This window comes from Sinohyriopsis cumingii, chromosome 6, assembly GCF_028554795.1.
Source record: "Sinohyriopsis cumingii isolate HCF-2022 chromosome 6, ASM2855479v2, whole genome shotgun sequence".
NCBI lineage: Eukaryota > Metazoa > Mollusca > Bivalvia > Unionida > Unionidae > Sinohyriopsis > Sinohyriopsis cumingii.
Window position 1 is genome coordinate 140942115 of NC_142966.1, and position 103214 is coordinate 141045328.

General features: G+C 34.6%; 3 protein-coding genes across 3 annotated transcripts; 2 read left to right on the forward strand and 1 right to left on the reverse strand.

The window, feature by feature from the left end:
* Positions 1-18932: 18932 nt before the first annotated feature.
* On the reverse strand, positions 18933-50691 carry LOC149798131 (uncharacterized). The gene is made up of 4 exons (XM_089963223.1): positions 50469-50691; positions 20431-20487; positions 20007-20114; positions 18933-19209 (listed from the first exon to the last, which is right to left on the reverse strand). Exons 1-4 carry the CDS (start codon positions 50635-50637, stop codon positions 19028-19030), a joined length of 516 nt encoding a protein of 171 aa, XP_089819349.1. The 5' UTR covers positions 50638-50691; the 3' UTR covers positions 18933-19027.
* Positions 50692-52519: 1828 nt separating this feature from the next.
* LOC149798132 (ubiquitin-fold modifier 1) lies at positions 52520-73803 on the forward strand. Its single transcript, XM_089963224.1, has 5 exons — positions 52520-52538; positions 63259-63315; positions 67056-67113; positions 67381-67453; positions 70241-73803. Coding segments are annotated over exons 1-5 (267 nt in total). The 5' UTR covers positions 52520-52536; the 3' UTR covers positions 70318-73803.
* A 4064-nt stretch (positions 73804-77867) lies between these two features.
* On the forward strand, positions 77868-92892 carry LOC149798133 (regulator of G protein signaling 12-like). Its single transcript, XM_089960542.1, has 11 exons — positions 77868-79045; positions 80586-80762; positions 83069-83155; positions 83336-83482; positions 85816-86061; positions 86914-86977; positions 88066-88148; positions 88695-88892; positions 89886-89976; positions 90671-90812; positions 92385-92892. The coding sequence occupies exons 1-10, from the start codon at positions 78848-78850 to the stop codon at positions 90778-90780; spliced, it is 1401 nt and encodes a 466-aa protein (XP_089816668.1). The 5' UTR covers positions 77868-78847; the 3' UTR covers positions 90781-90812; positions 92385-92892.
* Positions 92893-103214: the final 10322 nt, after the last annotated feature.

Below are 103214 nucleotides of genomic sequence, written 5' to 3' on the forward strand. Positions count from 1 at the left end.
AGTAATAATTAAGCAAAATAACGATTGGACAAAATGTCCGATTCGCCCCCTCTGCTGCTGCTTAAAGGATTCGCACAACTCCAGCTGTAGGGGTAGGTAATGTTTTGGGTTTTAAGTGATAACTAGTGTATTACCATATTTGCCTTTGCATGTTTGTTATAGTTTTCTTTACATACCATAATGCGTGCATTTTTTATTCTTGTTGCGACGTAGTGCAGGACTTATATTGGTAATGTAAAGCTACATTTTTTAAAAGAATTGTTTACTATTGTCTTATCAAGCAGGGTTAGGTTACTATTGAACCTCTGTTTTGTAATTGCCATTATAATATAATCTTTTTAACCTACCATGTATAACGTCCTTACGTTATGTCTGTATCAAGTTTAGTACACTGTATCGGGTATATTTTCAGCTGAGTTTTTGATGGTAGGAATATCCGGGGTGTCCGGTGTTGTCAGAGGGTAGAAACGTCCGTGTGTCCGGAGCGTTTAAGGTGCCGGAGCGTCTAATGTCTAGCGTCCGGAATGTCAAGAGTGACTAAGGTGACCCAGCTGTAGAGCCGCCAAAGGACCAGGGGGACCGGAGGGTCTAATATTTCAAGTGTCCGGAGGGTCTAATGTTTCAAGTGATCATAGTATTCCGAGGGTCCGGAGTCTATATTGGTTGTGAAATTGATTCGGAGGAGCTGTGGAGCGGATATGGTGCACGGGTGACGGAGTGCATCTCCACACATGTATTTTTAGCTGTATGCTAATTTTGGGTTAGTAAGACCCAGTGTATTATTCAGGACTGGAAGGATAGATTGTATATCCGTTCTTGTTTAGTGACATAATTTCGCTACCTGAGCGAATACATTTTTTTACTATGTGTAAACGCTTACATTGTTTACTATCTGAGTGAACTATATTCATCTTTCCATTATTGAATCATTTGTGAAATCATTTATCCTGTGTTTTAGGGTTACTGACCTAAATTTATTTGTACATTTTTTCCATCTTTGAACTTGTGCGTTTTTTGTTAAATAGATCCAATATTTGGATTATAAATACGCACATATCTTCATCATCCACTACTCATATAAATCGCCACATTAAACCATATATCTGTGTCGTCAAAACGTGTTCTGTTGTTAATCCGAAATATCCCACCCGGTTATCTTGTTACAATCAGGCACACGAAATATTCCCTCTACGAGAGCCTCTAACCTGTCAAACAACGGTCTAGACGCCCAAGAAGGAGGACGGCACAAACATATATTATGAATGAGTCTTTAAGTATGATATGAATGAATGAAATGAAATATATATAATGAGATGAAATGAATGAATGAGGCCATTTTCTCCGCTCAACAGAACCACCCACCCCAATAATCAGCCCGTGGTAATACAAAAACATGTATCAACCACCAGTTGATATGTAGGTGGGTGTTCTGAGAGCGGAGAGGGGCTGGCGGAGCCCCAATTAATTATAAAAATCGCTAATATGCGTAACCACCCGACCAATTGTCATGGGATTCGATCCTGGACCGCGAGTGTCACAGTCCAATACGATACCGATTGAGCTATCGAATTCATCTAACATTATATGTTTCGGAAGTTAATATGTAGCTAATAATCATTGAAAAGGAACTAATTTCAAATATTTCTGTATTAAAGCAGCGGAATAGTTTCTACATTTAAATAACTATTTCTACATTAAAAGAACGGTTTCTGAATATATCTGTATTAAAACAACGGTTTCTGAATATATCTGTATTAAAATAGCGGTCCTAAACAGACTGTAAATACAAACCTGAGAATCAATAACAGCGGTCCTAAGCGGTATGAATACAGATGTTTCACCTACAGATCGATTTGTGAATGCAGCATGTTATTACTAGCTGCGGATCAATTTCTCGTAACAGATCCGCTATGTTGTATGTTGGGAAATACGTTTATATATTTAAAAACCATAAATATACTTCTACGAGTAATTAATTACGACGTAAATGGTTAAACTAACCATAAAAATCGGAAATTTACGAAGAAAACTATATATTACAAAGTAATCTCCCTTTTGCATAATTAAAAATTCAGTAGTATAAGGGGGACATACAGCGTCTCCAGTAATAAATATAATTTAAGGTAATAATGATAGTTTATCTCATTAACAATACTGAAAGGTGATTTTCTGTTTATATACTTTTGAGAAAGCAGATATATATATATATATATATATATATATATATATATATATATATATATATATATATATATATATATTTTTTTTTTTCGCGACAAATTGTACTGAACCTGTATTAATATCAAAGTATTTGCCAGCTGAATACATCGATCGAAATATAATCTCTTCACCGGTTTCTGTATTTGTAGCCTTGATCACCCTTCTAGAAACTGTCTTACATCTTCCAGTATTACTACATGCAGAGTTCTCGCTTTGTGTGACAGCTCGAAGATTGGATAAATTATTGTTCTGAGGGTTCCCATCAATGTGATCTATCACAAGACCGTCTTTGATGAATCCGTTAAAACACTCGTATGTGAAACGATGACAGCGATAATGTTTCTTCCCAACAGTAAATATGAGATAACCATGATTATTAATAAAACCAACTCGTATTTTCAATCGACAATTTCTGATCATACCATGAATATTTGATTCGTAGTTTGTTATTGTAGGATGTTGGACAAATTCATTTTGCTCCATATATGATAATATCATTTGTTTAAATTATTGTTTGTCTGAAAACTTAGTTAGATAATCCTCCACGGATTTTATAGCATTTTCACTATTATTATTTTTTTGTCATAATATCTTTTAAGCTCTGTGTATCGTTTACCACCGCACTTTCCACATAATTCTGTTTTTCCTCGCACTCCAGTACCACATCGCAGACATGGTATTGGTCCTAAGCTTCCACGGTTAACGCACTGCATGTGTTGTCCGCAGAATTCCTTTTTACAGGATTTATTACAACGAGTCAATGAACCCACCATGAGCCATCTGCATTGAGACATTGTATACATAATATTTTAATTTAAATACTTGTCTGAAATATAGTATGAACGAATTTGATAGATTATCCCGAATAAAGCCCTGGAGCGTGGATAAATTCAACCTCGACAGAATATCTCCTGACGTGCCGATACGAGATTTGGTTGATCCAAAAAACAAGGGTTTGATTAATAAAATTCACGACGCCAAGAAAGAATTTCACACAGATGGTGCATCTCGTGTCTGGTCAACGTTCAAGATTATACGCGACAAAAATATCATTAACGCTATGATGAACGACAAACGAGCAGCAATAATCATCAACTATCTTGATAATCGCAAATATCTCTTCAGAATAAAATTCGTCGTGTTGACAGAAACAGATGATTGGATTATCCGTGACAAATATGATCCTGTCCACGGTAATAAAAAACTGTCGTACTAAGTAAAGATTCCAAACCAGGTCTATTGACTGGCATTGACAAACCGTATTATGAACGAGCATATCCTGTGACCGCGGTTATTTATGGAATCTATGTGATAAATGAAAAACCTAGCGTTGATAAACTAGCGCCGATGAAATTTTCAAAAATAAATTGTGTGGCTGAACGAGTAACAGAACATTTTACCGTTTCGACTCGTGGAAACTGTCTAACGGATAAAAGACGTAAAATAATAAACACATGGGGAGAAATGGTTAAATATACCGGTGCGTCTATTAAAGATGTCGCTGAGTGGGGAAAAAAATTAAAATTTCCAATAACCGTAGCGACGATAACAGGAGAGATTTTGTATGAATCAAAATATAGATCAAAAGGAGCTTCGATCGAAATTATTGATCATAACGCACACGCGTGGACTAACGCAGTAACAATATTTCCACGAGATCGAACTGTTAAATGTTATCCAGGAGACATGTTTGATTTTATTAACGAAATAAGTAAAAACGATCCTGTATCAGTATGGTTGTTTCAGTCTTGCGTGGAAGAAAAAAATCAATTTGATCAGTTTGTGAGACCAAATGGCGTTATTTATCGAACAAATCCTCTTCACGAGAAAATGAAAAATCTTGCACTGCAATATACTGATGACACCGACGAATTATTGAGTAACTGTTTTACTGTTCCGTCAGTTGCGGCTCATTTTGCTAGAAAGAAAAATTCGTGGAAACCAACTCGGTTTGATTTTCTCAATGACATAATACTGAGTTGTGTCGAATATGGACACGGCGGACTATGGAATACTAAATACAATCACAGAGATGTTATTTCAATTGATATGGTTGCGTGTTATCCCGGAGCGTGGTTCTTGGATACGGAGATTGGTCTGTGTATTTTGAGCGATTCGGTCATCCGACGCACGAAATGACGCGAGTATCGATAAATGGACCATTACCGGATTTTGACCTAACTGGATTTGCTCGTATCGAGTCATTCGAAATGTCTAAAGGACTCCATGCAATTTGTTATGTTTGGTTTGGAAAACATTTTTCAGAAAAAATGTGGACACCAATAGTACTATTACGGTATATGCTTGATTGCACGATGTTAATATCGCTGACGATCAGCGAAGCAATTATATCATATCGAAAACAAACCGAAGTTTGGTTACCACATTCGGATGAAACCGATTCGAAGGATCTTGGTAGAAAAATAATTGGCAAGTTTACCCAAGGAGCAGCATATGATCACAGACGACATTGTACAAGATTGATCATGGACGACGCTGAGTTAGATTTTATAATCGCTGATACAACGAACAAGAACACGTTTATAAGTCGAGAAACAGTTTTCTTGTCAAATGGAAATAAACTAGGTACCATTGTGAGCTACATGGACGGTGAGTCACCACAGTATACTCATTTAGGATCATCGATGCTCGCGTATGTTTCAATAAATCTATTATCGATGATAAATAAGGTTTCTACGCATGCCGTCAGAGTTGCTACTGATTCGTTTTATATAAGTAAAAAACATTCAATACTGTTGGAAAAATTAAACATAGGCACTTATGCATCGTGGGGTTCGTGGAGAATAAAAAAGGAATATATGCTCGATTATTCCGAATCCGCTGATGTTGCGGTTAAAGATATTTACTGTAAAAAATATCAAACGTTGACAACTTCGTTGTTACCATCGGTATACGATCCAATAACTAGACACAAAACGGTTTATCTAAACGGATCTGGAGGTTCTGGTAAAACCACTCGAGCTATCGAACTATTTCAGAATTCAGATATGATCGTGCTAACACCCACACATAGACTCGCGCGAGAGTTGAAACAACGCGGTGTTAATTCCTGTAGAGCACTTGATGCAGCGTTGAAGGAATTTAAAAAATTAATCAGACTACAACCGAATAAAATACAGTGTGAAGTAATGCGCGAGATAATTTCAGAAACACCCATGAAAGACTTTCTGCAAACGTGGCGACCAAACGATTTGATAGTTGTAAGTAGAAAGATAGTTCGTGATACACTTCAGCGGGAGTTGTTTCAGTTACAACGAGAAAAGTTTCCAACGTTGTCAGTTCCGTTATGGTATCGACCAGCAGATACGCGACGGCAAAATATCGACGTTGATATACCAGGACAGATCGAGTCAAGGAAACAGAATCTTGTGTTGAATGATATTGTTGCAGTTGATGTTGATGTTGTTGAAGATGCTGTACGTGCTGATAAATCCCCGTGGACGCTTGGATAGCGATGACGATTCATTCATCTCAGGGATTAACTATTACTGATACAGTTGTTTGGATCGTTGATGATCGTATCGAATGGTCGAACCTAGTTTATCTTGCAGTGTCTCGAGTTAGAAAAATATCTCAATTGAGACGAATCGTCATGGACTCGTCAGTGATTAGTGATGATATTGATGAATGTCAAAGCGATATAATAAGAAAAAAATTATCTGGTTATAAACAGTGTGTTAAAAAAACAAAACACGATTCTGATCTTGATGTTGATTTTATTAATGCGCTGAAACAACAACAGAATAATCATTGTGCAAGTTGTAATTGTATAATGTTATGGCGGTATCTGAAAAATGATCCAAGACAATTTACCATAGATAGAAAAAATAACAATCTTGGTCATACACGAGAAAATATCATGTTGACCTGTCTTGAATGTAATCGACGTCGTGGTGCTAGTTAAGTGATTTGGGTGGTAATTGTGTGTCCTTAGGAATTACTTGTAATTGTTCACGTACAAATCGGGGCCCCGAGTGGCCGAGTGGTCTAAAGCGCTCTTCGTTACGGATCACTGCCATCTCACCTCTGTCTGCGGCGGTTCGAGTCTAAGATTCAGCCAATGTGGGCATGTGAGAAAGCCTGCCAGTAGCTTCTCGTGGGTCGGTGGTTCTTTCCGGGGTTTTCCGGGTTCTTCCTCCACCATTAATACTGGCCGCCATGTATAGCCTATCGTGCTGAAAAATGGCGTTAAACCACACAACAACAACAACAACAATCACGTACAAATCCGCGTTGAGGAGCAGCCGAATCTAGTCTGTAGATTGCGGGTCTACCTGAGGATCTTGTCACGGTGGATATCTTATGCGTGGTAACACTCCAAATAGGATCAGTTGCTCTTTTTGTACCGTCTTCAAGTTCACCGGGCTCGTATAAATACCTAACAGTGATATTACCTAATAATGGTTGTGCTGGAAAATCACGTTGTTGTGTAGGTATATTCTTTTTTGTAATTGCATTAATAGGTTTCATGTTGGTTGTTCGAGTAATCTCATTATTTAACGCTGCTATCACATTTGGTAATCTTGCAACCCATTCACGAGATCTTTTATCCTGAATCAATTCCTTCACGTATTGATATCCAAATAACCGCTCAGCAAGTGTTCGATTAAATCTTTCAACAATTGCCTGATCACGATGAATTGCAGTATGTCCTCGTCGTATTTTAGTATTATGTTGTTTCATCAACGATGATACTGGACCAAGAAATTCCTTGCCAGGATCAACTTGTAACAGCTGTGGCCATCGTAGACCATCTCGTTGATAAATTCGTTTAAAAGCATCGGCTAACTCAGTTGCTGTTTTCGATGATAGCGGTTCTGCATCTTTATATCTACTTGCAACATCAACAACAGTTAGCGCGTATTTGTACGTTTTTCTACGTACAGTATCATGTGGTAAAAACAGAATATCAGCTTGATGAACCTCATTAGGAACACTGACACTGAAATGTGCAAATCGAATTTGCCTAGGACGCGGTAGATAAATTTGCCATATTGCCTGCCTGGACAACCACGTTTTAGCAGTAGAATGTTTAACCGCTGCTGCATCAGCGAGTCTACTAATTGCTGCTTTACCCTTCCAGTATCCAATTGGTGAATAATAAATCGATTCCATTTATATATTACCAGCCCCTAGTGCTAATTTACCCTTCATCGCGGATCTTACTAACCAATTAGCTAATTTTTCTTTGATATTTTTATTTTTTATGGAATTCAACGCATGAATTAATTTCACATCTGCAATATGCCTACGTTGTAGATGATTGCTTTTATTCGCAACATCATGCTCATGACAAGCTCGATCAATAGCGTTTATTGGTTCCTCGCCTGGTTTTGGTTGATCCTGATTATCAAGCCTGATATCGGGTCGAGTACCAGGACCGCAATAATTATATCCTGGTAGATGTTTTTCTCCTGCGTATTTAGCCCACTGAGTACCTGGAAACTTTGACATCAAATTAGCAATATCACCACCGCGCTTATTAGGTAAAAACGAAAATTTCTTTCTACCGCACACAGAACATTTTCCACCATACGCTATCTTTTTATTTTTTGTTATAACCGTAGCTAAATCAGTGGTTGGAGTTTTAACTTTACAGCGTAAACAATATAAATTCATGTTATATTATATATAGATATATTTGATTTCTCAGCAACTCGGCAGCGAGAGCCAGTTAAACACCATCCTGCGCTACCGAATTTCATCAGAATGATTATCATAGGACCATCTGGATCGGGTAAGACGCAGTTATTACTTAATCTGATAATGAGATGGTTAAAGTGGGATAAATTGTATTTGGTAGGCCCGTCAGTTGATGATCAACGATGTTATAATGTACTTAAGGATTTTAATGAAAACGCGGATAACGATGTTATCGAGTTTATAACCGATATTGATGAAGCACCATCGGTTGATTCCATAGACGGATTTATTAATAATTTAGTTGTATACGATGATGTGATGCTGGACAAACAATCAAATCCAGCTAGGATTTTTTCTCGAGGTAGACATAAAAATACCGATGTTATTTATGTTACTCAACGATACACACAAATACCAAAAGTGATCAGAGATAACTGTAATATTTTAGTTGTGTTTAATGGAGTTGATACACACACGTTGTGAAATATTCATCAAACCTGGTGCAGCGGTGACATGGATATAATTAAATTCAGAAACTTCTTTTCACGAGCGCAAACTACTCCGCACGGGTTTATAACAATAAATTTGCACGATCCTAGAACAAGATATCGTATTGGACTTGATAAAATATTTGGATAGATTAATAGCAGCAGAGGGGGCGATGACCCCAATTAAGGCGTAATTTGCAGAAAAAATCACCAACGACAGAGTAATACGTCGACGCTTTTTATTTTCGATCGTTCGTTTTCGACGTTTCGACGCTTTTCAGACAAAGGTCTGTTCGCCCCCTCTGCTGCTCCCCGTAACTCTCGCGGAGGTGGAATTGCTGTCATCACAAAGAACTCCATGATCAAACGTCTTCACCACACCACAACATTCAATTTCGACGACACATCGTTTGAACTAGTCCAAACCACACTCACACTGGAGCAAAGGTCAGTCCATTTTTTTCTGCCTATACGGCCCTCCTCCTAGTAGAAAAAGCAATCTGACTGAATCTATCTTTTTGGAGCAGTTTCCGAATCTCCTGGAGTATGGAAATTCGATAGGTGGCAACTTGATTATTCTTGGAGATTTCAACTTTCACTTTGACTGTCTCGGAAACCCAAACACATCAAAACTCCTAGATTCCATTGATGTTTTCAACCTCAAACAGTCAGTTAACAAATCCACCCAAAAACATGATCACATTTTAGACTGGATTCTTCATAGACCTGATGATAATATTATACGGTCATCCCTGGTATCCCATGACCATGCATCAGATCACCCCTGCATTATATGCCATCTTGACGTATCAGTCTCTAACCCTTCACCTTTATCTGCTACTAAGAGAAACCTCCGTATGATAAATAGAAGCAAACTAATGCATGACATCCAAGCAAACCTAACAACTTGCTTACCTCCTACAACAGAACAACTGTCATGTGATGTGATTTTGATTTTTAACGTAGCTTTAACAATTTTTCAGTCATATCGCTACGATGTCTGCAATGTGGCAGTTTATAGTGATGTCTAGCACTGGGGCATCATGTCGCAGACATGTAGCATGATGTCCCACCCAGTCACATTATCCTGACACCGGGCCGACCAGTCCTAACACTAACTTCTTAATGCTGAGCGCCAAGCGAAGCAGCTGTTAGTACCATTTTTGTAAGTCTTTGGTATGACTCGGCCAGGGATCGAACCCACGACCTCCCGCATCCGAGGCGGACGCTCTAACCTCTAGGCCACCGGAGCGGTACAGAACAACTCGATAACTGCCTGCATGCATTGCTCGACAAACATGCCCCAGCTACCAAGTGCAGAGTATCAATTCAGAAGTGTTCTCCATGGTATAGCAGTGTCAGGGACCAGCTTCGCACTGCTAAAAGAGACCGCCTTAAAGCTGAGAAGCTTTGGCTTTCCACCAGACTCACTATTCATAAGCAAATCTATGAAGCCGCTAAGAAGAATGTCACAAATATAGTCCATGCAGCGAAATCAGCCCACTACCATACTAAGATCATGGAAAGTTCTAGCTGCAAAGAGCTCTTCGAGATTACTAACAAGCTAATGTCAAGGAACAAATCTGCACCACTTCCAACTACCTTCTCTCCAGTCGACCTTCCGGACATGTTTGCAAATGTCTTCCGTGACAAAGTACAAACCATTAGAGATACCCTTGACACCACAGTTTCAACTGACTCGTCGCCACTATACAGTTTGGATACAGAATTTGAGCAGCAACCATTAGCAGCATTTGAACCTGTCTCTATGGATTTCGTACGTACAATCGTGATGAAGAGTGCACCAAAGTCATGTGAACTTGATCCAATTCCAACATCACTGCTGCTTGAGTCCTTAGATCCAGTGTTGCCTTCACTAACTGATCTTATTAATACCTCTCTCTCATCAGGGGAATTCCCATCATTTTTCAAAACTGCCATTGTAAAGCCTCTGCTGAAGAAACCATCACTAGACTGTAACGATTTAAAGAACTACCGCCCAGTTTCTAATCTCCCATTCATATAAAAAATCTTAGGAAAGGTTGTTCTAACCCGGCTTGTATCTCATCTGAATTCAAACAGTCTTTTTAGCAATGTACAATCTGCATATCGCCCTTGCCACAGTACTGAAACTACTCTTCTAAAAGTAGTTAATGACATTCTCTCTGGTTTGGATAGCGGAAAGATTACAGTCCTCACCCTCCTTGATTTGTCTGCAGCATTTGACACAATAGACCATGATATATTACTTCACCGTCTCCAGCATGTATTTGGCATTCATGATAAAGCCTTACTGTGGTTCAAGTCATACTTGGTCAACAGGACACAAATTGTGTCTGCAAATGGAATACAGTCCACTCCAGTTGATCTATGTAGTGGTGTTCCAGAGGGGTCTGTTCTTGGACCTGTTGTCTTCATTATATACGCTCAGCCGCTCTCAAGTGTCATAGATCATCATCTAGTGTCTCACCAATTGTACGCTGATGACACAAAAGTTTACAAATCTAGCCACCCAACTGAAGTTGATGCTACCATCCAAAGTGTAGATAGGTGCATTTCTGATGTGATATCGTGGATGACATGTAACAAGCTGCAGATGAATGATGATAAAACTGAGGCCATTCTGATCACAACACAAAGACGTTCTCATTCACATCCTTTATCTCAAATAATAAATATCAGCAACACCAACATTAAATTCACACAATCAGTACGAAACCTAAGTGTTACTCTGGACAGTACTCTCACATTGCACCAACATGTCATGAACATATGCAAGGCTGCATATTTTGAGCTGAGTCGCATCAGCTCCATTCGCAAATATCTTTCAGTTGATGCCACTAAAACACTTGTGTGTTCATTAGTACTTTCAAGACTGGACTATTGTAACTCAATTATGTCTGGTTCATCTCAATATCTACTCCAGAAACTTCAAAAAGTTCAAAACACAGCTGCTGGGATCATACTTAGAGTACCACGATCAGAGCACACATCCCCGCTGCTCTGTACCCTACACTGGCTATCCATTCGATCCAGAATCAAACACAAAATTTGTTCTCTGTGCTACGTTTCACTGACGGACTCTAGTCCAACATACCTATCCGACCTCACCCATGTGTACACACCAGCAAGATACTTACGCTCCATAATTAAGTATGGGAGCTATCTTCCCGTCAAACAGACGAAGCAATCCAGTTACGGGTAATCTGACAAAATTTGAAGACCTTTTTTAAAATATATGCACAGCCTTCAACGCCTGCAATGATAGCGTTTTCTGGCACATATACCATATGTTGTTTTTTTTTGAGGAAAATATGCATCCTAAATACTTATATGATTCAATCTTTACCTCTTGTGTACATAGTACCACTTTTCGTAACTTCTGAGATAGCCACCTCTTCGAAATACAACCACTCTTGTTTTTTCCTCTATATTCATCTTTAATTTCCACTTTAGGCAATATGTATGCAACCTACTGAGCATATTTTGCAACTGGTGAGCAGTGTCATCAAAGACAATTAAATCGTCTGCATGCAACAGTGAAAATGATTCTAAGGTTTCTACAGACACTCCCCTGTTTCCTTCAGCTAAAATAGGTTTCAAATCATTCCAAAATAAAGAAAAGAGTAAAGGCGTTGTTCATGTGCGCTTGAGTAAGAGAAGCATATCATATGTCTCGCACAAATTACATGATATACGTATCACAAATTAAATGATATACGTATCATAAATTACATGATATACGTATAACAGATTACATGATATACGTATCACAAATTACATGATATACGTATCATAAATTACGGCATTGTTACTTTTTCTTTACTGGCACATTCTTCGCCAATCTACTTTTTACTGTTATACTTCGTGTTAATCCTAGACTGACAAATAGGTCTTTAAAATGTGGCCTTGTTCTATGCCAGAAACACATAATGCTAGTAAATTGCCTTGTGACCCCAGGTAGACTAGACGTGTGTGTGTGTGTGTGTGTGTGTGTGTGTGTGTGTTACAATCCGCATATGTGTGTGTGCTATGGACACTAGTGAGATTATTCAGCGCAAAACATAAAATGTTAAACAGTCAAATTTCGAAACAACACACTACGGTACTAAAATGTTTTCTGAATGAGACTTATTTTCTCAAGTGAAGAAAAATGAACTAGTCGTCGAGTCTACAACTCGCACGTTCATCGTGTCATCGCCCACTCTTTCCACAAAAAAGGGAAGAAGGCTACAGACAAACTACATATAAGACGATGATCTGTTACTTATCTTTGAGTTTAAACGACACATAAAAACGACACATAAAAACGACATATAAAAACGACACATAAAAACGACATATAAAAATGAGTATTTAAACGACATATAAAAACGACATATATAAACGAGTATTTAAACGATGAGCTGAAAATATGTATGCTTAAATAATGCATGGAAAGAACAAGTGTAAATACAACGAATCAAGCACATTCGCTAGTCATTAATGGGTCGCCTTCATCAGTCCAAGTTTGACACAGGCCGATCGATACCTAAGGGCCTCAGACCAATAATGTCACAGGCAAAAAGGTATAAGGCAGGGGTGCACATTCATTTTCGGCCAAGGGCCAGATTGCATTTTGTAAGACCACTCGAGGGCCGCAAGCACTAATTGTTTTAATATAATTACTGTTTTCGGCCCAGATTTCTGTGTTGTTTTAATTTGCCGTGAGGGCAAATTAGGTCCGCGGATCATGCATCTGACATAAGGAATCTTGTCATTTACAAATGCCTAGAAACTTGTGGATATTCCGGTCGATTGTCCGTCCCTTTTCCAAATGCCACTAAAGATGAAATTCAAGCAGTCATAACTTAACATTTGTTTCAGTCATCTTTCATTAAATGTTGAATGTACGCTAACATAAATGATTACTAATTCACACGGGGTAAGTGTCAACACAGAATACTTTGATTTTATATGTGATAAGCTGAGGAGTAGATATGATTGTCTTTGCTGGGGGCGATAGGTCAATTGTATTCGTGCTTAAGCATTATAATTTCTAAAATGACCTCTTGACAAATTACCTTACTTTACCTGAATCACCACCATCAGCGATAACAAATGAGGTACGGACGTACGAGTGGATATTATGCACGTGTTTGCATGTGTGTGTGTGTGTGTGTGTGTGTGTGAGAGAGAGAGAGAGAGAGAGAGAGAGTGACTGCTGGGTTAAACGTGTTCACGTATCAATACTTTTCAGTAAAAGAGTTTAGAGAAATGGAAGTGTTCATACACACATACATACATACATACACACACACACACATACATACATACATACATACATACATACATACACACACACACACACACACACATACATACATACATACATACATACATACATACATACATACATACATACATACATACGTACATACATACACACATACATACATACATTTATGACCTTGATATGATTATATTATGAGCAGACAGTCGCTTTCATTTGTCTATTTCTGTACGTTTTCATACCTGTATACATATAGGTCAGTGTAGGTGTTTAACAGTTTGGTTAGTTAAGTAGTACTGGTAAATGGCATGAAATTAGTATAACGATGCATAAATGGTAGACAATAGTGACCAAAATACAATGTAAGAAAAAGAGCAGTGAGTGATTATCTTTAAGGAATGAACGTGATTTTATATATATATATATATATATATATATATATATATATATATATATATATATATATATATATATATAGAGAGAGAGAGAGAGAGAGAGAGAGAGAGAGAGAGAGAGACAGACAGACAGACAGACAGAGACAGACAGACAGAGACCTTACAAGACTGACTTTACAGCGATCCATTTTTTCTGTATTCTTGACATTATTGACACTTTTATTCATAATACTTGAAGAAATAAAGATACGAATAAATTTAGAGTGAAAATAAAATAATTTATTTTACTTCTTTCTATTGACTCACAAAGATTTATCTGTGTACATAAAATTATCATACACCACTCACCGCATCAGTTAACCGCGCTATTTGATGATTTTGGATGACTACAATTAGAACAACAGCAACAATAACAAGTATTAAAAGAATAGTACCAACAATAACAAAAAAGTTTTAGCAGCAGAACGGCATCAATAACAGCAACAGCGTGAGACAAAAACAATGAAAACAGCAGCAACAACAACGATGATAATAATAGTTATTTGGGAAAGGGAGAATATTAAACATTCAACAGTAAAGTTACGAGTATGCGATTTCTCTTCTTTGGATTTTCTTTTTACTTGCACGACTATTTCTGTGGCTGGAAATATCTGATTACATATTCCATGGTTTCAAGAAATAAGAAGATGACTTTGAATGTTGGTGAAATAAAGATTAAATAACTCGAACGATATGAAAATTAAAAGTCTGTTCTGTTCTGATACAGATTTATTAATATTTCCTCAAACCCTTGTCGTACCGTGTCTCTCTAAAAGGATCTCAAGATCATACAATGACGGTGATTCGGTGTAAAGAGAGGATCTTTCCTCACACATAATCGTGTCGTACCGTGTCTCTCTAAAAGGATCTCAAGATCATACAATGACGGTGATTCGGTGTGCAAAGGGAGGATCTTTCCTCACACATAATCGTGTGTAGTCGGAACAATTTCGGCGGGTACTTGGGTATTGTGAATACATTGTACTTCTTGTCTGCTTACAATTTAATGATTCTAGAAAGGACCAAAGATGGAAATGTTTTTTTTTTTTTAAAGAAATTAAATGCAGCAGACTAAGCTTATCTTTTCCAAACAATGCGGATGGTAATTCTTCAGGTTTTGTTTTTAAGAAACTTTGCCAGTCAGGAAAATAGACAGAGAGACAAAAATGCAAAATGTGTGCTAACTACCAAAAGAACTGTGCTGTCTACAATGTTTGCAATAAATAATATTTTGGCCCGTATTTTTAAATTTAAGTGAGGATTGTTTTAAATTTCTCCTCTCCTTACCGTTCCCTAAGAGTGGAATGACATGTTTTATGTTCAACCGGATGCCCGCTTTAGTGGCAGTTAAAGAAAGCGAAAAAACAAAAACAAAACAGAAAACAAAGATACAAAATTTGTGGTAAAGGCCTGCACATTTTATCTGGTATCTTGTTGAATTGTCGAGACCAGAAACTTGGTTTATATGTATACTGAGCAACATGGAACATATCAATGAAAATAATGTACATTGAAATTTATATTTTTGTCGACATTTTTCCTCTTTTTGCGGCTCTCTTAACTTCACAGAGAATTTCTGTGTAAATGTATCTCTTCTGTAAAAATAACAATGTTAATATGCAATCAAAGAAAGGGGACTCATGGTCGCTGAGTTGTCTAAGGCGCTAGCTTTTACAGATCATTTGCATCTCTCCTCTGTGAGTGTGTTTTCACGTCTGCGTTTCCCAGGGTCATTTCGGGTTCTTCCTCCACCAAACATCTTGCCGCCGCGAATAACCTAGCATGCGCTGTGGAAAAATGGCATTAAACCCCACAAAGCCGAACAAAGCCAAACCAGCTTACGATAACTGAATCAAATTGTTTGTTTCAAGCGAGATCCAATAATGATGGGAAAAGCAATGGAAAAGCATCGTAATAAGGAACGTGTACATTGTCGGAAAAGTGTATATCTGAATATGATCTGGTATTATAAGGCACTTGAAAATGAATAATTAAATAAACACATAAAACTATCTTTATTGAACAAGACTATATGAAACGTATTTGCTTCTTTATTTTTCTCTTTTCATCGGGAGACAATGAACATATTTCAAGAATTATGTATAATTAATGTAACACATTCATGCACGGCTCTCACATATTTGCGTCAATATATACTCTGCCAATATTTGCTCGCAGTCTTTCAATCACTCGTTAAATACATTTCTACGTTTGCTTGTAAAGCAAGTTCAGTGGGTACTTTTTATATGATAGTAGAGGCTTTCATAATGAATTTTCTTTAAATAAGTGTCCTTTTTGGGGGGATTATCCTTTAGCAAATGTATGAGAGAAACAGACTCCATAAAAAATAGTTAAAAGTAGTCCACATGTCATAAAACATTTAGGTTTCTTTTTGTAAGTGTATAACGAGTATTATAGCGAGAGCAGCTCAAGCGGCAACATTATTATTGTAATGCCTATCTCCTACAGAGCGATCCAGCCTATAGACTTCAGGATGACTCCTCCCCCCACCCCGCTATCTTAATATCACTGCCACAACCGTATAAATTTGATGGTAAAATGCCAGCTGAAGAAAGAAAGAAAAAAAAAACACAACAACAACAAGCAATGAAAACCCACATACAAATATAAACAACAAAATAATACTTTGAGGGAACTGTATTAAATGAAATTAAGATGAAATGTTCTGCAATCTCAACTCTTTAACAACTTTATTGTAGAATATATAAATTGTATGTAACATATATGAATACATTCCAGAATTCTTTACTTGTAGTGGGTTACTAGGAACCACGTGAGCAGCGTCACAATACACGTGGCATCGCAATGCAACCCATCTCATCTGCCACTCTTGTGCTGGTTCTTTTATCCTCGTTCCAGATTGGATTTTAAACCGTACAAAGGAAAATATAGCATGATCCAGTCAAGGTGTACGTATATTAATGCACGGAGACATTGTGCAAAGTTTTAGGTCCAAACAGCCTTACGGTAGAAATATAATCTGAAAAAGTATGATCTGTGAGGAAACTGGGTCCAACCAAAAGCCATTAACTACTGTGTTGTTCTGATTCCGGTTTCTGGTCCATTACTCCTTATGAATACTTCAGCAGAGAATGTAAGATTAGCCTATTGAAAAATGAAATCAAACATGGCAGAGAAGACCAATTTTTGTTTTAAAAAAATAATTTCTTGTATTAAAAAAAGTCATCTTCATTGATACTGAAACCCATTAAACGCAATAATGCTTCCTTTACACATGCGAAGAAAATACACGGTTCCTTAACCAAAGCATTTCATGATGTGCCGCAATTGTTTTTGTGCTTCCATATTATTCTTCCACTGTATGTAGCAGCGCCAAATCACTGATTTCAGCCAGCACACACATGCATAACTGAAGCGGTACTAGTTTCTCCTAAAGGCCCGGTCCTAGGGCAAGGCGAACAAGGCAACCGCCTTGGGCCCCGCGCTTTCAGGAAATCGACTCCGCAGTGCAGTTTTTTGCTTGGGACCCTGCCCATCGCTTGCTGCCTTAGACCCCGCACATCCTAGGACCGGGCGTGTTCCCCTATTTGATATTATGAAAGTTAGATATATTTCTAGACCCCAGTCTTTAAAGACGTAAGAAATTGCAATTTCAGTCAATAGTACTTACAGAAATGTTGGCCTAAAAGATGGTTGACAGTACTTTTCAGGGGAGCTAAATCTGACTAAAACTAACACATATACATTTTTGTATTTCTTTATATAATACTGAAGAAAAAATACACTTATTTATTGGATGCTCTGGTTTTGTGAGGCGAGTTGTGAATACAACTTAGCCAACCACTTCTACTCGTGTACAAATGCTACATTGTGATAGAGGGCGGATTGATATACGGAGATAAATATAATTTATTAGTACCGTATGTAGCTAACAATTGATTTTATTATTCCCGATATTTGTCGATCGAATTCCCATTAAAATAAAACTGCTGGCAATAGTTGCACTAGGCCGATAAGTCAACCCCACAAATCAATATCGTCACGGGTGAAAGGCTAATTTATCGGCATATAAGTTGGATACAAAATTCTTTTACTCAATGTTGCCCAGCACTGTAAGGCAGGCGTGGCTGGCATACAGAAATTATAAAGCGATTACAAGATTCATATCCATTACCATTTAACAACATTTTCTTAAGTGTTCAATTTTATCAGAAAATTTCAAGCGAAAAACGCTGCTGATTTTTTCCCTAAGCTAAATTTGGTAATAAAACGTTAATTTAAATGGCTCTAAGAGAACAGACCACACATTGTGCCGAACGTTGCAACCGGCAACTAGCACCGTATGTACTAGCTCAAAAGACGAGTCGAACTACAAACTACACAGGCCCAGATCTGCCGGCACATTATCGCCGCCAGATCTGGGTTAGTGTAGTTTCTTAGGAGTAATTAGTAGAATAAACAACATGGACCATAGGATCCAGGCGTGTTGTGCTACGGTCGATCAGGATCTTTGTTGTTTGCAGTTTGACTCGTCTTATAAGGGAGTATAACCGGTAAATATAATACCTATTTGTCCACACTGCACTGTGCAGAATGCACATCCGCAGCTGATCAACATTTTCCAGAAAGAACACACACACACACACACACACACAGACAGACACACACACTATGACAAAACCATGGGTTCTTGATAAAGGAAACTAACATAACCAAAAGTGCCAGAAACTTAAGCAACTGTATTTTTCACACATTAACATTATTTGGCATACAGTATAATTTTTACACTGTGATTTAAGAAAATCGCTGAATCATGTTAGAATGATAAGTAACGTATTTACATATGAACAAGGTTGACAAATCAACAATGAATGGATCCCATATGCTTCTTCTTTAATACAGTTTGAAGAAAACTTCAAAATCTCAAGAACAAACACAAGGAACTGAGAAGGCAAGGACACGACTTGCTATGCCCGATTTCCGCTGCATCTTTGATTGCATGATTCTATTGTTTTGAAGTTATTTCCGTTTCCGCCGCAACCACCATAAATAAATTGTTTACACTCGCCCATAGCATGGTCATAGTAAAATCGGCGGAAGTACGCTCTGCAATTGCCTGTCTCGGGTGATAGAGAACATACGTCTTCGTCTGAAATTGGACAAAATAAAATATATTAAATTTGAAATCTCCACTCCAGTTAACAGTATGATAAGCAAATGTAAATGTAAGCAAATGTACATTTCTGGGAACATTTATACTTCATGCCTCTCCCGTCTGAGTATAAATCAATCAACCAACCAATACATCCATTCATCAATCTATCATTCAAATAAAATTGTAACTTTTAATGTCTCTGTTTCTTACTATTTTTTCTTTCTAGAGATTATTTGATCCTAAAAGTGATTTCGCCATGAAACTAAAGGCTAAGACCAGGAGGTCTTAAGAGTTTTATTTTTCCCCTGTTCTCCCAATTCTCGACTAACTGCCATGATACGGTCAGAACATGCTTTAGAAATCTAAATCTATTAATCATGGAAACTAATTGCTACAATACATAACAGTGTAAAAATGGCTATTAATCATGGAAACTAATTGCTACAATACATGACAGGGGAAAAATGGCTATTAATCATGGAAACTAATTGCTACAGTACATGACAGGGTAAAAATGGCTATTAATCATGGAAACTAATTGCTAAAATACATGACAGGGTAAAAATGGCTACTAATCATGGAAACTAATTGATACAATATATGACGGGGTAAAAATGGCTAGCACAGATTTTATTGTAAAACAATGTACAATTATCAGACACTTGCAATTTGAAGGAATATCTCCTAAAAAGTCATAGTGAAGTTGAAATTATGTCTAAACATGCCAGGTATAAATAAACATATTTTTGTGCGTATGTATGTATGTATGTATGTATGTATGTAAGATACACCTTGTTTAGGGCCACGAAGTCCATCCACATTATTAAGCTGGTATTCGGGTGCTTCAATATTTATATTTGCGGGTTCACTGACCAAATCTATCACCAGAGAGGAGACTTCTGAAAAGAAAAATTCTTAAATGAATGAATATTTTACATTTGTTCAATTTCATCTTCCCACATTTGTATACACGGTAAATATGAACAATATTAGTAAAACGGAAGTAGGTAAGCTTATGTAACATCTGTCCTAAACCTCTGTGATAAAATAAGTCCTTACAAAAGATAGACTAGATTGTCCTTTTACAGAGGCGTAGACGTTTATTTTTATGTTCATTATTTAAAAAAAAATACTGGTGTTACTGCCATAAATACAATAAAACAGTAGTTGCATGCATTTTTATATGCTAATATTATCATTTTCAAATGTACATACCATTTTCATCGTCTGTCAGAACTTTTTCTTGATTTTGTCTGATTACTTCATTTTTGTCTGAAAATGAAAACATATGCGATTAAAACTATATGGGTGGGGTGGTGATGGATCTCGTTTCGATTGCTGTAATTGCCCTTGTGTGTACCTCTCAGAGATGTGTGCATATGACACTTACAATGGCCACAGGCAAAATGATGATTATTGCAATAATAATAATAATAATAATAATAATAACTATTATTATTATTATTATTATTTTTATTTTTATTTTTTTGTCAGTTTGAAAACTTTTCTATACACAACAAAATAATAAATATACTAGTACAAACTGATATTATAAATCATTTAAAAATGAATGGAATGATTCTATTTCATACAGGTTCATATTATTCACTACTGTTTTCTCATATCCATATCAAATTTACTGGCAAAGATAAAAAATTGCAGATCAATATTATGGTGTACAATCACAACTTTATTCGTTGTATTTGTGACCGGAAATAAAGCCAGGAAACCGTTTGTGAAAATGGCAGTGGTCTCATCTCTAAACGAAGAACAAACAGTAAAACTGACACATATTACACCAATCACTCTATTCATCGTACTCCATATTTATAGTGAGTGTATATTTAGAAAAAAAAGGATTTGTATTTCATGAAATTTTACAGAATTATCAAAAGTGACATTTATAAATAGTGACGAAATTTCCATAGCCATTCAGCGATTAAAACTAGAAAATGTGCTGGTTTTGATAAAATGTTGAATGATCTTTAATACGTGGTTCTACAGAGATGTCCCCTTATTTATTATCTTAATTTACCGTTATTTTTTAAACTGCCATTGTCCGCAGTAATGATCAAAAAGATGTATTATACCCATTCATAGGACGTTCCATTTAGTGACGTTAAAACTCCAGAGGGATTATTTTATTAGTGTAAGAATATTTTTAGTTCAAGTAGCATTAACTAAAATAAAAACATCATCCTGTGTGCTCCATGATACGAAAGGTTGATGGGTTAAAGCACTAGCATATGAAAACAGAACATGACGCTTTCGTAACGAGAGAGAGAGAAGAAATTTTATTTTGTATTAGAATGTCAGTGTTTCACGGAATATTGACGCACGTAGAAATCAAATCATTATTTGAGTTATCCAAATGTGGTATTTTTTATATCTACATTCTAACAACTAATCATACAATTATACGAAATTCAAGCAATTTTATTAATTTTGGGAGCTTTAACGTTCACACTGAATGATTTAACCATGACCCTTATCTTTCAATGAATTTATTAAACATTTCATTGAAATTACATTTAGGGCCGACTGGGGGGGGAGGGTAACCAGGGATATATCCGAACAACACTTTTTAATTTTATAAAAGAAAACTTTTGTTTGAACAAGAACTTGGAGAGGCCCGGGTGTTTCTTACCCCAGGGCCTGTGATCGCTCTCTATGACCCTGATTACATTTTGTCAAACAGCCGCAACTGACTACTCTGCAAGTATTAATTTTGTTTACATTTAATGCTTATATGACTTTATTTGATCATAATGTATACACACCTTATTTCTTTCCTTTTTAATATAAAATTGTTTGTTTTTTTTGGTTTTTTTTGTCTTCTACAGCTGGCATGTTAGTTCTCAGACAGCAACATGTAGTTTAAATAATGAAAATGATTTAAATTACGACGTACCCATTTAAATGTTTTCATAATGCTTCATATTAATGCACTATGGTTTCAGTATAATGAGTTATATTACTTATTATTTCGTATACTTCTTATATTACTTCATTCTGTCATTAATGAATTGTGTATGTGTTTGCAAAAACCAGACAGGCTTCATATGCAGTGAAGAGTCTAGTCCTAAAACCTGTAAAGTTAGTGTCTGGATGACGAAAATGGTTGAGTTGTTGACACTGATATTTTGTAATAAGCATGACCAACGCTTTTCAATTCGAAAGCAACACGGTGTCCTTTAGATGCCACCATACATGGATACGCAGGATAACTATGCATAAAACAGAGAAGATACCTAACACCGCAGACTGAGCATTGTCAGAGATAGTAAGCGCAAAATTATATAGACGCACACCCGTAGGTGCATCCCGCATACTGGTATTATAAAACCTCGGCACTGTTGCATCGACTAGATTCTTCTTGAACCAAAAAAGTGGACTGAAAAATGTCCTGATTAAAAGAAATTTTCGCAAATGAACAAAATATGAGATGCAATTAAGGGTTAAAAAGATGTTGCAGACTACCATTTTCTGTTGTTTTGTTTTTAAAGAAAAGGGATAAACAATCCTACGGACATTAGCGTCAGTTCCACATACCTATAGACCAGGACGGTCTAGCGGTTCTAAATCTCTCCTGTGATTTTTTGAAATGTTTGACGTTAATCATTCGTGCATCATGAGTCTTATATTATCAATATCGATCAATTAATAATTAAATTGCCAATACAATTGAACTTTGTGCTGATTTTTTTTATATCTGAAAGATGTAACCAACTTTTCTAAAATGCTCAGTTCCGCTTGCAGTGCGCAAAGCACTCGTACACTGCTGGAAATTTGCATAGGTAACAAAATCGACGGTCAACAACTGGATTCTGCTATTCTAAATGTGCGGATGAAAACCAAATTGAAAATAGTATGTGGCTGACTGTGTGATAAAAGAATATGATGTCTGCATGTTTTAAATTACCCTAGGACCAATAGAGCTTATGGTATACCCATGCATCCATCGTGCGCATGTAAACAATTGCTATTTTTAACCCCTATGAGACAGCGCGACCACTTTTCGCCTAATTTAGTACAGGATATGTTCGCATGAAGGGCTTTCTTTGTTAGTGCAGATGATGCCGATCTATATCATCAATATATCCTTCATTACTATACAAAAATAACAAAACTAATGCTTTTAACGACTCATAAAAAACCGTAGTACAGAATTTTATCAAAGTTGACAGAAAGTATGCAAAACTTATTAAAGCGATTGTCACTAAATGTAAAAACAAACAATGGAAAAAATGAAAACTGTAAACGAATTCTTCTCGAAAACCGACAAATAGAATTTTAAAAAAAATATATTTAAAAAAACATTTATAAAAAGGATCATGGCATGAAGGTATTTGCACTTGGTTCAAACGGTGTTAATCCGCTTTCAAATGTGGCCGCCGCAGCTAAATTAGAAAACCTCAAATGACTGCCTTCTCCAAAACCGCTGAAGTAAATTGTACCAAACTTTACAGATGGCATCCTGGCAAAGTACCCTTATATTTTTTACAAAAGATGCCAATCTTCCGGCAAATGTAGCCACTATTGCTAAAAATAGAAAAAAATATTTTTGAATAACTTCTTCTAAAAGACCTCTCAAAAATGGGACAATATTTGATAGAGGACTTTCAGATTGTACAAATGATGTTGATTTACCATCAAACATTTGGTCCCCATAACTGAAAAACAGAAAAACATTTAAAACAAATACTTCTTCAAAACTGCTGAACAGAATTTAGTTACATTTTACAGTAAGCATACTGTCATAAAGGCATTTCATATGTGTAAAAAATAATGCCGATCCGCAATTAAATTTGGTAGCCCTTGCGAAGAACATAAATAAAAAAAATTCAAACGACGCCTACACCAAAACTGCTGAATGGAATGTTATAAAACCTTACATAACGCATTATGGTATTAAGGCCTTTATTATACGTACATCTTGATGATTTTATATCAAATATGACCGACATCACCAAAATGACAACAACTATTTAACGATTTCTTCTTCAGAACCGTTAAACGTACTTTTACTAGTCTTAACAGAAACATTGTAATCACTGGCTCTTCTTTCTATCTGTACAAAGGGGAAAACTCAAGGTAGCTAACTCTCGCGGTTCGAAATCAGACCCCTGAAAACCTCGTGCCAATCAGCGTCACTCTTAACTTCGAACAAGGTAAAGAAGACATTCCAATCTTTTCCGTTTGTAAGATTCAAGTACCTTGCTGAGTTTTTAATAGCAACTTTTACTTAAAGTTTTTCCGTTGCTTCGTGTAACGTGTATTTTAAAACTTCTTAGGAAGATAACACTTCCGGTCTATATCAAAGTGAATGCGACTATTGGGTCGTTATGCATATCAAAATTAATACCCACAATAAAAGCAGTTTAAAGTTAACATAAATGAAGTTTATTTTCTTTTTGGAGCATTTGGGAAATAAAGTTTGTTCATTTAAAAAAAAAAATATTATTTACTTACTATATTGCAAACGTATACGTCGAGTCATGACTCTTAAGTTATTTGTATTGAAGAAGAGATATTGCTGATGCAATCACGGTGGTGTAAATTAATGATAAAATGCACGGATAGTATAACACACCTTTCATGTAGACCTTGAGGTGACAAATTTCGAATCACGAGAATTAATTACTTTGTGGTGTTTGGAGTAGAGGATTTTACCCTTTTCACAGATTTAATAACAGATTTGTGATTATTGGCATAAATAATCTTTCAAATGTGTCCAACTAAAGCTAGTCCGCGGTCAAATATAGTCGCCGTTATTAAAAATATATAAAATGTTAAACGAATCCTTCATAAAAGCCAATCGACTGAATTTCACCAAATTTGGCAACAGGCACTTTGGCATAGAGGGCTTTCAAATTTGTGCAACTGGTGTTAATGCATCATTAAATATAACAGCCGTTGCTAAGCATTAACAGCCGTTGCTAAACACGCTAATGCGTCATTAAATATAACAGCCGTTGCTAAACATTAACAGCCGTTGCTAAACACGCTAATGCGTCACTAAATATTAGAGCCGTTGCTAAACATATAAAAGCCCGTAAATGACTTCTTCACAAAAAACACTCACATAATTTAACTAAATTTTACAGAAAACATTCCGACACAAATGATGTCAACCCCCGTCAAATGTAACCATATATGCTAAAAGTAGAAAGTCATATAATCGATTTCTTCTGATAAACAGACTCAGACAAAACTCTACAGAAAGTATTCTGGCGTAAAAGGCATTCATATTTTAACAAACGGTAGCAATCAGTCACTAAATGTTTTTTTGTGCAACTTTTTTTTAATACAAAAGATGCTGAACAGTTTGACCAACTTTGAAAATTTATCTTGACAAAGGTTCCTTTCAATATTGGATACATTTTTCTGATGTGCCGTCCAAAATGGATGAAGACGCATGCCTCCTTGGGTCTCTTGTTTTTAAATCCAATTAGAGAAATGATAACTAAATAATGGGCTTTATGCAGAGAATATACATATTGGCTCATCAATCTGTACTATTTAATTATTTTGAGAGTTTGGTTCAATGCAAACAAAATCAGCAAAACAAAACAAAAAACAGGGGGAAAAATTAATGCATAAACAAAACAAAACAAAAATAAATCCTATCAAAAGAACATCAAACAACATATTACTTTACTAAATAAATAAGAACACCTTTACATGGACACAGCTCATCTTACAGATGTGATATGCCTTGTGCGAGTGAGTATTCTTTAAAAAAATACGGAAAATCAACTTAAATTTAAAATGCTGCATTATGTGAAAGAAACATAAACAAAACAGTGCATTTCGTTCATTTGTAACAAAATGAAGGAAAAATTTATCACTAAACAGATTCGCATGCTTCTTTAGTCTGGTTTTATAAGATTTGGTCAGTGTTTTACTGTCTGGCCTCTGTGAACTTGATATGTTCCATCTCTGTTCAAACTGTCAAATGTATCAGCGGCGACTCAAGAATAACTGTGTTATGTTTAATTTTCCTGTCTTTTAGTATAACATTAGTTACTAGTATAACATTAGTTACTAGTATAACATTAGTTACTATGTTGAGTATAACATTAGTTACTAGTATAACATTAGTTACTATGCTGAGTATAACATTAGTTACTAGTATAACATTAGTTACTAGCATAACATTAGTTACTAGTATAACATTAGTTACCATGCTGAGTATAACATTAGTTTTTATGTTGAGTATAACATTAGTTACTATGTTAAGTATAACATTAGTTATTCTATTGAGTATAACATAAGTTACTATGTTGAGTATAACATTGCTTACTAGTATAACATTAGTTTTTATGTTGAGTATAATATTAGTTACTATGTTGAGTAAAACATTAGTTACTATGTTGAATATAACATTAGTTACTCTATCGAGTATAACATAGTTACTATGGTGAGTATAACATTAGTTATTATGATGAGTATAATATTAGTTGCTATGCTGAGTATAACATTAGTTTTTATGTTGAGTATAATATTAGTTACTATGTTGAGTAAAACATTAGTTACTATGTTGAGTATAACATTAGTTGCTCTATCGAGTATAACATTAGTTACTATGTTGAGTATAACATTAGTTACTATGTTGAGTAGAACATTAGTTACTATGCTGAGTATAACATTAGTTATTATGTTGAGTATAATATTAGTTACTATGTTAAGTATACCATTGCTTATTAGTATAACATTAGTTACTCTATCGAGTATAACATTAGTTAGTATGTTGAGTATAACATTAGTTACTATGTTGAGTATAACATAAGTTAATATGTTGAGTATAACATTATTACTATTTTGAGAACATGTAATGTACACGTTGAAAATAGCTCAGTTTTCATCATATGGAAGGTGGGGGTGGGGGATTGTGGCTTATGTGCGATTTCAGTACAATTTAATACTCTCTTGTGCATGATATGCATGATACATATTCAAAAAGAGCCGCTTACGTGCCTGCAATGTAAAATGTTTCTGCTATACAACTAAAATTAAATCATACAAACGTAACAACATATATTTGATCCTCATAGTTCCGCTCTACAGTTATTAAGTACTTCTGAAAGCGAGACAGCTATAAGGTGAAGTCTGCAACACCTACAACAAGCATATTGGAGAGAATAGCTCTAGGATATCAGTAGGAAAACTAATGAAATTATTTGCTTTTCAAAATCAAGCCATTTGCACAGTACGAAAATAAGGAGTGGAAGCTGATACCATGCTAACTTAAAATCAGCTTTCTACATCAGAGGTTATCTTATCAAAAGCGCCTGAATAACAATGAATAAAATGGCTATATTTTTGTTATCAGGGTCTTTCAGAATTAAAATGGATACCATATGAGTGTAAATTGGAATTTCAGACGAATTAGCGGGTTTGAAGTTTTTCAATTTGGAATAATTCAGTGTTTCTTGGTTTATAAATCGCCTGTTTATTTCTTATATAAAAATGTTGCAGTACTCGGAAGGTAAACAAAAAATATTCAAATACTGATGTTCTTTCTAAATACTCGCTGAAAAGTAGTCTGATTCAAATATTTGGTTATTCGCGTTAGCTCTAGTTTTTACATACGTTTAATTAAACAAGAAATATTTTTTTTATAAAGAATCATATTCTTACAATAACTATTAAATTTGTGGAAAGTTCTAAGGGTTAAATACAAGCATCTGAAATACAAAGCTGGTGAGTATACACGATTTTAATCTCACAAGCATACATTTTCAAAAAAGAATTGTAAAGGCTAAATAAGAAACCTCTCAGACTGGTAGAACTGTGATTTAAACGGCACACTACATACACTCTTTTCCATTACTATACAATTCAGTCTCTATATTGCGATCGATCTCCGCTTGTCCTGCTTTTCACACAATATGAAGTCATAAGGAGAAGCAATGTTTTGCACTTTATCTAGATTGTACCAATTTTACGTTACGGTTTATCAAAAACTTGTATGGGCACGGTATAATAGGATTTACTAAAGTATACTGTCAAATGAGATAGCGAGAAGACGATGAATTATCCATTAGACTGCATTTGTTCTATCGTTTTTGTACACTTAGATGACACGATATTACTTACATATACATGTGCCGTATGTACTCGCTTATAAGTTCAATCCAACTGCAAACTGCACAGACCCAGACACGCAATCACAAAATGAGCCGTTTATTAGGAGTATTCGGTAGAACAAAACAAGATTGACCCTGAACTGCCAGCGTAATATTCTATTGCAGACCAAGGCCTGTGTCTTCACTCATTCTTAACACATTCTTGAGCAAACTGTTTTCTTTTCATAAAATTACCAAAACAACAATAATAAAATAATGTAATTGTCTACATGTCCGAAAATAAAAAAAAAAAACAAAAAAAAAAACTCATGAAGTTATCCGAATTACTAAGCTACGCGTAACGTGTATATTATATTATATAACTGTGTCAAATATATACCTTACCGACTCAAGGTACGTGCTAATTTGATTAGTATACAACAAAACTGTCTTTTTCAAACAAAACTGGAACTGAATTAGATGCGTGATAGTTTAGTCTTTTCAACATTAATCTTAATAATCTCGTACCCAGAATGGTTTGTATGTGTGCACAGTTAAATCAGATACGTTTATATATCTCTATCTAAGTGTATCTCCTCGACTGACCCCAAATTCCAGTGATTATCATCCTTCAAGAAACATTTCAAAGTATGACCGATTGCTCAATTAAATTCAGCATTACAAAAGATGGAATGTGTGACTTAAAGCTTTGCAACTTTAAAAAGGTGCTTTGACCATGTTTAAGGTCTGCCGTCTTCTGACACTTGCGAAAATATCTTGAAAAGAGGTAGGAATTATACGTGTATTTAGCCTCCAAGAAACATTAGATAGCCTATAACCGTCCCTGGCGAATATATCGCCGACTTCGCCCAGATATTTGCCCCCAGGAAGAGAAGTATTGAAACTTGAAACACTGAACAAACGCCGACTCATTTAAATCAAGCAATTTCATGTTGGTCCCACGTGTTTGCTAGGTACCTGTTCAAGGTATGGCGTCAATAATGACATATCACCACTGGTGTATTGGTTAACAAGGCACCATCAAAAAGATTAACCTGTTAAATGATCACTCGCCTATTCTTGTGCCAGGACGGTACATCCGATTATAAAATCGGAGTGTCCAGAACAACCTTGTACTTCCAGCACAAGCTTATACGACTGTAGGAACACAATGAGCTGTTACGGATACCACAATGTTTGAAATTGCGATAATGACTCTTTATATGTTTATTATTAATTGTTAAATGGAGGAGTGGTCAGGACAAAATAATCTACGAAAATACACCATGGTACGACAACAAATTAGCTAAATGATATTACTGAGATTCTCTTTCTGTCTTTTTATCTTAATAGAAAGAGAGCGAAAGAGGAGAGATAACACACACACACACACACACACACACACACACACACACACACACACACATATATATATATATATATATATATATATATATATATATATATATATATATATATATATATATATATATATATATTAGTTAATGTAACACAGTATTAGAAATATATCCATGCTTTATATTGCTAGATAGATAGAAGATAGATAGCTAGATATATAGATAGATACGTGGATGTTAATTAATAAACATTATATTAATCAAGCATATAGACCGTTTTATTAAAAAAGGAATAACCCAGCTAGCATTGTCGATATCCAGTTTAATACTCGATAACCCAACTAACATTATAGCCATCAAATTTAATACGAAATAACCCAACTAACATTATAGCCATCAAATTTAATACGACATAATCCAACTAATAATATAGACATCAAATTTAATACGAAATAACCCAACTAACATTATATCCATCAAATTTAATACGACATAATCCAACTAATAATATAGACATCAAATTTAATACCGAATAATCCAACTAATAATATAGCCATCAAATTTAATACGAAATAATCCAACTAATAATATAGACATCAAATTTAAAACGACATAATCCAACTAATAATATAGACATAAAATTTAATACTCGATAACCCAACTATCATTATAGACATCAAATTGAATATGAAATAACCCAACTAACATTACAGACATAAAATTTAATACTCGATAACCCAACTAACATTATAGCCATCAAATTTAATACGAAATAATCCAACTAATAATATAGACATCAAATTTAATACGAAATAATCCAACTAACATCATATACATCAGATTTAATACGAAATAATCCAACTAACATCATATACATCAGATTTAATACGAAATAATCAAACTAACATCATATACATCAGATTTAATACTCCATAATCCCAAAAACACAGTTGACTATTTTGCAACATCGAAAGGTCAAGAGAATAAGAGAGAAGCATTGACTGCTACTCGTCTTACATCAAATAACTAGCTGAATTAAAGCAACGTGTTCACAGCATGCAGTAAACATTGCCTACCGTAGATTTGTAAACTTAGAGACATCAGCTGTAATGAAATACAAGGTCCCAAAGATTTAAGCTATTACCAGGTATGTTGAAATTGGTTATTATTGCCAAAGACTTTAAAACCTACAAAATATAGTGCCAATAAATTCATTATGCTGAGGACAAAAGTATGGGGTTGTGTGTTTGGTCGAAGGTAGAAAACGGAAAAGTCTACAAACGAAACAGCAAAGGATCAAATCTGGAGTACGCGTTACACAAAGGGAAGAAAATAGAAACGTATCAGGAGCGCTTTTAGAAAGATTCGTTTTGTTGTTTTTGTGGGAGAAAACGACAGAAAAAAGCAATATATGTACATACTATTGGCAGTAATGGTAGTGGTGGTGGTTTTGGCTTTGTGGAAATAATCAATCTATGTCAATAATTTTAGTAGCAATCAATGGAAATAAATTAAATTCGTGTTTACATTTACTTGTAAACCGGATCCTTGTTTTGCTATAACTAGAAATTATAATTCGTTTAACATATATTTCGTAATTCTTATCTCTACACCTTTATACATGTTTTATGAGATTTTATTTTGGATATTGAATCACACAATAACACACATACGAAACACGATCACTGGATTAATATTGTTCAATTCACATAACAATGCAATCAAAGGGCTAACAAGAAACAGAGAGAGAGAGAGAGATGGGGGGAGGGGGCAGGTCAAGTCTGGGGAGGGGAGTGTTTGTGGTTTTTGAAGCCGTAAAATAAAGCCTAGTTTAGCTCGACACCTTTTTATACTCTATCCTCTAAGGGAAAAATGTTTATGTAACAATTATTTATCCACATCCATTATGGCACAAGTATTTTACCCCATTCATTCTCGAAAAGTTATAAGCTCACGTGATCATTATGTATTTTATGAGGCGAATTGGTTCGTAAAATTAGTAACACAACTAAAAGAGAATAAAGAAGCAACAAAAAACACGGAAGTAAGGAGATCTCTCCAGCAAGAAAATCCAATTTCCAAACAAATGCTCAGAAACCCACAGCAACAACAAGAACATCACCAGATCCAACAGACAACAGAACTGTCACAAATAACAACAGGAAAAAAAACAAAACGAACGCTCCCAATACGACCAACAATGATCCTAGAACCGCCAAATTAACAAACCCACCGATTAACAAAGCAGAAACAATGGGGAAACAAACAGTGATCATAGAACCGACACCACAACTAAAAGAGAATAAAGAAGCAACAAAAAAAAAACACGGCAACAGACGCTCCCAATACGTATAACAATGATCCTAGCAAAATTAACAAAACCACTGAAGCAACAAAAAACACGGAAGAAACGCGATCTCAGCAGCAAGAAAATCCAATTTCCAAACAAACGCTCAGAACTCAACAGCAACAACAAGAACAACATCACTAGACCCAACAGACAACACAACTACCACAAATAACAACAGGAAAAACAGAACAAATCCTACCAATACGACCAACAATGATCCTAGAAACGGCAAAAATTAACAAACCCACTGACTAACAAAGCAAAAACAATAGGAAAACAAACAGCACAAGAGAACCAAGAAGCTAAAATAAACACTGGAGAAATGGAAAAACAAGATACCACTGAAAGAAACGAGCATCAATCAGTAACAACAGATCCAGAAATACGAGAAGCAAACAGAGAAAGGAGGAGAGAAAAAAGAAGACGACTAAAAGAAGAAGAACAGAGAATGTTAGAAGAATGAAGGTTTGACACTGATCAATATTTACAATGAAAAAAAAATTAAAAATAAAAATATTTTAAAAACTACAACTTCAATTAATTTATATTAAAAGAAAGATATAAAAAAAAATTAATATAGAAGAAAACAATTATAACAACACATACAAGATAGCAACCATTAACGTGCAGGGCAGGAGGGCCACCCTAACTGGTCTGAAAAGACCAAACACGAAGAGAGTACCCTACACACACACACACACACAAATTAATATTCAAAAGCAGTTCGTGTTTTACGAATCTATAACTAGTTTCAGTGATATGTGAACCTTCAGACGAAAACAAATTCGATACGATGAAGATAAATAATGACGTAGCTTTAAAAAAAACAGTTAAAAAGAAACATAAGAAGTAAAAGAATAACATTTGATAAAAATGAACATAAACAGCAATGCTTCCGTTATCTCAAACATAGTCTGGATTGTCATTAAATATTTTCCGGGACAAAATGTCCCAATCATGTCTTGTTAAAAAATTTTACACAATTTCATACAGTACTTGGAACACTGTACAGCTGATCAAATACTACGACAGTAATCTAAACACAAGACATACAAAAATTTAGTTTATGAGTTTTAACAGCACTCTTAACAAAGTATTGGCATTATAATAACAATGAAATGAGAGCTAAGTGACTTTCACAAGGACACGTTGAAGCAGCCGACTCGGTAGGTATAAAATCCACGATTCTTGGAATATCAATTCAATGCATTACCAATTGAACTACTCTGGCAATACAATAAATACGGTTTAAGGTATAAATCTGAACGGAAAATAAATTTAAAATTTATTTATTTATTTATTTATTTATTTATTTATTATGAATGGTATACTTTAAAATTGCTGTCTTGTATTTCTACTTATACGCAGTAAACATAAATTCTCATAAAAAAATGTATTTTAAACGAAAGATTAAAAAACCCAACCAAGTGTATTTAAAATTAGGAAATTGCATATTGTTTAGAAATATATTTTTTAATACATGCGCATTCATATCTAATAATTTAGCCTATCGTTCCAATTAGTTAACAAATTTGTGTCTTTATTTATCCTCTGCATGATGCCGCTAAATATATGCTAAAAGTGCCGTCGAACCAACCAACCAACCAACCAACCAACCAATCAACCAACCCTCTAGAATATAGTTAATTAGTTAATTAGACTGTAAGATGCAAAACGAAGATAAAATTCAAAGAAATATCTCGAAATGCATTCGATGACAGCAAGAAATATATATATGTAATTGCAAGGAGTTCTCCCTTAATTCAGACGCCGCGTTGGAAAGATACGGAATGGTTCCCTTTAAATCGCGATAAATCTAATTTGCAATTTAAAGAAAACATAAAAATTGGGTGTTCCTGGCGCGATTAAGTTTAATTTATGAAACACAAGAAAGCTACGTGACTCATGCTGCGAACAGCATAAAAGCAGGTGCACTCGAAACATGAAGAAATTTACTTATTATTTCTTTCAGAACATTTAGTATTCAACTGGTATTTAATACGCACATTAAAATAAACATTATTCATTATTCGGTCGGAATGAAAAACATACAGGCATTCTAATGGGCGATACTGTTTCTTATTTGGGATTTATCTGAGTACAGTAGAAACCCAAAGCTGGGTTATATTCAATTTGACTGAAAATCATTTACTTACTTTACCGATATGTCTTCAACCGCTAGTTTACCAAATCATTCTATAAGTTTTCTTAATTTTCTTATCATTTCAAAACGTTTGTATATATATATATATATATATATATATATATATATATATATATATATATATATATATATATATATATATATATGAAAAGAAAAATTAAAATTGAAGTTCAATTTATTATCTTTTGACATTACGCGTTTTATTACGTGCACGTGAACGCATTTTTTGTTATTCCCGGGACAATTCGATGTATATGGAATCAATGCAAGGCGTACGTTTCATTTTTTTTACAAACAGATTCATCGAAACTTAAAGCACAACGACCAACAAGGTAAGAAATATTTCAAACAGTTTTACCAATTAAGTTTTGTTAAAACCGTTATTGTTCTCGGACATTATAAACAAAGAGCTGGGACCTTAAGATTATATATATATATATATATATATATATATATATATATATATATATATATATATATATATATATATATATATATATATATATATATATATATGCATGCATTCGTGTACATGTCATTTACGTGGACATGAATTTAAACAACATATACTGGGGGTGACAACTACAAGAAACAAATGTGAGCAAAAATCTCAAGTGGGCTAGTTATCACTCACCTGACAGTTTGGTCTAAAAGACAAATGTAGAAATAAGGCATAGTCCTTGGGTCAAAAGACATCATTGCTAGGATCATCTCCAACTACCTGGTTGAAATTGATCATATCTGGCAAGTTTTTTAATCATATTTCTACCTTGAGTTATTTCATCTTGATCGATAGTGTATTAGCATGTTCTCTCTAAATGTGAAAGGAGTTAGTATAATGACTTTGCCAAGTATGATCAAAACAGGATCATCTGTTCTGGAGAAAAAGCTGAAAATATTTTCCGAACGGTTGTTATAGAAGCCACGACCGTCGTTAGGAGTGTCACCAAGAATAATATTATCATAACGCATGTAGCGAGAAACATTCATACCAAGTATAACTGAAACAGGCCCAGCTGACCTTTATAAAGGAAACTGACAATAGTACATGTTGTCGAACGGTCGGACGCACAACCATGACATAAGGAAATAAAATCACTCGTCCTTGTACTAGGTGAGGTCATAAACTAAGCAAAAGCATACGGATGGGAAAAAAATCGTACTTCCACGCTTAACTGACGAGTTCAGATCAGGGAAAATATAATAAATTAAAAGTAGTCATTGGCAAATAAAAAAAGAACATGAAAAGAAAGAAGAAAAATAATGTCATTGACTGTAAAACGTTGATGCAGAATAACCCCTTCAACGTAATATCTTTGACGTAAACTTTCAATTTAAAAAACACCAACCCCCAAAAAACAAATACAGAATTAGAAACTGCAGAAATAAAAGAGTTAACAGAAGATTACGTTTTCATTGTAAAAGCAATAAAAGTATACAAAGGCAAACAGCTTTTATCCGGATAAGTTGAAGTATTTATCTCCAACGACTTTTTAGAGAAGGAAATATAATGTAAATACATTGACATTGAATTTAAGTATAGTTCCAAAGTGGTATAAATGGATAGAATTACTCCAACAAAACCAATGCTTACAATGTTTGCTTACTCAAGTCAATACTAATGCTGGAGACTAATACATAAGTCAGTACTAATGCTAGACACTAATACGTAAGTCAATACTAATACTAAAGACTAATACCTAAGTCAATACTAATACTACAGACTAATACCTAAGTCAATACTAATACTAGAGACCAATACCTAAGTCAATACTAATACTACAGACTAATACCTAAGTCAATACTAATACTAGAGACTAATACGTAATTCAATAATAATACTACAGACTAATACCTAAGTCAATACTAATACAAGAGACTAATACGTAATTCAATAATAATACTACAGACTAATACCTAATTCAATACTAATGCTGGAGACTAATACATAAGTCAGTACTAATGCTAGACACTAATACGTAATTCAATACTAATACTTAAGACTAATACCTAAGTCAATACTAATACTAGAGACCAATACCTAAGTCGATACTAATACTACAGACTAATACCTAAGTCAATACTAATGCTAGAGACTAATACATAAGTCAGTACTAATGCTAGACACTAATACGTAATTCAATACTAATACTTAAGACTAATACCTAAGTCAATACTAATACTACAGACTAATACCTAAGTCGATACTAATACTACAGACTAATACCTAAGTCAATACTAATGCTAGAGACTAATACTTAAGTCAATACTTATACTAGAGACTCAAACATAAGTCAGTATTAATACTATAGAATATTCACTTACTGATATTATTGCATGAGGATCGTTTGTAAATATGGCAACCATTGCAGCTTTTATATATTTGCAAGTCGTTGTTGTTTAACATTAACTTTCCAATAGTTGCAACCCATTCGAACTCTGTACCTGCAATGTTTGCTTTAAATATACCATTTAGAATTGTCGTATTTATCAATTTAACTACCGTGAGAGTAGTTAATTATTAAACAATATCGTAAGCACTACAACATTTGAGAGATGTAATAGTTGTTGCTAAGTTATACAGTTGGCTAGCTTTCACCGATCTTTGCGTGATATGCTCTTGGCATTCCATATATGCTGTAGGCTATGATGTGTTACTTTGTTGCTTTTGTCTTCGCTTGAACGCAGTTGCTTAAACATTTCCATCAAGCAACTTTCTTTTTATTGGGAAGGTGCCAGAGAATTAAGTTTTGCGTGGGTGGGGGTGGAGTATTATGCTACGCCCCTGTTGGTACAGCTGGTGTTGGCAATGTCTCCGATTTGTAAAGGACATACACGATACCAATAAGCCAACAACAGTTGGATGTTGAAATGGATACAGATAATGGCTTTTACATATTGTATGTTTTGTGCGTTCTTTTCATTTTGTTTCATTATCCTTTTCGTTTTTGAGTGGTACATGAACACTCGGTGTATCGTACCATCCCTTTGCGGAAATGCGAATTCAATACAATAGAACTATGAACCATTATTTACGTTCAAGTAATTTTTCTTTCAGGTTGTGAATAGTACCCTCGAGCCATAACGGTCCAAACAATTATTTTATTTTATTTCCAAATGTTTTTATAACCTTATTCAAGACGATGATACACAAAAGTATGAGTGGTTTAGCGACTGTTATAATAGTTTCCCAAAGACTTGTGTAAATTGTAGTATTTTAATTTTAATGTTCCTATATTCCCTATACGGGATGTAAAAACACCAAAATATGACTTTTCCATAACTGTTCTCATATCCCTGTACAAGATGGTGATCCACAAAAACAAATCACTTTGTTAATGGAATCAAAAGTATATATATATATATATATATATATATATATATATATATATATATATATATATATATATATATATATATATATATATAATATATAGATAGATAGATATCGTGGATATATCAGTTCGTCTTATTTCCGTTTTCGATTCTGGATTAAACCACCAATATTAGAATATTTACAACATCTCTATTGAGGAAAATGGATATTGTATGGATCTTGTAAAAACTGTGTGTGAAGAAAAATTTATTTACCTCTTTTAAAAAATTGTTTGATCTGTACACAGACACATTGGTTTAAATTAACTAGCCATCTTAATGATTGTAGTGTCCAAAACTGGAGTATGCGCAAAAATACAGAAGCAGTCCACGCTCCGGTGGTTGGATCGTCGGACCTTGTGGGTTCGAACCCCGGCAGAGTCATGCCAAAGCGTATTAAAATGGTACTAACAGCTGCCTCGTTATGCACTTTGCATTAAGAAGTTAGTGTTAGGACTGGTCGGCCTGGTGTCAGGATAATTTGACGGGGTTGGACATGATGATAAATATCTGCAGCATGATGCCCCAGTGCAAGACATCGCTATAAACTGCCACACTGCAGACATCGTATCTACATTAATGAAAATTGTTAAAGCTACGTTAAAAATCCAAATCACACACACACACACACACACACACACACACACACACACACACACACGCACACTGGTATACAAACCTTTACACACTAATCAGTTTCATCAGCGAGATGTTCATGTCAAATGTAAACAGAAGAGAAAGGGTAGTCAATTACGTTCATGTCAGAGTACCTGGATAAAGTCAACATGTCGCAACCCTGTGATAATGACATTTTTGCCTTTTATCTTGATGATACGAGTAACATCGGCTTTCAAAACGGATACAATAGATCAGAAATTAAACAAGGAATAATACAGTGATAAGAAGATTGATAGCTTGTGTTTCCCTTTAACTTTGTCAATATTCGTAACTAGAACATTCGTTGTTTATATAACACTGACTGAGTCAAAGGTACATGCCGAATATTTGATATCTTTAAACTGTTATATGTACCAACGGGTCTCAGGAGATCTGTATAGTATGCATGCTCCGAAGACATGTATTCGTTATATATATATATATATATATATATATATATATATATATATATATATATATATATATATATATATATATATATATATATATATATATATGCATAAACCTCCTATCGTATTGCCCTATAAAGGCGTGATATGGATTTGAACCCATGCGTACCGCTTATACTAGCTTATAAGACGAATCAACCTGCAAACAACAAATATCCTAACCTGCCGTAACATAATGCACATGCAGATCAAGGTCTATATTGTTTGTTCTACTGGTTTTTCCTAACAAACTGCATTATGTGACAGCAGATCTGGATCTGTGCAGTTTGAAGCTGGACTCCTCATATAAGGTAGTATAGACGGTAAATCGACATGTACAAATACTTCAACGTCTATACTAGCAGTAAATGATTAAAGCACACGCTCTTTGATCACGAAAAGGTAGTTATCTTTCATATAGGACAGAAATACCAACTCCTTTATCAAAGAAACGGGCACCAGGAAATGGACTACACTGAATTTGTGACCTACGGTGATTGAAAAGCCGTGTTACTCTTATTTGAACAAAAGCCATCAAAAAGGGAAAATTGAGACTCCTTTTTTAAACGCACGTTTAAATTACATATGCCGTGACCTGAACCTATCTCTTCGCAAGTCCTTTTGGCACTTGTAATTGAGATTGCGGACCTGGTCAACAAGAATATTTGTTGCTAAGACAAAATTGTATTACACCCCCCCCCCCCGCTAAAAAAAAATTGACCTTTAGATGTACAGATAAAGTTGAAAAAGGTGCAACTAAACAATGTCTGGCGCAGCCATAATATTAAAATGCAGACAGGCAAAGAATATATATTTACCAGGTGTTCAAGTGAATGAAATATTACTTTGACTCACACTGTAGGAAAGATAAACTAGATTTACAGCGTAAGAAATATTATCTAGATTTATACTAGGAAATATTACCTAGACTTACACTATAGGAATTATTACAGTGACTTAAACACCAGACTCATGCAAGGAACTTTCAATCTCATTCTTTAGGATGTTAAAAAGGGAATTACTAATCATGGTGAAGAATACGTCTTCTTTTGTCTTAATGTGACAAATCAAACCTAATTTTAAAAAAAAACACAACTCAAAACATAAATTAAATTGTGTCGTATCAAGTATCATCAATCCATTGCGATTACTCATAGGCAATCGACGATACCAGTCCAATAATGTGCAAATGAATCCTTTTCTACAGCTATGGTCTAAGATCTAGACGATTTTATTGTCATGCGCTCGTTTTCGCAGAATTTCAACGTTGGATTTAATCATATCCGCATTAGATAATTAAAAAAGAAATGCTTATCTACAAAAACAAAACAAAACAAACAAACAAAAAACCAACAACAACATCTGCTTAAAGTGTACAAACGCATGCGTTGACTACACCGTTACGAGAAAACTCTGCTCCTGGATATTAAAAATACACATAGTTTGTTTGCAGTGGGGCTCAGCTCATAAGTCAGTAAATACGGTAGACTATGTTACACTGTCGCGTATTTGACACGGTTACTTCCGTATAAAATTGTGCAAAAGGTTTCAGTAATAAATATTTCCGTTTTGGTCTCTACACCATGTATTTGGGCCATGATAATTTTTGTAATTTGTAATTAATTGTAACTGGCGGAAGTAAATAGCTTACATTATGGTAATTTCCAAAAAGGTAAAATATTGACAAAACTGCCATTGGAACAAGACGATTTTATTTGGTTACTCTCTAAAACGTTACTATAAATAATAAAGTCCTCAACATTGTAAAGTTAATTCGAAACAGTTCCTCTAAATGTACAGAAGAACACACACACACACACACACACACACACACACACACACACACAGAGATGCCTTCACGCCATAGTATGGGCGTTTGCTTTGGTTTTGTGGGGTTTAACTCCAGTTTTCAGCACATGATTAGCTATACATGGCTGCCGATATATTTGGTGGAGGAACAACCAACGACCACAGGAAGCTAGTATGAAGTTTTCTTACTTTCCCAAGTTGACCGAGCTAGACTCGAACCCACGCGGAGACAGAGGTGAGATGTGCGAGTGATTGGTAAAAGCGTGCATCATAGAACACTTGGCCATATAGTACGGGTGCGTAACCTAAACTGTACAACTATTCGTCTTAGAGTGTAATAAAAAACTGACTGAGATTATTTTGCAATTAGTCAATTGTTTGGTAAATTTTGTGAATATAAGAAAATATAACTTGCTTATTCTAGAGGCTGTTGATTAAATATTTGCACATATTTATAATTATAACAATGTAATGAAGATTCCACTATCATTCAGAATTAACTACAACGTATAGTTTATGCTGTAGTCATATGGCCCAAAGACATGGTAAACATTACAAAATTTAAACTTCAAAGCAAACTAAAAAGAACAAATGTAAGGTGGTTGGATAGCTGAAATGTACATGATAACGTTTAATAATCACCATAGTTTAACATCCATACAATTTAATTTTTTAGCCTTAATTCTTCAGACTCGAATATCGTTTAATTTGTTCGTGTTATTTCTTCTGTTTAAGGGCGATCTTGGACGATCATTACACCAATATTGACATAAATTGTTTGTAGCATGAGGTTCCTTGCCTATGAAGTATGGTTGGGACACGTGAACTGATTCACCACTGACAGTAACAGGAAAACTCGAGATATCGACTCGAGCTTTCAAAGACAGTCGAAAGTTAGAGATATGTAGTAAAAAAAAGTCGAGATATTAAGTCGAAAATTCGAGTTACTATGAACATGATAAATAATCCACTTGGAGATAATGCTCTTTCCTACATGGCTTTTGTCGGCCAATAAGCTTGATAGTATTTCTGGAGGATTGTGTTTTATTATCAATTAAATCCCAATTTTTCACATGCAGTTAAAAGCTAAAATATTTTAGAGGAAATAAGAATGCTTTCACATATATTTTAATATCATCATCAGAAGAAGAAAAAAATGGCGTTTCCTGGTCTGACATCATAGATCTCATAATTTCGGAAAGGGTATTTAACTTGTTAAAGTATAAAGATTAGGTGACAGTAATGTTAAATCCAAGGATTTTAAGACGTAATCGATCTATATTGTTTCAGCTTCAGCAATAATCGGCAATTGTTTCCAGCAGGCTTTTTTATGGAGACAGGTTTTCAAATGACCTTTTTCTTTTTAATGCAAGCCGATTTCAGTTTCACGAATTTCTACTGGGGTTCTGAAAGTGTGTATGACCTAGAGTCACGTGTACAACAACTCTTTCTTGACTATTTGCATCACTGCACAGAAAACTAACTTAAATTAGAAATATATGGAAGAAATAAAGTTCTCATGCGATGGTTTTTGTTGTGTTTTTTTTTTTTCTTAAATTCGAGTTTTCATTTCTGTGAACTTGCAAAGCAGCCACGGCGATGTGATGTTTTTCTATTTAGTAGCAGATTTATTCAGGTGCATATTTTGTCTAGCACGTTGCGTGTACTTTCAGGAAATTTTCCAGTTAATAGTTTTATATTTGCAACACAGTAAAAGATTTGCTTTGAAATAGGATTAATAGCATATCACCGAAAATATTTTGAGGGTGTTACTGAAGACATAAGGTATATGTAAATCAGGGTTACCAAAAATAATCATACCTGCAATAATCTAGTAATCCACCCCACCCCCACCCCCCGAAAAGTTTGGTTCTACTGGTTACTTTGTCGCTGATTCATAACTATTAAGTTGTTTCGAAATGATAAAATTCTCTCTCTCTCTCTCTCTCTCTCTCTCTCTCTCTCTCTCTCTCTCTCTCTATATATATATATATATATATATATATATATATAATTTCTTTTTAGACAATATCTATTTTTATATCACATATGCTAACTATCACACACATATTTCTTTTTGGGTATTAAGAGTAGGATATATCTTTCCGTGAGTATGTATATATATATATATATATATATATATATATATATATATATATATATATATATATATATATATATATATATATATATGAATGTTGGTATTTAGGTAGGTACGCATGTACTTATATATAAAAGTTAAACACCTATGGCCATTCAAGTTGTAAATGACTGTTATCAGCAATAAAAAATCGGATAGCAAATTGTGAATAAATAAGGACAGCATTTTTTTTAAATTCATGCATAGGCATATACGACTTTTAAATATATCAAAGCTGAGGTAAGAATAGTTTACGATGATATACTCGTCCAGGAAGGTAGTTTGTAAATTATATTTTCTAGCAAGATGACACGAAAGTAGTTTTTTGATAGCTGAATATAAAATCTTTCCACAATTCAAAATTACACAGTAGATATTTAATAACGGATGTCAATTTTATTGACATGGGGTGACCACACACATTCAGACAGAATGTGAATGAACGTGAACAAAAGCCAGCAATATGCACTCTTTGACCCGGACTCAGATATTATTCATAATTTATGAACATATAATTTACTGTTGAGCCACCCCATGGAAAGTGCCTCAGAAGAGAAGGTCTAATAAGAATTCCAGCATGAGCAATCTGCTCCCAGTATAATTGGTATGTCTGTCCTAAAGAGGGGAAGAGAAAAACAATTTGCAGGAAAATGTGTCTGCATATTTTAATGGCAGTAAACTATGTGATAATAAGACGTGAGTAACAGTAAACTATTGCACTTTTGGCTGGACGCGATGTTGGCTTTACAAAAGTATACGTTGACCTCCTAAATCGTGGTGTTTTATGAAGCGACATTAATCTTTGTAAATATTTATTTTTAACTTTAATAGAGCAGTGTGTGCGGCTATTTAACGTATAAAGCGTCTTCGGTGTTTGCCTAATAACAATCAGCCTTACTACCCACTGTGATCAGTTACTCGTGTCAATCAAAAGTCAGATTTTAACTCCTAATAAAAAAAGGCGAGAAACTTGAAAAATACTCGAATAGGCAGTTGATATAAAACGTAATTGCGTTTTCTATTTCTGAGAAATATTTGTCTAGAGCAAATAGTTGCATCATTAAATTTGACAACTTTAAATTAATTATTGAAACTAAATCGGTTTCTGATCACAGAACATAAGGGAACGCTTTATACAGCAACGAAATATTAAATATTATGTAAATGATATTCTTCTCAAAATTTGTATATTCATATCTCTAAAAGCACTTATTTGATCTGAAGATGATGATACACTTATTCCGATATAGAGATAGTTGACAGTGGTTGACTTGCCTTTATGCTCTTGCAATGCATTATTATTATTATTATTATTATTATTATTATTAAGTTAAATTTTAAACTTTTGATACTGTCACTTTTTCCACTAAATTTTCTATAAAACTGTCAAAACACAATAATAATAATAACAATAATAATGGATCATAACTGATAGGAAAGGGTTAGTATTTCCTCGCCGTTAGTTGTTGGATTCCTTGGTATACTCGGATCCAAAACTCTCAAAACTATTTGAACATTCCTGATACCCGAAATGAAACGGCGGAAAACAACGAAAACTGACATTTTGCTAATTCAACGAGGATAAAGTGAAAACTCTTTTATTTTTACTTCTGTTCATCTTTAATTACGCTAAATGTTTCGAACACAGATCTACGCCATTAATCGTACCATCAGATACTACCGATTCCGATTGAGCGTAGCATTTTCAACTTGCTGACAGAAAGTGTTTTCTTTTCGCAGCAGTATGCGAATTCCAGTCAAGCTATAGCCCGCTTCACGAGCTAGCTTTTTTCAGTGCAGTTCATGAAGTGTCGCGTGCTCAATTTACAGAGACTGTTGATGTGTCTCCTCATTTCAATCAAAGCTGCAATATGAAACAGGCAGTGACAACTGTGTCCATATGTTGGGTTAGCTGAATAACAGTAGCTAATTTACATACCTGAACGGTCTACTTATATTTAACATAGGCATGTCCCACTAGTCCACATTTGTATTAATCTGAGAAATTTGTTCTCTCTGAAATGCCATATAATCACCTGGTGGTCGGTGGCTATCTTTGAAAATTGTCTTTTCATATTTGATAAGCGTAGACGACACTACATTCAATCAGAATCGATAATAGGTGTGTGTGTGTGTGTATGTGTGCTTGTGTGTGATTTGGTTTTTTAACGTAGCTTTAAAAGCAATGTTCTATCGTGTCGCTAATATGTCTTCAGTGTGGCAGTTCATAGTGTTGGCAAGCACTGGGGCATCATGCTGCAGACGTTTAGCATCATGTCCCACCCAGTCACATTATCCTGACACCACGCCAATATAATCCTAACACTAAAATATAACGGCTGAGTGCCTAGCGAAGCAACTGTTAGTAACGATCAGAATCGATAGTTGTGTTTATCATTAATCTTGATGTATTTTTTTTATAATTCTTTATTTTCACCCTTTTATTAATCTAGGCATAAGGTCATCAGTTGTATCCAATGTGTCCGATTCAAAGAGTTTTGATTATGATTTTCAAAGGCCTCAACAACAACAGATTAATACAACTTGAAGGTTCAAACATTCTATATGACATCATAGTGAATTATATCTTGGACTTGAAAGTGTTTGAAAAGAGCGTTTCAACTATTGGTTTGTTTGCAGGCAATCTCTGAAAATGAGATGACAGACTGTTTTGTGTTGCGCCATATTTTGACTTTTGTTCTGATACTATTTCACTAACATTAGGAAGCAGTCAATGCAAAGGTGGTCAATATCTTCTTCATCTCTCGATGGAATATCATATGTGATTGTGATGCCTTAGTGGTCGAGAAGCGACTGTCTATCTTGTAGGGACGGACTATCCAGAATCAAGCACCTGTTCCCGTGCCTGGTAAAGGTCAAATTGAAATTTTACTTGGCCTCTAAGTATTCGGAAGAAAACGCAATTATAGCATGATAAACCCTAGGAGTACCATGCCCCTCACGTGTATCGAACTGGTTAATGTCTTTTGACATCATCACGTGAGCATGTATAGTCATTATTTATTGACACGAACACGTTTTGCCTGTAATCAGAACCTTACTGCGTACACTCCTATAGTCTAGCCAAGCTGATACGTGGTTCCACTGTGGCCATAGTGGTCAGTTGTTATCTGCTTCATACAAACCAACGACTATTGAAAACGCACCATCAATCATCTCTAAATATAGTTTATCTGTAATTTATTTGGGTTTTATTAGAGAAAGCTATGACGTCCTCATTATTAGATGGGGGGGGGGGGCAGTTTTGCGAATGTGCGTTTTCGGACTGTTTTTATTCTTTATAATAAAGATTACTTCCCCTGCTAAACTGTATTTATCATAGTTACACAGAAAGATATAACATGATAAATAAGTACAGTACCCGTCATACCACCTCGTAAATTGAATATAGTAGCCTACATATACAGAATAGTCTATGGCCTCCTATAGCCTGAAACAACCGGATATTCTCGGCTTTCTTCGCTGAATGCCAACTGCTATGTATGCGCAGCACTGCATCTAGTGATCTGAGGTGTTTCGTTCATAATGACAATAAAACTACGGTAAACCCACACACACACGGAAGTTCTTCGTTTTTATTGGTAGCTTGCGTTATCTATTTGTATTTTTGTAAGCTACCAACTGTATTCTTGTCTAGGGGGAAATTCTTCTTTACGAAGACTCGCAAAGTATGCCAAGTATATGACTACAAAAGAATACCAATTTGTAACAATGTGTCTCAGTTTTATTTATAATCGTTATTCTTCTGAAACGTGTACTTAGGAACAACATCGTGCCGTTTAAAGGGAACAAAACGAATGTCGTGAAAGGGGGGGGGGGAGGAGGGAGACAGACAGAGAACTTTACTGCAGCGTTCGGTTCTAACGTTATTTCTACGGTGTAGGCATTCGTGTAATTGATGGTAAATATTTTTATCTAACAGAATATCTTTGACCTGATGAGACCAATTACTTGCATGCTTTGTGTAACGCTTTGTTATTATCGTCACTGAAAATTTGAGATGGCTTTATGTCTGGTATGATGAGATAGCAAAAATATTTTACCGTATAAGTAGGTAGCCAGAAAGTCTACTTATTCTAATTGTTAATATGAGACCGAGGATACGCGGGTGTTGGCCCAGTACGTCCATTACCCGGTATAATGCTACCGTGACAGCCTCCGCTTCGTACCCACGTTTGGTCTATTTTCTTTTAGTCATACACTTACATTTGTACCGAACAATTGGTACCTGGCGCTGTGGCTCGCGCTGCGCTCAAGTCGCTGTTAACAAATTATTCTTTGCTAATTTAAACATTAAATTTTCGTTACGGGATACGGCGTATTTTACAATAAGTGTTTATCTTCAAGTTTACTCAGTGGCGAAGAAAGATATTTGAACTCGCGGTATGAAACTGCATCGGGTAAATTGCGGCTTAATGTACTAAATAAGTTCTTTTGGTTGCTCTTTCATGCTCAACCCATGACACTATATTAAGTGATAACCTAGCGAATCCCAATGCACTTGTTCATATCCAGGCCCTAGGACGGTATTTCAATTAAACAGATTTATTGAATAAGGAAATAGAGAAGCAAATTAACATCTCAACTGGAAAGTAAATTAGAAACGACATACATTTATACTGTCATTGCAAGTTTGGAATGGATTCGTACGGGTTTGTATCAACCTGCGCACGGACGGACAGGGTCAAGTCTAACATCTGATACGTTCTCAGTAAACCTCTTATCAGATAATAATTTCGGTTCGTACCGCGACGTGCCCTCTCCTGCCGACTTAATCAGTATCTCTATGTATAAACACTGAAATCTAACCTGAACTAAATATCTATATATATATATATACAAATGGCATATAACGATTTCTTCTCTTCACCACGCAAGATAATTATGTAAAAAAATAAATCATTGATACAAACAATAGAGCTAAAATTACTGACAGGATCGCAAACCGCTGAGGGTAAATAACGTTGTATTAATTCAATTGAAGAAAAATAAATCAGCACAAACAAGGAGAGAACTGACTTCATTTTCTCTTCTAATTGTAATAAATGGATAAAACGACTTCATATCTACTATGACAATGTGAACATTTTGGACAGAAGATTGACAGATGAAAAGACTAGATTAAAACAAGTACACACAGATAAGGCGGACGAAATATCGAAGAGACATTATAATTATTCCATTTTTATGGTTTCTACAGCTAGACGTATGAAAATGTATTAAATTACCTATATACTTACATATACACCTACATACATCTTATCTACATACGGTACCCACCTTCCTGCCAACCTACCTATTCACCTATACTAATTAGGAATATTAAATAGAATAAAGCTGCTGAGAGACATCTTAGAGCACTGTGTCTTTGAACAGAAGTTTATTTAGTTTATGCGGTCAAGGGGGTAAACAAGTACTAATTTTACATGCCTCCGTCAAGTTGTAAAACCTTTATTGCTAAACATTAGCTGACTCCGCCATTGAATTCCAAGTCAAGGCTAGTCGTGCGCTCCTAGCTTCGTCCCTAGTCAATGGCTGTATCAAGATATGTAAAAGGAAAACAAAGAAATATAATGTTCAGAACAAACTGTATCAAGGAGATAAAAAATTTGGGTGCAATCTTCTTAATGAAAACAAAAAAATTAGGCGACAAAGCAAACATGTGATTGCCTGTCAAAATTTTAACAAAATTAATTAAAAATAAATTAATTTAAAACTGACAATATGAAAGTTATGACCAAGCTTGGAACCTCTAGTAACTTTTCATTCTCGAATTCAAATGGAGAGAAAAAATTGGACATTTTCCTTGTTTGACATCAACACTTTAAGAGGCAATCAGTGAGTGACTATAAGTAAAGCAAACAAAACGGAATGAAAAAGTACGGTTCATATGAAAGAAATCCCTTTCTTGTACAGACATTTCGATGAGAACGGAATGATCTGTTCTTTCAAAGGGCAAAAACCAGTTTCGTCTTTTCTTTCGGTAGTTCAATGAATTGTTGATTTTTCTAAAGTCTCGCATTTAACCAACATTCAACATTTACTAGCTTGAAGATGTATGAAAATTAGAACAGCGCCCGTAAAGGATGCCTGCATAGTTAATAGAATGAATACCGTATTACTCGCTTATAAGTCGAGTCCAACTGCAAACTGCACAAACCCAGATCTGCCGGCGCTTTATGCTTACTGGTCCTGTGCAGTAATCAGTAGAACAAACAACATATAATACGATCTGCAGGTCCATTGTGCTACTTCAGATCAGGATTATTTTTTAAATATTTTTTGTCGGTTTTATGGGGGGAGGTTTTTCTTTTCTTCTTCAGTTTGCCTTCACTTATACGTGAGTAAAGACCATAGGTAATGCTTCTTCATACGTTATTGATATTGATAGTTTGCAAAGGCAATAATATGACAGCTTTGGAGAATTCGGTCCCATGCAGAGGTTTTGATAAAATACAATTTAAACAAATCTAGCCCCGCCTTCATAAAAACTTTTCAACTATCGTTAGCATTTACGGAGGGACACAAGATTGAGTTAAGTAATTACTCAGGTTCAAAAGTTTTACGAAAATGTGAAATGATGAAGAAATGTATTACTTCGATAAATTTATTTAAACTAGCTATTGTGCTGGGAATGGAATCCTTCAATATAAATTGGTTAAGACGAGGTCTCCTGGTCTTTGTAGTGGACCAGATATGCAGATAATAGGACCCTCTCCCAATGAAACAGATTTATTAATCGTGCAGATTTCAAAATTGTTTAGCAATTATCTCATTAAAGTTTGTTTCCTAATCTGTCAGTTTGTATCCGCCCCTCCGGTGTGTCCATGCTACTTTTCCTTCCTAATCTGTCAGTTTGTATCCCCCCAGGTGTGTCCATGCTACTTTTCCGGTCAGTCTTATAAACGACACCTGGACCGACATGCTGTACAAAAGTGGGGAAGGAATCGCGGTCGTTTTTGTTTCCAATCCATCTATTTGTTCATTCCTCAGTATGTATGTATGTATGTATGTATGTATGTATGTATGTATGTATGTATGTATGTATGTACTTACGTACGTATGTATGTATGTATGTATGCAAGTACGTACGTACGTACGTGTGTGTGTGTGTGTATGTGTGTGACCTCGTCTCTCAATGTCATCAAATAAAAAACTCTGTATACTGTATAAGGAGAACTTTTCGCGTTTGTTGAATGTCGCAAATATCCAATTTAAAATCAGTTTTAGTATTTAATTTTCTTGATTTTATTATTTTCCTACTGTTGTTTACGACCAGGTCTGAGAAAAATGCTGTATAGATTCTGTTTGTAAATGTTTGCTAGTATAACAAGGAATTTTAACTTTTTTGCATGATACATTTGGCCGATCAAGATCACACAAAGTACATGCACGTACACACGTGCATATTATCATTCAAAGATTTAACTGGGTCACACATATTAAATATTGTAAACTGACTTTCTGCTTCAATTTGATCCACAGAAAGGTTTGACAACTTATTTATCACATCACAATTTAAAATAATTAAAAAAGTAAAGACTGAATTACTTGAATAATGGCATTACATTTCTTGAAGAAAAAAATTAGTATAGCGCGCCATCGCCTTTAATAAGCCAAATAAAAATCAATTGCATAAAATCAATTCGGGGGACCTACGAAAATACATCCAATGATTGAAGGCAACGCAAACACAGGTAAAAGCCTTTTAGTATAGTAAAGTGGGGATATATCGATATAACATGCTTCTGCATGGAACATCTTTACATCTATCCTATACTTGTATTAAGATGCCCTACCTAGATTATAGTTTGTACGCCTCTTAATGATAATACACTAGAAGACTTTGCGACACTTACCTATAAATCTTTTGTTTGAATCTAAGGTCGCTTCCTCCGCATCTTCCCTTTGAATCTTTTTATAAACATTTTCGTCCTCTGTGCTAATACTTCTCTCATAGGATAATGCCACTGAAAATGTCACTAAAAGTGTAAGACCGGTAAATATCAGGGTAGACTTTAGCGCCATTTTGACCGATCGGTTTCAAGTGGTCGTGTCACATGACAGCTAGAAATAAAAACAACGACGGAGACACAGGTGAGAGGTTTTATCATACAACAGATGGTACGTAGAAGATAGGGCTGGATCTGAGACCAGCCTTTTCATCGTGCAACCAATCGCTTTATTCCTAATTTAGTATTGAAACTAAATTAAAACCAGCAACAATGTCTCGGCTATTCTAAAGTTTGTGTGGTGTGGAGTTTAACGCCATTTTCAGCAAATGATAGGCTATACATGGCGGTCAGTATAGTTTGGTGGAGGAAGATCCCAAGAAGACCCAAGGAACAGCCACCAACCCACGGGAAAGCTATCGGCAAACTTTCTCAGAAGTATACCCTCGATCACCGAGCCGAAACTAAAACGTACGCAGACAAAGTTACGATATAGGAATAATCTGTAAAGGAGAGCGTCTAAGACCACTCGGCCACCATAACCCCCACCCACCCTACACACATCGAGACTGTTTGAAATATAGATTCACGCATAATTTTCCTATTTTTGTCCAAAATTATTTTACAAAAGAAAGAAGATTGTGTGTTCGTAGAAGATATAAATAATTTGCATTTGGATAAAGAGCGGAGATGTTTTTTAAATTATATATAAAAAAAAATTTAAAATCGTCGTCAATTTTGTCTTATATATTTTAGAAACTGACTGATTTGAAACATATACAATTTTAGCAAAAGACACCTGTTATTGTTGGAGTAGCTAAACTGTGGACATTTTGCAGCTTTCCACGAAATATTATGCAATGAATTGTCGCTTAGTTTCCATTGTGTGAAATTCGTAGATTGCAATCCACAGTGAAGTCTCTCGTAAAACAAAGCACTGATCTTTACGAAAAGTGTACTCAAAAAGGTCACTTTAGGGAATTCAGATTGGTCTCAAAGTACAATTAAAAACAAACAAAAATAATTTATTTATTATTTCACGCGACACCAAAAAAGACAGAAAACATCACTCAGACAACCATTAATATTGATGGTTTTTGTTTTTGTGGGATTTTGGAGGTGTAGTTTTATACATAATTTAAATAATTTAAAAATATTAAGATTATTGACAATATTGGCATTGTTGCAAAGGTTGAAAATAGATATAGCTTATGAAGTTTCGCTCGCTCCGAAACAAGATTGTGGAATTTGGTTTTGCATATGCATGTATATTGTTTGATTTTTTATACACTCCCAAACTTGACATATAAAATTTAAGTGAATTACACTTACAAAATTTCCATGGTCACCAGATTAGACATTTTGTTTATCCTGTCACTAAGGTTGTACGTTTTTTTTGGGGGGGGGGGTTTGGGGTCAAAATATGGTGATATCGATTTTCTTCTTCTTAAAACTTTCGTCTCTAAATTGTGCAAATTGCAGTGGGTGATATAATAAATATAGCTTTACATGAATAGGATAAGATTTTCCTAAGCGTTATGTGATTTTCGTTTACAAAACCCATCCAGACTGTCTTCTGAAATTATTCAAACTGAATTTATTGTCATTTTTATCTGAAGAACATTTAATTTGATGATACCTTTATTCAAGAAAAATCAGCTCAGATTCATTGTTCGAAACTCTTTCACACATTTTTTTAAAAATAAAATTTTGGGTCAAACTATAGTGTTTATAATTGTAATTTTGTTCATCGCATTAATTGCATTGGTCAGCATCAGAATACCATACAGTGTCCTTAAGTCTTCCTTCAATGCGTAATTTAACTTTCGTGATAATCTAGAGAAGACTGGTTCTAAGGTTCTAACTGGTTGAAGATTCCCGACCTTCACAGACGATGGGCTGATAAGACTTGGAATAGATAAATACACCCAATTCTTGACCGGCCCTGTAGAATGTAGTCTTCACGCAAGTCTTTATGTAAGTTTTTTTTTTTCCTACAAAAAGAAATAGATTTTCATTCATTTGAATTGTATAATTTGTTTATTTTTCCATTAGTTTTATTAAATTATGTCTTTTTCTTACATTCCATACCTTTGCTTTTCCCCACATCCTATCTATTTCTATTTATCAATATCTTTATTTTCAGAGAATATTTATATCATTTATGCTTATTCGAACAATGTAGACACTTTGTTTATGTTAATATGTAATTGCTCCCTCTTTGGTGTACATGTAATTAAGTATTACGAGGAGAGGTCGCTCGACAGGTTGGAACGTTTGATTAGACCCCATTGCCAATTTTTAGATCACTCGATGGGTTGGAATAACGTTTGATTAAATCCCATTGACAATTTTTTGAGGTCATTCGATAGGTTGGAATAACGTCTGATCCGATCCCATTGCCAATCTTGAGATCACTTGATATAACATTTGATTAGATCCCATTGCCAATCTTGAGGTCACTCGATAGGTTGGAATAACGTTTGATTAGATCCCATTGCCAATTTTGTGGTAACTAGATGGGTTGGAATAACGTCTGATCCGATCCTATTGCCATTTTCGCAAATTATTATTGTATAACTGTTGAAAATATATTGAACTGAAATATGTCTATTCATTAAATTGTAAACATGACAGGAAAAAAGTGAGTAACAACTATATAAACAATGCTTCACATGAAATCGAAACCAGAACCTTTATTACATAGAAAGTGCTCTGCTTCCACTTTAAAGAGCACTGACAAGTTAACCTAGAGAGGATAGCAATTACTCTTCAATACATTACCATTTTACTAATTCCTACAATTTCACAAATCCTGAATCTTAGTCCAGTTTTATCCTCATAATGCACTCACACACGAATTGAAGAATTACTTCAACATTTTTAGCATACACATCAGTCTCGATTACCCGAGAAGAAAATTACAATACGCTTCTTGCCAGATGCTTTTTGTTTTTTGTTTTATGTAAATGGCTGACGCAACGCCACGCGATCTGCGATATTTCAACACATACGATGAAGCATTGACTCATGGTAAGCTAGCAAGCAGTACTGAAAGTTGGAAGTACTCACATCAGTAGTATGCAGTATTGTATTCTTATAATTTGACTGTCGTTAGTATCGGACTCAACAAAACCTGCGTGAGGTCGATGCAGAAAAATCTAAATAACTTATCATGTAACTATAAACCTGGCTTATTTTATAAACAAGAGGTTCAGGTGGTTCTGATATCGCTCACCTGACGTATGTCAGCTTGTCAATGCAAATTTACATTTGTATTGAAACTTGGAAGGGAAAGAAAGATGTTGGAACACTTAGTTGCTATTTTCTATTTGATTCAAATATTTGCCTATTGACTTGTTTTATGAAGCCTTAACAATTCGTTATTCTATTGGTATACTCAACTTGCCAATACGTTTTCAATTTTTCCATCATTTTCTTACAAAGTTGTCATCTTAGATGTCTGTAGCAATTTGTATCCTCCCATTCATCTCCACTTCATTCAACAATCAGTCCTGACCTCTTGTTTGCAAGCACGAAAGGGTCGGTGGTTCTTTCCGGGGTTTTCCGGGTTCTTCCTCCACCATTAATACTGGCCGCCATGTATAGCCTATCGTGCTGAAAAATGGCGTTAAACCCCACAACAACAACAGCAAGCACGAAACGAACCGTTCCGTAGGCCTAAGTGGTTAGAGCGTCTCCTCGTGCTTTCGAACCCCGGCCGAGCCATACCAAAAAGTTACAAAAAATGGTACTAACAGCTGCCTCGCTTGGCACTCAGCACTACGAGGTTAGTGTTAGGACTGGTCTGCCTGGTATCAGGATAATGTAACTGGGTGGGACATGATGCTACAAGTTTGCAGCTTGATGCCCCATTGGGATAGGTGGATATATGCTGCATGTGCATTTCTGTATTTGTTGGTGGAGTTGCTTCATAACAAAAAGGGCAAGTTAAAACGAAAACAGTTTATGATGTGTATGCATAACTTAGTGCATGCAAATACAATACATATCGATAATGAAAGAGAAAAAGACATACTTGTCAAATAAACAATTTTCTGCCTAGATTGTATTTGCTTTTGATACAATACACTTACTGCCAGTACCGCATGAACGGTTCATGACTTTTATGGCTTTCTCAATACAGGTCATGTGCGGGTGAAAAGTTTGTAAACAATAGGATGTTTAAACACCTGTGGGAGTTAAAGTTTGGCCGTAACAGCAATAGCACTCATCTGACCTTTACGGATCAGTTTTTGCCAACTTTAGATGTAGGTGACAAATAAAGAAAATATTTAGTTAGTGTATACAAAATTCAAAATTGATTAGATAATTACATTTACATATTAGACAAACTTTATTGAATTTAAAACTATGCTCAACGTGATGAATGTAGAGTAAAAGGATAAGTGAAAAGACTGGGTTATATGATCCCGTTCTCGGCATGAAAAGGTTCAATCATTATTAAAGTCAGCATTGGACCTTTGGTTTCTCTGTGCCCTCCGAGGTCTAGATCCTAAGTTATATCTTCGAAACTGCCCATAGCTCCACCCTAGGTAGGCTGTTAGAATGATTTATGGATATATCCGTACCCCCATGGATCTATCCGTACCCCCTATCGTTCCATCCCTGGAGTCACGACTTGGGAACCATTGAGATTCCAACTAAGGGGGATCTGGGTGACTGAGTGGTTAAGGCGATGGAATCTTATCTAGAAGGGTTTGGGTTAGATTCTTTCCATCGGATCCAACAAGATCAGCTTTGGATTTCTCGTTAATCTGTTTTTTTTTTAAAGGATATTTGTTTCTTTTTTCTTAGTAATTAAATCTGAAGTATTTAAGCGTGAAAAAAAGACAAACATGGTTACTTTTTTAAAAATAAAAGCTAATTTATAAAATATAAATTTAAATCTTTTTGAGCACTGAAGTTGAATATATAAAATGATATTAGTTAATTCACATTACGTGCGATTGCATATAAACGACCAATGTTTCAAACAATTTAACATAAAAATACAAAGGTGTGTGTCTATATGGTCATGAAGGCGCATTTACTCATCTTAAATTAAATATTAAGTGTTGTTCTAAAATTTACTGCTAATATAATTTAACCAAAATCCATCCAGTGCTGATTACTGAATTATTGTTCTGCATCTTAACTGTCACCTGGAAACTTCCAGACGAAAATTATTGATCGCTATGGACGTTTACAATAGTATCCAGGTAATAAACTTAAATAACAAAGAGTACATCGAGTCTAATCCTTGCAACATAGGGTAGTAAGAATCTTTTTTCAACGTATTTAGCATCATTGTGTCATTACAGCACGCGACATTCAATCAGGTTTGTATTGGACCACATCTTTAGATTGACCTCGTCCAAAAAATGTCGACATACTTTAACACTGAGTGTCGCCCTATAATAATAATAATAATAATAATAATGAGGGCTTTGTATAGCGCCTAATCTTTAGAAGCTCTAAGCGCTTTACAACATTAGACAACACAAATGACATAAAAAAACATATATAATGATATGATTACAAAAACAAACACCATAAAATTAGAAAACATAAAAAGCATGCTGAAAATATTTAAGGTAGGAAACATTATTAGGTCTTTAAGTTTGTTCTTGCAGTCGAAATAAGTGAGTTTTAAGAGCACTCTTGAATGGGATCACTGTGTCTTTGTGTCTAAGTTCAGTGGGCAATTCATTCCATGTTGCTTGGCCCTGGTATGCAAAAGAACGCTGTCCATATGACTTTGTTTTCATAGTGGGAATAATGAGTATACGATTTTCAGAAGAGGAGCATAAGTATCTTGCTGGTGTGCACAAATGGGTGAGGTCGGATAGGTATGTTGGACTGGAGTCCGTCAGTGAAACGTAGCACAGAAAACAAATTTTGTGTTTGATTCTGAATCGAATGGATAGCTAGTGTAGGGTACAGAGCAGCGGGCATGTGTGCTGTGATCGTGGTACTCTAAGTATGATACGAGCAGCTGTGTTTTGAACTTTTTGAAGTTTCTGGAGTAGATATTGAGATGAACCAGACATAATTGAGTTAAAATAATCCATTCTTGAAAGTACTAATAAACACACAATTGTTTTAGTGGCATCAACTGAAAGATATTTGCGAATGGAGCTGATGCGTCTCAACTCAAGATATGCAGCCTTGCATATGTTCATGAGATGTTGGTGCAATGTGAGAGTACTGTCCAGAGTAACACCTAGGTTTCGTACTGATTGTGTGAATTTAATGTTGGTGTTTCTTGGAGCATGTAAATAATGACCTTCCAGATGAATATGGATGTATTTGGATCCAAATAAAGTGCATACTTACGATTTAAAGGTACATGTAATTAAATTCTACCCCGCCCCCCCCCCCCACTGAAAAAGTATGTACTGACTGCATACATGACCTGTATTACTTTTACTATAGCATGTCGAACCCTATTCGGCAAAAATTAACAACCTTTATTTTTCCACAACTATTTAAGAATTTCAAAATGTAGTCAGGTCTAAGCAGTTGCTATCTTCAACTACATTGATAAACTTGGACAAACTATTTATAATAAATAAGTTCTTACAAAAGTAAACCCATATATAACTTCCTGCAAATACTTATGTAAAGAAATTTTAATCTTTAAGTCAGTCAAACGTTTCCTTATTAAATAATTATATAATATTCATATATTCAAGGGGCTGTGTTAATTCATTGGCTGCATCTCTAATTATCAAGTTCGAGTGTTACTTGTTACATTCATATTTGAGATATCTTATTCAGGTCTTAAATTACAAATTATTCATTGTATTATTTAGTTCATTTTTTAAAAAGATAAATTCCATTTAACGCTATGCACGTTGTGATCTAATAATAAAAAGACGGATATCTTATTTACCTGCATTACACTTTTTTCCCGAAGAAAATACCTAAATCTGTGAACCTCAATATTCATAATCACAGGTTACTTTCTTGCTTCTCTGTCATAGGTAAAATGGCAAGTAATTTCATGTTACTATACATTAATATCTTGACATTCCACAAACGCTATAAACATGAGAGAGAGAGAGAGAGAGAGAGAGAGAGAGAGAGAGAGAGAGAGAGAGAGTGTGTGTGTGTGTGTATGTGTCGAGAAAGACTGCCTCTCCAGACATTTCGTCCTGTTATTCCAGTCACGACTATAAAATGTCGAGCGCCACCCTAAAAAATAAATCTCTGGAGTGTTCATAAGCTCAGCCAATCACAAGAATGAACGCCTCGATGATACGCTCACGTGTTACTCATAATAAAACACATCCAAGATCTCAATAATACAACCTTATACACCATGCTGTAAAAAAACAATAAAAAATAATAATAAAAAAAAACAAGCGTCTGCAGTGTTCTGAAGCTCAGGTCATCACGTGCAAGAATGCCTTTTCCAAGTTCGCATACCAACTCGGATCACAGTCTGTTCAAAAATTGACCCTCTTGTGTGTTCGTAAACAAGTGTTGATCAACGGACGACAGACTAAGCGCAACAAATGAAGTGACATGGTATATGCCTGTAAGGTCTTCGGTCAGGCGAGCAAATAATTGTCGCCTTTACACTTTCTTTATTCTTTAACTTTATCTGATTCATGCCAGGTTTCGGGGATATTAATATATTCTACGAAGTATTTTTCATTTGGCGTTTGTTTCGATTGTACAGAACCGAACGAAGAAATGTAAATCGTGTGTGAGTTGCCCTCATGTTGCTGTTCACATAAAGAGCGTCCTTAGATAGCAGTCGTTATCACTTGATGGTTTTATCCTTACAATGTGTACATTGTCGTTTGAAGAGGGTACTCTTTCTCTAATCAAAATACTGGTAAGTTTTACATACGGGCTACAAAGAGTCTTTATCACGGTAGGGGAAAATATTTGATCTACTCAGATCTTATCCTTCGTATTGCCTTTACATGAGTAAAATTTCGTCATTTCTCAAAATGAATCCGGGAAAATCTTGAGAATACATTTCAACATGTTATTGGTTATAAATATTTTGTTTAAAAACAAAAAGAGCAGGCTGCAAGGAATTTCCTCACTATCAAAGACAAAAGTATAAAAGGATTAAAACAGCCAATCACCTATTCGAATGAGCCAGATAGCGGTGTATGATTGGTTGAATACCAGTGATGACGTCAGTGTGAAATTATCTATAACAGGCTAAATAGGGATTCTAGTTCAACTTCTTTTAACGAAGCTCTTTTGTATAGCAATTTACTCTGAACAAGAAATGTACAACGCAACCATGAAATAGGGAGACGCATGCCGCGTTTTCAATGGACAAGCGATCATTTCTGTTTTTAATGTTAATTAATAAATTGAGAAGGAGACGATTTAATTGGTTCTTTTATAATTTACCTTATCAAAGTCTGCAGAAATGCGAATTAAAATTTATGAAGTCAGTCACAGGTATATTTCAAAACAAACACATTTAGCGTTTGTCTATCGTGGAAGGACTTCCCAGTTCGCCTGCCAATGTTGTGATATTTTGATTGCGGCAGCATTGCTTATTCGCAATAACTCACCTTTCGCTCTATCTCCCTATGAACCATGTGGTTTACGGACCTAAAGGACCTCGCATCAGGCAAGCCGAATCAGACTTGAACCCCTGTCTTGATTGTAAAGACCTTAAAAGGAAAACGATCCAGGAGTATGCTTCGGATTAATAGTTTGGCCAACGCTTTCACGGCTTGCTGACGTCTCGTCAGACGATCGATCTCCTCTAGAGCTTTTCATATTTAGAGTTTTCACTGTCTAGAATTCTATCTTATTATTTTCCTGGTATTGGTGTGAGAGGTATGATTAGTTGTGGTCAAATATGGCTCTTGTACACACGGGAGTTGTTTTTATTCTTGATATAAAACTTGTCAAAAATATATACTAACCAAAACACGACTTTTCTGTTATAATTGCGATTTACATGAAATGACTCAAGCAATAAAAAAGTAAATGAAATAAACTAAGATATACAGTTTGTGCTAAGGAATCTGGGTGTGTGCAGAGTAATGGCATTCTAATAATTAGCACCCCCCAAAAATGGTATCAAAGCTTCTGAAAAAAACCCACCTCTTAAATCATTGTTGGAACCCGAAATTCTACAAATATTCCATGGGCTATATGTAGCACCATAAGGAAGACGAATAAAAAGTATCAACCAAGCAGACGACAGGAAACAGAATGTGATTCAGATAAACCTACTGGAAGCATACGGTAGCAAAATGATCTGCTGAACTACTACTACTGCTACTACTACTACTACAACTTCTACTACTACTACTACTAATAATACTAATAACAATAATGTGGACTTAGTACAGCACCTAATCTTTAGAAGCTCTAAGCACTTAACAATATTAGGTAACACATACAAACATATACAACGACAAATATACACAAACAAACACCATGAAATTACAACACAAAAAACATGCTGACAGTAGTTAAGGAAGTAAGATTATTAAGTCTTTTAGTCTGTTTTGTAATCTAAATAGGCGATGTTTTAACGAGCACTATTGAATGATATCACTGTAGTGGCGTACTAAGGGTAAATGACGCCCAGGGCAACAATGATGGCCCAAAGGGCCGAAACCGGGAGATGGTTAGGGGATTTGGGAGTGCAGCGAGGTCCGGGGCGGGACTCTGTTCGCCAACGATTTTCCTGCAATTTAATGGTTCAAACCAAATCACAACTAACTGACAAAAATTAAAATGTCTATATTAAAGAAATTGGCGTTATTTGAAATTATAACATCTGCAGCCGTTTAGAAAAATATAATCCTCCCATACCCATTTCCATAAATCTAACTACTTGTTTCACTGATTCGAAGATACACGTCTGTTTTAACTCATCTGTGGCCATGTGTTTATATTGGTTGATGTTTTGATCAATTCATTCTACTCAGCTGGACCGTGGTGCAAAAGAACGTTGTCCGTATGACGTCGTTTTAACAGGGGAAACAATGAGAATACGAATGTCGGGAGAGGAGCATAAGCGTTTTGATGGGTTGTACACACTGAGTGAGGTCAGATAGGTATATTGGACTGCTATATATATGAAAAAAGCATATAGTAAAGGGTTTTGACCAAAATAAATTGTTAAAATGTTTGAATATTTTTGGGAATTTAAATATATATATATATATATATATATATATATATATATATATATATATATATATATATATGTATATGTATATATATATATGTGTGTGTATATATATATGTGTGTGTGTATATATATATATATATATATATATATATATATATATATATATACACACACACAAAGATAGAACAGCATATTAATTGTTTTAAACAAATATGATTTTAATGTTAAAACCTCCCAAATATTTTAAAATACGTTTGAACATATAATCAGTCATCTCCTATTAAATGGAAAAATACATAATTCTTTACCCTCTTGAACACGGAAATATATAATTATTGATCTGTGTACATAAAGCTCCTTTTCTACTACTACCTGAAGAATGTCTGACTGGCTTGTGAAAATTCTTGACGATAAAAATAAATATTCTTAACTTACATGATATGGAAAAATAGAGGTAAAAAGAAGCGAACCACAGGCGTCCGCATTTGTAAAAGTCCATTGTGCAGTATATAATTATAACACTTTGATTATGGACTTTGCCCCCATCCCCAGAGTATAGTTTGAAAATTTCTGCGGACGCCCATGAAGTAAATCAAAAGCAGTTTTAGTACATGACTTCAGAACTGATATTATAAGAGTTTAATTTCAATTTATTTATTCTGCTTTTATCATTTTTAAACCTCTCGGTAGACCAATACATTGTTCTCTGCCAATATTAAAAATGATTAACTTATATTCTTGGTTGTGACGCAAAAGATTCCATATCAGATTTATTTCAGGACTGTCGGACCCTTAGAACCTAATGCTGCTCACAATAAATAGATTCAGTTACATCGAATAAACCTAGCATGGAAAAGGAAACTCGAATCCATTTACTATCGATCATGAACATTTAGGATTTAATCAACAGACTATGACTAACGTCAGAATATATTTAATAAAATAAAAAAGGGAAAAACCTGATATAGAGATGCTTCATATTTCGATATAAGATTTTTAGTTTATCCATGTGTTTCTCATATATTATGTATTTTCATACACAGTTTATACAAATTTCAATTGCGTATAATTGTATCGAAGTTTTACAAACATTCATAGTTTATTACCGACTCCTCTCCGAATATCGCCCACATTTGAGTTCACGCGTTCTTGAGCATATGGTAACTGCCGTTTCATGTATGTAGACTGTCCGTCACTAAATTTATCGTTACATGGTCACTCTCCGCCTTGACCAGTAATGTCAGAAAATAGCATAAGGTAAGGTGGAAGGGATCATTTCTAACTTGTTGGTCTCCGAGTAGTCCTTCACTCTGTGGTGACGTCTCACGCGGCAAAATGTCAGTCTATTGGGTTTACCCATATGATATTCCAGAAGCTAAGATCGCTTACATTGGCCTTCACACGTTTCATATTAGCGCACAGCAGAGTATTTCAGCAACTTACTGAATGTAGTCGGCTATCGTTAAAAATTAAATTCAACTAGTCAAGTACTTCGATTTGCTTCATACTAAGTAATGCTTAAAATGCGTTAAAACCCCCTTAAATTTTGAAATCGAACTAAATTACTTAGGGGCAGTCCACATATGCCGTTACGTACGGTGTGGGGATGGGGAGATGTGTGACGATAATGGAGATGGTGGGTGGAGTGAAAAAATGTGATGTCATAAAAACAACATCGCCATCTATCAGAGAAAAAGTCAAGCACGTAGCGTCGCAGTATAAACATGGGAGGAAGAGAACATTGAGAAATAATCTAATGAGATTAGATGCTTATAACTTTATTCCTTGGATTTCAAGGTTTATTTTTCTCCATATTTTTTCTCTTTGGTATATGTTTCCAGAGGACTAAACCCGGATTGATCAATATATTTCTAAGTATGAAATAATTCAGAACGCAGTGTTGGATTGTTGTGTATTTTTCTATACACAGTGATTTCAAACGAATTTTATTTTTGAAAATGTTATGGTGGGATGCCAAAGCTTTGTGACGTCATATATGAGGGGGTCTGAGTTTTTGAACTAGATGTGACGAGGAGCGGGGGGTGGGGGTGGGGTGCCTAAAAATCGCCCAAAATTGCGTGACGTGATATATGGATGGCCTCCTTTTTGTTTTATTTTAGTTTCAGTAGAATCACTATCTCGTTGTGTGTGTGTGTGTGTGTGTGTGTGTGTGTGTGTGTGTGTTGGAGGTGACGCTATTTCGAACATTTGTAGAAAAGTACAGCATGGTAAAATATCCTACAAGATTTTGTCCTCTCAACATGATACAAATCACTTTGGGATTTAAAAATCGCCCTCTTTGGGAACAAATGTTCTCGTCATTGTATTCATCGTTAATAACATTAAGAACACTGAAGTATCGTACCGGATATTCGGGTCAATGGCGTTAGTTTCCGTAACGGGTTTTAATATTTGTTAAGGAATTGCCATCTTCATTCGGAGTACTTCCGCATATTGCGTGTACAGTGTAAAATGTGAGCAACATATTGAAGCCTTTTCATATAATTTTTTCATTTATTTGACTATGTGAATTAAATGTTTAAACATTTTTTTTCTTTACAGGTCGAAAGTAACTTTCAAGATCACGCTGACTTCCGACCCTAAATTACCATACAAGGTGTAAGTAAACAACTGTTAAAATAAGTTTAAATCTCCCTGATATCGTAAATACCATATGAGTCTGACGTTTCATCAGTAATGTACGATGAAATCTCTGACATCACGAATCACCTTATCGGTACTATAAATTAACACTAATATATTGTACCGGTAAGGTGATTTCGTGTTTTCAGAGATTTCATCGTACTTTATCGATGAAACATCCGACACATGTGATAATAATATAGTCTGACTCTACATCCCAGTTTGTTTGTACCCCCCTACCGATTTAAAAAATGAGAACGTTTAATGTGATAAAAAGTGCACAGAACTAAGTCAATTGAATCATTGATTTATAATTTATAACCTGACTGTGACCAGAACGGCACTAATGCTGGCATCCCCTGCACCATTTCATGCTTAACGGACTTTCCATACTAACACGGCGCCATATTGCGTACACTATAGGCTAGTTTATTTCCATCAGACAACATAATGACGTAGTTCATCCTGTTTGGTAACTGCTGAATAATTGCATAAATTACATAACGTTGAGAATTTGGAATTATATCCCTCAGCATATATGAACATAAAAATTAAACCTCTTGTTAAATCCACATGAAAAGCAAATTTGTAGTTGTCATTATTTTCCTTTGCTTGATTCGACATTGTAAATATGGAAGCAGATGACTTATTTATGTACATCTGTAGTCATGATACACCCCTTTGCTGAAAATGGACTTGTCCAGAAACTGGAAATTCATCCGAGCATGTCGGTCTATTATTCTGAACACTTCCATTAAACATGAAACGTGCATACGATGACGGTGTTAGGGCTACTCTACTCAGAGTCAGGTTAGAAACTATAAATCAGTGAATGAATTGACTAAGTTCCTTGCACTTTTTATCACATTAAAGGTTTCCATTGTTTAAATAGGTAGGGGGGTACAAACAAATGGGTTTATATTATCAGACTTTAGTCCTACAACGTAAGACACATCACCCGATATCTTTGTTGTGGGGTGTGATGGGTCTTACCGCCTAACTAACAGCGCTGTGTAGCGGATTGTGATGTTGACTAACAATGTAATGAAAGTCAGATTTGAAGAAATATCACACACAACTGGCAACCAGTAATGACGTAGAAAAGTTTTTTTTTTTAAAAATCAAAATGTCTGTTCAACATAGCACATGTTTTTGTTTTAATGCTTTGTCTTGCTATCCAAATAACAGCCTTGCATAGCATATTCCAATGTTGGTTAACATTGGAATGAGTAGTCAAACTTTCAGGAATATCTCACACACTTGGCAGCTTATATTGACACTCTGCCACTAATTTATGTGTAATTAATATACTTACTGAGTTGTCTTTATCCTGGCGGAATGAAAGTATGGCACTAGCAAATGGATGCATTTTCATGTTCCATTGATGTATGTTTGAATTTGTTGCAATGCGGCGGTAGTCGAGGTTGTTGTTGTTGTTGTTCTCGGGTTTAACGCCATTTTTCAGCACAAGATAGGCTATACATGGCGGCCAGTATAACTGGTGGAGGAAGAACCCTGGAAAACCCAGGGAAGAACCACTGACCCACGAGAAGGGTAGTCGAGGTATGCCGAAGTATATTTAAGTAGGTTCATGTGGGGGATATGTTTCTTGAACGAAACATTGCTTACAGTTCCAGTAGGCATAATATATTTTTATTCCTTTTGTTAAAGAATAATATTTTAACTTAACCCGATTTTGGCATTCCTGGCTTTCATTCTTTCCAGCCAACTGAAATGTAGGCCAATAAAACTTGAAAACAAGTCCATTTCTTTTGTGAGAATTTGAATGGATTAGAGAAAAGACATTAGGATAAATAAAGCCAGACAAAAACATAACTTTACTTTGTAAATTGTTTGAAGGTAATGCAAACGGTTTTGAATTAATGCAAGTGTCATTAGTGTTCATCACCACAGGTACATCCTTCACCAGTAATACTGGCTGACATGTTAACCCTAACATGCACTGAAAAATGACATTAACCCCAAAGCAACAACAGGAACAAAACACAGGGTTTTCATCAGTGATCAATGATCAAGTTGTATTTTTTTGCCACAAATTTACTGTTAATATGTATCAGGTTGAAACTAACAAAGGTTTGGGATCAGTAATCTTACTAATTTACTAGGGGCCCCGAGTGGCTGAGTGGTCTAAAGTGCTCACCGTTCTGGATCACTGCCATCTCACCTCTTTCTGCGAGGGTTCAAGTCCAAGGCTTGGCTAGTATGGGTACATGGGAAAGCCTGCCAGTAGCTTCTCGTGGGTCAGTTCTTCCCTGGGTTTTCCAGGGTTCTTCCGCCACCAGTTATACTGGCCGCCATGTATAGCCCATCTTGTACTGAAAAATGGCGTTAAACCCTAGAACAACAACTAATTTACTATGTTTTAGTCCATCCCATTTATGTAGACATTACTTATATAGACAAGCTGCCTATGTTGATGAAATGCAAATCCCAGGGCTTGTGTTGTTGTGTTACTACCAGATTTATTATTCTTTATGTCTATGTCAAGCTAAACATATACGTCAACATTTTTTTTACATATGTCTTATTTGTGTTTTCTAATGGGATGTGACTGATGCACAAATTTTCTAACATGTGACCTATACCCAAATTCATGGATTTTTCATATACATGTACAGTATGTGATGCATTATGGATTGTACTACACAAATATAAGTTGTCATTGTACAATGTACAGGTATATTTCTTTCTGACTTGTTTAGTCTTTATTTAAAAAACATTTCCAATTGTTTATTTTCTTTCAGTTTAAATCCTACTCGCTGACAACAGTCATCTACTACTAATTTCACTTGTATGTGAAATTTGAGTTTTTTTAAGCCCCACCACCTTATCTTGACATTTGTTTTTATCAAAAAGATTATCTTGGTCCAGAGGATATTGATATAAATGGGTAATAATGTATTAATTGAACTGTATTAATGGAATTTGTTACTTCTGATTCCCAGCATCATGGGAAGATTTTATTACATGTAAGGAAATTGCTTATTATTTCTGTACATAAAATGCAAAGTTAACATTTGAAGCTTAAATGCTGTCAGTGATGAACACATTATAACACAGATATGCCATATTGCAAAAAAGAAAAGCAAAATATTGCAGCAAGTTTTTTCCTGTCAGTACACCTACTATGAAGAGAATTACAAAGAAAATGCTTTACATAATGAAAGCAAATCAGAGTAAAATCCAGAATGAAAAGAATATACAGAATGCTATCAATTTATGATATATTAGTCGTTAAACATATCAGATATCCATTATTATAAAGAAAATCTTTACTTAAAGATGGATAACTTAATTCGAATGATGCAGAATGAGAAAGAACCTAAAACTGTATAGAGAAGAATAATTGGTACTCAGATTTTGAACAGTTTGCCAGAGTTAATAATTCCAGGCTTGAAATTGAGTTATTATTTTGATTTGGAAAGATGAATTGTTTCTAGTTAAGAATATTTAGAAGGATTGAATGATTTCTTATTTTAGGCAGGGGGTGGTTGGGGTGGAGCTGGGTTGCTGAGTTGTCTATGGCACTTGCAAGTATCTTCTCATGGGTCAGTGGTTCTTACTATGGTTCTTTCTCTGACAAATATACTGGCTACTACGTATGACCTATCTTGGCCTGAAAATAATGTTATGACCACAAAACCAAACAGTCAGACAGTTTTGTTCACAGAAATGCCTTGTTCGTTCGTTTACAGATTAAGTGTACCCGAAGCAACACCTTTCACAGCTGTGCTGAAGTTTGCAGCAGAAGAAGTAAGTTTATAGAAGTGTAAAATAATGTTTTAATGACCTTGAAAAGTTTGCTGCAGTATAAACTATAATATCAACTTAAAGTACTAGAACTGTTACCACATTTTAAGAGTTAATGCTGAACGTCATGAATATTTAGTAAGAGTTCATACTTTGGAGTGATAATAGTGATGACAATGACATTAGTACTATTTGAATTATAAATATATAAAATTATATAAACTTGATTCGAAATCAGTTGTTGAAAAAATTCCGTTATATTGTTTTCAGTTCAAAGTTCCAGCTGCAACCAGTGCAATTATCACTAATGATGGCATTGGAATCAATCCAGCACAAAGTGCAGGTAAGGGTAGATAACCCCATTTTGAGCACAATATGTAACTTGACATGTAAAAAAAAGTATTTTATTACATATGTGCATTGTATTTTTAACTAACATACCCATATCATAATATTTCTATATGTAAAACATACAATAATATGTCACGAGATCGCAAATGACATCATAACAACATGTAAAGCATAAGCTTAGCAGATGAGGCATCCAGATATATTTCAGAGTTATTTCACTGCACTATTCTGTGGTTTTATCACATTGAATTGGTATTTTGTTTGTCATCTGATAATACAATTATCACATTTGGGCTCAAGATATGAAATTGATAAAATGAGTCAGATTTGATATTTCATTCTCCACAGATCACAAAAAATAGATATTATTTTACCTGTGTCGTAAATTTAATTTCAGTGAGTACTTTGCACAATAAATTCATATTCTTCTATGATTGACAGTAGTCCCACTTACATTTTTAATTGCTGGTACTTGATCTTGTAATGGTCAAAATTGAGAGTATACATGTACATTGGGTTGTTTTGAAAATCAAATCAGGTGCACATTTGTGTTAATTACGTAAATCATGATATAATATATGTAATTCCTCACACGTAATGCTTTAATTTGAGCCACCTAAGGCCAGATGATTTAGCTTTCATGATTGTTCACATGACCATAATCTGTAAAATGTGCCAGGGATCTGGTAGTTGAGTTTTGGCCCCATTCACCTTCCACAAAATGTGCATATTTTCCCAGTTGTTGCCTTGTTTTGGCAAGCTGTATTAGAGATTTTTATGTGAAGTAAAATAGAAAAATGTTGCCTCTTATTTAATTTTTTAGCAAAAATTGAGTTTTAATTATTATATATGGGAAAAAAAATCTGTTAATCACGGTTATTTTCTGGCAAGTTCCGTAACACAAGTCTAAATAATGATAGTGATTGCTTGACCACAGTCCTTAAAGACTGCTTTATATGCATTGCATGTGTATATCTGTAGAGCAAGATCCAAAATGAAGTCTTTGGGTTCATTATCTTACATACTATGCGCTGCTCACTCCATCATCCATGGAACTGGTTTTTTTGTTCAGTTTGATGAACAATATTTGCATCCATTTTAGAGAGCCAGGCTGGCCCTGGAGTACATGGATGTCCTTGTCATAGTGTACAGGGAAGAATCAGAGAGTTTGACTAAGGCAGATCTTAACCTTCTGTATTTAAAAATAAAATTAAATTAAAATGAAAAATGGAATTTCAAAGCTATTAACATAAAATAACTGACAAGAAGACATATAGTCATTAATTTTGCATTTTTTTCTTCAAATTTACTAATTTAGCTTGTGTAAGCTCTCTTTTTCGCAATTTCATTGGTTTTTAGGCCCCATTAAAAATTGGAGTAAAATCCATGTGCATTAAACTTAAGAACTTATAAGACACATTGAAACATTTCCATTTTAAGTATGCTTTAGAGTAACTATGTATCCTTCTTATCTTCCCTTCTTTTGGACAGTAAAATTTATTTCCATCATGATCTTGGTGCCAAATTCTTTATTTACTAATCCTGCTGATGAAATGAAATACATTTATGTATTGCACAGTCTGGCTACATGAAATAACAAGCCACCTTCATAACACAATCAACCACATGAGATATTTAGCGTATAAGCAGTATGATTTGAGAACAATGGACTTGCAATACTGTGGGCATTAATGTTATATTTACTGGAAGATATTTTTTGGTTTACAACACTCTTGATTGGTGTTCTTGTGGATGATTGGTAAGCAACTGATTCATCATCACAAATCTGCATGCACATATTGAGTGAACATTGTAAACATGATGGTTTACAGAACTTACTTGCTAAGTCATCATTGCTACCTGAGGTTCTGATATGTTAACCCTATCTTCACCTTGACAGATCGATCAGTTATTTCAGTGCTTTGTCCTAGTGACTTCTATTGAATTACATAGTTGCCTTCATTATTATTTAATGCTAACTAAATAATAGTGTTTAACAGGGGTGATTTGTACATTAGCCTGAAATAGTAAAGGCAATTAACTTGAAAAGGATACTTTGCAAGTTTAACAGTGAAAGTATGACTACATACCAGAGAGAAGCAATTACGGACGTATTTGAGGGAGAGGATGTGTTTGTACAAACACAGACTGGCAGTGGAAAAATGCTTATGTACGAGTCTGTTCCTGTTCTCTTGATCATGCAGGAACGCTGTTCAAATTTGAACAAGTTGATTTTGATTGGATGCAGTGGCTTGCTGCTGCATCCAATGAAATTCACAGATGTGTAGCAGAAATATCTGATCAATCTGCCAATGTGTAGATAGGGAAGTTTAACAAATCAATCACTTTTGCAATAGTATGAATGTCTGTAAGTCCATAACTTCATTGTTAAAATTTTTTGCTTTGCTAAATAAAATGTTGGCTCAACAATCTGGGGTTTTGTTGCTTTTCTGTATAGCCAGCATTTTGTTAATTTTTTATTGCATTAGACTTCTGAACCACCGGGCTTTTCTACTTTGATTTGAAATGGGGCCTGGATCCTTCATTTGGGGACAAAATTGTATGAATAGCAAGTACAGTTTTTAGGAGTAAATTGCTTAAATGAGAAACTGCCCATGATTTTGAAATATTTTAAATTGGAATTGGAGCACATTTATATTAGGGCATCCATGGATGCTAAAGAAATCCCTACATAATTAGTAAATAATGAAATTACAGAAAATTTTACTTTCACTGTACCAATATTAATATTTTATTTTTTTATTTTTTCTTCTTCCAGGAAATGTCTTTTTGAAACATGGTTCGGAATTGAGAATTATACCCCGAGACAGAGTTGGAAGCTATTGTATAGAATGACGACTGTGGTTTTTAGGAATTACTTTTCATCAGTTATGAGATATGGCTAAGGAATCAAACTTTTCTTGCTTGTAATATCATGTTCAATGTTTCTCCTCCATTGTGAAGAATTGGTAGACCCTTGATGATTTCCCATTTTCGTTGGAGGAATAAATTGATACTGATGTAACATAAACAACATCTAGCTTTACACATATGGTGTAGTTGTGTTCGCAAGTACAGTTATAAATGGAATATTTTGTCACTGTGGTATCATTTGTATTTATTATTTTCTTTACAAAATGTATAGCATTTTTAATGAATGTTTTATTGAAAGGAAGAAAAAACTATTACACCATATAGTCAAAGAAACTGATTTTATGATATGAAAATCAAAACCTGTCAACACAGAAAATGAATATTTTGATAGAGGAAATGAATAAATTACAGTTTTTTCTTTAATAATGCCATTAAAATGACAGTGTATGGATCTTTGACTTGACAGTAAAGCAAAACTTGAATCATTTGCACTATTGTATGTTTATTTTTTAACAGAAGCGTAATTGTCAGGGATCAACAAGAAATACAACTGCCGTTCCTGCAGAATGTTTTTGGACCAACACAAAACTCAGCAAAAGTTTCAGACACATTGTATATTTTGTAAATGTCAGCCAGCAGCTAACAGTTTGACTCAGCCAACATTTACGTGTAATATTTTCTAGCAAGGGCTGTTATTACAGTGAGATGTTCAGTTAGTCACTTTATTTGGGCATTGACCTTTTGCTTTATACTTTCTGTGTATTTTGTTTTCTTATCTTTACAATACAGAAAAAGAATAAATCATTATTCATCTAAAAGTGAATTGTTCTGCAACAAATCTTCCTTTCCTTTCAGTTGCTTTTCGGATTCCTCTGTAATTAAAAACAGGCCCATGAAGGGTTGAATAATACTGTAGAATAGTATTTATCAATGTAAAATAATACTCAGTTGGAACCCATAACATTTCATGCAATTATTTCATTGTTTCATGCATGGAAAGTGCATATTTTGGGTCAGTTCATGGCTGAAAGTATCTCTGTATACATACAAAGCTGTATGGGAAAATATAAAACTGAAGTAACAAATAAAAGAAATGTACTATCTTTATCTGGTTGAACAGTACAACAAAACTGAGGTGAAAGAACTATTGACGAGGGCCTGAGAGTGATATGATATATGATCCCTTACAAGTTAAATACAACTACAAACTGCACTGATCTAGATCTGCCATTGCATCATGATGCCAGATCTGGGTCTGTACGGTCTGTACAGTTTGTTAGGACCAATCAATAGAACAATCAACACAGGTCATCTTCTGCCCCATAATGCAAATGCAAATCAGGATCTGTATTGTTTTCATGACTATAAATGGTAGTTCTGTTCAACTGCAAGAAATTTACTGCATGCATAATCACTTGTCTACGGTCGAGTTAAAAGTTGGTTATATCCTGTTTTACAAAAACAGTAAGCACTTTGATTTACGATATTAATAATTACATGTGTAGCTAATAAAAGACAGTGAAGAAAAATGCATTAGAGAGAAATACAGAACATATTGTCACAATGATCCTGCAAATGAAATCATGGTGTAGCCAAGTGAGGGGGATAGTTGTATGACTCTGTGCATGATTCTCGGTATTGCTATCCACAGAGTTAATAATCAGTTTGAATATATGGCGTAACTGATGTGTACAGTTGCAATCCTGTTGGATCTGGACATAAATAGACACAGAAATCAATGAATCAATTATTAGGAGGTTGTATCAATAAATATACTAAAACCTATTTGACTCGGAATGAAAAGGAATACATTTCTACTTGAGTAGGAAGGTGAGATAATGTAGAGTGATAAAAACTAATTTGATAAATATATTTTCATTTAGCTTGAGATTCCTGTGGTCTGTTTTTTCTCAAATCAAATATGTGGCTCACACATGGGTATAGTCAGAAACATACTTATTTTGATGTTGCTGGATCCAGGGTCAGGGTCACTGGTGCTGAATATGATTTTCCATTTTGATTTGTACATAAAATTTCCTTGAACTAATCAACTACACTTGGCAGGGCAGCTTCCTGTTAATTCAAGTATTGAAAGGTCAATGTTACTGGATTCTATATTACTTTTTTTTGTTTCTGCTCATTATATGATTTTTCTGGGATCCAGGTTTCATCATACTTCATAGATAGTCTACAGTTGGGCAGATACACCTCCCTATACATTTTCAAAGCCAGAGGTGAATGGTCAAGGTCACAGGAACTAAAATTTGCCATTTTGGTTGCCATATGATGAATCATTTTTCTTCAACTTTCTTGCTTCCAGATTTTATAAACTTCATAATTGCATTGCATTTTCAGGAAGGGCAGCTTGTTAATGAGTCTCGGATCAAAAGATCAAAGTTCAAGATCACTGGATGTAAAATTGATAACGTATGTTAATGTTATTTTACATTTGTAATGACTTTGGCAGGTCAGGTGGGTTATCTTTTCTACTGACCTCTAAGCAGGAAAGGCATTAAAAACCTTTTTGTGGCATCCTGATTGCTTACCAGAACAAATGATCTGTTTTAAAACATGCTTTTCATCAGGCTGTAAACATGTACTGTGTTCTTACTATCATTTTAATGTTTGATTTGGTCTGAGATTTCTTTAAGGTAAAACAGGTTTTACAGATGGTCTGATATTGACACTCGGACAGTGAGTGCACATGCTGTACACTTGGCTTTTCCAATCAAATTATTGGTCACTGTTGTACAGTTGCATGTCCCATGATGTCCTTGCTCGTATGTTCATGCTGATTGACAAGTACTGTACTGGAAATCACCAAAGTTTTTGCGTATTATAACTCACATTGCCTATTCATATATTATCCCAGAATGTGATTCACATTTTTATAAAATATTCTTAAAGATTAGAAGAGTCTCCAAATCATGATGTGTCTTTATCTTGATTTAATGTATTTTGGCAAGGATTTAATATGTTTTGGCAAGGATGTAATATATTTTGGCAAGGAAAGGCAGCATTAGGATTTATGTAAATTCAGTCAGATAAAAATCAGGTCTTCATTTTTCACTTACTTTGGCACAACAAATAAAAGCAGTTGTAAAATCTCATTTCAACTGAGTGACTTGGGGATCAGTTAAAAGTTAATCTTTATCTGGGAACATTTGTTTTTACTTCTTTTCTTTTAGCCATTAGCCAGTTGGCTAGTTATTTAAAATATTAGTATACTTGATGGTTGTCATCCCCATTTTTGGAAATAGTAATACCTGTAAATGGTCTGAAATGATTGCCTTACATATAAACTAAATTTAAAGGAAACTAGTATCAGAGCCTGGTCTTGGATGGACAACAGATTTTTGTGCAATTACATTTTTTAGACATACATTGTTATATTTACCTCTTTTTCATCTGATGCAGAGGGCACACTAGCAGTAGTTATAATTTATTGAAATAAAAATTTATTTTAAATTATTGTGTTTGTTGTTTGATAGTTTTGTGGCTCAAAAGCACAAAAATATGTTTGGAGTCAAGACAGCGACTTTAAAACCCTTTTAATACATAGCTCTCAGAGTTTTTAATAAGAGACACAGTTTGGAGTTTCTTAATTGTTTTCACACTTAGAAAGACACTTTTTAGTTATCTTGATGTTCTGCCCAAAGGCCTTGTACTGTTGCAGGCCGATTGCTCCGGTGACCTAGTGGTTAGAGCATCCGTCTTGGATGCAGGAGGTCACAGGTTCAAACCCCAGCTAAGTCATACCAAATATAAAAATGGTACTAACAGCTGCTTCGCTATGTGCTCAGCATAAAAAGGTTAGTGTTAGGACTGGTCAGCCTGGTGTCAGGATAATATGACTGGGTGGGACATCATTCTACATGTCTGCGGCATGATGCCCCAGTGCTAGACATAACTTCTGGCTGTCGCTAATGATAAAAGAGAGGTCTTTCTTGACCTTAGTTACAATGGACATAGATTCAATCTTGCTGTCTAGATTAAATAGGTGTCTTCAATAGGTGTCTTCAGGTCTTTTTAGAAAGCATATAATGGATGCATTCATTTGTTTTAACCATCTTTCAAATTGGATCTGTACACCCCTAATGTGCATTGATAAAATTTTAATATGGATTTAATTCTATTTTTAAGTAAAATTTCACAGCTTATATGACTATGCATTACACAAATATTATTATGCAAAGCACTCACACGCATTACACAAATATTATCATGCAAAGCACTCACATGCATTACACAAATATCATGCAAAGCACTCACATGCATTATTATAATGCAAAGCACTCACACGCATTACACAAATATGCAAAGCACTCACGCATTACACAAATATGCAAAGCACTCACGCATTACACAAATATTATGCAAAGCACTTACACGCATTACACAAATATGCAAAGCACTCACACGCATTACACAAATATCATGCAAAGCACTCACACGCACCTTGAGATACTCGTATCTAACTACATGTTTAAAAAAGTGATGTGTAGTAAAATGCCATGCACCTCTGGGTACGTATCTGATTTTGCACAATGTAGAGACGCGTAAGGTTTGCTTTACACTAGAGTGTTAGTTATTAAATTTTATAGTGTAGCTTAGCATTCCTGACCTTGAATGCAATTGGACAGAAATATATATTAAAGGGAAGAAATTGTTAATAGTAGGAATATACAGACTGTCCAGTTGTGATGTATCTGTTTAGGAGCGTCTTGAATTAAGTATAGAGAGAGCCCAATCCACTATCCCTGACAATATAATTTTAATGGGAGATTTTAATGAAAACTGCCTCCTTCCAAATAACAAACTTTCATTGTTGTGCCAGTCAAGTAAGCTCCACCAGTTAATAACAGATTTTACAGAGCATTCTGAGACCATGATTAAGCTTATTTAGGTATCGAGCCCTGACTTAGTATACTCTGACAACGTTTTGCACCCATTTCGTGCTGAAGGCGTTCATTACCACTGTCATATTCATGCTACCCTTAAATTCACCATCTCAAAATTACTGTGTTATAAAAGAAATCTGGTTATATGACCAAGAGGATTAAGCTCTTCTGAATTCAATACGTCTTTCGCTTGGGACAGTATGATTAATGAAAATGTTGATGTCCATGTCAAGAATTTTATAAACGTCATCCTGGATGCATAAGGAAATACGTACCACACAAGCATGTTATTATTCACAATAACGATCCATCTTGGATTCATAATGAAATCAGGAAACTTATAAGACAGAGAAAACAATTGTATGACCAATCGAAACGTACACAAAATCCCAAGCAAATGTTTCTATATAGGCAAAAGAGAAACATGGTTATTAACAAGTTTAGGATGTCTAAATGTAATTATTACAACATTGATGAAAAGAATCAGGTATTCACATGGAAACCCAAAAGACTGGTGGAAGCTAAGTAGAGAAATTCAAGGAAAGTAAAAAAAAGAAATACAATTTTTTTTGTGAATGACAAAGTTATAGGTGAGAACGAAGAAAAGGTACAAATTTCAACAATTTCTTTTGTCAGCAGTCAACTATACAAACTGAAATTTTACCTCAAATTCACGAATTGTCTCAATGAAATTGAACATATCCTCCACTTGATGAGATTAAAATAACCAAGGATGATGTTTATACTGTCTTAGTTGGTTTAAATCCACCAGAAGCATGTGGCCTTGACTTACTTAACCCTAAATTGCTGCAAACAAATCACACAGTCAATTAAATACACACTATGCTGCTAATTCAATAGCTACTTGCAAACTTCAGTGTTTCCAGATCAAACATAGTGCCTGTGCATAAGAAAGGCTTTAAAACCATTGTCAAACTATCATCCTAAAAAAAAATAGTGTCAAACTATCGTCCTACAATCATTGTCAAACTATCATCCTATATCTTTCATATGATTAAAGGTTTTGAAAAGTGTGTATATAAATATTTAAACAATTGTTCAACATGATATAATTTCACACAGTCAGGTTTTTTAACAGGTAATTTGACAGCGCATTTATAAACATATTTATAATACAATTTGTTCTGTGCTAGACCAAGGAAAGGAGATTAGGACCATTTTCTTTGCTATTAGTAAGGCTTTTGACAACATTGGCACTGTTATTTTGGCTTGAAAATTATTTACTGTCAAATTCTAGATCCTCAAATGTTAATGATGGCGTCCCCCAAGGGTCCATTTTGGGACCATTATTTTTCAATTTTCATCTTGGTTATTGGAGAAAATATAGAATCATGAATCAGAATATTTGCTGACAAGGAAAGAAGCTGGGAAAGCCTAAACTTTTGCTATTACAAGCGTAAACTGCTTCAGTTATTTGAAATTTACCACGGACCAACTCCTGCATATCTTCAAGACTTGATTTGACCGTCATTTACAGAACATGTGACCTACTCCATTCGATCTTCAAATGATCTTCAACCCCTAATGTGTGGAACAACCGTGTTCTACAATTTATTTCTACCTTCCATGATTCGAATATGGAACTTGTTACCCGTAGAAGTGAAAAACAATCCTTATTACGTAATTTTAAAGCCTACTTGAATCGCGATAAAGAAACAACTCCATGTTCCAACTGGTGATATAATGTCTCAGACTAGGCTAAGAACAAATTGTAGTAACTTAAATTACGATTTATATACAAATCATGTATCTAATAATAAGTATTGCTCCTGTGCTGAAATTGAGAATGCAAAACACTTTCTTATAGACTGTTTCAAATATTCAAATCTTAGAGATCAGATCCTAATCACACCCCCTTTCACTCTTAAGATTTATGATTGAAACATTATGTTTTGGCAACCTTATGTTAACTGTAGAAAACAACATGCAAATATTTGTAGCTGTGCAAAATTATATTAGGATGACCAAGAGATTGAATTAATTGACTGAACTCACAACCATTTAAATCCAATTAGCTAGTTCTTATTCATTGTTATGCTTTTGTATATAAGTGGATGAGTATTTTCTGTAAAACCATTGGTACCGGCATCAAGATCCTTGATGTTATATTTTCTCTCTTGTTGGGGAGACAGTGCTAATAAACTTTTGCTTTTCTATTGAATTCCCCAAATCATACAATTTTAATTGTATTTGACAAAATGTCTCAAATAAATATGGTTTAAACTAAAATAGATTCAAACTAAATGACATTGTCAACTCTGTCCCTCTGAATCTATCATATGCATACATACATACATACATACATATGCATCCATCCATACATACATACATACACACACATACATATTTACATATATACATACATACATACATTACATACATGCATACATACATACATACATACATACCTACCTACCTTCATACATACACATACATCCATACATATATGCATACATACACACATACATACATAACACACACACACTCAGAGACATACATATATACATGCATACATACACACATACATACACATACATCCATACATATATACATACACCACACACACTCAGAGACATACATACATACATACATACATACATACATACATACATACATACATACGTACATACATACATGCATGAATCTTCTGCCCAATCTTTTCAAGGTTCAGACAGTTATATAGACATGTTCCAATTTATGTGCAAATTTATACAAAGATTCTTACCCATTGCAGACTTTGTCCCCAATTAAGATCTAATTAATTATGAAGGTGGTAAAGCATATTTTATTATTTTAATAGCTTTATTCTTGATTACAGTTGGAACAAAATATATTCTGAGATAAAGAAAATACACATTTTGGTATAAAAATTACCTTTTGTTTTGTTTCAGAATTTCAGAATAAACTAAAAGTTGATCATTTGCTTTTTCCTTTTAGTTAGAAGATACAAAAGATAGGAGACACTCATTTTTAAACAATTGCTTGAATTTTGAATTGTGTAAATTGACTTGCTCATGAATTTAATATCAATTAATATACTAAATATTAATTTTAATTGTATGGTCTTTATAGAAATTAGTTTTATCATGTATTTAAAATTAAATATAAATATAAATACTGGATTTGAAAACCTTTAGACCATGATGCAAAATCTAAGTTTATTATTCAACTGGGTAAGCTGACATGACACCCCAAGCCCAGTGACAGTTACACTTATCTGAATGGCAAGCATTCTCATTGTCTTTCCATCATATTAGCCTCAGTCTGATTGGCTGGGAACAGCCTGAGCTTACACTCCATTGTAAGGGCTTGATTGTTTGAATAGTGTCATAGAACATCATCTGTAACATGAAAAGCTGGTGAACAGATTTCAGATATGTAAAGAGTATAAAGAGACATGTTGTAGCAGGGAAATTATTCACTAGCTCAAATCACTAAGATACAGAGAATTCTCCAAGGATTTATCTCAAGCAAATTGTTTGATTTTACCTATTCAAAATTCTGTGTTATATGTGATATGACATAGTGCTACAGCTATTCAATGGTGCCATTTGTAGTTTTGCTATCAGTTCATTGAAAACATTTTGGACATGTTTCCTGAGACCAATTTTCTCAATGAAGGTGTTCTCCAGATGGAGAATTACAATCATATTTACTCATCAGACAAAGAATTGCATCGCAGGAGGATGTTTAAAGAGAACATGACTCGAGGACTTGTTGCTCCACATGCACATGGAAAAAAGTCGCATCAATACCAGAGAAGATGTTCTATAGATACACTTGATAAGGTACCAGTATAAATATTATATTCTTATCTTTAATTTACACATTTATGTCTCATATTATCAGAAGTAGTGTCTTTAAAATGGTGGTTTTTTTTTATAGATATCCTTAAGGGAGATGGGTTGTTCCATCCTTTGTTGCTTAGCAACATTCTTTATTCTAGTTGTAAGGAGACTTGATAGGTATATTTTTTAAATTTTTTGCTGATTGAGTGAATTTTTCTTGCATATAACTTTTAAATCTTAGGTCATCTTTCCAAGTTGTTGGATATTTGGAAAACTGGAATATGGATAATTTTACCCAAAATCCTGATGGCATCCCATTTATTTCCACAGATAAAATTTTAATAAGATTAGTTTGTGTTTCTTGTTAATTTGCATAGAAAATTATTTATGAATTTGTTACACCTGAAAATACTGTTTTTTCACAAGTTTGGAACAAATATCAAACTTCAACATTACTGAAGGTTAACATGAATGTCATTTTCAATGCTTCTGCTTATGCTTTTGTCTCCATTTGTAAATGCATTTTGTTACTTTATATAGACTAGTCGATATTGATTAATGATGGATAATACTAAATAATGACGTGAATACCTCAATTATCTCTGATTGATCCCTTCACTAATCCCTATAATAATAATAATAATAATAATAATAATAATAATAATAATGATTTTAATAATAAAAATAATGATAATAAGAATAATTATTATTTGTTATTCTTCTTCTTCTTATTTTTTGATCTACCACATACTCGAGCACCCTTTTGTATTGCATCATGAATGGATATGCATCATGGGCCAGTGGCCGGTATTATAAATAAACACTGTTTTAATTATTATTATTTTTATTATTATTATTGTTGTTGGTGGTGGTGTTATTATTATTATTATTATTATTATCTAAAAAAAGTAAAAAGTGAAATTTGCAGAATTAAATATTACCTTTCAAAAATAAAAAAATAAAGAGTGGAATTTTTAACCTACAATAGTTTTTATTGATTTTACCTTTATAATGTACAGAAATACAAAATTAAAAAGTTGAACTATTTAAACTTTGATTATTATTATCATTATTATTATTATTATTATTATTATTATTATTATTATTATTAAAAAGTAAAAATTGCAGAATTAAATACTACCTTTCAAAAATAAAGAGTGGAATTCTTAACCTACAATAGTTTTTATTGATTTTACCTTTATAATGTACATAAATACAAAATTAAAAAGTTGAACTATTTAAACTTTGATTATTATTATTATTATTATTATTATTATTATTATTATTAATATTAAAAGGTAAAAAGCAAAAATTGCAGAATTAAATATTACCTTTCAATAATAAAAAAATAAAGATTGAAATTTTTAACCTGCAACAGTTTTAAAAAAATTGATTTTACTTTTCTAATGTACAGAAATACAAAATTACAGGGTTAAACTCTTACTAATAACCAATGGAACTACTTGCTTATAGATAAATGCTTAGATTGCTTGCTCAACTTTAAGAAGGTATATTTAACTCCTTTATAATTCTGTTTTAGTCCATGGTTGTGATAGATAAAGATTCACTCAAACATCGGCTCTCAGCATCAAGCAGTGTGAACAGCATCGTTGACCATGGTAAAGAGGAGAAGAAAGATGAAGTTGGCCGGGTCACTGGATGGTCAGTCAACTTTAATAAACTTCTGAGGGATATCAGTGGATTACATGTCTTCACAGTAAGTAATGAAAATTACATCTAATGTATATTTTTTTGTTTGGTCATCAATTACAAATACATGTATAGGTAAATGATACACCTGTGCTGCATATTGATACAATTCAAGATTCACAGCTTATGACGCAATATATTATCTATACACATGTAATAATACTATTGAGGACTTTGTATAGCGCCTAATCTTTAGAAGATCTAAGCGCTTTACAACATTAGACAACACCTATAAGATAAAAAAACATATAATGAAATGATTACAAAAACAAACACCATGAAATTAGAAAACATTTTTAAAAAAAACATGCTGAGAATATTTAAGGTAGGAAACATTATTAGGTCTTTAAGTTTGTTCTTGCAGTCGAAATAAGTGAGTTTTGAGAGCCTTCTTGAATGTGATCACTGTGTCTTTGTGTCTAAGTTCAGTGGGCAATTCATACCATGCTGCTGGGCCCTGGTATGCAAAAGGAAAAACTTGATCTTTTCATCTCTAGAAGGTTAGTCAGTCACTGGTAGGGTGGTGCTGTTTTAAATGTGTTGACATCTTGGTTGTATTTTCAGTACTATGCAGATTACAGACAAACAGACTTACTGGTATCATCAGTTCAAATACCATTCGTATCCTTGACAAGATTTTAATTTCAAATAGTCTTAATTTTAAAACAAGTTTTAATATGGACCAAGATGACTTAGCCAACCAAATCCATGACACTGTACTTACTGCAGATGCACAACAACGTTTGTGGCCCCATGCACTCATTTCTGTCAGTGAAGAAGAAAATAACTGACAACACCTACCTACCTACCTTAGACCTAATGACCTACCTACCTACCTACCTACTACATCTCATATGGATTGGAATAAACTCCATGACAGACTATTGCTCATGTTTGTTTGATCCTGTCATCACATTCAGTTGCTTATTGCATATATCTCCATAAAAGGAGACATTCCAAAACTGTTTTCATGTTTGACTTAAGCGCTTTACAGATCAAATTCTTTTGGGATTGAGTTAGTTTTGATGCCATATTTCCCATCACATGGTGTATAAGCTACAGTTGATTCTGATTCGTTGTTATTGTTTTACTCTAGACTTGAACAAACAATAACCACCAATCAGGACTGAGTGTAACATTTCACTCCATGACAAAAAATAATTGTAGTTTTAATTTTTTTATCTGAGTAGATAAGTTAAGAAGAAATAGATTAGTTTTCTTAATAGGTATTTAATGTAAATAAATGATGTTCACACAAATAACAGATCCCTACCAAGGTAGTACACAATACCAGTTCAGCAGACATGCACAGTGTTGGTATCATCTATCTGCCAATCAGAGATAAGGTGTGTGTGTGTGAGTTAGCCAGATAGCTACAAGTCATTTTCAGGTGACTGTTATGGAATGTGGACAGGCTTTAGTTGCATATTCCCCAAACATAATCTGCAGTTCTGTTACATTTTGGCTACACATCCATGTTTGTGCCTTGTTATTAACCTTAATGTAGCATACTAATTCCACTATCACTGGAGGTTGCAACCAGATCCTAAATACTAACTGGCTATTAACACCTGTTGTATCTCTGCAAGCAGTATTCACCACTACTGCATTTTGGGGCATTCTGTCCGAAATCCACTCAATTTATACTCTGCCTAAATACAGTGGCAATTCAGCCATTACATATATGCCAGTCAGTTACATGTGCAAGTCCACCTACTAATGCTGAGTGCCAAGTGAAGCAGCTGCTAGGACCATTTTTATAAGTCTTTGGTATGACTTTGCCAGGGTTCTAACCCACAACCTCCCACATCTGAGACAGATGTTCCTACCACTTAGGCCACCAAAGCAGTCTTTCAGCATTAATTGCAACATGAATTCTGTGAATATAAAATTGTGAGAGTGAAAAATATTTTGTTCTTTCGTTACATTTGTAAAAATGTTATGCATACAAATACTTTGGGGGCCCCCGAGTGGCTGAGTGGTCTAAAGCATTCACCATTATGGATCACTGCCATCTTACCTCTGTCTGCATGGGTTCGAGTCTCAGGCTTTGCCAATGTGGGTATGTGAGAAAGCTTGCCAGTAGCTTCTTGTGGGTTGGTGGTTAACCAGGTTCGTCCACCACCATTAATACTGTGAAATTAATAATATTGTAGGCATACTGCACTTAAAATACATGTATATTAAATGTATTTATGCCAAATATTGGTGTGGAATAATGTAATATGTACATATTGATCTAAAACCTTGATAGCAACATTGTACAATAATCAGTTTTCCACTGTTTTAGTCATGTCATTTTATTCATTACAGGAGTTCCTGAAAAAGGAATTCAGTGAGGAGAACATCATCTTCTGGACAAGAGTGGAAAAATATAAACAGATCACCAGTCAAGAGATGGTAAGTAGAACAGTTTCATCACATAACATAGATTATGTCTTATGTACTGCATGGGATCTACCAGCTCTCTGCAACCAGGAAATTGTTACCTTTCAGTTATTTTATCTAGAGCATCAGTTTTGAAAGAATTGTACCATCTGAAATTTTATTTATTGATTTTTTCTTTTATTTCTGTTCCAGAGAAATGTGAAGGCAAAAGAAATCTTTGATAAACATCTATCTTTACATGCCTCAGAGCCTGTGAATATTGATAGCGTTGCTAGACATCAAGCAGACTCTCAGTTGGACATCCCAACTCCCCAAATATTTGATGTGGCCCAGCATCAGGTAAGAATGATCACATTTGCAGAAAATGGCAAATTTATGGATGATCTATTCTCTATTTATATTAGATGAAGTGACATGAGAGTTATTCAGCTTGACTCCCATGGCTGCATGGGGTGGGGGTGGGGTGGAAATCAAAATGACAAGTTTTGTATGGAAATTATTTTAATTTTTATGAACAAAAATCATATGTGTTAGAATTGAAGAAAGCACAATAAGACATTATTCATCCATACTCATTATGAGGCAGGGATTTCATCTCTGTAATTTGTCTGTTCTGGTGGTCTAGATGTTTAGAGCATCCACCTTGGATGTGGGAGGTAGTGGGTTCAAACCCAGGCTAGGCCATACCAAAGACTTAAAAAATGGAACTACCAGGTGCGTTGCTTGGCACTCACCGTTAAGAGGTTAGTGTTATGACTCAGGTCAGCCTGGTACCAGGAAAATGTGACTGGATGGGATTTGATTCTACATGTCTGTGATAGACCTCACATTAAACTGCCACTCTGCAGACATCATAGCAATATGACTGGAAAATTGTTCAAGCTAAAATTACATATCCAAATCACACACACACACATCTCGGTATGAAACAGAGAGAAAATGGGGGATATATGACTGGCAGATCATATGATAACTGTGATACAATGTTTGACATCTGGGAAGCAAAAAATGATCTGTATGTTTAAAAATATCTGGAGAAGTGAAAGCCATATAATCACCATTTTACAGATGATGTATTATAAGAAACTGAAATCCTGAAGTGCACATGACTTTTTTAAAAACTAAATATGTGGAAATAACTAATTGTCATTTCTTTAGTCTTTTTACTTTAATTTCAGTCCATTCTAGCCATTATTTTGGGGATATCATCAAAAATTGCTTTTATTGGCATCCATAACTCTTCTGAATGAGGAATGGTTGCATTACACATTTTTGGTTCAGTTTAAAATAAAGTGTTCCAACTACAGGCTCACAGGTAATTTTCTGGCCATGTGCTCAAAACAAAAAGCTCCTTCTATCATTAGCTACAGTTTGTGGGCCATATATAAGTAAATTACATGGGTTGTATGACCTAATGTGTGGCAAGTAAATTGCGTGGGTTATATGACCTAATATGTGGCAAGAAAATTACAGGAGTTGTATGACCTAATGTGGTGCAAGTAAATTACAGGGGTTGTATGACCTAATGTGTGGCAAGTAAATTACATTGTTTATATGACTTAATGTGTGGCAAGTAAATTACATGGGTTGTATGACCTAATGTGTAGCAAGTAAATTACATGGGTTATATGACCTAATGTGTGGCAAGTAAATTACATGGGTTGTATGACCTAATGTGGTGCAAGAAAATTACGGGGGTTTGTATGACCTAATGTGGTGCAAGTAAATTACATGGGTTGTATGACCTAATGTGTGGCAAGTAAATTACATGGGTTGTATGACCTAATGTGGTGCAAGAAAATTATGGGGGTTGTATGACCTAATGTGGTGCAAGTAAATTACATGGGTTGTATGACCTAATGTGGTGCAAGTAAATTACATGGGTTATATGACCTAATGTGTGGCAAGTAAATTACATGGGTTGTATGACCTAATGTGGTGCAAGAAAATTACGAGGATTGTATGACCTAATGTGGTGCAAGTAAATTACATGGGTTATATGACCTAATGTGTGGCAAGTAAATTACATGGGTTGTATGACCTAATGTGGTGCAAGAAAATTATGGGGGTTGTATGACCTAATGTGGTGCAAGTAAATTACATGGGTTGTATGACCTAATGTGGTGCAAGTAAATTACATGGGTTCTATGACCTAATGTGGTGCAAGTAAATTACATGGGTTGTATGACCTAATGTGGTGCAAGTAAATTACATGGGTTCTATGACCTAATGTGGTGCAAGTAAATTACATGGGTTATATGACCTAATGTGATGCAAGTAAATTACATGGGTTGTATGACCTAATGTGGTGCAAGAAAATTATGGGGGTTGTATGACCTAATGTGGTGCAAGTAAATTACATGGGTTGTATGACCTAATGTGGTGCAAGTAAATTACATGGGTTGTATGACCTAATGTGGTGCAAGTAAATTACATGGGTTGTATGACCTAATGTGGTGCAAGTAAATTACATGGGTTATATTACCTAATGTGGTGCAAGTAAATTACATGGGTTATATGACCTAATGTATGGCAAGTAAATTACATGGGTTGTGTGAGCTAATGTGGTGCAAGAGAATTATGGGGGTTGTATGACCTAATGTGGTGCAAGAAAATTACATGGTTTGTTTGTTACATTAGTGGATGGTAAGTGTCATATATACATATTACAGATATACCAGCTAATGAAGCAGGACAGCTATGCCAGATTCCTCAAGTCAGAACTCTATAAGACCTATCTGCTTAAGGAGATGGAGGGAAAACCCCTGGATATTCCACAGGAGGGAAAACCCCTGGGTATTGCACAGGAAGGAAACCCCCGGGGTATTCCACAGGAGGGGAAACCCCTGGATATTCCACAGGAGAGAAATAGAAATGGAAAAGAAACAGATGAGAAAGAAAAAGACTCAAAAATGAAGGTAGACACTGACTTTTTTCTTAGAAAGTCAGGCACCAGACCACTTATGGAATCTGTTTTCAAATGATGATTACTTATTGAGTTGTCTGCAGTATATGTATCGAGTTAAGCATTTATTTTAATTGAATGTATATAATTATTGCCTGAAAGTAAAATACAAACAGAATCATGACTGTATAATAATAAAATGCAAAAACCGGTTTCTAGGTATGAGAAAGATTGTCAGTATCTTCCCATGGATTGGTGGTTTTTACTGGGTTTTTGTTTATTTCTTCCTCCATTATTTATACTGGCAACCATATGAAGCTTATCATGTGCTGAAAAAAGGTTTGAAATCAAAAATGGCAATAACAATTGGATAATTTCTGGAATTGACGTAGACCATAACATCCCAGCACCTGAGTATTTAAGCATTGTAATGTTATTAAATGAAAATGAAGTCACTTAAGGATTCAGAAAAAAATCCTTCTAACTACGTAATGCTGGCATTGAATAGCCATACATACATTGTTGCAGACAAAGGACACGAATGGGTCGGATTTACTGACTTTTTTACATTTCACTCATCATTTTAAATCATGAATAAAGAATTGATCAATGTAGTATTTTCCTTTGGGCTCATGACCTTGATGGTAAATGACCTTGATGGTAAATGACCTTGACGGTAAATAAAATCCTTTTAGACATCTATTAATGTTTGAAAGATTCTTCACTGACATAATAGGAAACTTTCAAGCCAGGATTAAAAATAAGATCCAAGTGAAACAAATGTTTTCATCTACCTGGTTCTAACCCTTATATTATACCTGTTGATTGATTCTTCAGTCAGCTTAAATTACTCTTTCTGTTTCAGATAAAGGGAGAGGAAAATGAGGATAAAGAAAAGAGGAGAAGGTTACTACTGCCTTGGAGACATAGTATGTGATGTTCATAAAATACTACATTATGAAGGGTTCTTTTGCCTGTGCCCCATAATACTCAAAAAATACTATGTTACCAAAGGTTTCTGGACCTGTGCCCCATAGTACTCCTAAAATGCTACATTTTCAAGGGTTCTTTGGCCTGTGCCCCATAGTACTAAAAAAATACTATATTATCAAAGGTTCCTTAGTCTATGCCACACATTACTCATAAAATACTACATTGATAAAGGTTCAAAGGCCTGTGCCCCATAGTACTAAAAAAAAAATGTGTTATCAAAATAGTACTAAAAAAAACTATGTTATCAAAGACTTCTGGGCCTGTGCCCCATAGTACTCATAAAATACTACATTATCAAGGGTTCTTTGGCCTGTACCTCATAATACTTAAACGATACTATGTTATCAAAGGCTTCTGGGACTGTGCCCCATAGTACTCATAAAATACTACATTATCAAAGGTTCCTTGGCCTGTGCCTCATAGTACTCATAAAATACTATGTTATCAAAGGTTCCTTGGCCTATGCCCTACAGTACTCATAAAATACTATGTTATCAAAGGTTCCTTGGCCTATGCCCTACAGTACTCATAAAATACTATGTTATCAAAGGTTCCTTGGCCTATGCCCCACAGTACTCGTAAAATACTATGTTGACAAAGGTTCATTGGCCTATGCCCCATAGTACTCAAAAAATACTATGTTATCAGATGTTCCATGGTCTGTGCCTCATAGTGCTTTTGTATGTATAAAAATGACAAAGGTTGCAAATTAAAGAGTCTTTTTAAAACAATTTGTATTATAAGAAAGTGCTAATACACATCACATTTGGACAAAATGTATTCAAGTTGCCAATTTGCTATATGTCATTTATTAAATTGTCTTTGTGCTAAACTTATGGATATTGTTGTATATAAACCAAACTTGTGTAGTGGGACATGGTCCATTTCATTGTTTTTAATTATAATTGTTTTTCACCCCTGGTTTTGATGTTGATAATAATCTTCATTTTATAACAAGAAAAGCTTTGTAAACCCAAAAATACAAGTTTTTAGCCATGACTGAGCAGAACACATTGTTTTACAGAGGCCAGTAAGAGCAGCATGAAGTCATCACCTGATACTGAGGCTAAAAAGTCCAAAGGAAAGGAGAAGTTCCAAGAGAGTGAGGTAAATAACACCACCTCCACCACCATAGCTTTGCCGGCTAATGTCACCCCTAAATGAAGAGGTGATGTAATAGTGATCAGTAAAGGTGAATGCTTTTGACCACCTGGTGACCTCTAATAAATACCGAGATATTTATGTTGAAATATACATAAACAGACTGCATGAAGAGACATGCATATATACAGCAAACATTGGCACCATTGTCCATCCTTTCCTTTAGCAACTTGGCATATGGTATGATGCTGTATAAATGCATAATTTATATGAGTGCAGAAGAATCAGTTTGATTGCCAAGAGATTTTTATTTTGGAACAAAGTTTAAGATTTTAGTTTATGATGCAATGAATTTTCATAAGTTTGATTTTTTTCATTACTTTATAAAAACAATTATCTATCTGTCACATACACACTTGGAAGTAGAATATCATAATATCAGTGATAAGATGTATTGTTAGAATGTTACTGGTACAGGACAGTCAAATGGTAATAAATACCCAATACCTACCTGTGATTATGAACAACAGTATTTGTGAACCTTTATTCCAGCCATGGGACCTGTCAAAAGATACACAAATTTCAGAGTCTAAGGAGGTTATCATAAAAAAGAAAGTCCTGTACTGGATGGAACTGCCCAACAAGAAATCAGTAGATGTGAAGGCCAAGTCAAATAGAGTGATCCGAGTGGTGCTCAAACCCATCCTCCACAAATATGGATTTAGGATGGATAGTATTGAAATTTATATGGTAAGAGCATTTCCTTCCTGATAAAATCCCAACTCTATACCCTACCCACCCCAACCCCTAATTAGAACTTTCACATGCAATTTACTTTTGTGTGATGTCTCATTCATGGAATATGTCACATAACTCTTGAAATATGAGCTAGAAAAAGAAAATTGGTTCTTTTATACAATGTATTTGAGTTTTAGATTTAAAAGAGAGAAAACCCCATATTATAAAATGAAATACATGCTTTCCTAATGAATGTTAAAATCACATAAATTGTATGCATGATTGAATTCAGTCTGACAACTCTTGGACTGTGAGCTATTTGATTGACAGTTGAGTTTGGAGAATCTGAGTTACTTAAAATATAAAATATTTGCCATTTTTCTTGTGATTTCGAAATAAAAATGGGTTTCTTACTAAAGGAAATTGCCGACATATTAAATATTCCATTTAGTTACATCAGTATTAACAATATTACAGTTGCTAACAGTATTACAGTATTTACATTTTGTGCAAAGATGAATTTATGTTTTGGATATTTGCAGGGACTGTTTGCAGACATATGATTATAAGATTCTCACAGAATTCTCAAAACTTACACAAAAATTGATATAATAGATTAAAAAAAATGCACACTATTTATAAGCCCTCTTTCTTTAACTTGATTAAATCATCCCTATATTTAAAAAAGTGATTTTTTTCAGAGGTGGATGGATTTACCACACTAAGTTTTAAGTTCTAGAATAGAACCTTCATTTCTGTATCATCATCGCAATAATTATTGCCATTATTCATTTTGATAGAAATGATTGTATAACCATTATTGCAGTGTAACTAGGATCTTGTTAGGATGTTGTAATTAAGTATTGCACATTCTTGAGACACATGTGATCATCACAATTGTCCAGTACATACTTCAGTGAGATAACCAGTTTATACTTGCATAAGTCATTTTTCAAATCTGCAGGCTTTTTATGTTTAACAATGTAATTTTGCCATATTTTTCAGTCTGGTCATACAGCTGTGCTAGATTTAGAAGGTCTGGTATCTTCCATGGACAACCAGCGTGTTGTAGTTGTGTCCAAAGATGATTGTCCAGGTAAGTTTAATTTGAGTAGTAAATAATGATTGCTGTGTACAGGGAATATTTAGCAGTAGACAGGTTGTAACACTTTAGTGAGTTTGCAAAAGTGAAATTTTTCAGCTGAAATACTTTAGAATATAATCATTTACAAGACAAAATGGACTTTTTTTTCAATACATCAATTGCCATAGGTTATATCTGCAAAAATTTATATATTATTCACAGAGACCTTGAGTGTACATGAAATGTTAGATTTATTGTTCATTTAGGACATTATCTACACTACAACTATGTTACATGTAAAATAGGCCAAATATTGTTATTCACAGAGACCTTGAATGTAAATGAATGTACAACTCTCATTAATTTAATCACATCATAACAGTGAATGCTATCAGCTGGTCTGATTTTTTAGGATAATCTGCATTGAATTTACCATATAAAGTTATATATCAGGATGGGGTGTTCTTGGAACACAGGTGGATTTTTTTTACAATTGATTTGTTTTGATTTTTTTAATATTATTTATCATTAGATATTAGAAGTAATATTAATATACTTATATTTTATTAATTTTTGATGTTGATTTTTTATAGTCTTTTAATATTTCTTTATTTTGAGAGTACCATAATTCATTATAGCAATTTTGTCTGTCTGGATCCTTCTTAACGTAAACTTCTCTACATTTTGTTTCTACTCGACCTTACAGGATACCAAAGGCGAAGATCATCTCTCATTGAGTTTATTGAAAAAAGAGTCCACCGCAATTATAGCAAAATATCATGTATTGACAAAGATGTTATCAAAGACAACATTTAAACTGTAGAAGAAGAAAGTCAGCAGACATCATGGTAAGATAACAGTCTTTATTACGGCCTTACAGTAAGATAAATAGGCTCCTGATTATCACCTTTTCCTTCTGTCAGTCCATCCATCCATCAACACTCAATGTAATCATAGAAGCTCCGCAAACTTTAAGTATAAATGGATGCCTTTTGATGGGTGAATTTACAATTACAAATAGATTTGCCTTTTAAAGGTTCTATTTTTTAATCTAATTTTGATTAATTGATCCTTTTTTTATCAATTCTAAATCTCCCCTACAGCAATTTCTTGTAACCAGCATAGCTCTGGAACCATTCAACACAATCATTCTGATATGCTTGCTGTCTCATTCACTGGTTTTGTCTTGTCAACTCCATTTTATATCTTCATATATGATGATGCCTGTGATTGACATAGCTCAACAATTATTGAATGTATTTACATGCAGTTAATAAGAACATTGTCTTTTAGTATTGTATATGCTTTTAATGTGTTTAGACTCCTGCATTTTGAACAGTAATTGCTTTTTGTTTCACTGTAAGAGTCACTTTAATTCTGTCTAGTTTTACTTTCTTTTTGTCAATTCACAATTAGTCAAGCATTTATTTAGTATATGCAAAGTGATATGGTTTTAACCATTAATTCCTTAATTTTTCTGTTGTTTGAATTGGCTGTTGGGCATCTTGTATAGATTTTAGCTGCATTTCCCCAAGCTTTGCTCAATCCTCACTAAGGGTTAATAGAATAGCAATCATTTGAGTCAAGAGTTAACGTTCATTTGCTAGGTAGAAGATAAATACATTTTTATGTCTGATTAAAGACATTGATGAATCTTTGTCCAAAGTCACTGCGTCTTTACAATTGGAATGTTCTCTGCCTTTTCTGTTGCATGCTAGAAAAAAAAATAATAATGGCAATTTCGAATTGCCCATGGGTCCATATTTGTTATAACTTTATGCCTTAACAGTGACTAGATGATGTGATTCACTAACCACTATATAATCAATTGTTTTTGGTTATTGAAAATGAACGATTTTATCAGTGTTTTTGGTACATAATTACTGGAATAACGTAAAAAAATTTAAAGTACAGGTATTTCATTTCGAAATGGCAATGAGTTGTATTTTCAGTATGTATAATTTTGCAAGAATCTCTTCTTTAGCCATTAAGTCAGATGTTAACAGAGCCAAAAACTTGTTAGTTTATGATTGACACTTTGATTACCTACAAGTCTCTTTCAGAGCATCTACTAGCATAGGAAAGTGACAAGGATATTCTGAATGTGCATGTATTGTCATGCAAGACAGCTCCTATGGATTATTCTGCATTGTACATGCAGTGAGTAAAGCCTCAGTGCACAAAATACATTGCCTCGTTTTACAGTTTGGGAACTCTTACTAATAGGAAGCTCAGAAATGCAGTGCTTTGAAATATTCGATCTATACAAAAATTCCATATGTAGGCATTTAGCTTTAATATTTATTATAATTTGCATATACTGAATTTACACGGTACATGCAATTGTCTTCTTACCTGTTATTATTTTACAAAAGAGAGTGTTACATGAAATAATAAATGATTCATAATTTATTTACCAGATTAGGACATGCAGCATCATTTAAAAAATGCATCCAGCATGAGCCTAGATGATCAGTGTGGAGTGTTCATGCATGCAAGATCCTGAGCTATCTGAATTGTATGGGAGAGTGAATGACCCGCCCTCTGGATGGGAGTGTCCCACCCATGATCATGATAGACTTCTGTGAGTCTACCTCAGTGAAGAGACCTGCAGACATAATGACATCAGAAATTGATGACCTTGTTCATACAGAAAGCAATAAATATGCTGCTTACACAAGGAAGAGAATTCCTCTTCAGTTCTCAAAGAACTAGTTCACAAAATAATTTGGATAGTTGTTCTACTTTACCAGTCAGAGTTTAAGAACAGATTGAGTAGTTCCAACAGGTGGAGTAATTCCAACAGATGGAGTAATTCCAACAGATGGAGTAGAGTAATTCAAACATGGAGTAATTCCAACAGATGGAGTAGAGTAATTCCAACAGATGGAGTAATTCCAACATGGAGTAATTCCAACAGATGGAGTAATTCCAAACAGATGGAGTAGAGTAATTCCAACATGGAGTAATTCCAACAGATGGAGTAGAGTAATTCCAACAGATGGAGTAGAGTAATTCCAACATGGAGTAATTCCAACAGATGGAGTAGAGTAATTCCAACATGGAGTAATTCCAACAGATGGAGTAATTCCAACAGACGGAGTAATTCCAACACAAGGGGCATATTAATACTATAACTTTCTTCCACTGTCAAACACAGACTGCTGATAATTCTTCTTACAGATGAACATTAACAATTCTTAGGATGCAATGGTGGGAATGTCTCCACAACTGCTAATGACTCTTTGAGATGATTCATATCAAAAGAAAAAACAGTAATATTCTCACCAGGATTAAACCTTAAAAGTGTTCAAAGAACCTCTTGTAATATTCTTAGTGCCCCAACAACAGATGACCAGACTGATCATTTTTCTGCTTTGGATACAGATAGCATTCAGATGGTCCCTCAATCAAAGGACCAGACCGATAGTCTTTCTGCTGTGGACATAAATATCATTTGAACGGTCCCGTAATCAGAGGACAAAACTGATAGTCTTTCTGCTGTGAGAACAGATAGCATTCCAGTAGTGCCATAATCATGGAGGGCCTGACAGTTTTTCTGCTGTGAAACAGATAGCAATTTAACTAGGACTAAATTCTCTATGCCAATGAAATTAACATGGTTCCAATACAGCAAATCCCAAAGAAACTAGTGTATCTTTCTGATTCTGAAACAGATAACTTATGTATAAAGTATCTTTTGCTCATTTATTTTATAAAATTTCTTTGCTATTTAGTCAATCTTTCTTCCTTACTTAACATTTTTGCCATTTTCTAGCTTAACTTTGTTTTTTCTTTTTGTTACATAGTTGAAAATATTTTCTGCAAAATAATATCCAGATGATATTAACCATTTTACAGTGGCTGCTAAATTTTAGTGGATAGTCTTTTTACCAGAAAATGACACTCAAATAACAGAACAACATTAACACACAGATCTGCTATTTGACCGCAACAGAGCAAGGTCTTTGTTCCTGGTTCACAGTCACAAACGGCATACATTTTAAAAGCTCATTTTTGTTTGGCTCAAGTTTTATGATCTCCAGGCCAGAAGTGGAACAAACACTGATCCTGTGGTGCCAACAAAAATGTGGTGCCAACAAAAACATAAAAACAATAAAGCCTGAGCTTATCTGAAAGTGCTGGCATCTTCTGATCAATGACCAATTAGATGCCAGCATGTGAGTTTATGTGCAAGAAATGTTTTATATCTTGGGGGCCACTTTTGGGTTAATTTTCAGCACTACTATGAATATACATTTTAAATTCTCCACTCAGCTGCAGCTGTGTTGAATGTAAATACCTTGGCACACAAAGGGTATACTTTGTTTTCATATAACTTTTATTTGAACTATATAATATTTGGATAATATTGGCTGCAAATTTATGTCATCTTAAAATACATTACTTGATCATAATACCTTAGAAGAACTAATACTACCTTGCAAATCCAATCATCCTGGATTAACACATTGCAGCTAAAACGCTCTTCCCACCTAGGTGGCTGTAAGAGTAATCTCCCCCTGATAATGGGATTGACAGACTTATTTTTTCTCAATAGTCTCTACATTCGTTTCTCAGTAAGGAACTTTACATTGTCTACAAATCATAAAAAATTATATGTTAATCTAAAATACTTTCAAAACCCAATTTCTTGTGAAGTTCTTGTCACAAGTTAATTTGCATCTCTTTGGCAGTCTGGAATGTGAACAAAGCAATAAGTCACAGATTTCCATTCTGGATCAGCGTCAGTACTTCAGTGCTCATTGTGCACTGTCACCAAAGTACACACAAACAGCCACACTATAATGCTCAATTTCAAAGGAATAAACAATTACCTTTAAATCAATACCAAGAATGCCTAAATCTAAATTTTGTACAGACCAAAATGAGAGAAGAAAAAAATACTCTAAAAATAGATGGGGACTACATTCATAGGTACTGAACTGAAGTAATAACTCTGACCAATTCCCAATCAGGCCAAGTTATTTATGGCCAATTTTAGTCAAACTTTCATATTTACATGCCACACCTGTTTTAACCTTACACACTATGTCCTTTTGAATTTCATAGCAAACAAGGTATGTGATATGTTGGAAAGCTAGTAGTGCTAAAGATGAAAAGGTTGCTTCCTTGCTCTGTAATTTCCCATGCTCCAACAGGAACAGGCAGCAGCAATGGGATCCCCAGTCTCACCAATTGTTGCCAATCTATTCATGGAATTTTATGAGAAACAGGCACTGGAATCAGCCAAGAACCCATCATCAATGTGGTTCAGATATGTGTATGATACCTTGGCTGAACTACACGATGTTCAGGAGTTCTCTGATCATCTCAACTCCTTTGACCCACATATGCAGTCACTTCAGAACAAGACAAAAATGGCAAGCTAACATTCTTAGACATGTGCATGCATGTAAATGATGACGGATCAACCAAAGTCCCTGTGTATAGCAAACCAACCCATACTGACCAGTACCTGAACTTTTTTCCAATCACCATCTGGAACACAAAAGGTCAGTAGTAAGATATTTAATGCACCGAGATAACTCCATAGTCACTGATGAGACAGATCAACTGGAGAGAGTAGAGCATATGAGATCAACACTAAGGGAAAATGACTATCCAGATTGGATTTTCCAACTTCTAGAAAAGCAGGAAAACACCAAACAAAATCGGGAGTAGCCTTTGTAGAACCAACAATGGCATGCCATATATCCATGGTACATCAGAAGTTCTAGACAGAGTATTCAGCTAACATGGGATCAACGTATATCACAAATAATGCAACTTTTTAAGACAATAACTAACTCATCTGAAGGACAAAACTGAACATTTAAAAAAATGTGTGATTTATTATATATGGGGGCCTAAATGTTATGATTGTGAGAAAGATTACATCGGGTAAACAGGCATAGTGTTAGAAACCAGGATTAAGGATTACAGAACACATCAGTAGAGGGCATTCAGTCATACATAAACTTTGTAGCAATATGGGATCACAAGGTGATGACATCAGAGGACAATATATGGAAAACAAAGGTGAAGGATGCAATCAAAATACGAAAGTGGAGTCCAACACTAAACTGAGGGGCTTCAATTACCATGATTATGGGACTACTTGACCCATAATGAGTCAGCCCATTAATGAACTTGGCCCATAACCAAGTATCAGCCTACATTAATTGGCCTGTACCTTACTCAGCTCCATAGCGTAATTGGTTCACATAACAAACTTGGCTGATTATATGTTCGGTCAGCCTTATGTAATAGTAATGTGGACCCAGTGTTCTTTCTTCAAAAGCCATCTCTTTTTTTTTACATTTTTTTATATATTTGTTGTATGTTTCTTTCAATGGTCATTTATTCTGCAAAAGAAATATAGTATAAAAAAATCATAATACTACATAATCAACATTTTGAAACTGCCCTTGTCCTCCCACTGTTACTTGTGATAGGAGAATACAGTTGAAGGGAAACTCTACCTTACTTAAACAACAGTGCTGATCTTTTATGAAGACCTATTTTACAATTCTGAAACTTCTGTCAATATACCTCAGATATTAATTCATAACCCTTCAAGATATTTGGATGATACCTTGGCTGAAAATAGCCAAACCCATGTCAAGTTTACGAGGGAAAAAGAAAACTTATTTCGTATGTAGTGTACATATAAAATGATTAATACAGATTATGACAAACATGCACAGCTCATATCAGTCGGAGAGTTCAAGAACTACGTGCATAGTAACGTCAAGATTTATGTTGATGAATACCAGGTAAATACTTTAGAAAATGATGCTCGTACAGCTGGCAACTATTCCTTGACTCACAAAGTATCATATCTATTCGTTTTCCTTCAGGCAAAACTAACTTGCAATGATCAAATGATTTTTGAAATCCTTAAGGTGATTAGAAGATCAAAATTAATTAGGCATTCATAGGCTGAGGCAAAACAGGAGAAACAAAATGTACAGAAAAATGAGTTAAATTACAGTAACGAATAAAAATATTAACTGTGCTATGATGAAAAAAAACTGAAGAAATAACAAGCATGTTAAAAGGAAATCAGGAATAAATGAGGTGGAAGGTGTAATGTTTAGATCTAAAGCAAGGTGGTATGAGTCTTGTGAAAAAACTCAAAATAACTCCTAAATCATAAAAAAAAATTTCACAAACAAAACAAATAAAAGAGTTAAATGGAAGACAGAACAAGCGTAACAGTTCAAAATGAGATATGAAATGACCAGAAAGATTTTTATGAAAAATTATATTTAAGCAAATAAGCAAGAATAATTTGCAAGCTCATAACCATTTTTCCCACCATGATAAAAAAAAAAATAAGATTTTTAAAGAAGCTTGTGTAAAGGTAAGTTAACTTTTGAGAAATATGGTATAGCACTGAAAAATATGAAAAATGAAATGCCCTGGTTCTTATAGATTTAGTTACTGTTGAGTTCTTCAAATTCTTTTGGAATGATCAAGGCAATTTTCCATTTAGGTGCTGAATATGATGTGCAACAGTTTTCTAAATTTCAGTCTCACTACTTAATGTAGATTACAAGATAGCTTTGGCATCCATTGCAACTAAGGTCAAGAAAGTCTCCCTTTTATCATGAGTGACAGACAAACGGGTTTTATGAAAGGTGACAACACAAGAACCTTGTATGACATGATGCAACATCTGGAGGATATAAATGAATCTGGTCTCCTCCTGCAGACAGAATTTGAAGGAGAAAAAAAAAAAAAACATTCAACTCAGTTTCTGGAAAATGCTCTGAAATCTGAGAACCCATTTGTCATTGTTTCAGAGTATCTTGCAATAAAGCAGAAAGTTGCATTATCATTAATGAGCATTTATCCCCATTTTTTAATTTAGAGAGAGGTTATTACCAGGGAGACCCTTTAGCACCCTATTTATTTATAACAGGAATTTAATTTTTTGCAATATCACTAAAACAAGAACACACATATTTCAGGCATTTTCTATAATGAAATGGAGTTCAAATTAGGACAGTATGGTCAATATGCTTTTCTATTATTAGACAGTTCTCCTTTGTCTTTTAAGACAACAGAGCAGATCTAAATGACATTGCCTTGGTATCAGGTCTGTACTGCAATAGTTTTAGATAAAATACTACTGGATTGGAAATTCTTAAGGAAAACATATGCTTAAAAAATTGATACTACAGTATCTAGTCAATGTCCAGTTTACTGGGAGTAGATTTCCTTTTGAATTTTGGAGGATATGGTTGGGATTAATTATTCAGTGAAGTTGAAGGAAGTTAAACTGTTTGGCTGATGGAGCAAAAGAAATGTATCCCTTATTGGAAAACTTACTTTGATAAAATCTTTGATTTCGCCAAAACTTTTTCTTCCTTTTGCAGCTGTACCGTGTCATCCACCCCATATGGAAAATGAAAGCAATACATTATTTCTCATGTTTATTTGTCGTGTTTATTTGGAGTGGTAAAATTGAGAGGGTAAAATTGATACCTTTACAGCTCTTTTTAAGGAAGGGGGGATGAAATATGATTCACGTTGCATTAATTTGTGTATTACATAAAATTTTCCTGAATCAGGAACCTTTTATTACGAAGATGGCTTATGGCTAAGACCAGTTTCTGAACAAATATTTGGAAAAGTTTGGAAGTAAATTGTTATTAAACCAAACTAAAAGAAATTTCTAAATCAATTCACATATATTTTTGGTATGGTATTATTTATACTTAATCACAATATAAAAATGAACCAATGAATAATTAGGCATATTTGTCTCAAGATATTCTTAATTTAGTTAATACACTGTATAGATAATTTTAATCAAGTTTTGATGTAATAAAACAAACAACACAAACTAATAATTTTATACAGTACTTTGCTCTTATCTCAAAGATATCGGTGAAGAAGTAAAAGAAAATTAAATGCTTTTTGGAAATTGGAAATAGTTTTCATGTAGTTTATGACTTTCCTCATTAGGGTAAGAACAAAGAATAAATTTATGTATAAAGGTCTGATAAAACTCAAGGTACAAAAACAAGATGGTAAACAGATAGCTAGAGTGTGCATTTGGTAGAAATGAATGGACCAGTTCTTGTTTTAGCAAAACTTTTGTACAAAAGACACAGTAGCTTTAATCTGAAATTTTTACACAGCAAAACCGATAAAAGCTCATCTGAGTGATAATATAACAGCTCTTTAGGTAATGAGTGAATAGGACAAATTGGGCACTTAATTCGAAAATGTCAAATTATCTAATTCTTTTTGCCTGGTCAAATCATGCTATTTCAGTTCCAGGTCCCCACTTTTTTCAAAACTGTTTGTCTGCATGGATACTTTGTCATGCCAAAGTGGAGAAAACAGCAGATATTTCTATAAACATTAAACTACATTTTAAAATTAAAAATGCTACTAATTTACATTTTTGAAGAATTTCAAACATATTTATTTAAGCAACTTTTGTACTACATGTACATCCATTCCAATTAAATCACCACTTCTACAGCAATACTTAAGGGAACCTATCAAAGCTGACTGACCAAACGAGTCAGAAGGTTATTACATAATGACCCCATTAAATTATGACCAATAATGTCTTGACATTGTGTGCCTTATAGATGCCATGCACTCGGTGAAAGTTGGTGGGAGCTGGCAAAGACATTCAGTGAAAGCTGGTGGGAACTGGCAAAGACATGTGAAAGCTAGTGGGAACTGGCAAAGACACTCAGTGAAAGCTAGTGGGAACTGGAAAAGACATTCAGTGAAAGTTGGTGGGAACTGGCAAAGACATTTAGTGAAAGCTGGTGGGAACTGGCAAAAGACACTCGGTGAAAGCTGGTGGGAACTGGAAAAGACATTCAGTGAAAGCTGGTGGGAACTGGCAAAGACATTCAGTGAAAGCTGGTGGGAAATGGCAAAAACACTCTATGAAAGCTCATACGAACTGGCAAAGAAATTCAGTGAAAGCTGGTGGAAACTGGCAAAGACATTCAGTGAAAGCTAGTGGGAAATGGCAAAGACACTTGGTGAAAGCTGGTGGGAACTGGCAAAGACATTTAGTGAAAGCTGGTGTTAACTGGCAAAGACACTCATTGAAAGTTGGTGGGAACTGGCAAAGACACTTAGTGAAAGCTAGTGGGAACTGGCAAAGACATTCAGTGAAAGCTGGTGGGAACTGGCAAAAACACTCTATGAAAGCTGGTGCGAACTGGCAAAGAAATTCAGTGAAAGCTGGTGGGAACTGGCAAAGACATTCAGTGAAAGCTGGTGGGAACTGGCAAAGACATTTAGTGAAAGCTGGTGGGAAATGGCAAAGACACTTGGTGAAAGCTGGTGGGAACTGGCAAAGACATTCAGTGAAAGCTGGTGAGAACTGGCAAAGACACTCGAAAGTTGGTGGGAACTGGCAAAGACACTTAAAAATGCTTCTTCCAATTGTAGGTTTGTGACATTTCTTTAGTGAAAACTGAATTACCCATACATATTGATATAAATATCTGCTGGTGCCTGGTTTTGGCATGACAAGGAGTCAGTGAAGCTACACAGCTTTGAAAATACAGGCAGCATGTGGTGAGTGTAACGTTCTTGCCAGATGAAAAATCTAACATGTAGAGCTGATTGATAAGCTAACTGAAATGGAAAATTTCTCCACATTGGAATGATACCTATATTACCGCAAGTGTTGCTGTAAACAGAAAGATCTTAATAAAACTGACAGCAACTTCTTGATTCAGTATACAAACTTTGTCTCTTGTTAAATATATATATATATCAATGCTCAGGAAAACACTCATCCTCCCATCCTGATTGGCTACAAATGGGCTGTAGTACAGAAACTTTGGCACTTTCTTGTCCCAGGGATGCTGATTTAAAACTTGAGAATAAATCTGTGTTTATTTGTTACCATATCTATATGTTAGCCAAACAGGATGGGAGGATGAGTGTGTTTTCATGAGCATTGATTACTCATGATGAACAATGGCTGTATGTACAGGGTTTTTCACTAAAAAAAATTATGTCTAGTTTTGTTTTCATTATTCCCTCTGAATGGATGTATATATCTGTGGGGGTTTTCACTAAAATATTTCTTATGATGTCTAGTTGGTCCTAAAGGAAAATGGTGTCTGTCAGAAATGAACTTGGGTATCCATCTTGAAATTCTTATCATTACTCCTCCTGAAAGGATGGTCATATTGACAAGGGGTGTTCACTACAAGACTTCATACAATGTTCAGTTGGTTATAAATGAAAATGATATCAATCGATCATATCATATGGACACCATTATGGCCATCTTGAAAATCTTATTAATACTCCTCCATATTGAATTGGATTTTCACTAAAAGACTTAATATCTGGATGTTGCTATGCTACCGGTAGTTCTAATGAATATTATGGTCATCTAACATCCAACATGGCACCATAGCCATTTTCATGAAAACAATTTTTGCAATATTTATTTCCTTGTAAACAAAATGGTATATATGTGACCACCAACACATCAGCACATTTTTGTATGAGTTTTGAAAACCAGACCTTATTGATTTATGAGTCAAGTCCATAGTTATTGCTTGCATTGTTGTATTTCACTGAGCTTACAAACAAAATGAATTGTACATACACAGGGAAATTTTTATCCAGACTTGGTATTCAGTTGCATTCCAATTAATAAGTTGATATACAGCATTGACATTGAATTTTAATGTCAAAGGTCTTGAAACAGACTTACAGCTGTTCTGGGTTGTAAGAAAGATAATACATGGCATGTAAGCATGACAACACATTGGATCAAACCATCATAACGCATGGCTTGTAAGCATGACAACACATGGGATCAAACCATGGTAACATATGGCTTGTAAGCATGATGACATATTACTTGTAAGCATGACAACACATGGGATCAAACCATGACAGCACTTGGCTTGTAAGCATGACAGCACATGGGATCAAACCTTGATAACACTTGGCTTGTAAGCATGATGACACATGGGATCAAACCATAATAACACATGGGTTGTAAGCATGACATAATGGGATCAAACCATGATAACACATGGCTTGTAAGCATGACAACACATGGGATCAAACCATGATAACACTTGGCTTGTAAGCATGATCATTTTGATGACACATGGCTTGTAAGCATGAAAACACATGGTATCAAAACCATGATAACACATTGCTTGTAAGCATGAGCACATGGCATATAATAATGATAATACATGGCATGTGTCATGCCTCCATGCCATGTATTATCATCATTATAAGCATGATAGCATATGACTTGTAAGCTGGACAACATGGCATGTAAATAAGATAATACATGGTATGTAGGCATGATAACACAAACAAGTATAAATGGATTTTTGTTATTTAACTCCATTAGTGGACACATTTGAAGACTATCTTGCATGACTTGAATAATTTTTTTTTCCTTTCTTTCTAGAAATACTTAATAGATTTAACCAAACCTACCATGCGATTATATCTCGACAGTGATGCAAGTTCAGTGGCACTTGATCCAAAATATCAGGCTGAAGGTCAAAGACCACAATAAAGAATTCTGCACTGTACTTACAGTTACTGTATATACTCACCTGTAAGTTGAAACCAAGTACAAACTGCACATAGAAAAAGGAAGCATTGGGGCAACATTAACCATTATGAAATGATGTACCTATAGGAATAGGCTATAACAATCATGTTTATATACCTGTAAAATTAATAAGTGTCCCATACATGTTACTATTAAGTGCTAGCAGATGGCCTAATGAAGGCAATGAGTCATCAATACACAATATCAATTCACAATACTACCTGCAGAAAGGCTCTTAATGATGGCCTGTACAGGAAAATTCAGTGAAGCTTAGTGCCCAGATGCTAAATGCACTGGTATAGATAACTTACCTGTATCTATCTGATTGTTGTGGGAATCATACACAAGTTAAAAGTTTTCTATAGCCCACTACAGACTTGCACACGTATATAAATTAAAACTATAGCCAGAACTATTGTGAAGTCACATAGGCTACCAGTGCAAGTATTTAAATACTATCAAGTGATGGCAAATGATTTAAAAAGGACAGAACTTTGACATCATAGGAAGAAAGGAAAGTTGGAAATATAAAATGTGCAGAATTCCCTTTGAAGTGAAGACTCCTCCAACTTGTAAAAGTAGAGCTTTCAGAAACTCACTCTTAGTGAAAGAATACTACTTAGCATGATTGGAAGCAACAACTGATATATTC

Bases quoted from the DNA above. Each gene is read 5' to 3' on its own strand.
- LOC149798133 (XM_089960542.1), top strand. From the start codon at position 78,848: ATGTTTCCTGAGACCAATTTTCTCAATGAAGGTGTTCTCCAGATGGAG. The intron at 86,978-88,065 runs GTATGTGATGTT...ATTGTTTTACAG, and splicing joins ACTACTGCCTTGGAGACATA to AGGCCAGTAAGAGCAGCATG. The intron at 88,149-88,694 runs GTAAATAACACC...CCTTTATTCCAG, and splicing joins AGAAGTTCCAAGAGAGTGAG to CCATGGGACCTGTCAAAAGA.
- LOC149798131 (XM_089963223.1), bottom strand. From the start codon at position 50,637: ATGGCGCTAAAGTCTACCCTGATATTTACCGGTCTTACACTTTTAGTG. The intron at 20,488-50,468 runs GTAAGTGTCGCA...TTTCATTTTCAG, and splicing joins TTCAAACAAAAGATTTATAG to ACAAAAATGAAGTAATCAGA. The intron at 20,115-20,430 runs GTATGTACATTT...TTTTCTTTTCAG, and splicing joins TCTGACAGACGATGAAAATG to AAGTCTCCTCTCTGGTGATA.
- LOC149798132 (XM_089963224.1), top strand. The intron at 63,316-67,055 runs GTAAGTAAACAA...GTTCGTTTACAG, and splicing joins CCTAAATTACCATACAAGGT to ATTAAGTGTACCCGAAGCAA. The intron at 67,454-70,240 runs GTAAGGGTAGAT...TTCTTCTTCCAG, and splicing joins CAATCCAGCACAAAGTGCAG to GAAATGTCTTTTTGAAACAT.